General features: G+C 42.4%; 1 protein-coding gene and 1 pseudogene across 5 annotated transcripts; both read left to right on the top strand.

Moving 5' to 3' along the window:
* The first annotated feature begins 27,589 nt into the window (after positions 1 to 27,589).
* LOC140466989 (uncharacterized) lies at positions 27,590 to 135,856 on the top strand. Of its 5 annotated transcripts, none has more exons than XM_072562942.1 (25): positions 27,590 to 27,620; positions 49,230 to 49,381; positions 52,430 to 52,525; positions 52,990 to 53,062; positions 56,781 to 56,872; positions 57,960 to 58,097; positions 66,277 to 66,404; positions 66,524 to 66,543; positions 69,745 to 69,841; positions 78,367 to 78,467; positions 78,554 to 78,663; positions 81,389 to 81,461; positions 81,558 to 81,632; positions 82,935 to 83,882; positions 87,131 to 88,283; positions 97,444 to 97,903; positions 99,688 to 99,784; positions 102,915 to 103,085; positions 107,650 to 109,685; positions 112,689 to 112,814; positions 115,206 to 115,359; positions 119,525 to 119,630; positions 122,278 to 122,459; positions 124,804 to 124,926; positions 134,294 to 135,856. In XM_072562942.1, exons 1-25 carry the CDS (start codon positions 27,605 to 27,607, stop codon positions 134,395 to 134,397), a joined length of 6,831 nt encoding a protein of 2,276 aa, XP_072419043.1. In that variant the 5' UTR covers positions 27,590 to 27,604; the 3' UTR covers positions 134,398 to 135,856. The 5 variants fall into 5 exon arrangements, with proteins under 5 accessions (XP_072419043.1, XP_072419041.1, XP_072419042.1 ...); XM_072562940.1 differs by lacking the exon at positions 27,590 to 27,620 and adding an exon at positions 29,285 to 29,696 and having other exon boundaries at positions 49,233 to 49,381; XM_072562941.1 differs by lacking the exon at positions 27,590 to 27,620 and adding an exon at positions 29,285 to 29,696 and having other exon boundaries at positions 87,143 to 88,283.
* LOC140466588 (chitinase domain-containing protein 1-like) lies at positions 54,578 to 56,485 on the top strand (annotated as a pseudogene).
* Positions 135,857 to 144,179: the final 8,323 nt, after the last annotated feature.

Here is a 144,179-nt window from a genome sequence, read left to right as displayed (position 1 = left end):
TATTTGGATTGGGGAGGATTTAGAACAGTGGAGCGGGGAATAGAAGTGGTGTGGTGAAGGGCTGTCTGGAAGACAGAGGGAGGAAAGCACGTTGTTTAAAATAGGCGGACATCTGGGATGTTTGCAAGTGTAACATCTTCTTGTCAAAGCAGATGGGATGGAGACGGAGGAATTGGGAAAATGGGATGGATATGGGTTGGGAGAAGGTATAGTCCAGGCAATTATGGGAGTGTGGGTTTATGTCAGTCTGTAAACTGTCCCCAGAGATGAAAAGGGAGAGGTCAAGGAAAGCAGGAAAAGTAAGTATTTGCAAGGTCACTGAACACCTTGAAAGGTCAGTGATTTCCTTTTGATGGGAAACCTGCTTATGGATACATTAAATTCTGCTGTGATGCTCTTTGCCTGTTGAATAGTCAGTTAACAAATCCTACCTAGAGTCACAGAAGAACTTTGGTGAGAAACTGGTGTTACTTGTAAGACTGTCTTTGTAGGGCTGACCACCCTCAAGAAAGCTGCATTTTTAAACAAAATTGAGAGGACTCTCAAAAAGGAGTAAAACTTGTCAGTCCAGTTGTTACACAATCTCAAACAGTTCCCCTGCCCCTGCTCCACTTCATAACAACAGTGCACAGGAGCTGCATTCACCATTTTCTTAAAACTCACATTAAAGCAAAACTCTGCAGACTTAAACAAAGCTGAATATTATTTGAAGAATTAAGACTAAAGTATGAGAATATAGGTCTTCCGAGTGATTTAAACAGGCAGTTGATCAAACAGTATGCACTTGGCAGTGCAGTTTGAAGCTTAGAATTATATAGTGCAGAAGGAGGACATTCAGCCCATCAAGTCTATACCAGCTATTTCAAACAGCATTTAGGAAAAAATGCCTTCAACAATAAATGATATTACTGCATTTCATATAACATAAAAGTAATCAAATATAGAGCAATCGTGGGTTAACATATTAACTGAACTCATTTCTACCTACCTCGACACTGTCCTATCCCCCCTAGTCCAAGAACTCCCCATATACGTTCGAGACACCACCCACGCCCTCCACCTTCTCCAAGACTTCCGTTTCCCTGGCCCCCAATGCCTCATCTTCACCATGGATATCCAGTCCCTCTACACCTCCATCCGCCATGACCAGGGCCTCCAAGCCCTCCGTTTCTTCCTCTCTCGACGTCCCCAACAGTAGCCTTCCACTAACACTCTCATTCGTTTGGCCAAACTGGTCCTCACCCTTAACAATTTCTCCTTCGAATCCTCCCACTTCCTCAGACCAAAGGCGTAGCCATGGGCACACACATGGGCCCCAGCTATGCCTGTCTCTTTGTTGGCTATGTAGAACAGTCGATCTTCCATAATTACACCAGCACCACTCCCCACCTCTTCCTCCGCAACATTGATGACTGCATTGGCGCCACCCCGCGAAGAGGTTGAGCAATTCATCAACTTCACCAACACATTCCACCCTGACCTTAAATTTACCTGGACCATCTCTGATACCTCCTCCCCTTCCTGGACCTCTCCATCTCCATTAATGACGACCAACTTGACACCGACATTTTTTACAAACCCACCGACTCTAACAGCTACCTGGATTACACCTCTTCCCACCCTACCTCCTGCAAAAATCCCATCCCGTATTCCCAATTCCTCCGCCTCCTCTGTATCTGCTCCCAGGAGGACCAGTTCCACCACAGAACACACCAGATGGCTTCCTTCTTTAGAGACTGCAATTTCCATTCCCACGTGGTTAAATATTCCTCCAACGCATCTTGTCCACATCCTGCATCTCCGCCCTCAGACCCCATCCCTCCAACCGTAACAAGGACAGAACGTCCCTGATGCTCACCTTCCAACTTACCAACCTTCACATAAACCAAATCATCCGCCAACATTTCCGCCACTTCCAAATGGACCTCACCAACAGGGATATATTTCCCTCCCCACCCCTTTCCGCCTTCCGCAAAGACCATTCCCTCCGTGACCACCTGGTCAGGTCCACCTTCCCATCCTGGCACCTTCCCCTGCCTCTGCAGAAATTGCAAAACCTGCGCCCACACCTCCTCCCTCACCTCCAACCAAGGCCCTAATGGAGCCTTCCACATCCATCAAAGTTTTACCTGCACATCCACCAATATCATTTATTGTATCCGTTGCTCCCGATGCGGTCTCCTCTACATTGGGGAGACTGGACACCTCCTCACAGAGTACTTTAGGGAACATCTCTGGGACACCTGCACCAATCAACCACACCGCCCTGTGCCCCAACATTTCAACTCCCCCTCCCACTCAGCCGAGGACATGGAGGTCCTGGGCCTCCTTCATCGCCGCTCCCTCACCACCCAACACCTGGATGAAGAATGCCTCATTGTTTACCTCGGAACACTTCAACCCCAGGGCGTCAATGTGGACTTCACCAGTTTCCTCATTTCCCCTTGTCCCACCTCACCCCAGTTCCAAACTTCCAGCTCAGCACTGTCCCCATGACTTGTCTTACCTACCTACCTTCCTTTCCACCTATCCATTCCACCCTCCTCCCTGACCTATCACCTTCATCCCCTCCCCCACTTACCTATTGCACTCTATGCTACTTTCTCCCACCCCCACCCTCCTTTCACTTATCTCTCCATCCTTCAGGCACTCTGCCTTGTATTCCTGATGAAGGGCTTTTGCCCGAAACGTTGATTTTACTGTTCCTCGGATGCTGCCTGATCTGCTGTGCTTTTCCAGCACCACTAATCCAGAATCTGGTTTCCAGCATCTGCAGTCATTGTTTTTACCTTATATTAACCTGTGTCAATAACAACTCATCCCTGGATCTTCTTCCTCTTCGCATTCGTCTTCCACCTGAAGGACATGTTTGCCTGCCTGATGGACATTGTCACCCAAAAAGGACGTTACCATTTCTGAACACTTGCGAATGCACTTTATTTCTAGGAAGTGGTAGTTTTAGTTTGTCAACCACCCAGTTAAACCCTTCTAGGACGAGCACCCAAATGACACAATGGCCCGCTCCCCACTTTGCCCACCTCTCAGCTTGAGGTCAGCTTTTATGATGCCACAAACATTTCCTGTCTTTTTCTAAACATTTGCCCGCATCAGGGGGTGCAGAAGGCTTCATCCTACTAATACCAACATAGAAGGCTGGCCCATGTAACCTACGTGCTTCCAAGATATCTTTCTGAATATGGAAGGAGAGAAAGTAAGTACTGTATCAGCTAATTTCATCATTTCTTTTTCTTACGATACTGAAAAAAGCAGTTCAAGAGTCCAATTTCTTGGCCAAAACTGAATTTTCCAAGTAATGCGTGGGTGTATGCATGGCACTTCCCTTTGTGTTATATAGATAAACTATTCATGAGGAAAAGGGCAGGGTGACAATCCAGTATCTAATCATTTTACATTGTTGCTTTGAAAGGAAGAGATACCAAGCAACAGGACTTTGCATTTCCCTTTATTTTTCCATCCATTCCTGTGCTGATGTTATTGGTCAGCATAAGTCTCCTATTGCCTTATGTCTCAATATCATATCAACACAACTTTATATTTTCTTGCTCCTCATGTGTTCACCCAGCCTTCTCCTTAAAACATCTCTTTACTTGGTCGACTTCATGTGGTGACAAGTTCCACCTTCCAACCAGTCTCTGAATAAAGGAAGTTTCTCCTGAAGTCTCATTGGATTTATTTGGCATAATTAAGATCATGAAGAATGGAATGTGGGGAATTTCTGATGCAAGTCTCAATTTCTACTCAACTATGGTACATTGCCTCCCTGGTGCCAGGATCATGAGTGGTATCCTGAAACGGATGGGTAAACAGACAAAAGTCATTGACCACATTGGCGCAAATGACATACGTAAGAAGAGTGACAAGTTCCTGCAGCGACAATTCAGAGAGTTAAGTAGTAAACTAAAAAGCAGGACTACTAAGGTAGTAATCTCAGGATTATTTTCTGTGCCACATGCTCCTGAGGCTAGGAATAGAGACTTAGTACAATCGAACACATGGTCAAAGAGCTGATGTAAGAGGGAGGGCTTCAGATATGTGGATCATTGGGATGTCTTCTAGGGAAGGTGCAACCTGTACAAGAAGGACAGGTTGCACCTAAACTGGTGGAGCACCAATATTCTGGCAGGAAGATTTGATAGTACCACTTGGGATGGTTTAAGTTAGTGTAGCTGGGTTGGGGAGGGGGAATTCAGAGCAGCAAGTCAATCAGTGTAGAGACTGGGAAAGAGCTTGAGACTAGGATGAATATAGTTAAGAGGAAGAGCAGTCAGGGAGTGACTGTTAAGCTCAGTGGAACTGGAGGCTTGGACTGTATTTGCTTCAATGCAAGAGGTAATAACAGGGAAAACAAATGAAATTAGAGCCTGGATTAATGCTTACAATTATGATGCTTTTGCTATTAGACACATGGATGAAAGAGGGACAGGACTGACAACTTAACATTCTGAGATATTGGTGTTTTAGAAAAGACAGAGGAGGAAGCAAGAGATGTAGAGGAGTTATATTACTGGTTATATAACTGAATTATATTACTTAGGAGCATACCACAGCTGTGTTGAGGGAGGATAACCTGGAGGGATCTTGCAGTGGGGCATTATAGGTAGAGTTCAGGAATAAATGGGCGTAATCACAATGCTGGGATTGTACTAAAGATCTCCCAGCTGCCAATGGAACATACAAGACATGTAGTCAGATTCTAGAAAGATGTTAAAATAATAGGGGTTGTTGTGGTGGATGATTTTAACTTCCCCCATACTGACTGGGACTTCCCTAGTACTAGGGGTTTGGATGGATAATCAAACAAGAGAGGGGGCCATACTGGACCTGGCATTGGGAAATTAGTCCAGCCAGGTGTTCAAAGTTTCAGTCGGGGGCATTTTGGGAATAGTGACCATAATTCCATAAATTTCCCAATACTTATGGATAAGGACAAGAATGGACCAGAAATGAAGGTGTTAAATTGGGGGAAGGCCAACTATAACTGAATTAAGCAAGAATTGATTAATGTGGATTGGGAGCGGCTGTTTGAAGATAAGTCCACATCTGTCATGTGGGAGTCTTTTAAGGACCATTTAATTAGAGTGCAGGACAGGAATGTTCCTGTTAAAATGAAGGACAGGAATGGCAGGATTCAGGAACCTTGGATGACGGGGGAAATTATTTTAGTAAAATGAAAAGAAAGCATACCCTAAGGTTTAGACAAATAAAAACAAAGTCATTGAAGAATACAAGATAGAGGAAGTAGGAAGGAGCTCAAATGGGGTGTTAGGAGGGCTAAAAGCAGCCATGAATTGTCCTTGGCCAGCATAGTGAAAGAGAATCCTAAGGCATTTTATACACATATGAGGAACAAGAGGTAGCTAGGGAAAGAGTAGGCCCACTCAAGGAGAAAGAAGGGAGATTATATTTGGAACCAGAAGAAATGGGTGAGTTCTTAAATGAGTATGAATGAGAAGGGTTTAGAAGGATATGAGCCAAATGCTGGCAAATGAGACTAGATTAATGTGGAATATCTGGTTGGCATGGACGAGTTGGATCAAGCGTTCTATTTCCGTGCTGTACATCTCTATGACTCTATGAGTACCTTACATTGGTATTCACCAGACAAAGGAACATGAGGGATATTGAGGTTAGGGGAATGTATGTGAATACTCTAGGAAATGTCAACATAATGAAGAAGCAGGTGCTGGGTGTCTTAAAATGCATTAAATTAGCAAGTCCCCAGGACCAGATGAGACCTATCTCAGGATAAATTGGGATGAAGGGAGGAAAAAGCTAGGGCCTTAACAGATATCTTTGCATCTGTTTTGGCCTCAGGTGAGGTTCTAGAGAACTGGAGAATGACCAATATTGTTCCTTTGTTTAAGAAGGGGAGTAGAGATAATCCAGGTAATTACAGGCCGTGAGTCTGATGTCAAGGCGAGGGAAGCTTTTGGAGAAGATATTGAGAGACAGGATTTATTCATATTTCGAAGCAAATGGACTTGTCTACATGAGTTTCCTCCGGGTGCTCCGGTTTCCTCCCACAGTCCAAAGATGTGCAGGTCAGGTGAATTGGTCATGCTAAATTGCCCATAGGTTAGGTGCGTTAGTCAGAGGGAAATGGGTCTAGGTGGGTTACTCTTTGGAGCGTTGGTGTGGACTTGTTGGGCCGAAGGGCCTGTTTCCACACTGTAGGGAATCTAATCTAATTGAAGAAGATTACCAAAGGATACAGCAAGATATAGATAAATTGCAGATCTAGGCAGAAGAATGGCAGATGGAATTTAACCAGGACAATTTTAAGGTGATGCAGATTGGAAGATCACATTCAGATGTGAATTAAACAATAAATGGCAGTACCCTTAGGAGTATTGACATATAGAGGATTTGGGTATACAGGTCCACAGATCTCTGAAAGTGGGTAAGGTGGATAAGATGGTCAAGAAGCACTCTTGCTACAATGAGATCTAGGTGTTACAATGAGATCTAGGTGTTCTTGTACATCAATCAATGAAAGCAAGCATGCAGGTACAGCAAGCAGTGAAGAAAGCTAATAGCATGCTGGCCTTCATAACAAGAGGAGTTGAGTTATAGAAGCAAAGAGGTTCTTCTGCAGCTGTACAGGGCCCTGGTGAGACTGTACCTGGAATATTGTGTGCAGTTTTGGTCTCCAAATTTGAGGAAAGACATTCTGGCTATTGAGGGAGTGCAACGTAGGTTCACAAGGTCAATTCCTGGAATGGCGGGACTATCTTATGTTGAAAGATTGGAGTGACTGGGCTTGTATACCCTTGAGTTTAGAAGCCAAGAGGGGGATCTGATGGAGACATATAAGATTATTAAAGGATTGGACACTCTGGAGGCAGGAAGCATGTTTCCGTTGATGGGTGAGTCCCGAACCAGAGGACACAGTTTTAAAAAAAGGGGTAGGCCATTTAGAACAGAATTGAGGAGAAACTTCTTCACCCAGAGAGTGGTGGGTGTATGGAATGCTCTGCCCCAGAAGGCTGTGGAGGCCAAGTCTCTGGATACTTTCAAGAAAGAGTTGGATAGAGCTCTTAAGGATAGTGGAATCAAGGGTTATGGGGATAAGGCAGGAACAGGATACTGATTGAGGATGATCAGCCATGATCATAATGAATGGTGGTGCTGGCTCAAAAGGCAGAATGGCCTACTCACCCATAGTACTCTATGCTACTCTCTCCCCACCCCCACCGTCCTCTAGCTTATCTCTCCATGCTTCAGGCTCACTGCCTTTATTCCTGATGAAGGGCTTTTGCCCGAAACGTCGATTTCGCTGCTCGTTGGATGCTGCCTGAACTGCTGTGCTCTTCCAGCACCTCTAATCCAGTATTTGGTTTTCAGCATCTGCAGTCATTGTTTTTACCTTGGCCTACTCCTGCACCTATTGTCTATTGTCTATTGGCTGTGGCATCAAATGTAAAAGTTGGCAAACTATGTTACAGCTGTATAAAAGTTTAGTTAGGCCCCATTTGGAATGTTGTGTGTATTCCTGGTCGCCGCACTACCAGGAGGACATGGATACTTTGGAGACCCTGCAGAGAAGGTTTACCAGGATGTTGCCTGCTCTGGTGGATTTTAGCTATGAGGAGAAATTTGATAAACTCAGCTTGTTTTCTATGGAAAGGTGGAGGCTGAGGGGAGACCTGATAGGTAGGGTGGACAGTTGGAGCTTTTTCCCAGGGTAGAAGGGTCAACTACAAGAAGGCAGAGGTTCAAGGTGAGAGGGGGAAAGTTTAATGGAGAAGTGTGGGGAAAATCTTTCACACAGAGGCTGGTAGGTGCCTGGAATGCATTGCCAGGCACATTAACAAGGGTTAAGACGTATCTTGATGATCATGAACTGGAGGTGAACCATATGGGCAGTAAGTATTAGGTCTAAATAAAGATTAGGAACTGATGTAGGTTTTGTGGGCTGAAGGCCTGTTCCTGTACAATATTGTATCTTTTTACGATGTTACACATTGGTCCTCTCATATGCTGTGGTAGTGACTCAACAGATTTCCAACAGTAGGATTACAAGTGTTTCTACTGAGTTGCAAATCAATTGGTAAACAATTTCATAATTACATCATACTAATGAACAGCTCAGCTGTTAAAATCATTCATTTTTAACTTCTGAATCCTTGCAAGGCAAAGGGATCTAATAATATAACACATACAGAACACCGTGTGGACATGTAAAACTACTAATACAGTTTCTAAATGTTGAGCTCTTCAAGACATGGAGCATGTCTTTTCAACTTGGGTTCTTCTGAAGTTAAAAAAAACGTTAAGTCACTTACTGCTTGCCAAAAAGTATCAAATTTCCTGAAGAACTTACTTCCTTGCTTATGCTCAATGTTACATCTGGAAAAGATCCATGAAAATGTACAAATTTGACTTAAGCCAACTATATTTCATTCATTGTTGAAAAATAAAGTGGTTACAAGGAGCCAAATAGCAGAATTTCGCCTTTACTACAGAACAACTAGAAATTTCTTACATCTTGCAATCATGCAATACCAAAATTGTATAAAATGTTATATACAGAACTTAAGATCAATTGCACAAAGGCAAGGCTAAACTTATCGATTTCTGTAGCAGTTCTATTTAAACATAATGTTTCATTATCTGCATCAGAACTGAAATGAAACCCGAGAGATGTATTTCTGGACCAAACCATCCCTACAAACAAGATCAAACTGGAATTCACTCCTGATGTAATATGATCACCAGTTTACAGAGCACACCTTCTGAATTTAAGGAGCAGTATTGTCACTAACCTCGACTAACGTTATACGAATGACAACACCCACATAATTAAGAAAGCAGTTACACAAAACAGCAACACATGGCCAGAACAAAATGGCAGAGATTGTTTGAGTTGAACTTCGGCACAAACATATGGTTTTAGTTTAGCAATAAGAATTAAATATGAAATTCATGTATAACTTCTCTCATTAAAAGAAGACACACTCCACTGAGAAATACACATCACAGACTTACCTAACATTGTGTATTCACTGTCCGTCAAAAAGGAAACATGTCACAACTGTAATAGCAAAGAACATCTGTAAAATCTACTAACCTTGTACAATATAATCAGTTGTTTTTGTTACCCCATCTATATTAAAAATTACGCCTCTGTTTTAATATTATTGGCAACTGAATCAAAGGGGAGATGGGAAGACTTTTTAAATGTAGTACATTGCTAAATTCTGAAATTGTCATCCAATTGGTATGCTGAATGATTTAGGTAATAATCATCTTCCAAAATTTCCAATTACAGCTACAAGAGGTTGATGTGGGAAGATGGGAAACTATACGGCAAAGGAGCAGAAGCAGGACATTCAGCCCATTGAATCTGTTCTACCAGTCAATGAGATCATGGCTTGTCTAATAAGCCCGATCTATAATTTTCTGACTTTTCCCTGTAAACCTTGGTTCTCTTACTGATTAAAAATTTGTCTGTCGCACCTTTGAATAAACTTAATGACCCAAACTCCACAGCAAGCAGGCAGAAGTCATATTACATTTCAATGACATTTTTCTGCTCAGGTTTTTGCAAGTTAGATTTGTTTTCTGAAGTCACAATGAGGTTGTGTTTTGTCAGTGGCACACTGTTCCCAATGGCAGAACCAAAGTGTGTCTCTCTTTTTTCTCCCATTTTTCACATGACCACAATTAATACTTTAAACTGTTCTAGTAAGAAGGGGAGACCATTGTGATTCTGTCAGGGAAGTTTCTCAGTGGTCAAACCTGCAGTCAACTGATAATATCCATCTCCATTGTATTAATATAAGACTTGAGAGGACAAAAATGGCATGGTTTGTTATCAAAACTAAACTTGCATTCACATGACCTTGGTTTCACATTATTCATGTGGGTATCAGTAAGTTTGGTTGAGACTAGTTTAATTAGAGAGCTAAATATACTGGCACATCTCATGGTTGATGGCTTTGCCTGAATTAGAGTCTTTTTTTAATGGAAAAACCAACATGTATTTTCATTTAGGGTCAGTTAGCTCAGATGGTTGGACAGCTGATTTATGATGCAGAGTGACACCAACAGCAAGGGTTCAATTCCTGCACTGGAGATCTCGCCTTCTCAAGCTCTCCCCTCACCCGGTGTGTGGTGACTCAGGATAAACCACCACCAGTTGTCTCTCTCTCTCTCTCTAATAAGAGGGTGGTCCTCTGGGTGCTATCATGACTTTATCTTATTTTCATTCGCTCTTTATTGAATGTTCATTTTAATGTCCAATATCATATTTGCCACTCTGTTGGACATGACTGCACTTGCAGGCTCAGCTGGCTCTCCATTTCCATGCATTGGTAAAAACAAGGACTGCAGGTGCTGGAAACCAGACTCTAGATTAGAGTGGTGCTTGAAAAGCACAGCAGGTCAGGCAGCATCCGAGGAGCAGGAAAATCGACGTTTCGGGCAAAAGCCCTTCATCAGGAAAACCATGCATTGTCAAGAGTAGAACTCAGCACACAGATGATTGAAATATAAAAGTGAAGATAAAGTCACCATCAATTTATAAGATCATAAGGCTGCTCTCTTATTAGAGAGAGACCATGAGTGGTGGTTCAACCTGAGGAAATAGGTAGGTGAACTCAAAGCTCTGTGCCAGCCAACACCCTGAGGTGGACACTGATTGTACAATGCTAATACTGCCCTTTAGGCATCTGATTTTCTTGTTTTGACTGACTGTCTCCACTGCCACCACCCACCCCATCACATCCAGGATGCTGGGCCCTCCCACTTCTCCCCTCCATTTCTCTGTCCTCTTTTGGATCCTTCTTCTACTCCAACTTTTTCTACTACCACATATCTACCCTTGCCTCTCTGCAGGCTGTCATTCTTCTGTTCCCCTCCCATGTGTCATAGAATCAATCGAGGAAAACTGCTGATCTTACTCCCAACTGCACAAAAGCTGATTAGTTCATGTGAATTTTAAGTGTTTGTGAACTGGGTGCAATGAGATTGTTGCGTGTCGCTGACATTATGTTGAAGGTAGGGCATAATTAAAACAAAGTTTTATGCAGTGGAGTATTCATTAAATGCAAACATATATCAAGAATGATCCCAGTACACGCCAGCGTGACCTTAAGATGATACAAGACACTGTTGACATTTCTTTTACACTTTCAACCCAGAGGAAATTGAGATTGCACAATCTGCCTAATTATGTCACCCTCACATCATCTTCCCTGCTCTTACGGGCTCCATAGAATTCCAGAGTATCTGAAATCTCGATGTAGTTTTCTTTTTCTTCCTAACTCTGGCCATCAGGATTCTAGGGATGATATTTACAAGATGCTGGTGCAGACATGATGGGCTGAATGGTATCCTGTACACTGTAGCAATTCTGTAATTAGCTGTTTGAATGATGCATCTTGAATTGTTTGCAAAGTGATTAAAAACAGACTTAGTTAAATCTTCAGTAATAATGCAAGTGTTGCCCGAGTTTGTTGGGGTAAAAGTTGCTAACTTTCCGGACTTCTGGGCCCGTGTCTTCATTTGTGATTGATGAACAAAGTCCCCTGGCATCATCATACAATTCTTCCATGTTTCCACTACATTTTTCTCTAATTTTATTCTTTTCCATTCGAATTGTTTCCAAACACCGACTAAAAATACATTCTCTTCTCTTTTCTAAAATTCCGTTCACAATTTGGAGAACTTTCTTCAGTCGTCAGCTTTTCATTATCTCAATTGAAACACATTCGCCATCCAGTCCTTTGGCAGTAAAGTGAGAGCAAACATCAGCTGTTGGCAGTCCAGCAGCTGCGTTATTTCCTCAATTTTGGATGACCTCAGTTAGAGAAGCTTCAGATAAAATGAAGTAACAATATGAGTCAATTTATGAGAAATCTATGCAAAATTAGGAGATATAAGTAAAATATGGTCATCAAAGTACAATTAAGACAATTCTGGAAAAACCTCTTCACACTAAGAGGGGTTAAAGTTTTTGTACCTCACTACCAGATGGAATAGTCAAGGGGAATAAAATAGATACCAAATAATTATATGAGGAAGAAATGAATAGAAGGAAATGTTGATTGGATTAGATGAGGAGAGTGGCACAGCGGTTAGCACTGCTGCTTCACAGCGCCAGAGACCCGGGTTCAATTCCTGCCTCGGGCAACTGTCTGTGTGAAGTTTGCATGTTCTCCCTGTGTCTGCGTGGGTTTCCTCCCACAATCACAAAGATGTGCAGGTTAGGTGAATTGACCGTGCTAAATTGCCCTAAGTGTAAGGTGAAGGGGTAAATGTAGGGCAATGGGTCTGGGTGGGTTGCTCTTCGGAGGGTCGGTGTGGACTTGCTGGGCCAAAAGACCTGTTTCCGCACTGTAAGTAATCTGACCTAATCAGGAATGGGAGAAGGCTCCTGGGACAGAAACATTTGATGAATGAAATGCTCTGTTTCTTTGCACTAAATTCAATGTAACATTGAATTGTGAGCTATATTGTTGTAGAATCGCTTGTCCATTAATTCAAATGTACTGTTGAATTATTTTTTTAGAGAACACTTGTTCCATTTTGTTATTTTCACTCAGGCTAGGCATATTATTCTGTTGACAAGAGTGTGGGAGACAAGGGTGGGTGGGCAGTAATTTTGCAAGGTTCCTGCTGAAGAATCTTTTAAATAAGCTCCAAAGCTTCTCTTCCGCAGTGTCATGTTTCTGGCTTCACATTTTCACCACTGCACAGTGCACCTAACATACAGGCTCAGAACACTAACAGTCCATACAATTAACATGACACCCCTTAAAATACCATTGTGTCAGCCAATTTACATAATGAGGATTAATATTGACTATTTTGCTAATCGGATTTACTTGGTTTTAAACGTGATAGCTTAGTGTCATAAAAATAAATCCTTTATTCTACCTTAATTTATGCAATTTTAAAAAGATTCACTTGCATCTAGTCACCCAGTTAATGCATTTGGTATTGGTTCAGAGGTGAATGAGGCTGCAGAGACCCCATATCTTCAACCAATATCACTGCTAACTGTTAAACCTGTTCTGGAATTGCTCTCATTGACCCCTTCTTCCCATTGAACCGGAGAACATTCCATGTGATAACATTGGATGACTCAGTGAATTAACTTGATCTTTCAAACAGCAAAGAAAAGCAAAATACATGGCAGAGATAATAGGCGAAATAGCTTACTTCTGAGGTAAGATATGCTATCTCATTGTTTGCCTAATGCATTATTAACATTGCAAATGGACTGTGGAATAACTATAACAATAACTTCATTATTTACTTTGAGTTTTAAATTGAACTCACAATTTGGTTCACCAAAGAAGTTTCAGATAATAATCTGGTTTCAAGGACTATTAATTAATATTGGGATGTCCAAAACTATTATGTCCATACATTAGTCACTAATATATCTAGTAAGGAATCTTTTTCTCTGCTTTCAATATTTTTCCATCACATGCAATTCTAAGCCATTTTTAGAGTATTGCAGTTGACTGCAGGAATTTGCCTCTTTCTTTTAGGGGTGTGGATATGCATTGGTAATCAGTCAGTGTAAGATAGGAATGAATATGTGGGACAGAACACATGCAGCAGTTTTAGACAAACACACTTTACAGAAGGAAGAAAATGGAAGACTACTAAGGTGGATTCTAGGATATTAAGATCCTGGAGGAGAGCCTGAAAGTAAATACAAGAGCTTTAATGAGCAAGGGGCAGTTTGAAGGTTATGATAGAAAACTGGCAATTTTACTGGCAGTAATCTCAGAGGATTGGACTAATGACTAATTACACATCTGAAATACAATGCTGTGTCTCACTTAGTGTTAAATTCACTTTAGTCTAGATGGAGTAGAATTTGGAAGGAGCACCCAGGAAGGTTTTATAGAGCAGCATGTAAATAGTTCAACTCGGGAAGGGGCCATACCGGACCTGATGTTGGGGAATGAGCCCGGTCAGGTGGTTGAAGTTTCAGTTAGGGATCACTTTGGGAATAGTGATCACAATTCCATAAGTTTTGGAACACTCATGGACAAAGATGAGAGCAGTCCTAAAGGAAGAGTGCTAAATTGGGGGAAGCTGAAAATGTGTTGCTGGAAAAGTGCAGCAGGTCAGGCAGCATCCAAGGGGCAGGAGAATCGACATTTCGGGCATTAGCCCTTCGGCTCACGTCGATTCTCCTGCTCCTTGGATGCTGCCTGACCTGCTGCGCTTTTCCAGCAACACATTTTCAGCTCTGATCTCCAGCATCTGCAGTGCTCACTTGCTCCTAAATTGGGGGGAGGCCAAAATCTGGCAGGAGCTGGAGAATTTGGATTGGGAGCAGCTGTTTGAAGGTAAATCTACATTTGATATGTGGGAGGCTTTTCAAGAGAGGTTGATTAGAGTGTGGGACAGACATGTCCCTGTGAAAATGAGGGATAGAAATGGCAAGATTAGGAAACCATGGATGACAGGTGAAATTGTGAGACTAGCTAAGAGGAAAAAGGAAGCATACATAAGGTCTAGGTGACAGAAAACTGCCAAAGCATTGGAAGAATATTGGGAAAGTAGGACCAATTTGAAATGAGGAATTAAGCAGCCTAAAAGGGGTCATGAAACATCTTTAACAAACAGGGTTAAGGAAAATCTCAAAGCCTTTTGTTTGTATATAAGAAGCAAGAGGATAACTAGAGGAGAGGGTTGGCCCACTCAAGGACAAAGGAGGAGAGTTATGTGTGGAGTCAGAAAAAATGGGGGAGATTCTTAATGAGTATCTTGCATCTGTATTCACCGAGGAGAGAGACATGATGGATGTTGAGGTTAGGGATAGATGCTTGATTATTGTAGTCTGGATTAGAGTGGTGCTGGAAAAGCACAGCAGATCAGGCAGCATCCAAGGAGCAGGAAAATCGACATTTCAGGCAAAAGCCCTTCATCAAGAATAGAGGCAGGGAGCCTGCAGAGTGGAGCGATAAATGAGAGCGTAGTGGGGGTGGGAGAAAGTAGCATAGAGTACAATAGGTGAATGGGGGTGGGGATGGAGGTGATAGGTCAGAGAGGAGGGTGGGGGAAGGTAGCAAAGAGTACAATGGGTGAATGGGGGTGGGGATGAAGGTGATAGGTCAGAGAGGAGGGTGGAGTGGATAGGTGGAAAGGAAGATAGGCAAATAGGACAGGCCATGGGGACGGTGCTGAACTGGAAGGTTGGAACTGGGATAAGGTGGGGGAGGGGAAATGAGGAAACAAGGCGGAAGATGAGGCATCGGGTGGTGAGGGAGCGGCGGTAGAGGAGGCCCAGGACCTGCATATCCTCAACAGAGTGGGAGGGGGAGTTGAAATGTTGGGCCACAGGGTGGTGGGGTTGATTGGTACGGGTGTCCCAGAGATGTTCCCTAAAGCACTCTGCGAGGTGGTGTCCAGTCTCCCCAGTGTAGAGGAGACCGCATCGGGAGCAATGGATACAATAAATGACATTGGTGGATGTGCAGGTAAAACTTTGATGGATGTGGAAGGCTCCTTTGGGGCCTTGGTTGTTCGGTGATGGAGGGTGTGTGGGCATATGTTTTGCAATTCCTGCAGTGGCAGGGGAAGGTGCCAGGAAGGGAGGGTGGGTTGTAGGGGGCATGGACCTGACCAGGTGCTCATGAAGGGAACGGTCTTTGCGGAAAGCGGAAAGGGGTGGGGTGGGAAATATATCTTTGGTGGTGGGGTCCGTTTGGAGGTGGCAGAAATGTCGACGGATAACGCGGTTTATGCAAAGGTTTGGAGGGTGGAAGGTGAGCACCAGGAGGGTTCTGTCCTTGTTACAGTTGGAGGGGTGGGGTTCAAGGGCGGAGGTGTGGAATGTGGACGAGATGCATTGGCGGGCATCTTTAACCATGTGGGAAGGGAAATTGCGGTCTCTAAAGAAGGAGGCCATCTGATGTGTTTATTCTTGATTATTCTAGGTCAAGCCAGCATAAGGAGGGAGGAAGTGTTGGGTATTCTAAAAGACGTTAAGGTGGACAAGTCCCCAGGTCCTGATGGGATCTATCTCCAGTTACTGAGGGAAGGGAGACAGGAAATAGGTGGGACCTTAATAGATATCTTTGCAGCATCCTTGAACATGGGTGAGCTCCCAGAGGACTGAGAATTGCTAATGTTGTCCCCTTGTTTAAGAAGGGTAGCAAGGATAATCCAGGTAATTATAGACCAGTGAGCCTGATGTCAGTGGAAGGGAAGCTGCTGGAGAAGATACAGAGGATAGGATCTATTTCCATGTGAAAGAAAATGGTCTTATCAGTGATAGGCAACATGGTTTTGTGCAAGGAAGGTTGTATTTTACCAACTGAATGAATTCTTTGAGGAAGTAGCAAAGTTGATTGATGAGGGAAGGGCTGTAGATGGTATATACATGAACTTCAGTAAGGTGTTTGATAAGGTTCCACATGGTCGGCTGATGGAGAAAGTGAAGTCGCATGGGGTCCAGGGTGTACTAGCTAGGTGGATAGAGAATTGGCTGGGCAACAGGAGACAGAGAGTAGTAGTGGAAGGGAGTTTCTCAAAATGGAGAACCGTGACCAGTGGTGTTCCACAGGGATTCGTGTTGGGACCACTGTTGTTCATGATATACATAAATAATCAGGAGGAAGGTATAGGTGGTCTGATTAGCAAGTCTGCAGATGACACTAAGATTGATGGAGTAGCAGATAATGAAGGGGACTGTCAGAGAATGCAACAGAATAAAGATAGATTGGAGAGTTGGGTGGAGAAATGGCAGATGAAGTTCAAACCAGGCAAATGCGTGGTGCTACATTTTGGAACATCCGATTCAAGAGTGAACTATATGCTAAATGGAAAAGCCCTGGGAAAAATTGATATACAGAGAGATCTGGGTGCTCAGATCTATTTTACCCTGAAGGTGGCAATGCAGGTCGATAGAGTAGTCAAGAAGACATACAGCATGCTTTCCTTCATTGGACAGGGTATTGAGTACAAGAGTTGGCAGGTCAAGTTACAGTTGTGTAGGACTTTGATTTAGCCACATTTGGAATACTGCATACAGTTATGGACGCCACATTATCAAAATGATGTGGATGCTTTGGAGATGGTTCAAAGGAGGTTCACCAGGATATTGCCTGGTATAAAGGGTGCTAGCTATGAAGAGAGATTGAGTAGATTAGGATTATTTTCATTAGAAAGATGGAGGTTGGGGGGACCTGACTGAGGTCTACAAAATCATGAGCGGTATAGACAGGGTGGATAGCAAGTAGCTTTTTCCCAGAGTGGGGAACTCAATTACTAGGGGTCACGAGTTCAAGGTGAGGGTGAAAAGTTTAAGGGAGATATACGTGGAAAGTTCTTCACACAGAGGGTGGTGGGTGCCTGGAACACGTTGCCAGTGGGGTGGTAGAGGCAGGCATGATAATGTCATTTAAGATGTATCCAGACAGATACATGAATGGGCAGGGAGCAGAGGGGTACAGACCCTTAGAAATAAACAACATAGAGAATCTGGATTGGCGCAGGCTTGGAGGGCCAAAGGGCCTGTTCCTGTTCTGTGATTTTCTTTGTTCTTCGTTCTTCTGTGTTCTTTGTCTCAATAATAATGATCATGAAGGTACTGTAAAAACCCCTCCATTATCCTTCATGGAAGGAAATCTGGTGGGTGGCCTTATCTGCTCTAGCCGCTATAATACTTCAGATTCACACCTGGGTGATTCTCTTAGATAGCCTAATGCATTAAAATATGGAACTGCATAAGTAAATAATAGATACAGGAGTAGTTTAAAAATGAATTCAGATCAACCAAATTTCAAATAGATTGACCACCTTTAGGGTGTTGGTTTGCTCACTGAGCTGTAGGTTTGATATCCAGACATTTCATTACCTGGCTAGGTAACATCATCAGTGGTGACCTCCAAGTGAAGCGAAGTTGTTGTCTCCTGCTTTCTATTTATATCTTTCTCCTGGATGGGGTTCCTGGAGTTTGTGGTGATGTCATTTCCTGTTTGTTTTCTGAGGGGTTGATAGATGGCATCTAGATCTATGTGTTTGTTTATGGCATTGTGGTTGGAGTGCCAGGCCTCTAGGAATTCTCTGGCATGTCTTTGCTTAGCCTGTCCCAGGATAGATGTGTTGTCCCAGTCGAAATGGTGGGTTTTTTTCATCCATGTGTAGGGCTATGAGGGAGAGAGGGGCATGTCTTTTTTTGGCTAGCTGGTGCTCATGTATCCTGGTGGCTAACTTTCTTCCTGTTTGTCCTACGTTGTGTTTGTGGCAGTCCTTGCATGGAATTTTGTAGATGACGTTGGTTTTGTCCATGGGTTGTACTGGGTCTTTTAAGTTTATTAGTTTTTGTTTGAGAGTGTTGGTGGGTTTGTGTGCTACTAGGATTCCGAGGGGTCTTAGTAGTCTGGCTGTCATTTCTGAAACTTCTTTGATGTATGGTAACCATATTACCATACGTCTGGATATCAAACCTACAGCTCAGCGAGCAAACCTACACTCTAAACCTCAACCTGAGCTACAAACCTTCACAAACCTTGCAAAAAATATTGACCGCCTTTAGAGGAAATCTGAACCATAATATTTCAGGAACTAATACTATTTATACATCTCCTCACACAAATATTCTCTTAGCAACAGACTTAGCAGAAACAGTGACTTGGTGGCAGGTAGCACAGATACAACAATTCGGGTTTTCTATTCAACTCAGCACTGTTAAACAATGAAATATTACAATGTATAGGATCTCACCTTGGTTTGCAACAAGCAAGGATTCATTTGTGTAAATGATCCTTGATATTAGACAACAGGAATTGAAAGCACTAAGATTGGAACAGAAAGTTCAAAGATTTGTGTATGTTACAAAACAGTTGGGAAATCAATTTTACATAGACATATTTTTACTACTTGTTTCTATATAACTTTGAAACGATCTTGTTGCCATTAAATCATTTATAAAGTTGTAAATAAGGAAGTTAAAAATCACACAACACCAGGTTATAGTCCAACAGGTTTAATTGGAAGCACAAAATTGATTGTCTGCATGAATCTATGTAAAACTCTGTTATCTCACTTTTTAGATTAGAATCAATCTAAACATCAGGTCATAGACAGAGAACACAGGGGGCTAACACCTTCAACATATTGTCTAGCTATCACCATTGTTAACAGCTAACCCGAGAATGCAACTTTAAAAAAAAGGTTTTGTGATTTACACATGAAAGAAGTGAAACTATCACTGTACTCTAACAGATAAAAGGCTTAACAGACAAACAATTTTTCAATGTATAATTTCATTTACATCACACTGTAAATTTTTGCTATAAATTCTGTGTGTTAGGATCGAGCCCTCCACTATCACCTGATGAAGGAGCATCGCTCCGAAAGCTAGTATGCCTCCAATTAAACCTGTTGGACTATAACCTGGTGTTGTGTGATTTTTAACTTTGTACACCCCAGTCCAACATCGGCATCTCCAAATCGTAAATAAGGAAGTTAGGGTATGCAATTTAAATTAAAGATGAGCAAAAAGAATCTTCTTAGTTCTTACTGACACCCATTCAAATAATGTGCATATAGACCTGTCTTCATATATAACATTTTACTTATACATATTTATTACAACAGTGACGACCCTTCATAAAAATGTACTTCCTTGGAATGTGAGCTGGTCTTGGAAAGTGCTATGCAAATGTAAATCTTTCTTTTGATCAATGTCAATAAAGTAAATTTAGCTTTGTATATTCTCTCATTATTTAAGATTTACAAGGATGTTGCCAGGGTTAGAGGATTTGAGCTATAGGGAGAGGCTGAATAGGCTGGGGCTGTTTTCCCTGGAGCGTTGAAGGCTGAGGGGTGACCTCATAGAGGTTTAGAATATCATGAAGGGCATGGATAGGTTAAATGGACAAAGTCGTTTCTCTGGGGTGGGGAAGTCCAGAACTAGAGGACATAGGTTTAGGGTGAGAGGGGAAACATATAAAAGGGACCTAAGGGACAATTTTTTCATGCAGAGGGTGGTGTGTGTATGGAATGAGCTGCTAGAGGAAGAGGTGGAGGCTGGTACAATTGCACCATTTAAAAGGCATCTGGATGAGTATATGAATAGAAAGAGTTTAGAGGGGTATGGGCCAAGTGCTGGTAAATGGGACTAGATTAGGTTGGGATATCTGGTTGGCATAGATGAGTTGGATCAAAGGGTCTGTTTCCGTGCTGTACTTCTCTATGAATCTAATAGGTCCTAATGTTGCATATTTTCCAAATCAGATCTGCATTCCTATTGTACAATTCACAACCATAGAATCAAGCAAAAAGAGTATAAATTAAATCAACAACTCTTAGATGTCAATAGAGATTACAAAATGCTTTTTAATCACCAACAGATCTGATCAAACTTCCACATAGAGTTATAGAGTCACAGAATCATAGAGATATACAGCACAGAAACAGACCCTTCGGTCTAACTCATCTATGCCAATCAGATTCCTACATAATTCTAATCCCATTTGCCAGCATTTGGCTCATATCCCTCAAAACCCTTCCAATTCATATACTCATCCTTTAAATGTTGGAATTTTACCAGCCTCCACCACTTCCTCTGGCAGCTCATTCCATACATGTACCACCCTCTGCATGACAATGTTGCCACTTAGTCCCCTTTTATATCTTTAGCCTCTCACCTTAAACCTATACCCTCTAGTTTTGGACTCCTTCACTCTGGGGAAAATACTCGTTTAGTGTCTCACCCATCTCCTGCAGTTCCACATGTAGGCAGCCTTGCTAAATTTTAAGATGCCCTCTTTTTTCCCTAGTTACCCTTTTTTCCCTAAATGTATTTGTAGAATCCCTTTGAATTCTTCTTAACCATATTTGCCAAAGCTATTTCATGTCCCATATTTCCCCTCCTGATTTCCCTCTTAAGCATACTCTTACTGCCTTTGATTTTCAAGAATCAACCTTAGAATAGCTGGTAAATATAAGTTAAAGGAGTCAGTGTAAATTCAAAGTAAAGTACATAGAGTCATAGAGATGTACAGCACGGAATCAAACTCTTCCGTCCAATTCGTCCATGCTGACCAAGTTCCCAACCCAATCTAGTTCCACCTGCCATTTCCTGGCCTATATCCCTCCAAACCCTTCCGATTCATATACCCATCCAGATGTCTTTTAAATATTGCAATTGTACTGGCCTCCACTACTTCGTCTGGCAGCTCATTCCATACACGTACTACCCTCTGCATGAAAAAGTTACCCCTTAGATCTCTTTTTTTATCTTTCCCTCTCACCCTAAACCTATGCCATCTAGTTTTGGACTCCCCCAACCCAGGGAAAAGACTCTGTCTATTTATCCTATCCAAGCTCCTTATAATTTTGTAAACCTCTATAAAAGGTCACCCCTCAGCTTCTGATGCTCCAGGGAAAACAGCCCCAGCCTGTTCAGCCTCTCCCTATAGCTCAAATCCTCCAACCCTGGCAACATCCTTGTAAATATTTTCTGAACCCTTTCAAGTTTCACAACATCCTTCCAATAGGAAAGAGACCAGAATTGCATGCAATATTCCAATAGTGGCCTAAGGAATGTCCTGTACAGCTGCAACATGATCTCCCAACTCCTGTATTCAATACTCTGACCGATAAAGGAAAGCATACCAAATGCCTTCTTCACTATCCTATCTACCTGTGACTCCACTTTCAAGGAGCTATGAACCTGCACTCCAAGGTCTCTTTGTTCAGCAACACCCCCTAGGACCTTACCATTAAGTGTATAAGTCCTGCTAAGATTTGCTTTCCCAAAATGGAGCACCTTGCATTTATCTAAACTAAACTCCATCTGCCACTTCTCAGCCCATTGGCCCAAGATCCCATTGTAACCTGAGGTAACCTTCTTTGTAGTCCACTACACCTCCAATTTTGGTGTCATCTGCAAACTTACTAACCATACCTCTTACGCTCACATCCAAATCATTTATATAAATGACAAAAACTAGTCCTTGTGGGATCCACTGGTCACAGGACTCCAGTCTGAAAAACAACATTCCACCACCACTCTCTGTCTTCCATCTTTGAGCCAGTTCTGTATCCAAATGACTAGTTCTCCCTGTCTTCCATGAGATCTAACCTTGCTAACCAGTCTACCATGGGGAAACTTGTCGAACACCTTACTGAAGTTCATATAGATCACATCTACCGCTTTGTCCTCATCAATCCTCTTTGTTACTTCTTCAAAAAACTCAATCAAGTTTGTGAGACATGATTTCCCACAAACAAAGCTATGTTGATTATCCCTAATCAGTCCTTGCCTTTCCAAATACATGTACATCCTGTCCCTCAGGATTCCCTCCAACAACTTGCCCACCACTGACGTCAGGCTCATTGGTCTATAGTTCCCTGGCTTGTCCTTACCACCTTTCTTAAACAACAGCGCCATGTTAGCCAACCTCCAGTCTTCCGGCACCTCACCTGTGACTATTGATGATACAAATATCTCAGTAAGATCTTTCCTAATTACGCTCGAACAACATATATCGTAACCAATAACTCTGTTTTTGGGAAAATCAAATAATGGTGGCTGGTTTCTATGTTAGCAAGGGAAGACCCAATGCTCGCTCAATTATTGAGTGTAGATACATAATTGCTTATCACACCAATATTAATCACCATTGAAGCTGGCAGGGAGTCACTAACATGATTTCAGATTTTAGTCATTTTCATGGGATTAACAATTTACTTTAACAATTATACATTCCACTGCTAGATTGCTTTCCAGTGACAAAATGCAAAAACCTAAGCTAAATATTTAATTTGCTCAAAGCAACAGGTTGCCATTTGTTTTTTCAACAGTGTTCTTATACTCATTCAGTTTTCAAGAAAATAAGATAATAGTTAAGGTGATAGAGTTTATGAAAACACCCACAGACTTGTTTTAGCGAGCTTATTCTGGTCGTGATTATAACTCCAATTTTATGCTTTATAGTTATAATTGTAGTTATTGATAGAAATTTCTACATTTATTTACATCCTTAATTCTTCTGGAGGATATGAATTTACAGCATCAAAAGAGATCTGTTATTTATTTCAGGTATACTAGAGACAGTTGCTTGTAGAGAATCGTCTTGGAAGTGAGAGTTCTTCATCATTCTTTTTAATTGCAACCCAGGAAATAAACCCAAAGAATTTTGTACCCAAGGCAAGTGTACAAGAAAGGGTTCTGAGGAAATATTAACTCTGATTTGTTTCTACTGACGCTTCCAGACCTGCTGAGCTTTTCCAACAGTTTCTGGTTTTGTTTCTGATTTACAGCATTCTTTTAGTTTTTATATTGTATAAGAAAGGGAAAAATTTTCTTCAGTTAGAAAATGGCTGGTGACAAGCACCTTAACATTTAAGTTATTTTTAAAAATGGCACAAATATGAATTCATAATGAACGCCTCAACTGACATCAAAAGCAACCAACAATATACAATATAAGATTGGCATTGTTAATCTATGTTCTTACTTGTCACATTTGTTTCAGCACAGATCCGTGTAAACTAAGTTAAGATCCATCTAATGCCACAACAAATTGTGAGTCCATTGTTAATGGAACGCCATTGCAGTTCCTGGGTCACCCTGGAGTTGGGAGCAACAAACAAATGTCAAGGATTCAGAACTCAAGATTCAGAAACCAGAAAAGGGTTATGCTGGGTTATCTGAAACACAGCACCACTCCAGCACCAGTGATGAAAGGAGGTTGTCTCTTCATGATTTATTCTTGGATATGGCCATCACTTGAAAGTATTGAAATTAGCGCCCACTCCTCTCTGCCCTTGAGGAGTTCATGTCCAGGTTTTCCTGCTGCAGATGATGCAGATGTTCCCAAAGTGCTGTTCAGGGAAAGCTTCAAGATATTGAGCCAGTAACAATTGGTCAGAAGACATATCTTGATACCGACACACTGATGTGTATGTGAGATGTGCAAGAGCTAAGGATATTTTTCCACATGCAGTTTCAAATAATCTTTCTGTGTGGAGGCCTGAATTATTTACCCAATCAGATTCTGGCTAGTCTACTGTTGATCTTTCAGCTGTCATCTCAGACTTTCAACCTTCGCTTTGTTCTGAAGTTTTTTTTCTCTCCCAAAGGCATTTCAATAACCAATACTGCCTCGCTCTTCATCTCCATTTTCTGATGAATATCTATGCATGTAATCTTTTTAAATACATGAATATATATTTATAATTCATAAATTTTACATACTGCTTTATCTTTTTGTTTTGCTTTTTAATCAAGTAAGAACATAAATGTGGTGCACAGACATTGCAACCCTGGGCAGCCATTGCTCCCCAAATCTTGAATTCATCACCATCAAATGCCGCCCCTTCTATCTAGTATGGGAATTTACTGCAGCTATACTAACTGCTGTGTACATACTGCCACAAGCAAAGGTTGAGGAAGTTCTGGATGTGCTGTACTCCACCACTAACACCCTGGAGACGGAACACCCCGAGGCTCTGATTATTGTAACTGGCGACTTCAATCAAGCCAATCTAAGGAAGGTGTTGCCCAAGTACCACCAGAATATTCTGCCCCACCAGGGGCCCGAACATTTTAGACCACTGCTACACCATTGTGAAAGATGCCTACCGCTCCATCCTCCGCCCTCATTTCAGGAACTCCAACCACAATGCCATGTTTCTCCTCCCAGCTTACAGGCAAAAGTTCAAGCAGGAGACCCCCTCGCAGATACAGGTCCAGTGCTGGTCAGAGGAGGGAGAGGATCAACTCCGGTGCTGTGTATGGAGGACTGCATACCGAGGAAGTCAATCCAGGTGTTCCCCATCAGGAAACCCTGGAAAAATCAGGACATACAGAAACTGCTAAAAACCAGGTGTGCGGCCTTCAGATCAGGAGACCCACTCAAATATAAGGAATCCAAATATGATATTCGCAGAGCCATTAAGACAGACAAGGACCAATACCGATCCAAACTAGAGACTCAGACAGACACTCAGCCACTATGGCAAGGACTGAATGACATCACAGGTTCTAAAAAGAGACAGTGCAAGATAGCAGACGATGACATAGCCCTCCCAGATCATCTCAACGCCTTCTATGCTCACTTTGAACAGAATTTTGGCGGAGAGGTAACACCTATTCTGACAAGTCCTGATGAATTTATCCCAACAGTCATTGCATCAGAGGTCAGATCAGTTTTCCTTCATGTGAATCCAAGGAAATCAATGGGATCGACAGAGTACCAGACCGTACACTCAGAGCATGAGCAGATCAATTGGGAGAGGTCTTCTCAGACATCTTCAACCTCTATCTGCAGCCGGCCACTGTCCCTGTCTGTTTCAAGAGGGCCAACATCATCCCTGTGCCTAAGAAGGCTCATACAGCATGTCTCAATGACTACTGCCCAGTGGCCCTAACTTGGGTGGTCATGAAGTGCTTTGAAAGGCTGGTCATGGCATTAATCAACTCCAGCCTCCCCACTACTCTTGACCCACTCCAATTTGCCTATCGGACCAACAGATCCACATCAGATGACATATCATTTGCCCTTCACTCCTCCCTGGAACATCTTGACACCAAGAACAGCTACGTAAGAATCCTACTCATTGAAGACAGTTCAGCATTCAACAGTATTATTTCCTCAAGACTGATCTCAGACTAAGCCCCACTCTCTGCAACTGGATCCTCAGTTTCCTGACACACAGGCCACAAACAGTGAAGATTGGGGACAATATTTCATCTCACTAACACTCCCAGGGGTGCGTACTCAGCCCCCTACTGTACTCACTGTATATCCACAACTGCATCACTAAATACCAGACTAATGCCATTTACAAGTTCGCTGATGACACCACCAAAGTAGGTCAAATCTCAGAAGATGAGGAAACAGACTACAGACAGGAGGTGAAAACCTGGAAAAATGGTGCACTGAGAACAACCTAGCTCTCAATGCCAGCAAACCAAGAATCTCATTATTGACTTTCGGTGGGATGTTACTCATGGCCCCCCTACACATTAACAGCACAGAGGTGGAATGAATGGACAGTGTCAAGCTCCTGGGAGTGATCATCCACAACAAGCTTTCTTGGACTCTTCATGTGGACGCACTGGTTACAAAGGCCCAACAACTTCTCTTCTTCCTCAGGCAGCTGAGGAAATTTGGCATTACGTCAAATAACCTTGCCAGCTTCTATAGGTGCACCATCGAGAGCATTCTGCCTGGATGTATCACTACCTGGTATGGCAACAGTACCATTCAAGGTCGGAGATGGTTACAGAGTGGAGAACTCGGCCTGGACAATCACAAAGGCCAACCTCTCATCTATAGGATCCATCTACCAGGTCCACCTTCAAGGAAAGGCTGCCAGAATTCACAAAGATCCATTCCACCCTGGCAAATGTTTTTCTATAACCTCTACCATTAGGGAGAAGGTACAGAACCCTGAACACCCACACCAACCAGTTTTGAATTTTTTTTTACCCTTCTCTTGTTAGAATACTGAATGGACTCACAAGCTCTTAACATTCACCTGTACCTGTGTTTTAGTTTTTACCGCTGTTTACCTATTATTTACTTATCTATGCTACTTAACTCTGTGATCTGCCTGTATTGCTCGCAAGACAAAGCTTTTCACTGTGCCTGTACTCGTGACAATAAATTCAATTCAAATTCAAACTGTACTCCTTGTTGAGCTAAAATGGGACAAAACACATAGAACATAGAACATTACAGTGCAGTACAGGCCCTTCAGCCCTCGATGTTGCGCAAATCTGTCATACCAATCTGAAGCCCATCCCACCTACACTATTCCATGTATGTCCATATGCTTGTCCAATGACGATTTAAATGTACTTAAAGTTGGCGAATCTCCTACCGATGCAGGCAAAGCATTCCATACCCTTACTACTCTCTGAGTAAAGAAACTACCTCTGACATGTGTACCATATCTCAATTTAAAGCTATGCCCCCTCGTGCTCATCGTCACCATTCTTGGAAAAAGGCTCTCCCTGTCCACTCTGTCTAACCCTCTGATTGTCTTATATGTCTCTGTTAAGTCACCTGTCAACCTTCTTCTCTCTAACAAAAACAGCCTCAAGTCATAAAGTCATAGAGTCATAGAGATGTACAGCATGAAAACAGACCCTTCGGTCCCTCAGCCTTTCCTCGTAAGACCTTTCCTCCATACCAGGCAACATCCTAGTAAATCTCCTCTGCACCCTTTCCAAAGCTTCCACATCCTTCTTATAATGCGGTGACCAGAACTGTACACAATACTCCAAGTGCAGCCGCACCAAAGTTTTGTACAGCTGTAGCATAACCTCATGGTTCCGGAACTCAATCCCTCTATTAATAAAAGCTAAAACACTGTATACCTTCTTAACAACCCTGTCAACCTGGGTGGCAACTTTCAAGGATCTCTGTACTTGGACACTGAGATCTCTCTGCTCATGACAATATTTAATATGTAAAGGCTCAATGTAGACATTAATAAAGGAATTTTCTTGAACCAACAGTTTCTTGACACAAGGTAATTGCGAACAATTGGCGGTGATGCTGGTGCTGAAATAATTAAGATGAGAACAAAACCACAAATGAGGCTTCATGCAGCAGATGAATAGAGCCATGTGCAGAGCTGAGTGATGAAGGTGGAGAAAGGTAATGGTCTAATTAAAGTTAAACATGGAACTCATTAGCATAGGAATACTTGAAGTGCCTAGCGTGGAGGCGGAAGGGATTAAAGGGATAAGTGGATGGTATGAGATGAAGAAACCCAGAAATGTGGTTAAGGTGGAGCATAAATGCCAAGATGAACTTAATGTTTCTGCGCTATAAGAGTCATAGGGCAGAATTTAATGTAGCTGATGGAACTTACCTGCCAACTGAGGAGCTAGTGTGGTCCCCTTCACTTCTCTTTCAGGAAGGCCGTCAGGCATCTAATAAGGCAGCAGCAGCAGACCTTCCCTGAAATGGTGGACCCTGGAAGCAAAAAGCCTCTCCCCCTCCCCCAACACAACTGGCAGTCAGCCCCCCTCAAACGCAACTGACTATCAGGAGGTGAGCAACTTTCTGTTGCTCAGCAGCACTACTGTGGAGGCTGTGGCTACTGAACTCACCTTAGGACCAGGATAGCCAAGGGACGCAGTCAGACCACAGATGAATTGTTGCGGAAAGGGGATTGTGGGGTCGGACAAGGGGATTGGCAGAATGGTTGGGATGGGGTGGGTGTGCTCTCAGCAGACCACCCCTTTCCTGATGCTAGGCCCTTCCTTCAGGGACTGTGCCTGATCATGAAAATCACCCTTCCCACAGCTTTCCAATGGCAGGTCCTCTGCCCACTCCTGAGTGAATACCAGCAGTGGTGGGATGAAACCTTTAAGTGGACAAGAGTTCCCATTTAAGGGTCTCATTTGATAACAAGGCAGGGAGGCCATCCATGAGGTTTCAGGGCACAGACTTAACCCAGGCAGGAACAGCATGGGAAAGGGGGTTCCTGTCCTCCCTACTGATTAAATGCTCCTCAGATGGTGGACATTAAATTTCATCCACAAGATCATCACAGGCTAGTCAGCCCATCGAATCTGTGCTGGTTATTATTCAGGTAATTGCCTATCATGTCCGAAACCTGTAAACGAGAGTCTGGGATTTGTGAAGATATCTCTGTGTATGTGATTGACATTAGAGCAGACAGACCGTAATGCCCTTCGACCCTGTTCAGGCATTCAAAGAAACTGATTGATCTGGCTGTGATCTCAACTCCACTTTATTGTCTGTACCCTTCTTCCCTAGTAACTCTGGAATATGACTCAGTGTGGGCAGTGAGAGTCGGCGGACGGGGAGATGAGTGTTATTATATGTGATGCTGTAAGGTTAGAGTCATGGTGAGATTCTGAGGGAGTGCACATTTGCTCCGTCAGGGGCCAGGGAGGTGGATAGGAGGGGGCAATTGTGACAGGATCCTTTGGAACCCGCACTTGAAGGTAAACACAATGTGTCACAATGTAACCACAGAAAGGAGACACTAGCGTCACTGGATACATTGTAGCGACAGAGAGCAATAGATACGTTGTTGCAACCCTGTGGTGATTGATACATTGTAGCCGAAGCCATTTAGCTTCCCTAAGTTCTTAAAAAAGAGAAATTCCTTGGAAAGTTTCCCTCAAAAACGAAAAAGTGTCAGCCTCGGGACTTGGTGCTGTAGTTTCACTGAATGCTGAGGCCTTGCCAATGTGAAAGATTGAGATCAGCAGGGTTTACGGATTGTTCAGGAAGTGCTGCCACGCTCCTCCTTTTTCGCGATCATGTTCAATGGCGCACCAAGCTTTCTGTTTCTGTATACCCTTCCTGATGTAGTGCTTCCGCCTGGATGCAAGAAGCTGCACGTTATTCGCCGTCGACGGCGCCGAAGTTTCCGCAGTGATTTGTTCAGTTTAAATTGACTGACGGTGTAATTTTTCTTCAGGTTTGGTTGCGCCTGAGCTGCAATCCCCCTTGTCCCCCGCCCCTGGGGGAAATGTCAGCTTTGTTCTGATCGAGGACATCTCGCTCCTTTCTCCGATGCCGATTCTCCTCACGTGGAGTTTTTCATTTTCTTGTACGTTGAGAAGCGACGGCAACAAGACAGACTTGCTCTCCCGGCCTGCGAGGGGACGCGGGAGATGATGCCTTCTCCTCCTGGTCGCTTGCTGAGTTGTCAGGAACCGTGTCCCTCAGCTCGAGTCGGCTCTCCTCCAGGTGAGTGAGCGAGCGAGCGACTGATCTCAACTCGACCGGCCCCTCAACATGCAAAACAAGAAAGTGCCGGAGAAACTCCGAGGCGAGAAAGAGAATTAGTGTTTCTAAACCAATATCAACCTTTACTTCGGAATTGAAGACTTGGAAAAGTGATTTTTTAAAAAATTCATTGTACACAGTAGCCTAGTTCCTTCCTCAGAGCTAGTTGGGCCAGGCCTAAGAAAGTTGCATTGTACCTGTTATCAGTGTCTGGAATGTAGCTATTTTATAAAAGTCGCCAGTGATTCAACGTTTGAAAACCTTAGGAGTATTTGGGAATCTTTTGAGCTGTTAGACGAAATCAAAACAGTTATGAGAGTAGAATTTGTGCGTTAGAATGTAATCCTTTTGTCCTCTTGCATTTCCTCGGGATATGTATCATTAGTGTAACAGCCATTTAAAAACGTTGAGTTATACTTACTGTTTGACCTTATTACTTTTCATTATTTAGTGGCAAATAGACTGATTTTGGACACCCTTCACCAGGGGTGGTGTTATAACACCACTTCTGGCGAAAAGGCATCATTATGGTGTGACAGGTTTACACTGACAGTTTCCATCGCAAGTGTGACAGAGAAATTTTATCATGGAAATCTAAAACTCAAGACTTAACTACAGCTTTAAAATAAGGAATGAATTATGTCCATCCTTATATGCACTCATTCAATTCTCCTGAAATCTACTGTTAGTCTTCATTCCTCATGAATGATAAGCTCCTGTTAAAATGCTAAAAATGTTCTTTTTTGGTCACAGACAAGACTACATCAAATCCACACAGTTAATCAATTATCCTCCTTGTAGCAAATTGAGAGGAAAATTTTTTCAAGAGTTCCCTCCCTAACAGCTTTGTGGGTGTACCAGCACTACATGTACTGCAGTGGTTCAAGCACACAGCTTCCCGTTTAATAAATGCCCAGCTTGGCCACATTCCATGAATGGCATTTTAAAAAGTGAGATGAATCAAGTTTTAACTTGGGTCTTCAATCCTGCGATCAGAGTGAACTTCGTAGCATTACACTATTTATGTATTTCATGGTTTATGAGCATCAGGTTGTCTTAGTACAGTAGCGTTTCAAAACTAATTTTGACCGAGATTGTTCTGGATTTCTGGTTTTGCCAGATGTTGGGTTGAGCAATTGGTGCCAACGTGTAGGGATAGACTAGTGTGCAATGTGGCAAAACTGATAAATGTACAAACATATGAGTTAGGAGCATGAGTAAGCCCCCTCAATTCAATAAGATAATGGCTGGTCTGAATATAACCTGAACTTTACATTCCTACCTACATCTCAGTAGTCTATCACCTTTTTGCTGAACAATAATGTTTTTTTTCAGCCTTCAAAATATTCAAGATGCAACTTCCACAACTTTTTGAGGAAGGGAATTCGACAGACCCTCTGAGAGAAAGAAACTTAGAATTAGGTTTAATTGTCATCTGTACTCAAGTGCAGCGAAGTACAGTGAAAAGTTTGAAATGTTGCCATTCATGGCACCATCTTAGGTACAAGGTACTTAGGGTGAAAACGAACCTTCCAGCTCAGCTAGCAAACCTATATCCAGAACCTCAACCTGAGTTACAAACATTCTCAAAACTTGCTAACAAGGTGCTTAGGTAGTATATCCTAGCTAAAGTGTAGATAAAGAAATAATTTAAAAGTTCAACATTACAAGTACTTGGTTATAGTCCAACAGGTTTTTTTGGAAGCACTAGTTTTCAGAGCACTGCTCCTTCAGCTACCTGATGAAGGAGCAGCACTCTGAAAGCCAGTGTTTCCAAATAAACTTATTGGACTATAACTCTGGTGTTGTGTGACTTTTAACTTTGTCCACCCCAGCCCAACACCAGCACCTCCACATCATTACAGCTCTTGTTAGTATAAAGTAGTAAGTAAGAAATAAAGTTAAAAGTTCCAAATTGCAGTCCTCCTTTAACCATGGCCATGCAGTTGCTACACACTGGCTTTACCCACACTGGGCTCGATCTCCCTCCTGTGCAGAGTTTGACGTCTTGATTTCCATGCCTCTGCATTGCAGTCTCCCTGCTGAAATCCATTCCTCTCTCCTGTTCTGGTCTCGGTCTCTCGGTCTCTCGGTCTCTCGGTCTCTCTCTCTCTCTCTCTCTCTCTCTCTCTCTCTCTCTCTCTCTCTCTCTCTCTCTCTCTCTCTCTCAAACCCTATTCCCCCCACCCCACCCCCCCCCCCCCCCCCCCAATCCCCATCCCACTGCCATCCAGCTGCCTTGCCACAGGCTGCCAGGGTCTTGCCGAGGTGCTGCTCTGAGTCCCCAGCCATTTCCACAATGCCGCCATATGCCAGAGGTTCTGCCTTGGCATACCAGCCGCCTCATGGCCAACCAGCAAAGTGCCCACTCTGAGCCCCCAGCCACTGCTGTTGTTGCCCATGGCCCCATGGACAAGCTCCATCCAGAAGATACGTAGAGATAAAAACAAAGAAAAGCAGTTAGAGCAGAGGAACTTTGGCTCAGGGGTCCTGCTGTGCTGCCATATTGAAACTGTGCCTCATCTCAGCCTTAAATGGGTGACACCTTTTTAAACAGTGACTCCTAGTCCATTTCCCAATTGAACCAATGTGGCATCTAGTTGAATTAACCATGTAACTTCTGTTATTTTACTCAACTAAAATTGATGCATGGCACATTCTAAAAGTGTCCAGTTTTTGAACGACTGGTTTTGAATAGCCAGATTTGTGATACTCATGTAGTGTCGTGAGGTGTAAGGTTTAAGCTGTACTCCAGGTTTCAGCATGTCCTGTAATCTCTGTTGACATTCAAATGAGGTAGCTGAACGAGTTTTGTATTGTCAATGGTACAGTCTTTCAGATGAAAGTTTAAATTGAGGGCATGTTTGCCCATTCAGGAGCTGTTGAGGCCACCAGTTGTCCCTCAAATGACCTGACTAAAAGCAAGTTAGTTGGTTATGTTTCACATGGTTACTTGGTGGAACTTGTGGACATTTTAGCTTCAGGACTTGCTGAGAAAATAAGTGATTGAACTTCAGAAGCAGTTAATTTACAGTGACGCACTGAGGGCGTGAAAAGTACAAGATCAAATGTGGAGAGGGAGGGAACCCCTTCAGTTTATACAAGTTCTGTAAGTGTTTCACAGACCCAAAGTTGTTTATTAATTCATATAATATGGAATTAAAATCATTGCATTTTGCCATGAGTTTCAATTTTAATGAATATTGTATTATTGTGGCAACAGAGGACAGAATGCTGATTACATTAGCAAGATAAAACTTTCAGCAGGACGGAGAACGGTGAAACAGAAGAGGTCAAGTTACTAGTTAGAGACACTATAGTACGACAAGGTAGAATTCAAAAGAGGAAATGAGCCAAAGAAATCCATTTTAGATTGACCTGAGAGATCAGTCGATATAATAACAATTGAAACAAAAATTGGGAATGAAATTTATAAGTGGGAAGCTCATACTAACAAAGGTCTATAATTGTAATGTAAAATTATACAAGTAAATTAGGATAGAGAAAGGTCTGATTGGAACTATTCCTTTGGTTAGCATATTTCTACTCCAAATAGGAACATGGGAATGTAGGAATGGGTATGGATCATTCTGTTCCTCAAGCTGACTGTGCCATTCTGAATCATCTACCTCATCACCAATTCATCTCGCTATCCCTGTATCCTTTTGATGTTATTGTATGGAAATCTATTATTATCTTTCTGTCTTGATGACCAAACTTATGCTGCCCTTTCGGGTAGAGAATTACAAACACCCAATACCCTCAGAGTGAAGAAATTCCTAGCCTCCTCAGTCCTCGATGGCCTGCTCCTTATTCTCCGATTAGGCCACCTGTTTCTAGACTTTCCCTGCCAGGGGAAACATTCTTTCTGCATCCACCCAGTCAAGATCTTTAAGAACTTTGTAAGTTTCAATGAAGTCACCTTTCATTCTTCTAAACTGTACAGAATACAGGCCTGGTCTCATCAACCTCTTCTCATAGACATCTTTTCAGGAATTAGTCTAGTGAACATGCAATATACTCCCTCTCTCAGACAGATCATAAATAATATCTAGAAATAAAAGGACTTTGAGTAGGTAGATTAAATGGAATGAAATATAAACATTCAGGCAATAATTTATTGCTGCAAGGTATCCAGCCTTTTGAATGTCTGTTGTGGCCATAGTATTTATGTCGTTGGTTCAGTTACGTTTCTGGTTCATGGTATCTCTATGGAGGAGAATTGACTATGTGAATGCAGCTGATTATCAGGAGGACTGAATACCGTATTACCTGGGACTTGTGTGGCTGAATGTTACTTGCTGTTTATCAGCCACAGCCTGAAAATTGTCCAGACTTTGCTGCAAGTGGACATGGACTGCTTCATCACGTGAGCATCCTCAAGTGGACCCGAATACTATACAACCATCAATAAACATCTGCACTCTGACCTTACAGTGGGAAACCCATTGACAAAGCATCTCCTAATGATTGGGTCTCAGATACTACCCTGAGGAACTCCTTTAGTGAAGTCTTGGGCCTCTGTGTTCCATCATTTGGAAGACTGCAGGCAATCTTGAAATGAGGCGAACAGGCGAGTTCACTTCAGGTGAAATATATCAACAAGCAAAATGTAGTTTCCGCAGCAAATTGAAGGGAATATCACCCAAGTTTTTTCAGTCTTTTGTAACTTCATCCTAGGAGCCAACAAAGTTGCAGGCAAACACCGGTGTGAGGCAAGAATATGACTTTCCACCTGAAATCGTATGTGAATGTTTGATCAAGGTAGAAAGTGGGTGCAAGTGATGTTCTTGATCTGTGGGAAGTTTTGCAGTGGTTTGTCATTATGGCAGTGGCCAAATCGGTTTGTTGTGGTATCTCCTGCCTGTGAAAATAATCAGCTCTGCCTGAGAACATAATCTATTAACAACAGCCAAAATATAAGTTATTGGAAGAAGTAACAGGAATGCAGAGTACTGGGCTAATGGCAAAATTTTGGCAGAGTAGATGAGCAGAGAGGTCTCGGTGTCTAGGTGCATAAATCCCTAAAAGTTGCCACCAGTCATTCTGAAGAAGGGCTTATGCCCGAAATGTCGATTCTCCTGTTCCTTGGATCTGCTGTGCTTTTCCAGCAACACATTTTCAGCTCTGATCTCCAGCATCTGCAGTCCTCACTTTCTCCACCAGGTTGATGGGGTTGTTAAGAAGGCATTTAGTGTGTTGGCGTTTATTGGTAGGGGGATTGAGTTTCGGAGCCACGAGGTTATGCTTCAGCTGTACAAGACACTGGTGCGGCCGCACCTGGAGTATTGCGTGCAGTTCTGGTCACCACATTACAGGAAGGATGTGAGAGCTTTGGAAAGGGTTCAGTGGAGATTTACTAGGATGTTGCCTGGTAAGGAGGGAAGGTCTTATGAGGAAAGGCTGAGGGAACTGAGGCTGTTTTCGTTGGAAATTTGAAGGTTGGAAGGCGAGACATATAAGATAATCAGAGGGTTAAATCGAGTGGACAGGGAGAGCCTTTTTCTTCAGATGGTGCAGGGTACACAAGGGGACATAGCTTTAAATTGAGGAATGATAGACTTAGGACAAATATCGGGGTAGTTTCCTGACTCAGAGTAGTAGGGACGTGGAATGGTCTGCCTGCAACAGTAGTAGACTCGCGACGTTAAGGACATTTAAATGGACATGTGGATAATAATGGAACGGTCTAGGTTAGATGGGCATCAGATTAATTTCACAGGTCAGCGCAACATCGAGGGCTGAAGGGCCTGTACTGCGCTGTAACATTCTATGGTCTATGTTCCATGTTGGCTGTTGTGGAAAAGTAAGACTGAAGGGTAAGCTCTAAGCTGGACAGTGCTGCAAAAGTTCCAGAAGCAAAAAGGTGCACGTTGGCTGTATTTTGGCCTGAATGTATGGATTGATTAGACTCAAAGGCTTCCTCTTGAAGTGCAATGTCTATGTCCTATTCGTTAGCTCAAACTGAGAGCGTAGGAACAAATGATTACAAATGCTGGAATTTGTACTGAGATCAACAAATGCAGAAGATCACAGCAGATCAGACAGCATCCATGGAGAGAGAGCAAACTAATGTTTTGAGTCTAGATGACTGTTCATCAGAGTAATCTGATGAAGAGTCATCTCATGTTGAAATGTTAGCTTGCTCTTTCTCCATGAATGCTGTCTGATCCACCATGATCTCCAGCATTTGTTGATTTCAAACTGTGAGTGCCTTATTGTATTAACACGAGAATGCTTCAGAGCTATCTTTCTTACAAATAATCAAAGGTATTTGGTATTCCTTATTTCTTGTGCTGGTTTTAATCTGGGTGTAGGCCAAGTGAAAATGGTAAAGGGATAAGATCACATGTACAAATATATCTTTCTAAAATGGTAGAGGTTCACTGAGATCACATTTGGAGCATTGTGTGAAGTTTTGGTCTCCTCATTTCTGCAAGGATAAATTTGCATTGGAGGGACTATGGTAAATGTTTCAATAAATTATTCCCTCAAATAAGGGGGTCTCCAAAAAATAAATTGGATTTGTATTCTCTAGAGTTTAGAAGAATGAGTAGTAGTCTCATTGTTGTAGAGTCACACAGCATAGAAACAGCCCCTTTGGCCAACTTACACACCAACCATGTTCCCAAACTAAACTAGTCCCACTTGCCTGCATTTGACCTATATCCATACAAACTTTTCATATTCATGTACTTATCCAGATACATTCTTGTACCTGCATCCACCATTTCCTCTGGCAATTCATTCCACTTATGAACCACTCCCAGTGTAAAAATGTTGCCCCTCAAGTCCTATTTGAATCTTTCTCCTGTCACCTTAAAACTGTGCACTCTGGTTTTGAACTCCCCCACCCTAGGGAAGAGCGACTTGCTATTCTCCTTTACTATGCCCCTCATGATTTTATAAACCTCAACTCCATTCTCCAGTGAAAAAGGTCCCAGCCTCTCTTTATAACTCAACCTTCCATTCCTGACAACATCCTGGTAAATCTTTTCTGAACGCTTTCCAATTTAATAACATCCTTATTAGCAGGAAATTAGAACTACACACACTACTTTGGAAAAGGCCCCACCAATATCCTATACAACCTCAACATGACATCCCAACTCCTATTCTTATAGATCCCGAGAAATGAAGGCAAGTGTGCTAAATGCCTTCTTAACCATCTTATCTACATGTGGAGTCAGAAAGGATCCTGAAAGACAGGTTAGATGTCGAGTGACATTTCTTACTAGTCAGGCAATCCATAGCATAGGACGGTCTTAAAATAAGGGGCTAATCATTTACGAGACTCAGGTGAGAAGAAGAAGTTACTTTGTTCAGAGGGAATCTTGGGATTTCTCTACATCAGAAAGTTGTGAATGCTGTATGGTTGAGTACATTTAAGGCTGAGCTAGACAGATCTTTCAGCTCTTGGATTGAGAGAGATATGGAAAAGGGAGAGAGATGGAGTTAGAGCTCAACCTTAGCCATGGACATTTTAAATGGCGTAGACTTGGCTGGTCAGCTGCCTATTCCGGCTGAGATTTATGATGTTCCTGCTGACCTCACAGTAGAACAGTATAAGGGAAATGGTGAAGCAGCTGCCAGCAGTGTGGAGAAAAAGGTCAAATGTCTAGAAAGAAGGTTTTATTAATACTTTTTTTTAAAAAATGGTTCTTGTGCCTTAAGGTTCATTCCCATCATAATAGTGCTCACTTTCTGTAGATGCAGTTAGCATCCAGTATTGCATAATGACAGAAAATAGTAAAGATTCCTGTTCAAGTGCACATTTGCAGTGTTGGCTGCAACTAGTGGCTAAAATACTTGAATCACAGATGTTGAAACACTAAATCCCTGTGTCATTTCCTGCTACTGCCTATCCCTGTAAGTAGCTGAACATCAGGCAGTGTGAGAAGAAAGTTTCAGCTTTTGTACCAAGGGACTGCATGGTTACTCAGTGGTCAGCACTACTGCCTCACAGCCCCAGGAACCCTGGTTCAATTCTACCCTTGGGTGACTGTCTGTGTGGAGTTTGCACCTTCTCCTTTGTATTTGCATCTTTGTCGTCCGGGTGCTCCGGTGTCCTCCCACAATCCAAAGGTGTGCAGGTTCGGTGGACTAGCATGGGAAATACAGAGTTACAGAGATGTGATGGGGGAGTGGGTCTGGGTGGAATGCTGTTTGGTGGTTTGGAATAGACTCAGTGGGCCTCATGGCTTGCTTCCACATTGTAGGAATTCCAAGTTATTTCTGAATGGCAGTTGGTGAACAGAATGCTAAGTTGTATTGTCAGATCTGAGACTGCCTTGCTGAAACTGTGTGATTCCACCATAAGGTTGCATTTTGACTGCATTGCTGGATTCTGGTCAGCAAAGCACGCAGAAAATAGTTGTCCTGGAAGATGTGTCAGGAAGGGTCACAAATCTGATTTGTGGTCCTGGAAAAATGAGGTCTGAGGGGAACAGTTATTGCTTCACTTCTGGGTAGTGATGGAAGAATAAAGGCTTATTATGGTATTTAAGATAGCAAATGGTTATTTCATATGTTAAGCCTTTCCAGTACATGTGTGCAAACTACAGGTAGCCTAAATAAAAATACAACAGATATTGGGAGGCACCTCAGCATTTAGTAGTTGACGTCTTTAAGCAGGAATCTCTCCAATGCCTTTCGAAATAATAAAAAGACATGATTTAACTTTTAAGACTTTAACTAAGAAACTTAAATCAGCATAAATTAACTATTATTTAACTTCCTGTTGACTCATTGCACTGGAGAAAAGGATAAGTTTCCTCCGGTTTCCTCCAAAAATGTGCAGGTGAGGTGAATTGGCCAAACTAAATTGCCAGTAGTGTTAGGTGAAGGGGTAAAATGCAGGGAAATGGGTCTGGGTGGTTTGCGCTTTGGAGGGTCAGTGTGGACTTGTTGGGCCGAAGAGCCTGTTTCCACACTAAGTAATCTAATCTAATCTAAATCGTTTCATATTAACTAATGCAATTGGGATATGCCTTACAAAACTTTTTTTTTTCTAAACCATAAGATACATAAGTAGCATTAAAGGGACAGTCTCACACTCACTTCTAGTCCTCCAATAGAGAGTCACTGCTGCTCAACATAAAAGATTAAAACCTCCAGTGTTCTTTGACAATTTCTCCACTCTGCCTGAGCTTTCTGAGATACGTTTATTGCCAGCAAGCCTCTTTCTCACGTCAGTTCTGATGATCTGGAGTTCCAGAGATTCCTGCATCTGTCCCCTCCAGGAATAGTTTAGCTGATTCTGATAAAAATGTTTTCTCCCATAGAGTTTTACTCTCCCTCTTCTTCAATTCCTACGGAATAGGGAAGCTCTGTTCCTGGGTGAGATCCAATTTGTTTCCTCCTGCTTCATAGCAGTAACCTTTCCTCATGTTATTTAAAATGTTATTCCCCTTTTGAAATTTGGTTTTCTTGCTTCTGTCCTGCCATGTGCAAGGTAAAAGACTTTGACAGCGTGTCTCTTTTTCAGCAATACCCAACTTTACCTCTGTTCTGTGAGAGGTGCTCGAAGACATCTCCCTGGGTTTCTCTTTTGAGTTTCTCTCCTTTCTCATTTTCCATCATCGCGGCGATCTGAGGTTTCATGGGTACTTCTCCAATTTGAGGTGTTTACCAGGAATTCACCATCACCCTTCAGAACAATCTGTTTAACTTGGATATAAAGGTACGTTGTTGAAACATAACACTGTTGTGACGTTCATTGTTCATGACAACTCCAAAGCGTGTTTAACATCTGAAATGGTGAGGAAATTGAGGAGCAGGTTCTACAGTTTATTGAGATGTTTGCATTCCAAATGTGCCGGTTTCAAATTGACGCGTTTTCTAGATGCTTAAAAATGTGTTGCTGGAAAAGCGCAGCAGGTCAGGCAGCATCAAAGGAACAGGAGAATCGACGTTTCTGGCATAAGCCCTTCTTCAGGAATCATCTGCAGTCCTCACTTTCTCCGCGTTTTCCAGATGGTCAAAACTGTTCTCCTGATTGTTTCCACTTCCAAAATTCTCTTGGTCCCGATCAATGATGTTGAAAGGGAATTGGACAGACATATAGTTGCAAGGCTGTGGAGATGGAGTGGGATCAATTGAGTTATTTCAGAGTGCTGCTGGACCAGCCACAGTCCTCACTAATAATTTATGCAAACAGTAAGGCCTTTATATTTGTTCCATTGCTTCACATGTAACGCAGGTAACTGGATAAGCTTGTGGATGGGAAGCCAGACAGTTACAGGCCCCAGATAGACTGGAAATCTGCAGTGATTCTGAGAATCAGATTTCTCCCTCCTGGCTCAACAAGTGACGGTATGAATATGCAGGACCAAAAGCAGAGCGATTCTGTGATCCTTTTATTTTACCAGATGCTCATGTTCAGAATGCGCTGAGAGGATGAGGGCCTCCTATAAGATAAGACGCCCACCAAGTCAACAGTGAAAACTGGCAACCACAACGTTAGTTGCATTGCTACAGAGCAACAGAACAGAGAAGAAGGTGATCTTCAAGGCCACCTTGTAGAAGAAATCTGTATTTTTTTTTTGTTTGCTGTGCAGGAAGTAACACCATTAATGTTTTCATCTGTAGGCACTTGAATTCAAAGTTGTGGCAGGTTGCATTTGCTTTGATCTGCAAAAGACTTACAACATTCAGAGCAGTCAGTGCCTCTTGAAAGACATCTGCTGGTGACAGGTGGAACTGCAGGCTTTAGTTACCTATTTATTTGTCTACCCTACAGCTGGAGATTTGCATAAAGTAAAAGGCATTGCAAGAATGTCAGCACAGCTTCCTGTCATTACAACTGAGTAGCAGTGGACCTGCTATAAGAGTTTCATCTTTTCAAGCAAATAGCCCAGCTTTGTTTTGTGGATCTCGAAGCCTCTGAACCAATGAAGGAGTCACAGAGATGGACAGCACGGAAACAGACCCTTCGGTCCAACTCATCCACGCTGACCCCAATCTAGTCCCCCCACCAGCACTCGGCCCATATCCCTCCAAACCCCTCCCATTCATATACCCATCCAGATGGCTTTTAAATGTTGTACCTGTACCAGAGGGAACTCTTAGAGAAAATGTTTGAGAACTCCGCAAGGGGATTTTGTGTCTGTTCATGTTTTATGGGCTAACATGAATGGTGTCCATCTGCTCTGTGTCAAAACGGATACAGTGTCATTTTACTTCCACCCAAGCCACAGGATGTGTATCTGGAGAAATGGAGTTTCCTGAGGAAGAGCTTATGCCCAAAACCTGACTCTCCTGCTCCTCGGATGCTGCCTGACCTGCAGTGCTTTTCCAGCACCACACTTCGACTCTGATCTCTAGCATCCGCAGTCCTCACTTGCTCCTGGATAATGGAGTGCCATGGTAAAGCTGGGCACCCAACTGACTGCATCCAACAGATCATCAGCTCTGTGCTCAATCACAGTTAATTGGAAATATAACCAATCAGAATGGAAGCCCCAAGTCTTTCAAGCAGAATGACCGCTCCTGTCATAGAGCTACAGGATATGGACATCACTGGTTGGTCCAGCATTTATTGTCCATGCCTAATTTTCCTTCAGAATGTGGTGGTGAGTTGCCTTCCTGAACCCTGCATTCCGTGTGGTGTAGGAGCATCATGTGTTCTTGGGGAGGGAGTTCCAGGATTTTGACCTCCTGACAATGAAAGAATGGTGATATAATTCCAAGTCAGGATGGTGTGTGACTTTGAGAGGAATTTGCAGTTGGTGGTGTTTCCATGCATCTGCTACTCTTGTCCCTCCAGGTGATGGATGATGCAGGATTTGATGGTGAGTTACTGCTGACTATTTTCTAAATGGTACACACTGCTTCACAGTGCATTGTGAATATTTATGGTGGTGATCAAGTGAGCTGATTTATACTGGATGTTGTCAAGCTTCTGAATATTGTTGGAGCTGCACGCATTCAAGCAAGTAGGGAGTTTTGCAGTACATCTGACTTGTGCCTTTGTAGATGTTGGACCAGTTTTGTGGAGTCAAAGTGAGATACTCACTGAAGAATTTCAAGCCTTTTGACGTAACCTGGTAGCCACAGTATTTGTATGGTGATTTAAGGTGAATGGCTTATATATATTTTAATAACAATAATTTTAGAGTTTGGAATTTGAACTAGTGGCATATGGGTTCGTCTGTGCCCATGAAAAGGTTTAATAATTTACTCTTAAGTTACCACAGCTATAGAAATGCTTATTTCAAAATACAGTGGGGGGGGGGGGGGAAAGAGAGAGAGAGAGAGAGAGAAACTTCCTGGAGAGTAGTAAGGTTTCTTTTCATTCTAAAAACTGAAAAAAAAATCACAGATTCTGTAAATCAGAAACAAAATCAAAAGTTGCTGGAAAAGCTCAGTAGGTCTGGCAGATCTGTGGAGAGAAATTAAAGTTAATGTTTCGTGTCTGGTGGCGGATATTGCTAGATCTGCTGAGCTTTTACAGTGACTTCGATTTTTGTTTTTGTTCGAGTTTTAGGAGGGTTCAGAGTAACAGAATTGTATTAGGCTTCAGCTGGAAAGATCTGGAGACTGGATTTTTGGTTTGGAGAGACACCCATAGCTCAAAGAAAAATACTTTCAGGACAATTTTCAGGAATAGTTACTGAAGCTTGATGGATAGAACAGTTCCTCCTGAAGAAAGGCGATAGTTTTGAACTGTTAAGAAATAAGTTACTAAAGTGTAAGGTGTTACTTTGAAGTTTCAAAGCAGAGGAAGGCTAAACTTAGTTAAATGAAGATTCAAGAATGTGGAAGTCAGATTCTCCAGACCTGAGTGTTGAAGCCACAGTTGAGTTGAGCCCTGTTGATGTGGTAGAGAAGAGAATTCTCACTGGTGTGAGTACTGTAGAGGAGTACTTTGGGTTCAATTTGGATTATATTTTCTGTGTTTTGAAATCTTTAAATGTATTATATGTAAACAGTTTGGTTTAATTTGTTTTAGCTTCATTTCTTTTGAGTAATAAACTTCTGTTTCCGTTTGCTTTCCAATGAAAGACCAGCTTGTTAAGACCAAAAAAAAAAGTTTGATAACTCCACAAGAGGGTTTGCAAAATGTGATCTATCAAGCCATATTGCAGTCTGGGACCTGACTTGTCCAGTAATAGCATCAGCTGGGATCATAACAATATACAAACGATTTGAGTCTGGTATCAATACCTACCTTTGATCAGCATCTTAAGAGAGAGCCAAGTGTGGAGGATGAACCAGTTTGCTCTCTTAAGGATCACTGGCTGGTTCACCCTCTCTGTTCTGATACCTTAAATGGTGATGTCACATGACCCCTTTGGGACGATGCCACGTCTGCCATCAAACCCAACCCTCTCCGCCTCACCTAATAATTCTGCCTATATTTTCAAAGCAAACTGGTGGGAAGAGACTACCATACTTAGGAAAGCTGGAAGAGAGGCATTGCACCAGAGAAGGATATTTAAGGCATTTGGAGACTTGGCTTGAAAACTAAAGTCAGAGAATCTATCAAAGAAAGAAGATGAGTGAGTGAACAGCATCCACTCATTTTATTTCAACAGAGAAGAATCCATGAAATGCCTGTATGGATTCCAAGAACTGTTATCTTGTTGTGGTTCTGTTCACCGAGCTGGGAATTTGTCTTGCAAACGTTTCGTCCCCTGTCTAGGTGACATCCTCAGTGCTTGGGAGCCTCCTGTGAAGCACTTCTGTGCTGTTTCCTCCGGCATTTACACAGACGACAAGCAACATGAATTCGACTTGGACAGCACTACCACTATAGGGCAAGCCAAACAGAGAACAGCCAAGGAATTCCTAGAGGCATGGCACTCATCCACAGACTCTATCAACAAACACATCGACCTGGACCCAATATACCGGCCACTACAGCGGACAGCTCGAACTGACAACCGGAAGCGGCAGAGACAGGCCACTATAAATGCCGGAGGAAACAGCACAGAAGCGCTTCACAACGAGCACCCGAGCTACAAATCTTCTCCCAAACTTTGAACTGTTATCTTTCCAGACCAATTATTAAGTTTTTATCAATGACCACTGAGTTTACATGCTTCTGTTCTTCACCCTGTGTACCTCTCTCCTTTTTACTGTTGTTGAACTATATACAGTTACCTTTTTGTCTATTTGAGGTGAATATGTTTTTGTTTGTGGAATAAAGGAGGATGTTGCAATACACATTTTAAGAGATGCTGTTATTTCTAATATATGGTAATAGAAAGGGTGTGATGTACCGGCCCCTGAGGACATGCTGAATCATCCTGGAATTAAGGATCCACTCTGGGTGTTTCTGATACCATCCTGAGTGGTTCAATGCCTAGTGTCTAGTAATGACTTGCACAGATGTTAATAAAACATTGCAGTGTACTGTGCCTCAGACAACCATGGCTGAGCTATGTTGCACATTGGAGACCTAGAATTGATCCAGTTTTGTTTGCCCAACCACAGAGTGTCAGCAATGTGTGTATTAACATTAACATACCCTGCACCAGAGTCTGAAACTGTAGAAAAGCTGAGAGTGCAGATCATTGATCAAACAAATTTGTGTTTCGCTTTTCTGGCCCCAAGCCCTCTGTCTGAATAAAAAACGGCTTCTGGTGATTTGTGTGAGAGGTGACTGTGGTATACAAAGGGTTAACTCTGACGAGTGAATGAAAGTGTGTATCATAGCAGGAAATGACGCTGTTTCACATGATCTTTATCTCTGTATTGCCTTGTGATACGATCAGACCCAAGCTGTGCAGTCCTGCCACATGGTGGTAGAAAATGAAACAATGAACCGGAAGTGCAGCATGCACAGCTGCACAATGATGGGCGGGCCCACACCTGAGCACAAAGGAGAAGGTGAAAGGGGATTCATCTTCAAACAGGTAATGCCAAGTGGATTCTCTGTCTTGGCCACTTCCTGATTTCCCCAGCAGCACAGATCCAATCTTCAACCCACATCATTCACTCCACATGTTACCAAGAAATAGCTGAAATTATTGATACTGCAAAGGCTATGGCCTTGACAAAGCTCTAGCAATAGTACTGAAGAATTGGGAATTAGCTCCACCCAAGCTGTTCGAGTAGCTGGTCATAAGTTTGGATGGTGCTATTGGAAGAGCCTTGGTGAATTCCGATTTCATTGGTGAATTCGGGCTTTTCATATTTGGAGGAGCAAAAATCAAGAAAGCAAACTAGTTTTGCATGAGCTAATATTAAACAATGAATTCCTGAGGTTAACTGCTAGCCATGGGTAGATGCTGGATTAATCTTGATTTTGCATTATGATGATAGGTATTTTGTAAATGTTTGGACATACTGGTAGCTGAAATCTTCCAAATAAAGCTGGCGGTTAATCTTTGTCTGTGCATAAAACTCTATGAATAACTATGCAAAAGATTGGAATCAACTAGATTGAAGTGTTCTCAAATGTCTTTACTTTTGGAACTTGCCACGTTTTGTAGTGGAAGGAGTCAGGTGCAAATGGACAGAATGTGGGTTAAATGCTTCATCTGATTCAGTGGTAGCCACTTGGTCAGAATAAAGCTCTCGGTGTTTTGTAGCCAGAATCTTTACTTAAGCTGATGGTCAGAGTTAGTGGGGCCTGTCTGTTAGTGGGGCAAGCAGAGAGAAGCCACGTCTGATTCCTGACTTCAGGAAAACAAACCCAAATTATGTTGAGAGCAGGGAAGTTCTGATTGGACGAGTCTGATCTGCCAGCAGTAGGTAGGTAATTAGGCTCATTTGAGCTGTTGTATTTGACTGTGAATTGTCCCTTAGTGACAGGCTCTTGGTAAACGCCACCCTCTGCCCTTAACTCTGACTTCCCCTGCCCTCCATCTTCAGTACCTCTTTTCCCAACTCTAATTCTGCACTGTCCTATCATCCTGGTACTGATCCCCTGGCTGTGCCGTCATTTCATTTGTGGCTGCAACCACTCCTCCTAGAATTGCTAGCAATGGAGAGCTGTAAGTTTCTGATTATTCAGTGGCTGTCCAGCTGGGGGCTTGGGATAGCACCTCACTTCGGCCTTAAATGTGTGGGAGGTTGCAGTAACTGTAGGTTGAAAAGAGGAAGGGGATAATCCCACGTGATGGCCAAGCATCCGTCATAGTTTTCCTTCACATTGACAGGACAGAATGGGAAGAGTCTTTCTCACAGAGTCATACACCTCAGAAACAAGACCCATTGGTCCAGTTTGTTCACGCTGCCCAGACATTCCAATCTGACCTAGTCCCATTTGCCAGCATTTGGCCTGTATTCCTAGAAAGCCTTCCTATTCATTTACCCATCAAGGTGCCTTTTTAAATGTTGTAATTATACCCACGTCCACCACCTCCTCTGGCAGCTCATTCCTTACACGCACCACCCTCTGTGTGAAAAAGTTACCCCCCCAGGTCCTGCCATTCGGATAATGGCAGACCACAATTGTCCCTCGAACCACCTCTGGAGAATTATTTCTTTGACGTAAAAAGTGAAACAAATACATTTGTAAAATATTCTAGCAACAATTAATCTTGGGTCCTGTCCGCCATGTTACTGTATCCTCATTCCCACAGCGTGGTAAACTATATTTAGACTTGGACCATCTCTAGTGTATCTCTGACTCCTCCCTTCCTTTCCTCGACATCTCTGTTTCCATTTCTGGGGATAAGTTCACCACGAATATCTACTGTAAACCCAACAGAATCCCACAATTACCTTGACTATATATCCTTACACCCTGCTTCCTGTGAAGACGCAATTCCATTCTCCCAGTTCCTCTGTCTCAGTTTAGATCAGATTACAATTCCTACAGTATGGAAACAGGCCACTTGGCCCAACAAGTCCACACTGACCCTCTGAAGAGTAACCCACCCAGACCCATTTCTCTCTGACTAATGCACCGAACACTATGGGCAATTTAGTATGGCCAATTCACCTGGCCTGCACATCTTTGGACTGTGGGAGGAAACCAGAGCATTCGGAGGAAACCCACGCAGATACGGGGAGAATGTGCAAACTCCACACAGACGGTCACCCAAGGCAGGAATCAAACTGAGGTCCGTGGTGCTGTGAGGCAGCAGTGCTAACCACTGAGCCTGCGTGCTGCCAGTTCCGATGATGCTAACCTCGACAAGGGGAGCCTCCAATATGTTCACTTTCTTCCTCAACTGAGGATTCCCCACCACTGTGATTGACAGGGCCCTCAGCTGTGTTTGACTTTGCCCTTCACCACCCCTCCCCACCCTCCCAACAGTGATAGAGACCCCCCCTCATCCTCACCTACCATTCCACCAGCATCCACATCCATCATTAGCTGGTATTTCTGCCACCTCCTGCAAGATGCCACCACCAGACATGTATTCCCCTTCCCTCCCTTGTTGGCCTTCAGCAGGGACCATTTGCCTCTGGAACACCTTGGTCCATTCCTCCTCCACTCTCAACATCTCTCCGTGGCCTTCCCATGCAATCGCAGAATGTGCTACACCGACCTATTTACTGTCTCCATCTTCACTGTCCAAGGTCCCAGACACCCCTTCCGTGTGAAGCAACTATTTACCTGCACTTTACTCAATCAAATCTACTGCATTCACTGTTCACAACTTGGTCTCCTCTACATTGAGGAAACAAAGCACAGACTGGGTGACCGCTTCGCAGAACACCTACACTCTGCCGGCAAAAATGATCCTGAGCTTCCTGTTGACTTTCATTTCATCCCCGGCCCACGTCTCTGTCTCAGGCTTGCTGCAGTGCTCCAGTGAAGCTCAGCGCAAGCTGGAAGAACAGCTCCTCATTTTCCACTTGGGAACTCTTCAATCCTCTGGACTCCATATGGAGTTCAAACATTTTGGGGTTTGAGCACCTTCTCCAGTGTCCTTACCCCAACCCACACACACCAGGCCTTGCCATCACATAGGCTGCTACCTCTTACAACCCAGTGTCAGCTCCTAATGGTCCCCATTAGCAGCTGTTGATTCTCCCAGGCTGACCTTTACTCGGCCCTTTGTCTGCCCAACTGTTTTTCTTTCTTCCTGGGTTCCATCTCCAGGAAGCGCTTATGCTCAAAACTTCCACTCTCCTGCTCCTCGGATGCTGCCTGACCTGCTGTGCCTTTCCAGTGCCACACCTCTTGACTCTGATCTCCAGTATCTGCAGTCCTCACTTTCTCCTCCATCTCCAACTATTGTGTACTCCACCCCTCTCCTCCCATCTTCAGCACAAATACCAAACCGTTCCCAGCTACAATCAGTTCTGAAGAAGGGTCACTGTTTTTCTCTCCACCGATGCTGCCAGACCTCCTGAATTTCTATAGCAATTTCTGTGTTTGATTCTAATTTCCAGCATCGATAATTCTCTGGGATTGTTACACTCCCATGGAGGTGGGAATTTTTAGAAAGCTAGACCGATGTATAAGCGTTTTTAAAAAATTGCACATTTAATATTGAATGATTTTCACAGCGTTGTATGAATTTGTTTTAAATAAGTTAAAGGTTCCAGACATGAAAGATATAGGATCTGCTAACCTGGAACTCTAAGGCCTGAGAAAAACACCCTAATTTGGAAGTCAATCAATACAAATAATGCACTGTTTTTATCTGTCAGGGCTGTTCCAGTTTCCTGTTGATCCAGTAAAATCTTTCAGCTGTGGAAGGAGATTTGTCTGAATAAATATTACATTTTAATGTGTACTGCGTGTACTGAGCATTACTGTATGGGAGATGTTTGAGCTGCATCTGTTTAATGGAGGCTGAGAGCTCAGAGAATGAGGAGCAGGGGCTTGAAGCTGTGTCTGATCCCAAGGAAGCACAGGGTGGTGGATGGAGATAGCTACGCATAAAGGGTTGAGATGGAGTGATATGAGAGAGATGAAAGAAAGAGCTGTGTGGAGAGACATAGAAAACAAGAATGTCAGCACAGTTTCCTGTTATCACAACTGAATAGCAGTGGACCTGCTATAAGAGCTTCATCTTCTCAAGCAAAGAGCCCAGCTTTGTTTTGTTGACCTCAAAGCCTCAGAACCAATGAAGGAGTTGTAGAGATGTACAGCCCGGAAACTGACCCTTTTGTCCAACAAATTCATGCCGACCAGCTATCCTAACTTAATCTAGTTCCATTTGCCAGCACCTGGCCGATATACCTCCAAACCCTTCCTATTCATGTACCCATCCAGATGTCTTTTAAATGTTGCAATTGTACCAGCCTCCACCACATCCTCTGACAGCTCATTCCATACTCGCACCATGCTCTGTGTGAAAAAGTTACCCCTTAGATCCCTTTATATCTTTCCCCTCTCACCCTAAAAAATTGAGATATTTATAGCAATTTCCAGTCTTTTAGAGTCTTCAGAGATTTTGGAAATAGCATCTCAGAAAACAGTTGTGAAAACAAGAAAGTGAGTCCATTACAGTGTACTTTTAAAACCTGACCTCTATGTGGTTTACTGCAATTGTTGAAGGGTAACTAGCCTTTTCAGATGACAAGCTGCAGTTTCGTTGCTACACAGTATGGTAATATTTTCTTTTTTGTTTTCTTCAGCAGAAACCTTTCGTACTGTGTCCCCCACCTCCAGCCAGTTCAGACAGGAAACCTTTCCAATCTTGCAGCAGGCATACTTGGATTCATCATCAGGGACTTACTTTCAGTACAACCAAGTGACACTAGTGAATAATGCACAACTTCTAGATCAGGTAGTATTGTATTCAAAGCAAACACAGAATGTAACAGAGACATTTGCCTTAATGTGGATACCATCAATAATCACCCAGGATTTTCTTAGTTGTCGTTCACTATCTTAGTTTTCCTTGTAATTGGTTTAAAAGCAGAAACTGCTGGGGAAATGCAGAGGTCTAGCACAATCTGTGAAGAGAAAGTTCATATTGTGAATCCCATACAACTGTAGAACATGCAGTTATATAGACATAATAGACAGCGATTAGGAGGAATTTCTTTGAGGGTAGTGAATCTGTGAATTCTTTACTGCAGAGGGCTATCAAGATTGGGTTGTTAAGTCAATTCAAGGCTGAGGCAGACCGATTTTGAATTAGTAAGGGAATTGAGAGCTGTGGGGAAAAGGCAGGAAAGTGGAGTTGAAGATTATCAGATTAGCCACAATTTTATTGAATGGTGGAGCAGACTTGATGGGCTGAATGGCCTTCTGCTCCTATGTTTTTTGTTCTTACATTATAGTACTATACTATAGTAATAATGTTACATCAATAGTTACAGTATAGTATTAGAATATATACAGTTAATTTATCGTTGTCCTGCTTCTAAGATTGTCGGCTTGACACAAGGGAAATGGACCAGGGATCGGCCTCTTGTCTCTTAAATACAATGGCAGCTGATCACTTACCTCAACTTCACTTTAGCTTCAGGTTTGAATATTTATAGGTCTAGATTTTAAATATATCAAAGACTGAGCATTTGCATCCCTCCACAGTGGAAAATTGCAAGGATTTGCAACACTGAGTTGCAACAACTTTCTTCTCAGCACAGTGCTCAGTGGCTGACTGACCCCTTTATACTGAGCCAATAACCCTCTTGTTTTATACCCTCCAGCCAGGGACACATGCTCCTGGGCACTTTGCTTCTTGAAAGGTTAAAGGTAAAGGAGCCACACTGCTAGCGGACAACAAGGCTGCTCTTTGGTTAGAGAGAGATACAGCACAAAAACTGACCCTTCGGTCCAACTCCTCCATCCCAACCAGGTTTCCCAAACTAAACTAGTCTTACTTGCCTGTGTTTGGCCCATATCCCTCTAAACATTTCCTATTCTTGTTGATATTTAACCTGAGGGTGACCACACCTCAGGTGAGGGGAGATGTTGGGAAGGACAGTCCTTCATAATAATCTCAGATAGTGTAGGAATTGAGGTAAAAACAATGACTGCAGATGCTGGAAACCAGATTCTAGATCAGAGTGGTGCTGGAAAAGCACAGCAGTTCAGGCAGCATCCAAGGAGCAGGAAAATCAACGTTTCAGGCAAAAGCCCTTCATCAGGAATTGAACCCATGCTATTGGCATCACTCTGCATCATGAGTCAGCTGACCAGCCAATTGAGCCTATTCCCCCTGCAATGTTTCCACCTACCACTACCCCTGCATGCACTCTCTTTATTCCACTCCCCCTGCAACCTCTCCTCCTCTCTCCCACCCATCCCTGCAGACTCCCTTTTTATCCTAAAACCTCCTACTCCCCCATACCCTCTCCCTGACCCCTGCACCATCTCCTCCTCTCTCCCACTCCACCTGCAGCCTCCCTCTTTTGATCCTACTCCCCCGTACCCTCTCTTCCTGAACCCTGCACCTCTCCCCCTCTCTTTCCCATTTGCCTTGAAATCTCTCTCCTTCTCTCCCACTCTCCTTGCAGCCTCTCCGTCTCTCTCCCATCTCCCTCAGGTGCCTCCTAATCACCCCCTGGGTTTCCCATCACTCCCAGACTTAAAGGATGCTGGATTTAGTACAGGCATTACTCACCCCCGCAATATATGTGCTGATGATGATATCACCACATGATTGGTGCACGTGCAGAGGCTCCTGCAGTCTGTCCTCTTGTGGTCAGGTGACACTATGAGTTACATGTGTGGCAGCCATATTGTGATCTGGATCATCTCTGCATTATTGTCTATCCTAAAATTGCTCTTGAGAAGCTGAGGGTGAGCTGCCTTCTCAAACTCGGGTTGTAGGGTCAACTGCATAGCTGTTATGGGAGTTAGTTCCAAGATTTTGTTCCAGTGACAGTGAAGGAACACCAATATAGCTTTTAGATTAGATTCCTTACAGTATAGAAACAGGCCCTTTGGACCAACAAGTCCATACCAACCCTTCAAAGAGTAGCTCACACAGACCCATTTCCCTAACCTATGTTTACCCCTGACTAATGCACCTAACACTATGGGCAATTTAGCGTAGCCAATTCACCTGACCTGCACATCTTTGGATAATGGGAGGAAACTGGAGCACCTGGAGAAAACCCACACAGACACGGGGGAATACGTGCAAACTCCAAACAGACAGTTGCCAGAGGTGGGAATCGAACCAGAATGTGAGGCAGCAGTGCTAACCACTGAGCCACCATACTGCCCCATTTCCAATTCAAGATGATAAAATTAGTGGTTTTCCATCTCATCTGCTCCCTTGACTGTCTAGGTTGTGAGGTTTATGGGTTTAGAATGTGTCATTGAATACCGTTTAGTGATTTGCTGTAATATGTGCTGTATATGGTACACACTGCTGCAGTTGTGTTGATGGTGGAGGGAGTGAATAATTAGGGTGGTAGGTGTGAGGGCTGATTTGCTTAGGATGGTTTTGAATTGTTGGAGCTGCAATCATACAGACAATGGAGACTTCCATCTCAGTCCTGACTTGTACCTTCATGGATGGTGTGGGGCCAGTCTGGGGTTGAGTTGCGTGATCTAGTTTCAATTCAAATATTCTAACATTTGAGTTTAGATTCAGAAGACTCAATCAACATTCTTCATTTGGGTTAATTCAGGAAATACACAATTGTTCGACCTATTCTTACTGGTTATAGGATGCTGAGCTATTTTTGCACCTTTTGTGCAAAAGCCCTCTGTCTTTGTATGGGCACATTTAATGTAGAACTGTCTTCGTTTGCTGCCAATTGCAAAATCTGGCCCAAGACCTATTTAGCATGTGATTCTGCCTTCTGCTTCATGTGGTTTATCAAACCCATGTTGGTTTCTTTTGTAATTTGGAGTTATGTATTCATTGCAGTACGATGCTTGTCGGTTGGATCTAGAGGTGAAAGGTTATAACCAGGATGAACTTGCTGAGTCCTTCGCTTTCTTACTGTTCGAAACAGAAGATCAGGTAAGAATAGAAAGTGAAATTAGGGGAACTTAGTGGAAATATTTTGAAGTTGTATTACATTAAAGACATTTCTCTGTACTTGTGAAAATACTGAGGGTCAGGAGGTTCGTTGTTGAAACAAGTCACTATCTTGGCCTAATTAGATAGACTAACTAGTCTAGAACAAAATCGGTTGGCCTCATAAACTGGGACAATAAATTTAATCCAAACTGAGAACATTGTTACATCTAACACAGTTTTGATTATCTAATACAAGCTATATTTTTAGCTTCGCAAATGTATATTATTGAGATGGTCTGGGAAAGGGGGGGGGTGGAGGGATTTCTAGACCCAGCCCTTGGAAGAACAGCTGTTACATATTACAAGTAATGTCTTAGTGTTTGGTCAGACTTAATTACTATAACAATTTTGATGTTGGTTTCTCCTTCTGTCAGTGTTTCTCGATGTTTGCTTTATTGTTGTAGGCAAAAGCTGTCTGTGAAGAAGGATTGAAGGTTGGGAGCAGTGACATTACAACTCTAGGAGATCCACTGAAGGGTAAATTTTCTTTTGTATCTATGTATAGCATATAAACCAACACACAAACATTGAGTGGATTATGATGCTTGTTTTAATCCACAAAGTAAATATACTTGCTGCTGATGAGTCAGTCGGCCTCCTTTTAGATAATTTTAGTGTTGTGGATTTGTTTTAAAAAATTTGTTTTAAAACGTTATTCAAAAACTTTTTTTGGCATTTGATTTGTACTGCAATTTGATACTTCCTTAGCTATAGAGTTAAGGTTTGCACAAGCATAATAGATTTGTTTAATTATTAACCTTGTTCCTGAAACCTTACCAGTGCCACTAATGCAATATATTCTGCTCTGCAAATGTGTCAATGCATACTTCAGTTGGGTGTATCAGCTGGTAAATAAATCATTAATTTAAAAAAAAGTTGTGCACTGCTTATGCATCCAATGGACATGATGTTCAGAATTCCATATTTTTTTGAGCAGATGGAATGTTTAGTTACAGAGCTACTCTGTTGGATATCCCCAAGAAAGGTATCTACAATTTGACATAGGGCACCCTTCAGATTATTCCTGCAAATTTTGGACATGTAGTTTAAATGTCTCAAGCTGGAAATGCCAGAACATATGTCTTTCTACTTTTAGCTGCCCCTCCCTCCTTGGGCTCTCCAGGATATGCTCTACCAGGATATGATGTGATCTGCCTTCATGACTGGAAGCTCCTCCCTTTTGAGATAAAAGCACAGAGACTTCATTTCAGAAGTAGTTTTCAAGTAACCAGTGCAAATTAATCACAAAGTGCTGGGGAATGGCATTGCCATTTCATAACCTGGAATGAGACTGTGAAGGGGAGAGTTCTGCAAAGTCACATGTGCAGCTGAAGAACTGCTTGCGAAAGAGGATAGGTTAGTTAAGTGGAGCGATGGCATTGTAGCTTTATCATTGAATCGCAAGTGAGAGTGAAGAACTGCCCCTGGAGCATGGGTCAAACTTCTATGTTACATTTGCATCCTGAACTGGGGACTGAAAGGTCAGCTTTGGAATTTCCTTGTTCCCCCTACAGAAATGGAGAGAAAATGACTGACTCGAGTTCCTGCTGTATGGATTTGTTGGGTGCATAGCTGTGAGAGTGGACAGGACAGTAGTCAACCATACCAGCCGTAGACAGAATGGTTCAAACTAGAGAGCGCCATATTAGTTTACATCCAGTAACTGGCTCCAACTTGCATTATTTAGAAATAAGGTTCATTGTTTCATTCCCTTGTATCCCAGTCATGGTTGTGCATAGACCACTGGATTCAGTGAATAAATAATCTTTTGGTTTTGCTCTGCCATATACTGCAACTGGTTTAAACTTTCATGAATTTGCTTGCAGATTAGGTTATTGGCCAACACCATGTTTTGTTTTCCAGTGGATTCTTTCTAAGGAATCTCTTGAGAGGAAGCTAGATATTTCAATCTCTTAATATCCCAGAGTTTTAAGTGGCTTGTTGATTGATGTTAGACTTAACGTGGTGTCAGTTTTCATTGAGATTTGACTAATGGCGAAGCTGTCTCCAGTGCTGTAAAGTGCAGAGTTGAATGTGTCTATTATTTGTGGGGTTTTTTTCACAACCTTGTCGTTGTCGCAAACTTTTCTTCACCCTGATGATGGAAATGGATGCCATAGTTTGGACAGTTGTGCACCCTGATCTCTCAATGATAAGTGAGATGCAGTAACATCCTGAGAAATCAATTAGAAACTTACTAAGGAGCACACGAGAAATGGTGCAGAAAGTAGCCAACTTTGGGACAGAAATAATAAAACTGAGCAAAATGCCTGTAATGAACTAATGGTCAAAAACAAGTCAAATCTTGTACCTGAACAAATTGACAGGGTGGAAATAACAAGCTGGCCCATCCAAACACCCTCCAGCGCTCTTATGATGAAACGTGTATCATGACTGGATGTGTCGCATCCCGTTCTCTCCAAACATGTAAATAAACAAGGGATGAGGTAAAACCCCTTGGCCAATAAATGAGAAAGGAGAGCGTCCCAGGAAAATACCTTACTGACTTGGTTATGGAAACCAGACTTGGAGGCCGTGCAGACCAAGAGCTGGCTCTCTTTGAGCTCCTGAGCCCCGTCATTGGGTTCAAATGAGGGTCTGGAGCCCGTCCTGTGTGGGGAAAGTCGCACATTGGGACTTTCCCAGAATATCCTCAAGGTCTAATTAAAGATGGTGTTTGGCCTCTCAAAGCCCGAGTGAGAAAGCAGTGACAGGGAATAATGGAAAACTGAGTGAAGGGGGGCATACACCAAAATGTAACCTTCCTCACCCATCCGTGAAATAATCGTGGTCTGTACCACGGGAATTTGCTGCGGGGCTGGGTAGAGCCAGGGAACCAGTGGCCAATACCATGAGCCAGGGAGCCAGTGGCCAATACTGGCCTGCTCCCTTCCTGTAGGGGCTCAAACCATGGCACATGTGTCGGCTCTGAGGACATGACCAAATGATATGATGCGATCTCTGACCCAGTCAGGATCTGACCCAGTTCCCTCTTGATGGTAATGCAGAGAGTCAGCACCCAGACCATCAGTTGGACAACTTCAGCACAAGGCATCTCACATTGAAACTCTCAATAAATCATTAAAGCCCAAAGAACTGCAGAGGCCAAGGCTGGATGAAGAATGTAGAGGTGGAGTTTGAAGCAGTCAGTTCTATTCCTTGAATTTTATTTGATATCTAGACACATCATGACTATGAAAGTCTTTTTAACAGTGAGGATTGAAGTTGAAGAGTTGTTGGAAGTGTCAGTGCAGACTGAAAATGCTGAACACTTTGATGGCTTTGTATTGGAGGTATGGAGTCCGTTTGGTGATCAGAAATGAAAGGAACTCATTCACACAATCCTCCACTTGTCCAAAGCTGTTCGTGAAGCCGAGCTGAAAGCTGTGTTGGTGATTCCCTCAACCATCTCTGCAGGACCAACCAGCCTGGAATGTTTGGGAAGCAGGAGTTTTGAGGAATTGGCCAATGTTGTGGATGGATTCAGCCTCATGACATACAGCCGTTGGAATGCACATTGACCTGGCTTCAATTCCCCCAGACCCTGGATTCAAGCCTGTGTTCAGAAGTTGGATCCAGATGCAATATGGAGAAATAGGGTTCTCTTGGGACTGGATTTCTACTGAATGGGTTAAGTTATCCTTCGAGGAACAGCAGGGCCCATTGTAGGACACAGATATATCAAGACTCTGAAACACTATTAGACACCGCTGCTATGGGATGAACAAATTACTGAGCATTACTTTGATTAAAAGAGGCACCAGGGTGGGAAACATATTGTGTTTTACCCAGTGTTAAAGTCTGTTCCAGGCACTATTAAAATTGGCAAAAGAGTTGGGCACAGGGTTATGTATCTAGGAACTAGGCCAGGAACTGGACTTTTTCTATGGCTTGCTGTAAACAGGTCATTGAGCCCCATGACGATATGCCATTGTCTGTTTTGTTTCTGAATGAACACCAGCCTTTAGGTGTTTCAGAGGCTCAGTTGTCTTGGAAATGGAAAGTTTTCCAACATCTAGTCTGAGTATAGTTTAACATCTGATCTCCTCGGCCTCCCTGTATTACACAATGTTAATCTTGTGGGGGGGCAATTTCAAAGTTTTAAGTACTAACTTGTGGGCTTTCGTGAAGGGTGTAGAGTTTTATCATTTACTGCAGTTTTCAAATATCTTCACCTTTTCTTCTTGTCCAACAGGAGTTTATCTTTGTAAATATTCAGACTTCCTTCATCCCAAGCCATGGTACCATGGAAAGTGTGGCTTTATTGTAATTTTTAAAATAATTAAGGTAAGGGAAAAGAAAGCATTATGATTGTATTCTACCTGGTTACACTCTTGTTAATCAAAAGGGGTTATCGCTTTGAAGTTCTGTAACCTAATAAAATTAAAACTTTTGCTTTTCATTTGCTTGCTATAAAAAATAAATCTCCTCTGCTGCTGCTGCTATGGAGAGTGGTGCTACACTATCTCATGTCATATGTTGGCCTGTTTATCACTGAGTCGACTTACAGCATTTAGCCCATACAATATCATGCACAAAGCCAGAGAGTTCAAGAAATTATACTTTTGTTTGACTTGCTAACATAATAGGATGAGGTTCCCTTCTGACTTAAACTTCACCAGCTGTCTTTTGTTCCTTTAATGTTGCCCCTCAGTGAGATTGTGTGTCATATGTAACAGATGCTTCCTTGTTGGCTCTACCCTTCTGGATATACTGATCAAGATTGGCTACAGTTCTTGCAATCACAACTGTAACATGAAGCTGCCTTGCTTAGTGCTGTTCTGTGGATGATTCATTGCAATCCACACAAGATCCATTACCTCATTTCCTCAGCTATTTCTTACAGTTTAAAGAAAATCTTTTCTTTTCCTGCTTGCACTCAAATGTTTCAAATTTTGCTCAATGCATCCTGTGTTCGTAGTACACAATGCTGTCATATTCAAGCACCCCATCTTTCAAATTGCTATCTGAAAAACTGTAGGTTAGTTTAAGAAACACTGCCTCGTGGAGTGGGACTGGTCGGAAGTTGGGGTGGAATGATGTAGTTGTGTTATTAGTCAGATCGTGTATCAGTTTTATTGCAAGTTATATTGCAATTCAGTCTTTACGCTAGAATAAAATACCATGCTCAAAATACAAAATAATCTTGGTATTTGTTTGCTTGATTGATTGGAGATTAGAGTAAAGTTTGATGATATTTACTCATGGATTTTGCCTGTGTTTCCTCAGTCCTCTTGCACAATAATTAACGACATTAATCATGTCGCCTCTATTTGAGGGATTACATTTAGTAACATTAAAAACTACCTTCTACTTTTCTTTCTACGTGTTCTTATTTGAGAGTGATGCCAATGCTGTTTTGTTGGTTTGACAGGGTAGAGTGAAGTCTATGATTGAAAATTACACAGCGGATTTGACTGAGCCATCTGTTGGTTACAACTGCCATGTTTCTATAAACAGTGATACGGTCTCTTCCATAACAAGCCATTTTCAAGCTTTTGAGCTGACCCAGGTGAAGTACTTCTTTCAAATTTGTGCAATCTAATTTTGGCTAACAGATGTTAGTCCCACTTGAGTCACTTTTTGGTTCCTGCTGAGTTGAGAGTTTGATTTTAGAAATTTTCTTTCATGGGATGAAGGCATTGATACCAGCTCCTAATTTCCCTTAAACTGAATGGCTTGCCTGTCCATTTACAAGGGCAGTGCAATTGTACCAGCCTCCACCACTTCCTCTGGCAGCTCTTCCATGCCCATACCACCCTCTATATTGTTCAGGTTGTAAATTTGCTCACTGTGCTGGTGGGTTTATTCTCAGACGTTTAGTCACCCATGCAAGGTAACATCATCAGTGAGCCTCCAGTAAAGCATTGGTGTTCTGTCCCGCTTGCTATTTATCGGTCTCGGTTTATTGTGGTGGGTGATATCATTTCCGGTTCTGTTTCTGAGTGGTTGGTAAATGGGGTCCAAATCTATATGTTGGCTAATGAAATTCTGGTTTGGTTGCCAGGCCTGGAGGAATTTCCATGCGTGTTTTTGTTTAGCCTGTCCCAGGATGGATGTGTTGTCCCAGTCAAACTGGTGTCCCTTTTTGTCTGTGTGTGTGGATACCAGTGATAGTTGGTCATGTCTTTTGGTGGCTAGCTGGTGCTCATGTATCCTGGTGGCTAGTTCCCTGTCCATCTGTCCAATGTAATGTTTGTTGCAGTCCATGCAGAGTATTTTGTAAATGATGTTCGTTCTGCTGGTTGTTGGTACGGGGTCCTTTAAATTCATCAGGAGCTGTTTCAGTGTGGTGGTAGGTTTGTGGGCTACCATGATGCTTAGGGGCTGGAGTAGTCTGGACATTATCTTTGAAATGGTTTTGATGTATGACAGGGTGGCTAGTGTGTCTGGGTTGGTTGTGTCTGCCTGTTTAGATCTGTTGTGTACGAATTGGCGGACTGTGCTTATCGGGTGCCTGTTGTTCCTGAATACATTGTATAGGTGTTTTTCCTCGGCTGCTCGTGGTTCCTGGGTGCTGTAGTATGTTGTGGCACATTTAAATCATGTTCTGATGCAGCTCTGTGTGTGTTGGGATGGTTGCTCCTGTAGTTGAGTATCTGTCGGTGTGTGTGGCTTTCCTGTAAACGCTGGTCTGTCACCCTCCATTGGCTTTTTGTTCGACCGTGACATCTAGGAAGGGAAGATGGTTATTGTCCTCTTCCTCTTTGGTGAATTTTATACCAGTAAGGATGGTGTTTATGTGTTTGTGGGTTTCTTATAATTTGTTGAATTCCGTGATGAGAAAGGTGTCATCCACCTAGCAGACCTAAAGTTTGGGCTGGGTCCTAGGAAGGGCTGTTCGTTCTAACTCTGCATCACTGCTTCTGCTAAGAGTCCTGATATAGGTGATTCCACATGCATCTGTTGACTTGTTCGTAGGTCTTGTCACTGAAGGTGAAGTGCGTAGTGAGGCACAGGTCTAGTAGTTTGAGAGTGCTGTCCTTGTTGATAGAATTGGTACTGTCAGGTGTTTGTATCCCTGGCTCGTCTAGTGGTGAGGCTGGTGTTTCTTTGGCTAGAGTGATGTTTATTGATGTGAATAGGGCCATCACATCAAAGGAAACCGTGACCTCATTGTCCTTTTACTTTGGTGTCTTTGATAGTAAGGAATTCCTGGGTTGAGTGGTTTGCGTCTTCTACTAAGTGTTTCAGTTTCAGTGATGATGACCAGACTATTCCAGCCCCTAAGCATCATGGTAGCCCACAGACCTACCACCACACTGAAACAGCTCCTGATGAATTTAAAGGGCCCTATATCAACAACCAGCAGAATGAACATCATTTACAAAATATCCAGGAAGCACTGCAATGAACATTACATTGGACAGATGGACAGTAAACTAGCCACCAGGATACATGAGTACCAGCTAGCCACCAAAAGACATGACCAACTTTCACTGGTATCCATACGCACAGACAAAGAGGGACACCAGTTCGACAGGGACAATACATCCATCCTGGGACAGGCTAAACAACGACACACACAGGAATTCCTAGAAGCCTGGTGTTCAAACCTGAACTCCATTAACAAGCATAAAGATTTGGACCCCATTTACCACCCACTCAGAAACAGAACCGGAAATGATATCACCCACCACAACAAACAGACAGATAATAGCAAGTGGGACAGAACACCAGCAGTTCATTGGAGGCTCAACTGATGATGTTACCGAGCAGGGTGACAGAACATCTGAGAACAAACCTACCAGCTCAGCTAGCAAACCTACAACCGGATCCACCACCTGAGTTACAAATCTTCTGCAAAATCTCAAACAATAATTGTTGATAGTGTCATGATCACCATTTACTGAGACCAGCTTTATATTGTAGATTGTATGAATGGAATTTAAATTCTACTAATGTTACTTAGAGTCATAGAGATGTACAGCATGGAAACAGACCCTTTGGTCCAACCCGTCCATGCCGACCAGATATCCCAACCCAATCTAGTCCCACCTGACAGCACCCTGCCCATATCCCTCCAAACCCTTCCTATTCATATACCCATCCAAATGCCTCTTAAATGTTGCAATTCTACCAGCCTCCACCACTTCCTCTGGCAGCTCATTTCATACACGTACTACCCTCTGTGTGAAAAAGTTGCCCCTTAGGTCTCTTTTATATCTTTCCCCTCTCACCCTAAACCTCTGCCCTCTAGTTCTAGACTCCCCGACCCCAGAGAAAAGACTTTGCCTATTTATCCTATCCATGCCCCTCATAATTTTGTAAACCTCTATAAGATCACCTCTCAGCCTCCGCTCCAGGGAAAACAGCCCCAGCTTGTTCAGCCTATCCCTGTAGCTCAGATCCTCCAACCCTGGCAACATCCTTGTAAATCTTTTCTGAACCCTTTCAAGTTTCACAACATCTTTCCGATAGGAAGGAGACCAGAATTGCACGGAATATTCCAACAGTGGCCTAACCAATGTCCTGTACAGCCGCAACATGACCTCCCAACTCCTGTACTCAATACTCTGACCAATAAAGGAAAGCGTACCAAATGCCGCCTTCACTATCCTATCTACCTGCGACTCCACTTTCAACCTTACAATTAAGTGTATAAGTCCTGCTAAGATTTGCTTTCCCAAAATGCAGCACCTCACATTTATCTGAATTAAATTCCATCTGCCACTTCTCAGCCCATTGGCCCATCTGGTCCAGATCCTGTTGTAATCTGAGGTTACCCTCTTTGCTGTCCACTACACCTCCAATTTTGGTGTCATCTGCAAACTTACTAACTGTACCTCTTATGCTCGCATCCTTTACGTAAATGACAAATAGTAGAGGACCCATCACCGATCTTTGTGGCACTCCACTGGTCACAGGCCTCCAGTCTGAAAAACAACCCTCCACCACCACCCTCTGTCTTCTAACTTTGAGCCAGTTCTGTATCCAAATGGCTAGTTCTCCCTGTATTCCATGAGATCTAATCGGTCTCCCATGGGGAACCTTGTCGAACGCCTGACTGAAATCCATATAGATCACATATACTGCTCTTACCTCATCAATCAACTTTGTTACTTCTTCAAAAAACTCAATCAAGTTTGTGAGACATGATTTCCCACACACAAAGCCATGTTGACTATCCCTAATCAGTCCTTGCCTTTCCAAATACATGTACATCCTGTCCCTCAGGATTCCCTCCAACAACTTGCCCACCACCAAGGTCAGGCTCACTGGTCTATAGTTCCCTGGCCTGTCCTTACCATCTTTCGTAAACAGTGGCACTACGTTTGCCAACCTCCAGTCTTCCAGCACCTCACTGTGTCTATCGATGATACAAATATCTCAGCAAGAGGCCCAGCAATAATTTCTTTAGCTTCCCACAGAGTTCTCGGGTACACCTGATCAGGTCCTGGGGATTTATCCACTTCTAACCGTTTCAAGACATCCAGCACTTCCTCCTCTGTAATCTGGACATTTTGCAAGATGTCACCATCTATTTCCCTACAGTCTATATCTTCCATATCCTATTCCACCGTAAATACTGATGCAAAATATTCATTTAGTATCTCCCCGATTTTCTGTGGCTCCACACAAAGGCCGCCTTGCTGATCTTTGAGGGGCCCTATTCTCTCCCTTGTTACCCTTTTGTCCTTAATATATTTGTAAAAACCCTTTGGATTCTCCTTAAGTCTATTTGCCAAAGCTATCTCATGTCCCCGTTTTGCCCTCCTGATTTCCCTTGTAAGTATACTCCTACTGTCTTTATACACTTCTAAGGATTCACTCTATCTATCCTGTCTATACCTGACATATGCTTTCTTCTTTTTCTTAACCAAACCCTCAATTTCTTTAGTCATCCAGCATTCCCTATACCTACCAGCCTTCCCTTTCACCCTGACAGGAATATACTTTCTCTAGATCCTTGTTATCTCATTTCTGAAGGCTTCCCATTTTCCAGCCGTCCCTTTACCTGTGAACATCTGCCTCCAATCGGCTTTCAAAAGCTCTTGCCTAATACCGTCAAAATTGGCCTTTCTCCAATTTTTAGAACTTCACCTTTTAGATCTGGTTTATCCTTTTCCATCATTATTTTAAAACGAATAGAATTATGGTCGCTGGCCCCAAAGTGCTCCCCCACTGACACCTCAGTCACCTGCCCTGCCTTATTTCCCAAGAGTAGGTCTAGTTTTGCACCTTCTCTAGTAGGTACATCCACATACTGAATCAGAAAATTGTCTTGTACACACTTAAGTAATTCCTCTCCATCTAAACCTTTAACACCGTGGCAGTCCCAGTCTATGTTTGAACCCATGATCCCTGTGAAATGGGTTGTAGCATCAACCCCTTTTTGGGACTCTTCCAGATCAAGAGTATTCCTCAGATGATCATTCTCGCTTCAGATTGACAAGGGCAGGCCTTGTAGCTGTTGGAATGGTTTGAAGAGTTGAATTTACTCACCTTGAAGGAAAGGCACCAGTTGAGGCCATTACTGCCCTCCAGAGAGCCTTTGTACTTCATTTCAGCTGGATTGTCACAACCTGGATATTAGCAACCTAACCATGTTCTTCAACAATTGTCCATCCCATCTCCACTGGAGAGCGTACAGATATAGGTTCTTGAGTTTAGATACAGAAGGCTAAGTGACACAATATATTTTCTGAACAATATAAATGTTTATTAGTAAACTGAACAGTTTGATGAGAATGTCAATCACAATGTTAAAGGTTCTCGAGAAAGAATATGTAAACCTGTTTCTGATAAAGAAGCCCAAGCCTCAATGGTCTGGATATTCCGATGACAAGACAGTCATTGAAGCAGCACAGACTGGAGCTGTGTAATGGGACCCCGTGGAAATAGATACAGCAGACGCCATTGGAATTGCCGTAGATGGATAACCCCTGCATCTGGTGCCCTTTGAAAAGAAAACCTATAATGTTGCCACCACCACAGCCTTGAACTCACAGAACCTGAACCCTGCTGGCCCCAGTATCAACTCTATTGCCTCTCCCCTCCCACATCCACTCCCACATTCTTCTAAGTGAACATAGAACATTACAGCGCAGCAGAGGTCCTAAATGTTGCGCCGACCTCTGGAACTAATCTGATGCCCGTCTATCTCACCTATTCTATTTTCATCCATATGTCTATCCAATGACCATATAAATGCCCTTAAAGTTTACGAGTCTACTACTGTTGCAGACAGGCCGTTCCATGCCCCTACTACTCTCAGTAAAGAAACTACCTCTGATATTTGCCCGATATCTATCACCCCTCAATTTAAAGCTATGTCCCCTCATGCTAGCCATCACATCCAAGGGAGAAGGCTGCACTGTCTATGCAATCTAACCCTCTGATTATCTTAGATGAGTCAATTAAGTCACCTCTCAACCTTCTTCTCTCTAACAGAAATAGCCTTAAGTCTCTCAGCCTTTCCTTATAAGACCTTCCCTCCATACCAGGCAAATCTCTTCTGAACCTTTTCCAAAGCTTCCACATCCTTCCTATAATGCAGTGACCAGGACTGTATGTAGTACTCCCAAGTGTGGCTGCACCAGAGTTGTGTACATCTGCAGCATGACCTTGTGGCTCTGAAACTCAATCCCTCTACCAATAAAAGCTAACACACCTTGTGCCTCCTTAACAACCCTATCAACCTGAGTGGCAACTTTCAGGGATCTATGTACATGGACATTGAGATCTCTCTACTCACTGACACTACCAAGAATCCTACCATTAGCCCAGTACTCTTTACTTCTGTTGCTCCTTCCAAAGTGAATCACCTCACACTTTTCGGTATTAAATCCCATTTGCTACCACTCTGCCCAGCTCTGCAGTTTATCTATGTCCCTCTGTAACCTGCAACATCCTTCGGCACTATCCACAACTCCACTGACTTTATTGCCATCTGCAAATTTACTAACCCATCCTTCTATGCCCTCATCTCGGTCATTTATAAAAATGACAAACAGAAGTGGCGCCAAGACAAATCTTTGCATACACCGTGAGTAACTGAACTCAGGATGAACATTTCCAATTAACAACCACCCTCTTCTTCTTTCTACTAGCTAATTTCTGATCCAAACCGCTAAATCACCCACAATCCTATGCCTGCGTATTTTGTGCAATAGCCTACAGAGGGGAACCTTATCAAGCACCTTACAGAAATGCTCCAACTCTGTGCTGGAGGTTATTGTGGTTAGCGTGGGCGTTAAGGGAATAGATCTGGCACCTATACCCTTAACAGCCACGCTAACCACACACTTTCCTTACACAGGAATTGTAAAGTGTCTGACTGTGCTGCTGAATATGTAAACCTTCGAACACATCACACTGACTGCTGTAAAAGGGTTTACAGGTTTGACTGCCCACAACTGTCCTGCAGTAAGGGAGAACTGTATTGATTTCAGCTACACTGCATTTCTGAAGGAGCCAGGCTCAGTTTTCCCCACTAAAAACACAAAGTTTTGTACTAATGTAAAACAAAAATGAGTGGAGTGGCAATGCTGCTGTGAGTATCTGGGACACTCAATCCCAAAATGGTTGCTTGTGACCCACACCAGGGGTCCCAACCCTTGATTTCTGAAACCCTGATATAGCTACAAAATATTTCTCAGTTACTGTAGTCTCACAATGCACAAACTGAGGATAATCCTGGTGTCACCTGTTAACTGAATTCAGGAAACTGAGTCCTAAATCTTCAGAGACAATTGTGCAGCAAGGAAATGACCACCATCTAGAGCAGTACAGTGGCTCAATGGTTAGCACTGCTGCCTCACGGCACCAGGGACCTGAAGTGAGATTCCACCCTCGGGCAACTGTCTGTGTGGAGTTTGCAAATTCTCCCTGTGTCTGTGTGGGTTTCCTCTGGGTGTTCCGGTTTCCTCCCACAATCCAAAGATGTGCAGGTTAGACAGATTGGCCATGCTAAATTGCCCATAGTGTCCAGGGATATGCAGGCTAGGTGGATTAACCATGGGAAATTCAGGGTTACAGGGATAGGGTAGGAAGGTTAGTTTGGGTGGGATGCTCTTCAAAGGATCAATGTGGCCTTGATGGGCCGAATGGCCTGCTTCCACACTATAAGGATTCTTTGATCTGGTTCTTTCAATATGCTATTAGTTCGAAGGGTGTTACTAGCATATATGTTCTTGCGTTTCCTACTGGTTTAAGTTTTTTTTTTATGGTATAAATATCGGAATCACATAGTGGATTTTGAGATTCCTTGGATTTATTCTCATGGTTAAGGTACTGCTAGTGTCTCCCTGAGGGTTTGCAGTCACTTTCAAGTCTAAGATGGAGTCACGTCGGGAAGAGGTTTCAGAAGCAATGAGCACCAGGTTGTTATTAGCTCCTTACCGAGATGATGTATCCATGATTTCGAAAAGCAAGTTACTATTTTCAGAATGCTACCTGTGGTTGAACACGCAAAACAGTATGCCACTGGATAATGATGTCCTTGTCTACAGAGAGCCCAGGTATGTTTCAGTACCTCAGCCAAGCAGATAAATCTTTCTTTTACATTTTTGATCCCTGAATCATAGGGTTGACATTTTCTGCATGCCCCGGTCCCCCTCATCTGACTCGGTTATATTTTAGTTTTCCTAGCTTGCGATCAATATTTCTGTTTTGTTCCTGCAGAGTCTTTGTTGTTACTTTGATATATGTGTTCTGTTGCTGACCAGTTTGATTTCTCTTTGTTCCAGTATTATTTGTATGAGTTTGGACACTGTGATGTTCTCCAGCGCCCTCGACAGATTTATCCTTATGCTATTGTAGCATTTCAGTACTCTGACAGCAAGTACATCATGGCAGACTCAGCAAAGACTGAGTTGTAAGTTGCTTTCCTGACCCTTCACAGTAATGCCATTTTTGTTTTACCATGTATTGATGATTGTCAAAACTTATCTGATGGCATCTAATTGTTTTGTTTCTCACTTTTCTCCTGCACAGACTTATTCCTGAAATTCAAGGTAAAATGTTTTTCCTTTAAACTCCACTTGGGGATAAAGTTTGTTGTGTTTCTTCATTTTGGAAGTGCAATACATAAAAATAAAATGTTTTGATGTACGGTTATAATATATTTAATTAGGGAATCAAGGATTCTTGGGGAGACGGTTAGGAAACTGGAGTTGTGGATGATAAGATCAGCCATTATCAGATCTAATTGAAAAGCCAAATGGCCTTCTCTGCCCCTGTGTCTCATAGAGTCATAGAGTTATACAGCACTGAAATCCTTCAGTCCAACTCATCCATGCCGACCAGATTTCCTAAATAAATCTTAGTCCCATTTGCCTGCATTTGGCCCATATCCCTGTAAACGCTTCCTATTCATATACCCATCCAGATGCCTTTTAAATGTTGTAATTGTACCAGCCTCCACCACTTCCTCTGGCAGCATGTTCCATGTATCATATGGTCAGCACATTATATGACTTTTTTTACTTTTAATTTGAATAACTGAGATCTGGCATGAGAAAGCATGTGTGTGAGATCCATCGGCTCAGAAATACAATGGATTTTTAATATTGTAATACTCCAGTATCATCGTAAATTACATATCAAGGGGTGATGGGAGAGAAAGATCAACTGCTCACTTTTTCTGTTCCTTTTAATTCAGAATGGCTTAATTCAGGCAGATTTAAGGAATTAGGAGAGTGGCAAACTGATTTTAAAAATTAGTTCCAATGGAGGATACAGAGGAGGAGTTAAAGGGAGTCTTGCTGAGCAGGTGGGAGTGTCTGTGGCATTCTGGGGCTCAGAATTGCTCCTGCTCCCATACATTAGGGTGGCACAGTGGTTAGCACTGCTGCCTCACAGCACCAGGGTCCCAGGTTCAATTCCAGCCTTGGGCACCTGTCTGTGTGGAGTTTGCACATTCTCCCCGTGTCTGCATGGGTTTCCTCTGGGTGCTCCCGTTTCCTCCCACAGTCCAAAGATGTGCAGGTCAGGTGAATTGGCCATGCTCAATTGCCCATAGTGTTAGGTGCATTAGTCGGAGGGAAGTGGGTCTGGTTGGGTGACTCTTCGGAGGGTCATTGTGGACTGGTTGGGCCGAAGGGCCTGTTTCCACACTGTAGGGAATCTAATCTAATCAGTTATTGAGAGAGCTGACAAAAATACAGTGGCACCAAAACTTGTAGAAAAATAATAGTATAATAAGATGTGCAGTAATTCTGAGGGACAAAGGAAGCTGCAGGAGGACATGGATGGAAATCGAGAAAGAGGCAGATTGAATTCAGTTCATCTAAATGTAGGGTGGCACCTTGATATTTTCTACAAATCAAAAATAAATTGTTCTACGTTGAATGTGGGAGGTTTGGGTGAGATGAGAGAGTAAATGGATGTGAGAATTCACCTTGACAAGTGCAAAGATATTTGTATTGAAAAAAAAACAAAATTCTGACAGTGAATGAACATTTATTTGTGTTGATTTTGATAAATGCATTTTGAAATGGTGAAGAGATGGGACAGTTTAAAAAAGAAGAGACCATTTTCTGTGGTTGAGGGGTCTCAATGCAATAGTGATTCTTTATCTATAAGACTTAGTGGAAGAAATTTAGAACAGAGAATAGGGGACATAGTTTTAGAATAAAAGTTTGCCTATTTTAGAAGGAAATCCGAGGAATTTCTTGTCTCAGTTGTTAATCTTTGGAATTCTCTATTCCAGGGAGCTGTGGAAGCTGGGTCATTGAATATATTCAAGTCTGAAATCAGACAGGTGTTTAAGCTATAGGGGACTCTAGGGTAATGGGGAACAGGCGGGAAAGTGGAACTGAGACCGTAATCAAGTCAGCCACAATCTCTGTCGGCTTGCGAGGGCTGAATGGTCTACTCCTACTTTGATTTTTCATGTAGAAACATTTTATAGGCAGGGTTGTGGAATGTAGTCTGATGTTGATAATTGAAGTGGAGTTCTTAACTGTTTTGAAGAATAGGCCAGCCAGGTTAAAGGAAAAACAGGGATAACGACACAGTGGGAACAAGCTAGAATTAGAGAATTTCTCATGTATGAGATAAAACCAGTATGCACTTGTTGGACCAAAAAGTCATAGAGATGTACAGCATGGAAACAGTCCCTTCGTTCCAACCCGTCCATGCTGACCAGATATCCCAACCCAATCTAGTCCCACCTGCCAGCACCCGGCCATATCCCTCCAAACCCTTCCTATTCATACCCATCCAAATGCCTTTTAAATGTTGCAATTGTACCAGCCTCCACCATATCCTCTGGCAGCTCATTTCATACACGTACCACCCTCTGCGTAAAAAAGAGTTGCCCCTTAGGTCTCTTTTATATCTTTCCCCTCTCATCCTAAACCTCTGCCCTCTAGTTCTGGACACCCCAACCCCAGGGAAAAGACTTTGCCTATTTATCCTATCAATGCCCCTCATAATTTTGTAAACCTCTATAAGGTCATCCTTCATCATCCGACGCTCCAGGGAAAACAGCCCCAGCCTGTTCAGCCTGTCCCTGTAGCTCAGATCCTCCAACCCTGGCAATATCCTTGTAAATCTTTCCTGAACCCTTTCAAGTTTCACAATATCTTTCCCATAGGAAAGAGACCAGAATTGCACACAATATTCCAACAGTGGCCTAACCAATGTCCTGTACAGCCGCAACATGACCTCCCAACTCCTGTACTCAATACTCTGACCAATAAGGGAAAGCGTACAAAATGCCTTCTTCACTATCCTATCTATCTGCGACTCCACTTTCAAGGAGCTATGAACCTGCACTCCAAGGTCTCTTTGTTCAGCAACACTCCCTAGGACCTTCCCATTAAGTGTATACGTCCTGCTAAGATTTGCTTTCCCAAAATGCAGCACCTCGCATTTATCTGAATTAAACTCCATCGACCAAAGGCCTGTTCCCCCATTATACTTTCAATGTAATCTTTTTATTTTGATTTTAAATATTCTAAGCACTAAATATTTAGCCTGCTGTAGTATATACTTAATTTTAATCATTTCAACTGTTAAATTCTAAAATTAAACATGTGAATTATTGGATGAGACTGTATATCCTTTCCTTGTGTTTTTGTTTCCACCATTCTTTTGGTTATCTGGTCTATTCAAGGAATGTGATACACAAGTGGTTGACCTGTTTATATGAAGCTCTGTTTTACAAGCATCCTTATTGGGTTGAACATTAACAATTTATTTTTTGGCAGTGGAGTACTATCCTTGGAAAGGACAACTCGCCAACAAAGACAAAGTGATCAGTGTAGCTCTGAAATCAAATGGCAGTCCATTGATGCCAGTCGTTTTGTAAGTCTGCACTTTTGATCTTTTATCATTCCCTACCTAAACATCTGCCTCCCTCTCCTTCACGACTGTTTTTAAAACATATCTTTGCCTTAATGTCATCCTACATGGCTTCTACATTTATTTTGTTGTACTCCCGTGAAGTACTTTGGGGTTCTATCACGTTATTATACATTACATAAATGCATGTTATAGTACTTGTCTATCCATTTTGATTCAGTGTTCTATTTAAGGGTGTGGAGCAAACCCTGTTTGTTTTTTAATTGGGAAATTGCTATCAGGATCCATATTGGATATATTACTTGATTCTCATTGCCTCACACTAAATGAAAACCTTTGGCTGTGAGGGACAGGCAAGTTTACCTCTGGGCTCTGGTAGAAGTGGGTGCTGCAGATGCTGAAGATTAGAGCCAAGTTTAGAGTGGTGCTGGAAAAGCACAGCAGATCAGGCAGCATCCGATGAAGGGCTTTTGCCCAAAACATCGATTTTCCTGCTCCTCCTGACCTGCTGTGCTTTTCCAGCACAATTCTAATCCTGACTCTTATCTCTTGGCTTTGCAGAGCCACAGTGTAAATAGTTGCCAAGGAATTGATTGATATTGATGAACTGCTGCTTATAGGGCACCTCCTGAAGTCTTTTATTTTTGTCCCTGGGGTGTCATGTCCTTTCTATTAAATACTTTCCCCTGCTCCACCATTTTATCTAAAAAAATAGTTTTAGGATGCAGGCATTGCTGACAGGGCAGGTACTCATTGCTTATCCCTAATTGCTCTTGAGGGGGGTGATCTCCTTGCTTGAGCTGCTGTAGTCCATCCTGTGTAGGCACATCCACAATGTTTTTGTTTCCTGTCGCAATTTCAAAGAACTGAATGACCTGCAAGGCCATTTTTAAAAATATTCTTTCATCAGATGTGGATGTCACTGGCAATGCCAGAATTTTTGCCCAGCCGTAATTGCATTTGGACTGACTGGTTTGTGAGGTCATTTTAGGAGGGCAGTTAACAGTCATCTTCATTGCTATGGGTCTGGAGTCACATGTAGGCCAGACCAGGTAAGGGTGGCAGAGTTCCTTCCATAATGATACTCGTGCACTAGATGGGAGAGAACAATACTTGATGATCGTGACCAAGAAACTTGAAACTAGGACTGAGACTTGCTTTATATTCCAGAAACATTAATTAAATTTAAATTCCAAACAACTACTGTAGTAGCATTTGAGCCTGTGGCCACAGGGTCTTAGCTGGGGTTTCTGGATTATGATGTTGTGACCATTACATTGTCTTTTCAGGGGCCAGTGCTGTAGATCTGGAACCAGACTCGGACACACATTGATGAACCGGCTGGGAATTTCATGAGGAAATCTGGAATAAAAAGCTAGTCTCTCATAATTAATTGATTTTAACTTTCTCCAGCTGCCGTGGTGGGATATGTTCACCAAAGCATTAGCTCAAGTCTCTGTATATCCACTCTATAGTAACATTATCAGTCGAAAGTAGCTTTACCGGTTTATATTAATGATAACTGTGTATAGTAAATTACTGATTTACAGTAACATTAGCAGACCTATAATAACATTAACAGTACATGGTTACATTACCGGTCTATAATACCGAACAACCCAAATGGCCTCCTTCTTCAAAGACTGCAATTTCCCCTCTGACGTGGTTGACAATGCTGTCCACCGCATCTCCTCCACTTCCCGCTCCTCCGCCCTTGAACCTTGCCCCTCCAATCGCCACCAGGACAGAAGATCATTTCCGCCACCTCCAAACAGACCCCACCACCAGGGATATATTTCCCTCCCCACCCCTATCAGCGTTCTGGAAATACCACTCCCTCTGCGACTCCCTCGTCAGGTCCACCCCCATACCCCTACCCCCCCCCCCCACCAACCCAACCTCCACTCCCGGCACCTTCCCCTGCAACCACAAGAAGTGCAAAACTTGCGCCCAAACCTCCCCCCTCACCTCCCTCCAAGGCCCCAATGGATCCTTCCATATCCGTTGCAAATTCACCTGCACCTCCACACATATCATTTACTGTATCTGCTGCACTCAATGTGGTCTCCTCTACATTGGGGAGACAGGCCGTCTACTTGCGGAACGTTTCAGGGAACACCTCTGGGATACCCGCACCAACCAACCCAACCGCCCCGTGGTTGAACACTTTAACTCCCCCTCCCACTCCGCCAAGGACATGCAGGTCCTTGGCCTCCTCCATCGCCAGACCTTTACCACACGACACCTGGAGGAAGAGCGCCTCAACATCCGCCTAGAAACCCTCCAACCACACGGGATGAATGTAGATTTCTCCAGCTTCCTCATTTCCCCTCCCCCCACCTTATCTCAGTCCCAACCCCCGGATTCAGCACCGCCCTCTTGACCTGCAATCTTCTTCCCGACCTCTCCGCCCCCACCCCCTCTCCAGCCTATCACCCTCACCCTCCCCTCCTTCCACCTATCATATTCCCAGCATCCCTCCCCCAAATTCCCTCCCTCCCTATCCTTTATCTCAGCCCGCTTGGCACACCAGCCTCATTCCTGAAGAAGGGCTTATGCCTGAAACGTCGATTCTCCTGCTCTTCGGATGCTGCCTGGCCTGCTGTGTTTTTCCAGCACCACATTTTTCAACTCTGGTCTCCAGCATCTGCAGTCCACACTTTCTCCCAGTCTATAATAATGTTACCAATTTGTAGTAATATTACAGGTATATTACAGTAACATTACTGGATTGTATTAACAGTGTATGGTAAAATTATCAATCTATAATAACATTACCAGTCTACAGTAGAATTTGCCAGTCAATAGTAAAATTACTAATGTGCTACTTTCTCCTTGGAATTTTCTTGGTCTTTCCAAGAAGCTAAATTCCCAGGGCGGCACAGTGGTTAGCACTGCTGCTTCACAGCGCCTGAGACCCGGGTTCAATTCCCACCTCAGGCAACTGACTGTGTGGAGTTTGCACATTCTACCCGTGTCTGTGTGGGTTTCCTCTGAGTGCTCCTGTTTCCTCCCACAGTCCAAAAATGTGCAGGTGAGGTGAATTGGCCATGCTAAATTGCTTGTAGTGTTAGGTGAAGGGGTAAATGTAGGGGAATGAGTCTGGGTGAGTTGCGCTTCGGAGGGTCGGTGTGGACTTGTTGGGCCGAAGGGCCTGTTTCCACACTGTAAGTAATCTAATCAATTTCACTCTTCTGCTTTTGCTTCCTGAAAAATGTTTGGCCAAAATGCTAATTGGTATTCTGAAGTAACTTCCTCATCGGGGACAGCAGGAAATTAGTTAAGTACAGTGCTGAGCTGGCTAACATTTCAGATCCATTGAACAATGCTGTAAAGATGTTTGAATGCAAGGTTTGTGAAGGTTTGTAGCTCAGGTTGAGGTTTAGGGTGTAGATTTGCTCGCTGAGCTGTAGGTTTGATATCCAGACGTTTCATTACCTGGCTAGGTAACATCATCAGTGGTGACCTCCAAGTGAAGTGAAGCTTTTGTTGCCTGCTTTCTATTTATGTGTTTGTCCTGGATGGGGTTCCTGGGTTTGTGGTGATGTCATTTCCTGTTCGTTTTCTGAGGGGTTGATAGATGGTATCTAGATCTATGTGTTTGTTTATGGCGTTGTGGTTGAAGTGCCAGGCCTCTAGGAATTCTCTGGCTTGTCTTTGCTTAGCCTGACCCAGCATAGATGTGTTTGAATTGCAGCACAACATTAGATTTTACACTCTGGCTCTGCTAAACATGCAGCTGTCCTGAATGTGATGGTATAAAACAATGTAGGCCATCAGGAGAAGGTTGTAAGGGGGATTGTTGGTTCCAGTGTGACCTCCTTGACTGCTTCCAGGAATTTCCTCAAACTTGGAGCTTAATTGCTATGTTTTGTCTGATATTTATGAGATCATAAACCAGTTCTTAAAATATATTGTGTTAGGGGTTGTTGGTATTGCAGGCTTGGTCAGCATTTATTGCCCATCTCTTACTAACCTTGAGAAGGTAGTGTTGAATGGTCTGCTTGAACTACTGCAGCCCGTCAGGGGGGCTACCCACACTGTTGTTGGGGAAGTTCCAGTATTTTGACCCAGTGACAGTGAAGGACCAGTCCATACATCAGGATGGTGTGTGGCTTGCAGATGGTGATATTTACAAGCATCTGCTGCCTTTATAATAAAATCATTGAATCATCAGGATTTACAGTACAAAAGGGGCTATTTGACCCATCATGTCAATACCAGTTCCCTGCAGAGCAACCCAGCTGGTCCTTCTCTCCACCCTATCTCAGTCGCCTTCATCACATTCAAAGATATATCCAGCTCTTTTTTGAAACTCCTGTGGAATCAGCCTCCACCACTCTCCCTGGCAGCACATTCCAAATCCTAACAACTCATGAGTAAAGAAGTTTCTCCTCCCCTCGTTCCTAGCTCTCTTGCCGGCAATCTTGAAATTATGGCCCCAACCTACTGACATACCAACTAGTTGAAATGGAATACAGGTCATTCTGCTATAACATGCATTTCATTAACGTGAATTCGCTGTATTGCGATTGATGGAATTGGGGACACTGTTTCTAAAACACAAACTTTTAAAACGTGTGTTGGCTGTAACAAGATTATATTGCCAGCACTCTAAGTGCTGTTTCTAAAGTGCAATTTTTCTATAATATGGACTTTCACGCGAATGCAATGATTGTGTTATAGAAGAATTATCTGTATCCTTCTTTACCCTATCAAAATTATTCATAATTTTCACTGCTCCAAGGAGAATAAGCCCAATTTCCCTAATCTTTTCTTGTGTCTAAAACCTCTCATTCCTGGTATCATTCTAATAAATCTGTTTTGCACTCTCTCCAGAACTGATCACAATACTCCATATGTGGTCTGACTAATGATTTGTACAGGTGTAGCATCATTTGCTTGTTTTTATACTCTGCACCTCTGTTTATAAACTCAAGATTTCTGTAAGATTTCTTAACTGTTTCACATTGCCTGGCCAACTTTAGAGAAATATATAAGGACCCCCTGCTCCTGTATTCCCCTCCACGTTATACCATTAACCCTGGATTGTCCCTCTGCGTTTCTTCTACCAAAATGCATTACCTCACATTTCTCTGTTTTGAAATTCATCTGCCATTTTGCTAACTTGACAAATGTCCCTCTAAAGGTACTCAGCATCATCCCCACAATTCACTATTCTGCTGAGCTTAGTGCTGTCTGCAAATTTAGAGATAATGCTTTCTACAGCTATCTTCAGATTGTTTATATGAATCAAAAAAGCAATGGTCCCAACACTGGACCCTGGGAAACAGAGATTTGAACTTATCTCCTGTCTGAGAAATGCCAAAATATACCTCCTTTCCTATCTTTTATGCAGTTTCTAATCCATGCTGCCAAGATCGCATCAATCCCAAACCTTCCTAACCTGCCACGTGGAACCCATCAAATGCTTTCTTGAAGTCCAAATATACAAAATCCACTGCACTATGCTCATCCACTGCTGTGTCACCTCATCAAAGAACTCAAATAAATTTGTCAGACATGACCTGCCCTTGACAAAGCCATGTTGTCTGTTTAGTATTAATGTATTTTTCTCTAAATGTATATTATCCTTGGTTATGACTTCCCAATGGTTTTTGTGTTATTGATGTCAAGCTGACCGGTCTGTGGTTTCCCATTCTGTTTCTCTTTACAGAAGCCGGAAGACCCTGCTGATATTTTCCATCAACTTTCATTTTTGTTTCCGATTTCCAGTATCCGTAGATATTGACTTTTTTATTTTTCTGTAATTTCCTGTGCTTATCCCCAGCCCCTTTTCTGAAACAACGGCATCACATTTGCAATCCTCCGATCCCCCAGGACTTGTCCTTCTTGATTGTAGAGATTGTGCGTATGGAAGGTGCCATTATTGGAGATGGATGATCCTGAGCTTGATCCTTAAGCCCAGCATAAAGGTTACTGAATAACTGCACAGAGGCTGGGATCCTGTCACCAAGCCACACATGTACAGTATATGGACTCTGACCAGCCAGCATGGAACCAATCTTAGAATGAGGAGACTTTCTGAATCTCCCATTTATATCTGTCAGCCAGGGCTCCCTGATTGGCCCAGGTTAATAGATCTCTCCACCCTGGAGGCACCCTGCCTCATTCCTGGTGAAGGGCTGTTGCCTGAAACGTCGATTTTCCTGCTCCTCGGATGCTGCCTGACCTGCCGTGCTTTTCCAGCATCACTCTGATCTAGACTCTGATATCCAGCATCTGAAGTCCTCCCTTTTGCCAGGTTAATAGCCCCAGTCGAGGATGTAACAGTCAATGAGATCCATCTGACCCTCGTTCCAATCACTGCAGTTACAAAGAGAAATGGTTGTGTTGGTAGTGACCATGCTGCCATTAGAATTGAGGCTCTTCCTGTGTCAGCTTGGGAGAAGTTTGGAGCTAGTAGATAGTGAGGACTGCAGATGCTAGAGAGTCGATAAAGTGTGGCACTAGATTAGGCACAGCAGATCAGGCAGCAGCTAAGCAGCAAGATAGTCAATGTTTCAGGAATAATCCTTCATCAGGACTGGGGAAGGGGGCTGAGAAATAAATAGGGAGGGTTGGTGGGGCTTCCACGCAGTGACCTGTAGGTATTGAGCATACAAAGTGCTGCAAGGATATCAGTATTGCTGGGACCAGTGTTAGCTCAGTCCCTGTATGTGTATAGTCCCAGCTGTCAAACACTCAGCCTCCTGACACTAAACCACAATCTGGAGGAGTTACTGTGCAAAAGGTTATGCAGATCACTGATAGTAATAGGACACACTGAAGAATTAATTGATATTTGCAGTTATCTTTGGCAGATAGATGTGCTTGTGGATTTTTTTTTCCACATGCACCTTTTGATTCTGTTTTTCTGAAAGCATCCCTTTCTGAAAGGATATTTAAATATGTGATGAGCCTTGAGCACTTGTGATGAGGAGAAATACCTTCACCCAGATAGTGGGGAGTCTGGGAAATTAAGGCTGACACTCAAGTGCTGTACTGAGGGAGTTACTTCACTGTCAGAGGTGCCATCATTTTGATAAGACAGTAAAACAAAGCCCCCATCCTCCTGGGTGGACTTAAAAGATCCCATGGTAATATTTTATCCCCAGTCTGTATAACCGAAAGAGATTATGGTCATTATCACATTACTTGTCCTGCTGCAATTGTACAGGACATGGATCAGACCACACCAATGTGGAATATTGTGTGTAGCTTTGGTTTCCTCATCTGAGGAAGAATGTTCTGGAAGGAGTGCAATGAATATTCACAGATTGATTCCAGGGATGTCAGGACTGACAATATTAAGTGAGACTGGATCGATTAGAAATATAATCGTTGCAAGAATGACAAGGGAGGACTCATAACCTACAGAATTCTAACAGGACTGGACAGGCTATTCTCAGGAAGGATGGATGGCTAGGGACCAGCTGTCACAATCTAAGGATATGGGGTACGCCAATTAGAACTCTGAGGAGAAAGACCTTCACTCAGATAGTGGGGAGTCTGGGGAAATCTGTGCCACAGAATGCAATTGAGGCCAAAACATTGAATGTTTTTAAGGAGTTAAGAGTTCTTAGGGCTAAAGGGATGAAAAGCTTTGGGGAGGAGGTTGGAACCAGGTACTGAGTATTACGGTCAGCCATAATCATATTGAATGGTGGAGTAGGCCTGAAGGGCCAAATAGCTTACACCTGCTCCTATTTTGTATGCTTCTGTGCTTTTAGTTTGGTGTGTGCAAATTGGCAGCCTCATTTCCTGTCGTTCAACAAGTTCTTCATTTTATGTAAAGCTGTTTGAGACATCTGGTGGTTGTGAAAAATGCTATATAAATGCAAGTTTTGGTTAATATTAAGTACATATTTGATTATAATTGGACCACACTACTGAGCAAGCTGCAATGACTCCATCTTGTGAAAAGGCAATCATCAGTTAACACCAGCACCATGGGCAATGAAGATATTATCACTGGTACCGTTTTCAAAACCCAGTAGCAGGGTTGGGAAAGAACAAAACTAAACTGCTCGTTTCAACATTTTGATGGAGAAGTCTTTTTCCCTCAATTTGCAAAGAGCTGCCTTCCAGTCAATTTTTGAGGAGCAGGATCAATCTTCAGAGCCAGTTGTCACTATCAGCCCCACTGGTGAGGCATCATGTTAATACCCCATGGCAGTCTCTGAGCATTAGCTGCTTTTGCCTCTGTCTCTAGTGTCCTTTGTGTACCCATTTCTTTCAGCCTTGAACTTGCCTCTTGAGGTGGCTGATCAGAGACAATGAAAGGATACCTCTGCCCTGTCATTGTCACAAACACTCCTCCATCCATGAAGCCCCAGTCTGAACAAGAAGAATTGCAAGGCTGAGTGTAGATAAAGTCACAAAGTGCCATGCAAATTCTGAATGATTTGCAACATGGAAATTTAATGTAGACTGACCTGTTGTATTTTCTTTAAAAATAACCTATTGATTGTACATCATTTCTGCTAAGTATTACCATTTTTCATCTGCTGTACCTTTTTGCTCAGACCAACTAAGCTTGAAATTGAGTACGTGATGAGCATCGGTGAACTGAAAAGCAAACTGCCACAGGGAGTTTTCGAAAGAGAAAAATACAAATTTAAAGAAGGTAATTAAATTTGATCAGCTGTACCTGTTAAACTACATGAAGGTGTTCGGCTGAAAAATTGATCTGTTGTTTCTGCTTTCTCTCAGTTTGTTTGGAAGGTTTTTATTGCAGTTGGTATGAACTGGTGGCAGACATAGAGGGAGGAGAAGCTCTTTGGCTGGATCCTTTGATAAATGAATTGGAGGAAAAGAAGCTGGTAAGAATTGGACACATTTTTAATCATTGTGAACTACAGGCATTTGGTGGTCCTCTGCTTTGGATAAATGATCACAATCTCTCCTCTGGAGATTTATGAGCTCTGGTGGTGCTGATGTACTGTGGGAGTGCTGCATTGTTGGAACCTGTGTCTTTCAAATCAAATATTCAGTTGAAACCCTGTTGGTTATTGGTATAATTCTGTTTTATTGTGGGCTGGTGGAGGGCACTGGGGTTTCACGTGAGCACATATAAAGTGATAGTCAAAGTGTCCTTGGGATGGGGCCCATTATTAACCTCCAAAATGGCATTTTAATTTGAACTGCTAATGAAGAATATCTGACATTTCTTGTGGTGTCCCTTTAAGGTCTGGTGCCTTTTTAAATTTGGTTTAATGATGTAAAGTTGCTTTAGGAAAGTATAGAGAGTCAGTTCCTGAAATAGTTTTGTGGTCGAATTAGGAAGAAGGTCTCAGCTTGTCATGTTCCATTTTGTTTTTAAAAAAAAGGGAATTTTTTTTAATTCATTCACAGAGTTTGGACATTGCTGGATAGGCCAGCATTTAATTCCCATCCCTAATTGTTCAGTGTTGACTACATTGCTGTGGGTCTGGAGTCACATGTAGGCCAGACCAGCAGTTTCCTTTGTGAACGGACATCAGTGAACCAGATGGGTTTTTCCTCGGAATGGTTTCATGGCCATTTGTTAGACTCTTAAGTCTAGATTTTTATTAAATTAAATTTCCACCATTTGCTGTGACAGGGTTTTGAATCTGGGTCCCCAGAACATTAGCTGGGTCTCTGGATTAACAGTCCAGCAATAATACCACTAGGCCATTGTCTCCCTTTCCCTAGCTCCACTGTTTCCCTTACCAACTGGATTTCTGGAATAATGCCATCTCACGTGGACGTAAAGGAATCCATGCCATGTCCATTTGACTATGTTGAGAAAGGCCATTTGGTCCAAATAGTCTCCAATGTTTACATTCCTCTTCTCTCCTGTAATGTATCAAACCACTTCTTACATGAGGCAATGGTACCGGCTTCAATAGTCCACATCAATGCCAGCTCCACCTTCTTCAAAATGTTAACAGAAAAAGACAGGACAGATAAACATAAATTATTTCCACTGGTTGGGGATTCTAGAACTAGGAGACATGGTCTGAAAATTAGGGCCAGACTATTCAGGAGTGATGTAAGGAAGAGCTTTGGAACTCTCTTCCACAAATGGCAGTTGATGTGAAATCAGAAGTTAATTTTAATTCTGAGCTAGATTTTTTTTGTTAAGTAAAGGTATTAAGTGCTGTGGGATAAAGGTAGGAAGTTAGACCATAGATCAGCCATGATCTCATTGAATGGTGGAACAGGTTTAAGACGGTGAATAACCTGCTCCTGTTCTTATGGCCCTATGTTTTCAGTGACCTGCTGACATTTGTTTCTCAACCAGCACCAACCAAACACAGATGCACTGTTTCCTCGTGATGCACCAGTTGCATAATTCTCCTGGAGGTGAGCAGCTTTAAGAGTACCATAGGCTGCTTGTGGAAGAAACACAGGTCCCTCCCTGGACATGGGATGGTGGCATCATCGTTATGCTACTGAATTAGAAACCTTGAATCTTTGACTAATGTTCTTGAGATGTGGATCCAAATCCCATCACCACAGCATGTGGGGGGACCGCTGTGCCTGATCTGTCATCACTTGCAGTCCCACTCCTCCCTCTAGTGGCTGACGGCAAGAGCGCAGTGCACATTCTGAGAGCAAACCCCAGAGGCAAAGAAGAACCTCCCACTAGTGTCCCACGTTGTTTCTGCTATGTCTCACATTCCCAGTTCAGCAATGAAAGAATGGGTCAGTCCTGTAAAGCATGGGGCCATTAGTCACTCTGCAACTATGGATGGGCAATAAATTCTGGCCTAGCCAGTGACACACTAATCCTGAGAATGAAAAAAAAACTAACCGGAGGCTGTGGATCTTAAATCATTGGCAAAAGATCAAGAAGTGGAGAGAAGGAGACATCCTCTCAGGATTGGGATGCACCAGCTGGAGAGACTGGATCCTGACTCATAAAGAATTTTGGAAGGGAGTTGGTCAGGGACTTGTGGCTGAGGGACATAAGAGGGTGATGGTTAAACAGAAGTGTGTGGACTCCGTGTAGCTGCTTCTTTGAAAATGAACACAAACATAATGGGATGAATGGCCCCATTGCTGCTCTGACATGCTTCCACACTGTAGAGATCCTATGAAATCACTCAGCAGTACTGGCCAGACCCACACTCATGTTCTGCTATTTTATTGAGAATGAAATGCTGAATTCAGTTGATTGCCTTCATAAAGCGCTCATGACCTGTGCAACTGCAAACTCTTGCTAAACAACATCCAGGCCAAGGAGACTGGTGAAGGCAAACACAGTAGACTTTTACACTATTGTACTCCCATTTCAGAATGCCATTGGAGAAAGACACATACTGAAAAAAATCTATTTTCTCAGATGAGTGTCTGAAAAAGCTATGCATGATCTTCTAACAATTCTGAATTGTCTGCAGTTTGTAGTTAAAAGTTTTGGTGTTCATCCTCTGAAATTGTTGGGTATTTTTGTTATGTTCAAGAGGCTGTCTAAGTACAAATCCTTCTTTATCTTAAATAAGTTTTCGGCCCCCTTTTCCATGTTTGTGCGTTTACACATTTGGAATTTCAGTGGCATGTGTGTGTTTGTTTCCACCCCAGGCAGTTGTAAAGTGTTTAAACGATCAGGGGCTACTCATACTGTTCAGCGAGTCTGTTTCCAATCCCACCAGTGGTAAGTAAATAGATAACATAAAAGTTAAATGTTTGAATAGCTGAATTGAGAAGTCCTTCTGTTACAATAATGGACATTTTCTTTCACATTATGCAGGAGGTAGCCAGGCTACTCACGATACGTTACTAGCTTTGTTCATTTTCAAAACACCCAGAATTTCTCATCTCAAAGGTACCAACCCATTTTTTTTTTGTTTTCTTTCTTTTGCTCGTTGTAATGCAGGTCAACCTTTTCTCTGCTCCTCAGGATCAACAATATTTCTGACCTCTTTTGAGTGTGACCTTAAGTTTGACGATAAACCCAATCCATTTTTGTTTTTGTTGAATTGCCATTCGATCATCTTTGGTGGAGCCTTAAGGTCTGGGTTTAGACATTCACTACTTGCAGAGACGGGGTATAAATGAAGACATTTTGTTCTTCCCCCTTATTAATCTACTGCTGTTTTCCTGGACACGTTCCATGACTTGTGTAAGTAATGGCTTCCTCACCTGGGAGGTGAGAATTGGTTGACCTTTGGACTATAGGAAGATATCACAGTCCTGTGTGCCTAATGCTACCCCTGTTAATACCCTACACTTTCCAATTATGGTATAATGGTACAACCAGGAGTAAAAAGCCCTGACTGACACTTTATCCCCTTCTTGGTGACCAGAATAATTGCACAAATTCTTGTTGGCTGCAATTGGCATGAAGGGGCCTTTAAGTATAATGGAGGCTGATAGATGTTTAACCAGTAAGGGAATTGGGATAAGGCAGGAAAATGGAGTTGAGGCTTGTCAGATCAGCTATGAGTTTATTGAATTCAGGAGAAGAATTGATGGGTTGGAATGACCTACTTTTGCTCCTATGTCTTATTAGATTAGATTACTTACAGTATGGAAACAGGCCCTTTGGCCCAACAAGTCCACACCGACCCTCCGAAGCACAATCCCCCCATATCCCTACATTTACCCCTTCACCTAACACTACGGGCAATTTAGCATGGCAGTTCATCTGGCCTGCACATCTTTGGACTGTGGGAGGAAACAGGAGCACCCGGAGGAAACCCACGCAGACAATGTGCAAACTCCACACAGTCACTCGCCTGAGGCGGGAATTGAACCCGGGTCTCTGGTGCTGTGAGGCAGCAGTGCTAACCACTGTGCCACCGTGCCACCCTGTGCCGTGTAACCTGAGTTGTGCATGTGCACGTGCTGCCTTGTCTAACTGAGCCAGTGGGGGTGTTGTTTGTGGAGTGCTCCAAAAATTGCTACATCCTGACTGGCACACAAGTAGGTCTAAAGACAAGTGGAGTTCTGGGGAGGTGCAGAAGTACACATAAGCAGTTAGATAACTATAAGATTAATGTGTTGCTTTCACTTGAAGCTACTTGGACACCAATGTAGTAGGTTGCCAAAAACAATGCAGATTGTATTAAACATTGAGACGTTGATGATATATTTTGTGTAATGTTACTTTTCTTCATCAATTCAGAAACGAATCAGGTGATGCGCACACTTGTCCAGAATAGGATTACTCCGTTGCTTCCTGGTTATATGTATGCTGTGACAACAGGTCTGACATCCACTGATACTCCATCAATTCCGTGGAACAAAGTGGTTGAGGATCAACTTGTGGAGTATTTCAAAACAACTTCAAAGCAGTCCAAACGAAGAGGTGTTGCCAAAGGCCATCATTCTCCAGTTTCTGTGAGGACAGGGTCAAAGAAAGGAGAGCCGCCAATTCCTGGAGACTCCCGGGGAACCAGAATTTCCCAACTCTCTCCTTACTTTGCCAACCCCGCAAACTACCTACTACCTGTATCAAGAGTCCTGAAACTTAAGGGGAATGCCCTCAAGCTGTGCCAAAACTCTGGTGCCAAGCCAAAGGTCTTGTGCCAGTCTAGTGCCTCAGAGCCACAGCCCCCTAATGCTGGGTCCCCGCGGGTAACGAGGGTGTCAAGACCCAAAAAGGTTCAAGGGAAACATGCCCTGCCTGTGGGCTTGCCAGTGCCAAGGGTGCCTTCTCAGTCTGAGATTACAGTAAAGGCCCCATCACAGAACCAAGCAAATGGTCAACCAGGCAAGACTGTGGGAAGAGTTAACTCGGTCAGCAAGCCAATTGCAGGGAGCAAAGTCTCTAACAGAGCGAAAAGGAAGGCAGCTAAACCTTTACAGGTCCTCGCAAGCCCCGACTGCACAGTCAGCAACAACGCAGCCAGCGTCCCTTCGGCACGATCCGTTCGCAATAATAAAAGATCGCGGGCACAGTCCACCAAAGGTTTATCCACGGAATCACCCACCCCACCTAAGTTGAACACAAAGAGACCAAAAACTGCTGCAGCACCCCCTCAAACCTCTGCAGCAGGCAGAGCGGACAGCAACTGTGTGGACACAGGGATGACTGCGCTGGATAAGGTGCCCAGCCAGTACACTGAAACTGGTAAGGGGAATTTCAAATGTCCCACCACTGCCATAAAACACAGGGGATGGCATTCTATTCCGGTTGCATTCCTGTCGGCCAGCTCTTGGTGTTAACAATTAATTTAGAGCACTGCTTCTCATGACCTTGGGAGACCTATGCATTTACACTGGAATAAAAGTAATTGTTTCTTCTTTTTAAAAAGAGGAACGGTAACAAACGCACATACAAAATCATCACTTTATTCAACATACCTGTTGCTTACTCTCATTAGAGAGGAGCAGTGGCTAGTGGTTTAGCCTGAGGATTACCACAACCTCAATGTAAGGTTAAAAGGGAGAGTTCTTCATGGTAACTTCAGCCATGGTACAAACTACATACATGCTGTTAGTGTCACTTACCAGCCACCCAGCTAACTGAGCTTACCTGACCCTGCTATCCCTTAACTTAGGCATCATACAATTCACAATAAAAGGTCCAGGAAGGCATTGTGAGTGAATGTCCTCACTCAAAATGTGTACTCTGATATTAGAGTCATAGAGTCATATTGTGTTGACATCAACAGGCTTTCCCTTTTGGTTTTGTTTTCTCAGTGTTTAGAATCAGAATACAGACAATGTCTCTCTGTAGGGGTCAGAAATCTTGAAGCTATCTTGACCTTTTTGCCAAGGAGGACAATCTCTGTAGCTGGTAATATAATGGGGTGTTCCAGAGAGCACAAACTGTGTCATTAAGCCACGTTAAGAGACGGTGGGGCATATTATGGCCAGAAGTTTACTCCAGGAGTTGAGTTTTAAAGAATATTTTAAAGAGAAAAGGGAGAGTGGGATAGACAGAGAGACTCTTATGGTCCAGGCAACTGAGGCCACATCTCTCAGAAGGTCGGTTCATTAAATTTGGGGATGCTCGAGATCAGAATTAGAGGAGAGCAGGGTGGGTTTGGGGCTGGAGATGATCACTGAGGTCGGGAAGAGTGAGGCCACAGAGAATTTTAAAATGAAGGCACTGCTTCCTTGGGAACCAGCATATGTCGGCGAGTACACCAGTGATAGGCAACTAATATTTGGTGTGAGTTTGGACACAGGCAGCAAAGATGTGGATGGCCATATTTAGGGAGAACCTTGTAAGGCTGACGATGAACTCATTCTGAAGCATGGATGGGCGATTTGCAGTGGATGAGCTGAGGCAGGGTCAGAGTCAGATGATGTTGCAGAAAGATCTCTAGATAGTCTGATTTTTGGTTAGAAACATGTCCATAGAATCCTCACAGTGTGACAGCAGGCTATTCGACACTTCGAGTCACACCGGCCCTTTGAGCAGCATTCCACATAGGCCCACCCCATCCCTGTAGCCCTGCGTTTCCCAGAGCAAATCTACCTAACTTGCACATCTTTGGATTGTGGGAACACCTGGAGGAAACCCACGCAGATATTGGGGGGGTGGGGGGGTGGGGGGGTGGGGGGGGGCGGGGAATGTGCAAACTCCACACAGACAGTTGCCCGAGGCTGGAATTGAACCTGTGTCCCTGATGCTGTGAGGCAGCAGTGCCAACCGCTGAGCCTTGTTGAACTGCTGATGTCAGTGTGCTGTAGGTAGACCCACAAACCACTTGTGGAGAGCTTTCATACTTCCAGCATAGTTTATATGTGTGTGTTTCCTAATTTACTTTCTGGCTGTAGTTTTAGACTATGTCCCCAAGTCCTAGGTTTCCCAAACCAGTGGAGATAGTCTCTTTCCATTCATCCTATAGAATTATACAGTGTGGAAACAGGCCATTTGGCCCATCAAGTTCACACCAACCCTTCAAACAGCATGCCACCCAGACCCACCCTCCTACCCTATCCCTGTAACTTTGCATTTTCCATGGCCAATCCACCTCACCTGAACATCTTTGGACTGTGAAATCAGTCCTACTTAATATTTTGATCAAATCACACCCTAATCTTTACGCGAGGGATTACAAAATAGGTTTTGTCATTGCAAGAAGCAAAGTAACTCTTGGAGCCCAGGTATCCTCCAATAAATCTCTCTCTGAAGCCAGCATATCTGGCCTGAAATGCAGTGCCCAGTGCTGCTCTCAATCCTCTGAATAATTCTTTTTTCTTTATTCAATGGTGGGCATTGTTGGCTACATCAATATTTATCGCCCATCCCTAATTGCCCAGAGGGCAGCTAAGAATTGAAAAATGTGGCATTAGCAAAGGCACAGCAGGTCAGGCAGCATCTGAGGAGCATCTCCTGCTCCTCAGATGCTGTCTGACTCACTGTGCCTTTGCCAGTGCCACACTTTCAACTCAGTTCTCCAGCATCTTCAACCCTCATGTCTCCCCAGGGGGCAGTGAAGAGTCAACCACATTGTTGTGGGTCTGGAGGTCCAGATGGGTTTTTCTTGCAATCAACAAAGGATTCGTGGTCATCATTAGACTCTTTTAATTCCAGATTTTTCTTTTATCGAATACAAATTCCATCATTTGCCATGGCTGAATTCATACCTGGTTCCCCAGAATGTTATCTGGGTCTCTGGGTTAACAGTTCAGCAATAATACCGTAAGGCCATTGGCTCCCTTATGGTCTAACCAGAGCTTTGTCTAACTGCAGCATGATGAAGCTGAAGGGAGATGGTGGTATGATGGTCCTGTCACTGGATCAGTAATCCAGGAGCCCATGCTAATACTCTGGGACAGCTGCTCTGGTAGGATTTGAACCCAGTTAATAAATCTGGACCATATAACTAGACTGTTGATTGTCTTGTAAACCTATCTGGTTGGGCTAGAGGGTCTAATATCCTTTAGGGAAGGAACCCTGCTGTCCTTGCCTGATCTGGTCTGCGTGGGGTTTCAGACTCACAGTAATATAGTTGACTCTAAAATGGCCTCACAAATCACTCAGTTCAAAGGACAATTGGGGATGGGCAACAAGTATCTTGCAGATGACGCCCACTTCCCATGAAACATTAAAGAAAATAAAACCATCCCTCGTTTTCTATGATTTAAATGTCTGATAAAGAAGACTGTATACCCATATTCCAGCGAGGCAATGAATCATTGATGCATGGTGTTGAGATAATTTCAAAGTGACAGGCCACTCTTGAGCAGGGCTCTGTCAGATGTAGACTGTGCGAGGTGATAGACCTAAATGTTTCAGAGAGCTATCTGAATGGGAGAGAAAAGTGAGGCCTTTCCAGCTCCCTGTTGCATGATTCCGTTGCTTAGTTATACAGACGGTTACCCACTTAACCCATTGCGACTGACCTTTTGTAAACCTGTCAGTTTGTGTTACAGGAATAAACACGCAGCAGGTTTCGAGGTACGGTGTCTGTACCTGGAACATTGTTGGAAACGTCTCTGATAATGAGCCTGCCTCCCTTCAGCCGCTGTCCCTGTGTGCTGGTTTAGGTTTGTCACGGGAGAAGAAAGCGCCAGAGGTGAATAGACAGCCATCCCAGGAGGGTGTCGACAACAAAGTGGTGCAGACGGACGCACTTAGTATTCTCGCTGACCTTGCAATTAATTCTGCTATCGCGGCAGTAGCAACACCAAAGCAGCGTTGCACTTTGACTTTACATCAGGCATCTGGGACTTGCGCCACCGCTGAGAGCTCACCTGTTGGGATCGGTGAGCAATTAAACCATTGTTCCAATTTGCTTGACAACCACAGTGATGGTTTGCCAAATACAGAACTAAGGGCACAGAACATCATGTCATGGGCAGCAGAAAGCCACAATGAAGGCGGGGGAGAATTCTCTGAAAGTTGGGTGGCCCTGTCTTCTGTGTCATCGAGTATGGAAAGTCCTCCTTGTGCAGCCCCAGCTAGCTCTAAGCTCGAAACCTCGAAGGTGCCGAAGTGTCAGTCTCGAGTTGCTAAAGAGTCTGCTCACCGATCCTCGGCCACTCCCCGCAGTTCTCACCCCTTGGGAGACCATTCGTATTCTCGGCCACCGAGGGATAGAGAGCCTGCGTGTTCAGCTGTTGATAACCCTGTGTCATCCGAGAGTGAATCTGGGGTGTGTCAGTCTATATCAAAGCATGGACAGAACGAGAGTAGAGACTCAGCTGTGTCGGGTACGAGTCATATTTCACAGTCACAGACTGACCTTGGCTCTAAGGATGAAGAAAGAACATTAGTTGGGAGAGTGCTACCCTTCAGACGTGAAGACCCATGTTGGACGAATGATACAAATATTGTGTCAGCTCCACTGAAAAGCAATGGTGCATTGGGAAGGAGTGACCAGGTCACTGACTGTACTATTGCTGATTCATCACAGAGCAGGTTCGATGAAGATTTCCAATGCTCTCGCCATGTACATGAGGAAAAAGACACTGTGAAGGTGACATTTGAATGGAAAGGACCATATTTGTACCAGTGGGACAGCAAATATACAAATGATTCACTGGAGAAATCTGTGAATCGGGCTTTGCATGGGTAAGTTGTTTAAAACCTTCAGAAATGCTGCAGCAATTTTCATTTGTCTTCGATTTTGACTTGCAGGAATGTGTTCATGACCTTAATGGGAAATGATCCCAACTGTCCCCCCAGCAAGCTCATTTAGGAACGTAGGAGTGGGAGTACGCCATTTAGCCCTTTGAGATCCCCTGCCATTTTAGATTACAGCTGATCATCTACTTTAACTCCCATTCAAAACTAGAAATCTATCAATCTCTGTCTTAAACTTCATAGCTGAATTTCTATCGCCTTTTGGAAAATTCTAAACGTCCACACCCTCTGACAGAAGAATTCTTCTCCTCAGTCCTGAATGGTCTGCCATTTATTCTGAGACTGTGTTCCCCTGGGTCTGGACCTCACAGCCAGGGGAAACTATCCTTTCTGCATCGACTCTATCTGTCACTTTAAGAATTTTTGTAAATTTCTGTAAGCTCAACTCTCATTTTTGTGAAAGTGTCAGAGAACATAGGCCCACGCTCCTCAGTGTCCCTTCATAGGACATCTCCACCATTTCATGGACCAGCCTGGTACACCCTGCCTATGATAAGTATATCCTTCCTTAGGCAAGGGGACCATAGCTACATACACTACTCTGGATGGAATATCATTAGGGTTAATGCAGTTGAAAAAAGACTACTTTGCTGCTGTAATTGAATCCTCTTGCAGTAAGGGCTAATATTCTATTTGCCTTCTGGATTGCTTGCTGCACTTACACATTAGCTTCAAATGACTTATGAACAAGGACAACCATGTCTTCTCGGACAATTGCCCTTTCCAATCTTACGCTGTACAAAAAAACCTCTACATTTAGTTCCTCCTACTGAAGCTTATGACCCCACACTTAGCCACATAATATTCCATCTGTCATGTTGTTACTCACTCATTCCGTCTATCTATGCATCTCCCTAACAACTCTTACTTCCACCAAATTTTGTATTGTCTGCAATTCTGGAAATACTACAATTGATCCCCATGTCAAAATCATTGATACAGGTTTTGAACAGCTAGGACTAAAGCACTGATTGATTGTTCCAATAACCCACTAGTCACAGTCTGCCAACTTGGAAATGACAAATGTACATTTGCTTTCTGACTGTTAACCAATCTTCAATGTAAGCTATTATCACCCCTTATCCCATGCACATTAGTTTTGTTCACTAAACTTCCGTGTGGGACATAATTAAAATCAAAATAGACCACAGCCACTGGTTCCTTCTTAATGACTTTACTGGCAACCTCCTCCAAAAACACTCCGGATTGTCACAGATGATTTCCACCTTAATAAATCCATGTTATCCCTCACCCTAACCCATGTTATCTCTGTGCCATCAGATAATCATTTTCTAAATATCCAGTAACTGCATCCCTTATAATTGATTCTAATATTTTCCCCTCTGCTGACATCAGGCTCGGAAGTCTCTAATTCCCTGTTTTCCCTTGCCTCCCTTCTTAAATGGTAACTTGCAGCCTTCCAATCTGCAGACTTCATGCAGAATTGATTGAGTTTTGATATTGCCAATGCATCTACTATTTCTGTAGCCATCTCTTTTAACACCCTCTGGAGTGATGGCCAGCAGTTCCTGTGGATTTGTCAACTTTAAGTCCCGTTAATTTCTCCAAAGCTCCTTTTGTCCTGAAAATACTGATTTCTTTCAGTTTCACACTTACTAGACCCTTGGGTCTCAGTTATTTCAGAGAACTTCTTATATCTTTCTCTTTTGAAGATAAACTCAAAAATACTTATTCGACTTCTCTGTCCTGCTATAATCTCTCCTGTCTCTGCCTGACATGCATTTATGTTTATTAATCTTTTCCATTTATACAGCTGCAGAAGTTTTTACAATTAATTTTTAATTCATCATTTTGCATTCTTGTTCTGTTCTTTTTCTTGATCAATTTCTTTGACCTCATTTAACTTCTAAAATTCTCCCAAACCTCAGGCTTACAACTTTTTTTGGTAAGTTTGTCAACTTCTTACTTTGATCTAATACCATTTTAAACTTCCCCTGTTGTGCATTCCATTCTTTCGATTGGACATACTTTCTCACGAATACTCTGATCCTGTCCCTTATCAGCATTGTTCCATCTTCTTTATTTTTGCACAAGCCTCATGAATGTCAAATATCTTCTAATATTCCATTCCTAGTCTTGGTCACACTGCAGCCATGTCTCCGTAACAGCTAATTAAATCCTGCTGTATTACTAGTGCCATCAATTTAATTTTCTAGGTGTGAACACTGCATGCCTTGTGATTGGTAATTCGACCTTGGTTGATTTTATAATGATTAGGGAGCTGAAGGTTAAGGAACCCCGAGGGTGCAGTGACCATGATATGATAGAATTCACCCTGCAGTTTGAGAGGGAAATGCTGGAACCAGATGTAACAGTACACTATTAAAATTTTGTAAAGGTAATTACAAAGCCATGAGGCAGGATTTGACTGGAAGGGACTCCATATTCTGGATTAGTGGTGCTGGAAGAGCACAGCAGTTCAGGCAGCATCCAAGGAGCAGTAAAATTTGAACTGCTATGCTCTTCCAGCACCACTAATCCGGAATCTGGTTTCCAGCATCTGCAGTCATTGTTTTTACCTGGAAGGGACTCCAGGCTACATTCAACCCAAAACAGGACTCTCTGCTACCTTCTCCCAAGCTCCCCCCCCCCAATTATCTCTCCACCCTGGAGGCTTCTTGCCTCTATTTCTGATGAAGGGCTTTTGCCCGAAAAGTCGATTTTCCTGCTCCTCGGATGCTGCCTGAACTGCTGTGCTTTTCCAGCACCACTCTGATCTTAACTGGAAAGGATCCTTGCAGGGCAGACATTGGTGCAGCAATGGCTGGGATTTCTGGGGGTAATTCAAGAGGCACGGCAGAGGTTCATGCCAAGGAGAAAGAAACGTACCAAAGGGGGAGGGGGAGGGGGAGGCAACCATGGCCCACAAGGCAAGTCAGGGACTGCAAAAAAGCATGTAATTTGGTGAATACCAGTGAGAAACCAGGCGATTGGAAAGCCTTTAAAAACCAGCAGATGAAAACTAAAAAAGTAGTAAGAGGCGAGAAGATGAAAAATGAGGGTAAGCTAGCTAGTAATATACAAGAAGACTGCAAAAGCTTTTTAGATACAGAACAGGTAAAAGAAAGGCAAGGTATTGGGACTGATGAAAAATGAGACTGGAGAAGTAGTAATGAGGAAAAAAAGAAATGGCCGAGGAACTGAATAGATACTTTGTGTCAGTTTTCACTATTGAAGATACCAGCAGCATACCAGAACTTCAGGAGAGTCAGGGGGCAGAGGTGAGTGTAGTGGCCATCACTGCAGAGAAGGTACTGGGGAAGCTGTAAGGTCTGAGTTGAACTGGATGGACCACACCCCAGAGTTCTGAAGGAGGTAGCTGAGGTGATTGTAAAATCATTGGTAGTGAGTTTTAAGGAAACAGTTGAGTCAGGGAGGGTGTCAGAGGACTGGTAAATGCCTAAAATGAACCCCTGTTTAGAAAGGGAGGGAGGGGAAGACAGGAAACTATAGGCTAGTTAACCTGACCTCAGTTATTGTTAAGCTTTTAGACTCCATTATTATGGATGAGATTGTGGAGTACTTGGTAGCAAATGGTAAAATAGGTTTGAGTCAACAAGACTTCATCAAAGGGAGGTCATACCTGACAAATCTGTCAAAATTCTTTGGGGAGGCAACACAGTTTAGACAAAGGAGAGCCAGTGTCATAGAGTCACAGAGATGTACAGTATGGAAACAGACCCTTCGGTCCAACCTGTCCATGCCGACCAGATATCCCAACCCAATCTAGTCCCATCTGCCGGACCCGGCCCATATCCCTCCAAACCCTTCCTATTCATATACCCATCCAAATGCCTCTTAAATGTTGCAATTGTACCAGCCTCCACCACATCCTCTGGCAGCTCATTCCATACACGTACCACCCTCTGTGTGAAAAGGTTGCCCCTTAGGTCTCTTTTATATCTTTCCCCTCTCACCCTAAACCTATGCCCTCCAGTTCTGGACTCCCCGACCCCAGAGAAAAGACTTTGTCTATTTTTCCTATTCATGCCCCTCATAATTTTGTAAACCTCTATAAGGTCACCCCTCAGTCTCCGACGCTCCAGAGAAAACAGCCCCAGCCTGTTCAGCCTGTCCCTGTAGCTCAGATCCTCCAATCCTGGCAACATCCTTGTAGATCTTTTCTGAACCCTTTCAAGTTTCACAACGTCTTTCTGATAGAAAGGAGACCAGAATTGCACGCAATATTCCAACAGTGGCCTAACCAATGTCCTGTACAGCCACAACATGACCTCCCAACTCCTGTACTCAATACTCTGACCAATAAAGAAAAGCATATCAAACGCCGCCTTCACTATCCTATCTACCTGAAACTCCAGGAGCTATGAACCTGCACTCCAAGGTCTCTTTGTTCAGCAATACTCCCTAGGATCGTACCACTAAGTGTATAAGTCCTGCTAAGGTTTGCTTTCCCAAAATGCAGCACCTCGCATTTATCTGAATTAAACTCCATCTGCCACTTTTCAGCCCATTGGCCCATCTGGTCCAGATCCTGTTGTAATCTGAGGTAACCCTTTTTACTAGGAGAAAGTGAGGACTGCAGATGCTGGAGATCAGAGCTTAAGAATGTGTTGCTGGAAAAGCGCAGCAGGTCAGGCAGCATCAAAGGAAAAGGAGAATCGACGTTTCGGGCATAAGCCCTTCTTCAGGATTCCTGAAGAAGGGCTTATGCCCGAAACGTCGATTCTCCTTCTCCTTTGATGCTGCCTGACCTGCTGCGCTTTTCCAGCAACACATTATTAAGTGCTAACCCTCTTCACTGTGCACTACACCTCCAATGTTGGTGTCATCTGCAAACTTACTAACTGTGTACCTCTTATGCTCGCATCCAAATCATTTATGTAAATGACAAAAAGTAGAGGGCCCAGCGCCGATCCTTGTGGCACTCCACTGGTCACAGGCCTCCAGTCTGAAAAACAACCCTCCACCACCACCCTCTGTCTTCTACCTTTGAGCCAGTCCTGGATCCAAATGGCTAGTTCTCCCTATATTCCATGAGATCTAACCTTGCTCATCAGTCTCCCATGGGGAACCTTGTTGAACGCCTTACTGAAGTCCATATAGATCACATCTACTGCTCTTCCCTCATCAATCCTCTTTCTTACTTCTTCAAAAAACTCAATCAAGTTTGTGAGACATGATTTCCCATGCGCAAAGCCATGCTGACTATCCCGAATCAAGTCCTTGCCTTTCCAAATACATGTAGATCCTGTCCATCAGGATTCCCTCCAACAACTTGACCGCCACCGAGGTCAGGCTCACCGGTCGATAGTTCCCTGGCTTGTCTTTACCACCTTTCTTAAACAGCGGCACCACGTTAGCCAACCTTCAGTCTTCCGGCACCTCACCTGTGACTATCAATGATACAAATATCTCAGCAAGAAGCCCAGCAATCACTTCTCTAGCTTGCACATGGAGCTCGGGTACACCTGGTCCTGGGGATTTACCCACTTTTAACCGTTTCAAGACATCCAGCACTTCCTCCTCTGTAATCTGGACATTTTGCAAGATGTCACCATCCATTTCCCTACAATCTATATTTTCCATATCTTTGTCCACAGTAAATACTGATGCAAAATATTCATTTATTATCTCCCCCATTTTCTGCGGCTCCACACAAAGGCCGCCTTGCTGATCTTTGAGGGGCCCTATTCACTCCCTTGTTACCCTTTTGTCCTTAATATATTTGTAAGAACCCTTTGGATTTTCCTTAATTCTATTTGCCAAAGCTATCTCATGTCCCTGTTTTGCCCTCCTGATTTCCCTCTAAAATATATTCCTATTTTCTTTATACTCTTCTAAGGATTTCCTCAATCTATCCTGTCTATCCTGACATTAGCTTCCTTCTTTTTCTTAATTAAACCCTCAATTTCTTTAGTCATCCAGCATTCCCTATAGCTACCAGCCTTCCCTTTCACCCTGACAGGAATATACTTTCTCTTGATTCTGGTTATCTCATTTCTGAAGGCTTCCCATTTTCCAGCCATCCCTTTACCTGTGAACATCTGCCTCCAATCAGCTTTTGAAGGTTCTTGCCTAATACTGTCAAAATTGGCCTTTCTCCAATTTAGAACTTCAACTTTTAGATCTGGTCTATCCTGTTCCATCACTATTTTAAAACAAATAGAATTATGGTCACTGGCCCCAAAGTGCTCCCCCACTGACACCTCAGTCACCTGCCCTGCCTTATTTCCCAAGAGTAGGTCAAGTTTTGCACCTTCTTTAGTAGGTACATCCACATACTGAATCAGAAAATTGTCTTGTACACATTTAAGAAATTCCTCTCCATCTAAGCCTTTAATACTATGGCAGTCCCAGTCTATGTTTGGAAAATTAAAATCCCCTACCTTAACTACCCTATTATTCTTACAGATAGCTGAGATCTCCTTATAAGTTTGTTTCTCAATTTCCCTCTGACTATTCGGGGGTCTATAATACAATCCTAGTAAGGTGATCATCCCTTTCTTACTTCTCAGTTCCACCCAAATAACCTCCCTGCATATATTTCCAGGAATATCCTCCCTCAGCACAGCTGTAATGCTATCCCTTATCAAAAATGCCACTCCCCCTCCTCTCTTGCCTCCCTTTCTATCCTTCCTGTAGCATTTGTATCCTGGAACATTAAGCTGCCAGTCCTTGGATGTGATCTTTTTGGATTTCAAGAAGGCCTTTGACAAGGTGCTGACAGGAGACTGCTACACAAGATAGATGGTGTTAGGGACAAGGTACAAGGATGGATACATGATTGGCTGACTGGCAGAAGGCAAAGAGTGAGAATAATTGGTTATATTTTCAGGCTGGTAGCCAGTGACTGGTGGAGTTCCACAAAGTTCAGCATTGAGACCATAGCTGTTCATGTTATACATTAAAAATCTAGATGAAGGAACTGAGGGCTCTTTTGCTAAGTTTGAGCATGACATAAAGATAGGTGGAGGGATAGGTGGTGTTGCGGAAGCGGGGAGTCTGCAGAAATACTTGGACAAGCTAGGAGAGTGGGCAAAGAAATGGCAGATGGAATACAATGTGGGAAAGTGTGAGGTTATGCACTTTGTTAGGAAGAATAGAGCCTTAGACTATTTTCTAAATGGGGAAAGGCTTCAGACATCTGAGGCACAAAGTGATTTTGGATTCCTAGTTCAAGATTTTCTAAAGGCTGATATGTGAGTTCAGTTGGCAGTTAGGAAGACAAATGCAATGTTTGCATTCTTTCAAGAGGTCTGTAATACAAGAGCAGAAATGTACCTCTGAGACTATATAAGGCTCTGGTCACACCAAATTTGGAATCTCATGAGTAGTTTTGGGCGCTGTATCTAAGGAAGGATGTGCTGATGCTGGAATGGCTCTAGAGAAGGTTTATGAGAATGACCTCTGGTATTAAGATCTTGACATATGAGAAGTGATTGAGGACTCTGATGGAGTTTGGAAGGATGATGGGAGATCTGATTAAACCTTACCAAATACTGAGAGGCCTAGGTAGCGTTGATGTGGAGGAGATATTTCCACTAGTAGGAGAGACTAGGAGCTGAGGGCACAGCCACACTGAGAAGGGACAACTCTTTAGCACTGAGACAAGGAGGAATTTCTTCAGTCAGAGGTTGGTGAATCTGTGGAACTCAATGCCACAACAGGTTATGGAGGCTGAGTCATTGAGTGTATTTAAGATGGAGATAGATAGGTACTTACTTGATTGGTAAGGGCATCCAGGGTTATGAGGACAAGGCAGGAGGATGGGGTTGAGAAACATATCAGCCATGATTGACTGGTGGGGCAGACTCAATGGGCCAAATGGCCCAATTCTACTTGTCCATCTTATAGTCTGATGGTCTTGTTTCTGATATTTTCCATTTACATTTGCAGCTTTTAATATAAACAGGTTTGTCTTTATTCTGTACGTAATCTCTGTATGGTTTCCCACCCTCTGGCTAGTTAGTTTAAACCAATTCCAATAGCAGTAGCAAAAATGTCCTTGTTCAGTTCCCATTGGCTCCTGAACTGGTCTCAATAACACAGAAGACTAAAGCCCTCGCTCCTGTGCCATTTTTTCAGCATGTGTTCATTCACTTATTCTTCCAATCCCTACACTTACTCGCACCAGGTTCCTGGGAGTAATCCTGAGATTTTTGCCTTGAAGATCCTGCTTTTCAGTCTTTTGCCTGGCTTCTTAAGTTCTCCTTCTAGGATCTCATTCCTCTTTCTGCCTTTGTTGTTGGTGCTACTGTGGACCATGGCCCCAACTCTTCAACCTTCCCCCAAAGAATGTCCTGCAGCCATCCTGTGAGCCTGATATCAGAGACATAATGCATTATCCTTGAGGTCATGTCTACAGCCAGTGAAATGTCGTTCTATTCCCTATTAATTGAATCACTTACTATTATTGTCCTTCCCGTCATGGTCCATCCAACCCAAACAGCTGGATTACACATGGTGCCACAAGCTTGGCTCTTGCCGCATGACTCTGACAAGCCAGTATCTTAGTGGAAAACCGACTGGTGAGTGTAAGAAACTTGGCTGACTCCAGCACCTGGTCTTCCTGGTGTTACCCATTGACTCTCTGCTTACATACTCCTAACATGTGGTCTGACCACTTTGTCAAATGTGCAATCCACATTGGTGTCAGCTCTGTGGATACACCATAGTGATGCCAACCTCCTCTCAGACCTTGTAGGGGTGGGGGCGAGGGGGATATTTCCTGCCAACAAATTCACCACAGGGCAGAGCACATATAAAACAAATCCCTCCAGTGTGCCTAATCTAGATAATGTTACTGCCAAATGTACTGAATAAACAGGCACTCCCAATAAACAGGAGAGCAAACTGGAAGAGGAGTGCTGGAAAGTCTACGCATCCCATTATAGTCAAGTCAGGACTGGACAGGTTTCTTCAATGGGAAAATGATGGACTACTTCAAACATTAGGTTCACTCCCCTTTAGCAAAACCCGAGAGATTAGCGGTGCAGAATTCTATAAAAGAAAAGTCTGATAATTGTGCTCAGGAATACCTGTAAGTTTCTTTTCCTCCAGTTAGTAATGCTTTCACCCCATCTGCCCTTTTCCTTTCCCCTTTTAGGCCCTGGGATCCAACGATCCAAGAGACCATGAAGGAAGTGAAGCTTATTCTTCACATGTGGATCGGGTTGTTTTATACCAAGTCTAGTGAGATGCTGCAGACCTCGATAAGGCAGGTACAGGAACGCTATGGGACTCTGGAACCAGCTGCAGGAGATCTGCACACAGAACTGACTGCTGTGGGACAGCCTGCTTTCAGTGAAAGTGGTTCTGAATCAGCCACTTCAGAAATGCAGCAGACGGCAGAAGTAATCATCTCGTCCGTGATTAAGAGGATTGAGAAGAAATCAAATCTCGTCACTTCTTGTGATGGTGAAACACTCCCTTGTGCCACTTCGCAACCAAATGAAGAACATCCTCTGGGTGATGAAAGTGCAAGCAGTAATGATAACATACAAAGTCCAGAAGCACTAGGTTGCAGTGGTGGTCTGCAAGACTCAGCACACATTTCTTCTGGACAGGTCAGTACTCCTACTACTGCTGGTGCTGCTTTCTAGACATGACTTGGAAGTTATTGTTTGTAATAAGGGACAATATTTTGTGTAATTCCATTTTCTCCGTTCAGGCAGAGGCCACTCAGCCCATCTTGTCTGCACTGGCTCTCCAAATGAGCAAATAGTTTCAGGACCAGTCTCTTGTGTTCTTCCCATAACTGTCCTGCTGCATGGAAACTCTACAGAGCTCCTAGCTTATGATTCTCTCCAGAGTAGATCATATTTCAAATTAACTGGTACCAACTTATTTCATCAAATAGAATGCAGATCCCCTAAGAAAGGAAGGGTCAGCTGTTTATTTCGATTCAGCAGTCAATTCCTTTAGTCTTTTCCCCAGAAATATTTCAAGACATCAATGATTGTTCTAGTCCACTCCTTTTCCATCGTATTTTCAATTTGCAAACTCCCCTGAAGAGAATTATATTCTTTGTTAGCCATGTAGGTTTGAAGGAATGCCTTAAAAACTGAAAGGGAGGCAGAGAGTTTTAGGGAGGGCCCTTTCAGAGTTGGCCCTGTTAAGAAAGGCACAGTCAGTGTTGGTCTAATTAAAAATCAGGAGTACTCAAGTACTCTACACACCGCCAAATGGGCAGTGTGTAGAGTGCCAGAGGCCTGGACAAGATTCCAGACCCTGTCTCTCTTTCAGTTTCCTAGACCATACAATGTATATCTACAGCTGTAGGTAGTGGGAAAAACTCATAAAACTGCAAGTGGTTATAAACTTAGGATCCCTACAGTGTGGAAGCAGGTCCTTCAGCCATCAAGTCCACACCAACCCTTTCGAGGGCTTCCCACCCAGAACCACACCCATACCCTATACCTGATACCTTGCACTTCTCATGGCTAATTCACCTAGCCTGCACATCCCTGGATGCTATGGGCAATTTAGCGTGGCCAGTCCACCTAACCTGCACATCTTTGCACTGTGGGAGGAAACCAGAGCACACAGAAGAAACGCATGCAAATAGGGGGAGAATGTGCAAACTCCACACAAACAGGCACCCGAGGGTGGAATCAAATTGGGTCCTTGATGTTGTGAGGCAGCAGTGCTAATCACTGAGCCACTGTTCTGTCCCTATATAAGCTTCCTTTATTTGTTCACGGTATGTTCATCAGTATTTATTGCTCCAAGAGTCAACCACATTGCTGTGGGTCTGGAGCCACATTTGACCAGACCAGGTAAGGATGGCACATTTCCTTCCCTATAGGACATTAGTGAACCATGTGGATTGTCACAACAATGGTCAGTGCAGTCGATGTTAGGCTAGATTTTTAGTCCAGATTTTTTTGTTGAATCCTAATTTCTTCACCTGCCATGGTGGGAGTCAAGCCCATGTTTTCAGATTATTAACCTGCGTTTCTGGGTTACTATGCAGTGACATTACTATTACATCACCAGTTCCCTGTGATTGAGATGGAACTTCTGAAATGGTATAGAATGTGGAAGAAAACAGCAGATTTCATATCTTTAAAAATACTAATGTCTAGACAGTGGACTGTTGGCTAGAAAGGTAGAAGTGTTAGGTCTTTTAGGATTAAGATAAATGAAAATAGGTAGTTATGAGGAAGAGAAATGGATCAGAGTGATGTAATTGTATATAAATGTATTTTCAAATTGATGTTTAATAGCAGTTATGTATTTGAGTTTAGTGACTTATAATGATGTGAGGAACTATTAAGTGGAATTGCTATAATTCCTATAGATCAGTTGGATGTAAATTGCTTTAATTTGTACTTTATTTTGTGAATAGGAGTGTGAACAGGAACCCACTAATAACCTACATGCTGCTGGACTGGAACAGGAGAACCAGGAGCCCAATTTGTCTCTGAAATTGACTTCATTAACAGGTTTGGGATTGTTACTATTCTGAAAGTTGCTGCAATTTGCACAGGATTGTGTTGTTAACACAATGTCAGTAAGGTTTAATGTTTTAAAAGTATTCGTGTCATCATTGTTCATTTCATTAACATGTCATGAACATTGATGTTCATGTTGAAGAAAATGATCCAATTTGTTTTCTTAATGTCCATAGTGTAGTGATTAGAATGAGGTCAACCAGGTGGACCACACAGAATATGAGTTCCCTGACTGGGGCTGTTAACCAGGTCCAGTCAGGGAATCCTGGCTGACAGATATAAACAGGAGTGTCAAGGATTCTGCTCACTCTAGGAGCTAGCTCTGAGCTAGCTGGGTCAGTGTCACGTACTATGCTCGGTAAATAAAGGGTGGCTTGGTGATGGGATACTGGGCGCGTGGAGTTATTTCATGAAGTACTGATTGAATCCACTCCTTGGTATTGGCATAAAGAGTAGATTCTGGAATAGATTATCTGAATGCACAATTCTTGTGTGGAATAGTGTGGGCAGTCTGTCATTATTAAATATCAACATTCCTGCCCCTCATTCATGGCAAGAACATTTAAGCACAGCATTTACCTTTAAAATAATGAAAAGTGCCATGCTAACCTGCCTACATCTTTCTCCAAATGGCTTCAGTTTTCTGAGTTACTTTTTAAAGTATTGCTAAAACCCAGGTTTTCTTAGAGCCAGTCCAGGTTTTGTATGGATTGGGCAGTAGTTTCTAATTGGGAGGGGAAAGGAAAAGCATGAGTGGTAGTCATATTAGATCAGGGCTGTCAATCCTTTGTTCTTGTGAGTTACAAAGAGCCTATGGAGTACACAGAAAGGTGTTCTTCCTGTGAAGTCATAGAGTCATTTAGTTTATATACAGGCTCTTCAGCCCACCAAATTTGCTGACAAACAAATGCCAAGTTACAATAATCCTGTTTGCCTTCACTTGACCCTTGGCCTTCCGTGCCCTAGCATTTTAAGTGAATTTCCATTTGCCTCTCATTCTGATGCTTCAATATCGGGTTTATCAATGATTGAGAAATTAGATTAAATGAGAACACGGCAGATTTTATGTTGTTATTTTGATCCCAAATCAATTGGTGAAGTGTAAAATAAGACACTAACACTTTTCTCAACAGTAGATTTATTCACAAAATGGAACATTTACCTGTCTGCTTCCTACCAACTAACAGAGTGTCCCAGCAGTCTCTCTTTATAAGTGTTCTAAGTACTCACACAAACAATGCCCTTGATCTAAGTAATTTAAGAATATAGTTAATATCCTATTGCTAATTTGTTGCAATAGGACCAGAAGATGACATGTTCTAGATCCCCTAGCTGGGAAAACAACCTGTAAGTTTATACCCTGTCAAGCTTCTTTGGAACCGCCTAAGCTGCTTCTTTTGCAACTAACCTCACCAGCAGCTCACCTTGTGAGAAGGTGATCTCCCCTACCACCACACCAATTCCACCACCTGCTTCACCCTGCTTCCTCCCCACTCACTCCCACATTTTAAATGTTGCTATTGTACCCGCCTCTATGATTTCCTCTGACAGCGCATTCCACACATCACTCTCTGTGTGTAAATACTGCCTCCAACGTTTACCTTAAATTTCCCCCTTTTACCTTTAATCTATTTGCCCTAGTAATTGACATTTCGACCCTGGGAAAAAAATATATTGATTCTATCCATACCTTGTATAATTTTGTAAACTTCCATCAGGTCGCCCCTCTCAGCCTCCAACTTTCAAGTGAAACCAAACCAAATTTGTCCAATCTTTCCTCCTGTCTGAAAGCCTGTAAACCAGATAAACCTTCTCTGCACCCTCTGCAAAGCCTCCATATCCTTTGGTAGTGTGGTGACCAGAACTACAGAATATTCCAAATGTGGCCTAACTAAAGTTCTATACAACTGCAACATGACTTATTGAGTTTTATATTCAATGCCATTGAAGGCAAGCATGTCATATGCCTTGTTGACCACATTATCCACTTATGTTGCCACTTTCAGGGAACTGTTGACCTGTACGCCTAGATACCTCTGTATTTCAATGCTTCGAGGGATTCTGTCGTTTAAAATTCAATTTAAATAAAGTGAAATTTAAATTCAGTTTTTTAAAAAAATTTGGGATAAAATAATCTAATGACAACCATGTAACTATTGTTGATTTGATGTAAAAAAAACCCTTTTAGTTCACTAATATCCTTCAATAGATCTGCTGTCCTTAGCTGATTTGGCTTCTCTGTGTTTCTAGACCCACAGCAATATAGTTAGGGATGGACAATAATTACTGACCTTGCCAAGAATACCCTCATCCTGTGAACAATCAATCATATTATAATTGCTCCATGGGGTATCTTCTGCATGAGGTTATTAATCCTATCTAATTGCACAGTGTCAGGTCCAGTAGAGGCTGCATTCTGGTTAGCTCTAGAATGAGCTGTTCTAAGAAAATCTTCCAAAAATAGTCTAATAATTCCTCATCAAGACTACTTTTATTTTTTTTTCAGTTTTACATGTCAAATAAAATCCCCCATGGTTGATACTATTTTGTCCTCTATGATTTGCTTCACCATTTGGTTACTGTTTAGAGGCCTGTATACTACTTCATATCCTTTCTTTACCCAAATCACTTCTATATCTTGGTTTCCTGAATTTAGATCATCTCTCTCTGTTGTGCTCATACCATCAATAATTACCATTGCTCCCGATAGCAGTTGATCTGCCTGCTTCCTTAATTTAGTGCATTGTATTTTTTTTTGATAACACTCAACTCCTTTTCCCTAAAGGAAGAACAGTAGTCTGCCAGTATTCAAATAATGGTGCTTCCTGTGGACCTTTTTGACGTATATCTTCATTTGTCGATGACGTAATTTTAAAATATTGTTATTTTGTCTGGATACAGGTTGGAATGTGTTCCAGCCCTACCTTTCACCAACTGACATTCGTGAGGCATCTCAAGTGCAAAGATGGCTTTGCTCATGGGTTATGCCTTTAACCATCTGAAGTATCGTAACTTTAAGTCAACTTTTGAAGTAATTCTTTAGATGGGACCATTGTTAATATATTGGGTATGGATTGGTTGGGCATTGATGTGTAACAATGCTATGACGTATGCTCAACAGATGACAGAAACATGACTGACTTAGTACAATACAAGGATGTCCAGGATGCAGTTGATGGATCTTTGGCAGAAAGAAACCTGGTGGACTCAAATCAAGCAGACAACAGAGAGAATGCTTCTGTTATAAAACAAACTGATAATACTCAGCAACACGGACTGGATGATTCTGAAGGTAACCCTTATAACTACACCAATATTTACTATAGGTCACAGGATGTTAGTCAAATATTAAAGTTTTAAAATAGCCTTCTTAATGTAGGAGTCAACTTGTAAGTGTGTATAAAATCTGATGGGTTTAGGTGGCTGAAATGTATCTTAAAACCTTGCACCTCTTCTTGCAAACATGTAGATGACCTGCTGGATACCATGCACTGACTTTTCAGGCAAATATAGCCCTAAACCTGCCATTCACTTCCCCAATACCGACATTTTTGCAAATACTTTTTTTCCCTTCAATTCCTTAGTCTCTTGGATCTCTAATTCTGGTACAATTCTTGTGTCCTCTTCAGTGAAGACAGAGGCAAAATAACCATTTAGCTCCCTTGCCAATTCTCTACTTGCAATTATAAATGCTCATGACTCTACCTGAAATGGGTCCACTTTTATATTAGCCAAATGTTTCCTTTTTGCATTCCTATAGAAGCTTTTATCGTGCATTTTTATGTTTTTTATGGTGTTTACATTACTCAGACCTGCTGAGTTTCTCCAGCAATTTCTGTTGTTATTAATTTCATATCACGTGATACTGTATCTAAAATCGCTTGTTCACTAATTGGTTTCTCAACATAGTACACGAGAAAACTATTCTTAAAGAATCCCAGAAACTCATCCCCTCTGCATTTAATCCCACTTAGTTTATCCAATCTGAAGCGCAGGTTGCAATCACCCATGGTTACAGATATATCCTTGCTACATGCTCCTCTAGTTTCCTGACTAACACCATGCCTCACGCTACCACAACTGTTTGGTGGCCTATAAATAATTCGTTTGCTGCCTCGTGCTTTTTCTTAGCCACCCAAACGCATTTTGTTTATTTTGATCTCCAATCCTCCCATACCGATTTACTGATCTCCATCGGCAGGCCAACACCACCTCCTTTTCCTTTTGTATTCTCCTTACCAAATATCTTATTTCTTGTAAAATTTAGTTCCCAGTCTAATCATCCTGCAATTATGTTTCACTAAAGACACCAACTCAGTTTTCCTCTAAGTATGCATTTAGATCATCTTGTGATGAAATGCTGTGTGCATTCAGGTAGAGAATGTTTCTTATGTTTTAAAAGCAAAATACTGCAGATACTGGAAATCTAAACCAAACCGAGTGCTGGAGAGCCTGCTGAATTCCTTCAGAATTCTCAGACCTTGTCCTCATCTTTTGACTTTTTGACATTGTTCCATTTTATAAGCTTATTTGATGTTCTTAATTTTGTCTGTCTTTGAGTTTCACTTGCTAGTTTTCTTCTTCCTTCTCTTCCTCCAATTTGAGCTACACCTGAGATTCCCATCCTCCTGACAATACCTTAGAAATCTGATGTACTCCACCCTGAATCATTTTGCTAGCCACACGTTCAATCACTCAATCCTTCCATTCTTCTCCTTACTATCACGTGGCATTTGTGAGTAATCGTGAGATCAGGCCTCTTCAGGTGCTGCTTTTAATTTGCTTTCTAACCCCCAAAAATCTGCAGATTAAAATTGTTCCAAGTATAGGACCAGACATACATTTTGGCATTGAGAAAATTAGGTTGCCTTATATAATGTCTTGAGTTATAAGTTATATTCTGCTAAAGTTTCTTGATTGCCAGGGCAACATGCAATGAAATGTTGTACGCACCCCCTTTGGTTTCACACCTTTGATTCCTTAAAGACCAAACAAGCCTTATGGTTTTTTTGTCTAAGTATTTATTTATTCATGCATGCATAGAAAGTATTCTCATCAAAGATAGTGTATAACTCTCCAATTTGCTGCAAAATAATGGTTTTATGCTCTGTTTACAGATATTGATATCTATGAAAAGATTATGCATTTACACACACTCTACCTAATAGTGTTCCTTCTGCTCTACATTCCAAGTTAATACACATAACCACATTTTGCAATCATATTCGAATCTATACATATGATTATAATATCTAATCAAACAAATAAATGTCTACATGAGCACATGACCATAGCAACACGACGGTTGGAGGAAGAGCACCTCATCTTCCGCCTAGGAACCCTCAAACCACAAGGGATGAACTCGGATTTCTCCAGTTTCCTCATTTCCCCTCCCCCCACCTTGTGTCAGTCAAATCCCTCGAACTCAGCACCGCCTTCCTAACCTGCAATCTTCTTCCTGACCTCTCCGCCCCCACCCCACTCCGGCCTATCACCCTCCCCTTGACCTCCTTCCACCTATCACATTTCCAACACCCCTCCCCCATGTCCCTCCTCCCTACCTTTTATCTTAGCCTGCTTGGCACACTTTCCTCATTCCTGAAGAAGGGCTTATGCCCGAAACGTTGATTCTTCTGTTCCTTGGATGCTGCCTGACTTGCTGCGCTTTTCCAGCAACACATTTTCAGCACATGAGCATATTATCCAATCAAACTGTCGTGATCACATCAGTTGACGACAAGCTTGTGCTTTGTGATGATCAGAACTCTTTACTGCCCTTTTACCCTCTTTTGTGTCAATCTTGAATGCAAGTTTAACTTGCGTCCTAAAATGCAAACCCTTTGAAAGTTATTCAAGCAAAAGCGTTTGTTGAACATGAATATGGAGAAAGCTGATTTTCCTTCATTAATCAGGGTGAATTTGTTGATCCCATGCTACCAACAAGCTGTTGCATTTGAAGGAAACATGGGTCAGCAAATTGCAAGGACAGAGCATTGAATTTACCCTGGAGTCTTCACACACAATAGTGTTGCGTCAAACGTACAAAGGACTGTCCTGTTCATGACTCACCAAACCAATTGCCACCAAATTAAACGAAGCAATAGCTTCTTTTCCTGCCCAGGCTGTTGCCTGTAAAGTCTCCTTCGAGCTCCCCCTTCTTCCTCATTCACACACTGCAGAAAATAAATAGTTTCTTTTGGGATACATTTCAATGGTGTTCCTTCAGTGTTCAGAAATGCAAATTATAGTGCAGTTCTGCAATTCATTTGTTTAATTATGCATAACTTGAGCTTTGTAATTCTAATCTTGGACATAATATGTTTGTTTTTTATTCATTCACGGGATGTTAGAACAAAGAACGATACAGCACAGGAATAGGCCCCTTGACCCACCAAGACTGTACAGACACATGATGTCTTTCTAAACTAAAAACACTGTCTGTAGCCCTATGTTCCCTGTTTATTCATCTATCTGTCAAGGTGCCTCCTAAATGTTGCTGTTATATTTGCTTCTACAACCTCTTCGAGTTGGGCATTCCAGGCACTTATCACCCTGTATGTAAAAAAAACTTTTCTCTCACATCTTGATTTGATTTATTACTGTCACATGTACCGAAATACAGTGAAAGTATTGTTTTGCATGCTATCCAGACAAATCATACCTTACATTAGTACATTAGGGTATTATTACAGAATATAGTGATACAGCGACAGAGAAAGTCCATAAAAAGATTAACTCTAATATCGAAGGTCCATTCATAAGTGTGATAGCAACAGGGAAGAAGCTGTTCTTAAATCTGTTGGTACATGTTTTCAAACTTTTGCCCAATGGAAGAGAGTATAACTGGGGTGGGAGGGTCTTTGATTGTGTTGGCTGCTTTCTTGAGGGAGTGGGAAGTATAAACTAACTCAGTGGAAGGCAGGCTGGTTTGTGTGATCTCCTTTAAACTTATCCCCTTTTACCTTAAAACCTGTGTCCCCCAGTAATTGACATTTCTAACCTGGAAAAGACTCCATTCTATCCATGCCTCTCATGATTTTGTAAACTTCAGTCAAGACATCCCGCATCCTTTGACAAACCGAATTTGCCTAATTTCTCCTCATAGGTAATTACCTCCAAACCAGGCAACATTCTGAGAAATGTTTTTGTACTCTCTGCAAAGCCTCCACATCCTCTGTTAGTATAGCGACTGGAATTGTAGAATATGAACATTTCAAATGTGGCCAAACTAAAGTTCTATGTAGATTACCAATTTTTATATTCTGTGCCCCATCCAATGAAGCCAGGCATGCCATACGCCTTATCCACTTGTGACACAACTGTTGACGTAATTGACACGGCCAGCATTTATTGTTCATCCCTATTTCCCTTGACTTTGATTTGCAAGGACATTTCAGAGGGCAGTTTAGAGTCCGCTGTAGTTGCTTGTCAGCTCGATGAGGATGGAGTGAAATCGATGAGATTTTACAACTGCCTGGCAGGTGAATGGTCAGCACAACTGATTCAAGCATTTGCGTTCATTCCACATTTATTTGCTATCTCTGTGTAGATTTCCAACTTACTGTGGTGGGGCTTGAACTCTTGTATCTGGATCTAATGTTCAAGTCTCTGGATTACCAGTTTAGTAGTACGACCAGCCTTGCTGTTTAGGTTTAATGGATCTTTCTAATGACCAAGGCATGATTTTGGTAAAATGTTCAGTCATAGTGAAGAATCAGATTAAATAATATGTTAACTACAATGATGTCATTGGTAAATAAAGTGAATTTGTTTCTAGTCTCTCTCAGCCAATAGCATAAATAACAAAAGGGTCATTTCAAAGCAATTTAATGAAATCTGTATGTTTTCCTGTTAAGCAATGGAGAGTGAGAGTCCTTTGCCACAACCTTCAACATGTACAGTTTCTGTTGTGGAGAAGCCAAGAAGTGTGGATAATGTCGATAATCCTGAGCTGGAAAGTACAGAAGTGGAAATCATTCGGCAGTCTTCGGTTATTAAAGAGATGCTTGATATCCAGCTGCCAGCAAAGGAACCAGCTCAGAGTACAGAGGGCTTGAACTTGAGGAATGCAAGTGCTTCACCGAATTGTGAGAAAGTGGACAATCACAGTGAAAATAGACTTCAGACTGAACAGCTTGATAACCTTGCTAGTTTGGAAGATGTTGAAAATACAACAAGCACAGAAGACTTGGGAGCTATCAAAGACACAGTTGCAAATGAAAGAAGCATGCCACACGATACATTTAACGGAGTGGACCATATTGATACTGCTTCACAAAGCTCTCCTTTGACAATTGATGTACCAAGTCACACTCGCACTCTAAACTCTTCAGAATCTTGTAATGTCATCATACCCAACAATGACCAGACTGTGGATACCAGTTATCCAATGCACAACACATCTGGGCCATCAGTGAAAGAAAGTACTTGCTCTTATATTGAAAGTTGTGCCAGTGATCATTTATTCCGAGATGTTACAGAGACACAGAGGAAGAGAGGTATAAGAAGGTTGGTGAGTGATGGGGAGATTACAAGTGATTCCAATCCTGAATGTCTAGACAATGTGAAATCTCGATCCCCAAGTGATGAATTGAGAAGGCAATTAAAACCTCAAGTTATCTTTAATCAAAACTGTGCATGCAACCTGAAAGCTCAGCAAAAGCAGGAGTTAGTTTGGTCCAAGGACTTTATTGCACCTTCTGAAAGGTATGATGGCCCTACAGAATCTGCTTTTACACTCAGAGACTTTTCAGAAGGCTCAGATATTAAAATATCATCGGTCGCTAGAGAATTTTCTGGAAGCAAAAAGGTGTCCAGGATAACTTGCAATGCCAGCAGCCAGAAGATCAAAAGGAAAAGGAATGCACACAGGGAGACATCTGATGACAGAGGTTCAGAAGATGGGGATTTCGGAGTGAATTGGAACAGCCAAAGTGGGCTGCTGCGCGTGCGAAATGTTGATGTGAATCATTCACCAGAAGTTTTAGTGGGGGAGATGAGTGACAGTGATGCCCCTGTGCCTCTGACTGTTAAAATCCCAGATCTTTTTGGAAGACCGAAAGTCTACCGAAACTTTACTGTCACTGCAGAGACCCGGTGGAAATCTGACCAGCCAACACGACGCAGATGGATTACCAGGACCTGTTGTGATTGGCAAAGGGGGCGTACTGCTACCCACCCTTCAGGAAAATGTGACTGGAATGCAAATCACTGTAGAAACACCAGTTCAATTGAGAAAATTCTCAACTTGGAGTATATCAATTTTTCTCGGGATCTCAAAAGTGTGGTGAACAGAGCAACCGCTGGACCATTCACAAGCCACTTTTCATCTTCCAGGGATGGAAATAGAACAGCCCTGAAGAAGAGAAGTATCCAAATGGTTTCCAGTGGGAGACTAACTGGGAGGAGGAACCCACTGACTGTGACAATATCGTGCCGAAATGTTGACCAATGCAATGGGAGGCAGTTGCCCAATAAAACATGGACACCTTGTTGGACAAATGGAGGGGATGAGACTTTGCAACGAGAAACGGATGCATTTTCCAGACTGAAGTGTTACACGAGTTTCATGAGCAGTCGCAAGAGGCCATGCAGTCAAACTCATGTGATTCGCGATTCAGTGGAGCGTGCAGATAGGATGCCAAGAAAATCATGTTGCACCAGGGAGAAAGGATCACCTTTGGCTGATGAGCTGCTAAATGCAAAACGGAAGGAATACAAAGAGCTTCAGGGTGATGGGAGGAAAAGAACTGATCCATTTTTGTGTCTAATAACTGAGTTATGCAGTGACTTGCACCAAAACTTGAGCGAAGTTGTGAAAGAATCCTGGAAGGGCACTTTCAAGTTTTATGTCTTTGAAACAAATTCTGATCCATTTTTTAAGGAAATTAAGGTAATTGTACTATTCACTATTTTATATGTATAAATCTCTCCCATTGTGACCCAATTTTTGTTCTGTTACTTAGATCTGTGATGATAAACTGTCAATGTAGACTTACTGTGCTGTAATTACATCTTCCTGCCACTGGGAACACTAGTGCCACCAGTTGAGGCGGAATGAATAATGGATGGCCAGTTTCTGTTATAGATGTAGGAGTTTGTCACAAGAAATATAGGAATAATGTGGCTTTAAACTGAGATCTGAATTATGTCCAATTATTCTCTGCACTCTAAGCTTCTTCATCTTAGGATTCTCTTCGAGTCTGGATATACAACAGAAAATTGACTTTGGTATTTAAAAAGGATGCTTCTGCCCTGTGTACATTTCCTGACTAAGTAGTATGAACAAAGATTTTGGGTTTAGGTAATGTCTTTCATAAGGTCCAGATGTTCTACAGCAATTTAGAACACCGTGGGCGGCACGGTGGCACAGTGGTTAGCGCTGCTGCCTCACAGCGCCAGAGACCCGGGTTCAACTCCCGCCTCAGGCGACTCTCTGTGTGGAGTTTGCACATTCTCCCCGTGTCTGCGTGGGTTTCCTCCAGGTACTCCGGTTTCCTCCCACACTCCAAAGATGTGCAGGTCAGGTAAATTGGCCATGCTAAATTGCCCGTAGTGTTAGGTAAGGGGTAGATGTAGGGGTATGGGTGGGTTGCGCTTCGGCGGGGCGGTGTGGACTTGTTGGGCCGAAGGGCCTGTTTCCACACTGTAACTAATCTAATCTAATCTAAAAATTTACTTCTGTTGTGTAGCCTCTGATGCTTTGGGCACACAGCAAGATTTCACAAATTGATTGGGGTCAGATATGTGGGGAGGGGCAGGGGTGGCAAATATTGATTAAGAGCTAATAGGAAATCCTCACTGTGCTTCTGAAAAATCCCCTGGGATCATGGATTATGTACAGGTCTCAGTTCAATGTACGTTTCTCCAGTATTACCGCATTCTTTTATTTTTCTCACTGCATTATGGGATGAACTCCTGTGAGGGGTCTGAAATTATGAATGCTATGTTCCACCTCTTGACATGATATCATTACAATCAATGGGTCACTTCACCCAGTTCCCTCAGTTTCACCAACAGTATCAGCCTGAACTCAGTTACATGCAGCATTTAAGTAGCACCACCATTGATGGAGGGGGATGTATCTAAACATAAAACCTTGCATTAGTCATTCCCATCCTGTTCTGTAGATGGGCACAAACCACTCAATACTTTGGGTTCCCCCGATTTGCTTGAGTTTGCTACTCGATAAGAAAGGTAACTTTGCAGCTATGTATGTGAAAAACAAAGGCAAAGACAATCTGAGCTTAATGCTGACTATGCAAGTCAGGAATGATTTGAGGCCTGATGTCCCCCATACAGTGGGATGTTAGGAATAGATGATAGAATGCATTACCTGGAAACGTGATGAAGGCAGGTTCAATTGTGGTACTTTTGGACAGTTATGGTGTGGAGAGAGCTGGGGAAAATGCAAGCGATAGGCACTAGATCTGCAAAAGGTAATAGAGTCAGTACTGACACAATGGGCCGACTGGCCTCTAGCCTCATCTGTGCCATAATAATTCTCTGACGTGTGATGTCAGTATGGTGTTGTGAATAATTATAGACCAATTTCCTTTACTCATCCATCACCATCCCTGGCTGTGTCCTTTTTATACTGTTGTGACCACCCCCAATATTTTTGGTGGCACAAGTTGGGATACAATGTTCTGTCTTTACGTGACCCATTTCTATTATATGTCTCTTCAACGGGAGCTGGATTCAATCTGCACAGCCTGGTCCAGTTATCCTCCAGTCCCATTATCTTTGTTTTAAATTCATGAATATGAGCTACTCTGGGTAGGCCAATATTTATTGCCATCCCTGCCCCAACCAACCTTGTCAAGGTGCTGGTTAGCCTCCTTCTTGACTTACTGCAATCTCACACAATGTAGTTATGAAGCAAGTTCCAGAATTTTGACTCTGCTGTAGTGATGATATCTGAAGATGATGACCCTCTGTCTTGACTCAGTGTGTAAGGGTGAATCGATTAATATATAAATTATCATTGATTTTGTAATATAAGGAAGACCAATTCTTAAAGCAGCACCATGTGCATAGAACATTCACTTTGTCTAAATCCTGCTGATTTAGAAAGATGTTTCTAGGTGTTCATAATGCATTATTCTATTTTAGTTTAGTTCTATATGTATAAAATAGCCATAGTTCCAGAGGACCTAGAGGCTACTGTCACATTAGAGAAGGACAGCACTGTTGGTAATTTAACCAAAGGGTCCCCACACATCAGGGAGTGAAGAAGTTGAGCAGGTGGCATTTTCACAGTGATCTCATGGTGCGGGAAATGAACCCGTACTGTTGGCGTCATTCTGCATTGCAAGCAAGCCATCCAGCCACCTGAGCTATCCAACCCCAACTTCTATGGGCCTGTAAATAATCTGAATGGTTGTGAGTCTGAAAGCCAAAACTGATTTAATGCATCGTAGCTTGGCTCGCATGGTAAACAATTTAAAATAATGAGGCATGCTTTGGACAACTTACAATTCAGCTGAACAAATCATTCCAGTTAAGCAACTTTGAATTAATAGGATTCCTTAGTCTGTAGACCATATTGAAATTACTCCAATCAATACACTAAGATCATGTTCGGTAAGACAGCACCCATGTTAATTGTTCAGGGCTTGTAAAAGAATAGGCTTGACGAGCTGAATGGCCTGTTGTCACACATGCGTTCTGCTTTTCCTAGCTACTATTGGATGGCATTACCTTTCTGTTGTTTTGCTTATCTGCAAACAAAAACAGTCAGAAATATTTGCTTGTCATTTACAGGAGCTAAATATCAAGGTCATTAAACTTTACCTATCCTCAATTGAGTCTTTCCTTTCAACAATTGCCCATCAAGTTCAAATGAGCTGCCCTTAAATCATTTTAATTGTTAATAATCCTACTAATGTTTCAGGAATGTCTAACGAATGAAGGACATGTGGAGATTGGACTGCTGGATCTCTCAGTGATACAGCCACATCATTGTGGCAAAGTTCTTGTTATTATTAGAAATGAAGACATATCAGGGCACCTGCACCAGGTGAGTGGCCCAGCAATACACCTTAAACTATAGGGGTTCTTGTGGTGCAGTGGTAATGTCCCTACCTCTAAATCAGAAGGCCTGGGTTGAAATCCCACCTGCTCTGTAGATATGTAATAACATCTCTGAACAAGTTGGTTAGGAAAATATCTCAAACCAACACAACAAAGGTGGCTTTAATGAAAAGATTTTTTTCAGAAAGGATATATACAGCATCATACAACAAGGCAGTTGCATTTTCTATCAGCTATAAGACCTACAAAGTTCCTGGAAAGATCTTGTCAGATTCAATTCTGAGACTGTATCACAGAATTCTATGTTACAACTAGGAAGCCATTTGGCCAATATTACCTGTGCCCACTTTACTATTCAATTTGCTGCACTCCCCCGCTCCATCCCTACAGATATGCAAATGGTTTCTTTTCCAGCTCAACAGCTTGAATCCTTCAATCCCCACTTTGTTCTGCCAATCTTAAGTCTGTGTCATCTTGTAACTGCACCCACTGCCAGTGGAATAGTCGATAATTATTAACACCTTTGTAAATAATTTTTCCTCAGCCCTCCCAAATAGAAAGACCCTAATTGCAACTTCTCTGATTTGGTGACACATAGAACATAGAACAATACAGCACAGAACAGGCCCTTTGGCCCACGATGTTGTGACGAACATTTGTCCTAGCTTAAGCACCCATCCATGTACCTATCCAATTGCCGCTTAAAGGTCGCCAATGATTCTGACTCTGCCACTCCCACAGGCAGCGCATTCCATGCCCCCACCACTCTCTGGGTAAAGAACCTACCCCTGACATCCCCCCCTATACCTTCCACCCTTCACCTTAAATTTATGTCCCCTTGTAACACTCTGTTGTACCCAGGGAAAAAGTCTCTGACTGTCTACTCTATCTATTCCCCTGATCATCTTATAAACCTCTATCAAGTCACCCCTCATCCTTCGCCGTTCCAATGAGAAAAGGCTTAGCACTCTCAACCTATCCTCGCACGACCTATTCTCCATTCCAGGCAACATCCTGGTAAATCTTCTCTGCACCCTCTCCAAAGCTTCCACATCTTTCCTAAAGTAAGGCAACCAGAACTGCACACAGTACTCCAACTGTGGCCTTACCAAGGTCCTGTACAGCTGCAACATCACCTCACGACTCTTGAATTCAATCCCTCTGCTAATGAACGCTAATACACCATAGGCCTTCTTACAAGCTCTATCCACCTGAGTGGCAATTTTCAAAGATCTATGAACATAGAGCCCAAGATCCCTCTGCTCCTCCACCTTACTAAGAACCCTACCATTAACCCTGTATTCCGCATTCTTTTTTGTCCTTCCAAAATGGACAACCTCAGGGTTGAACTCCATCTGCCACTCCTCAGCCCAGCTCTGCATCATATCTAAGTCCCTTTGCAGCCAACAACAGCAGCCCTCCTCACTATCCACAACTCCACCAATCTTTGTATCATCTGCAAATTTACTGGCCCACCCTTTGACTCCCTCTTCCAAGTCATTAATAAAAATTACAAACAGCAAAGGACCCATAACTGATCCCTGCAGAACTCCACTTGTAACTGGGCTCCATGCTGAATATTTACCATCTACCACCACTCTCTGACTTCGACCGGTTAGCCAGTTTTCTATCCAACTGGCCATATTTCCCTCTATCCCATGCCTCCTGACTTTCTGCATAAGCCTACCATGGGGAACCTTATCAAATGCCTTACTAAAATCCATGTACACTACATCCACTGCTCTACCCTCATCCACATGCTTGGTCACCCTCTCAAAGAATTCAATAAGACTTGTAAGGCAAGACCTACCCCTCACAAATCCGTGCTGGCTGTCCCTAATCAAGCAGTGGCTTTCCAGATACTCATAAATCCTATCCCTCAGTACCCTTTCCATTACTTTGCCTACCACCGAAGTAAGACTAACTGGCCTGTAATTCCCGGGGTTATCCCTATTCCCTTTTTTGAACAGGGGCACAACATTTGCCACTCTCCAGTCCCCGTTGACAGTGAAGACAAAAAGATCATTGCAAACTGCTCTGCAATTTCCTCTCTTGCTTCCTACATAATCCTAGAATATATCCCGTCGGGCCCAGGGGACTTGTCTATCCTCACATGTTAACTATCAAATTCTTAAAGAGAGCATCTTCTCATTGTAGTACCAATTTTGACTTGGTCCGATGCACATGTATTTGATTGACACAGATTAAGTAATTCTAACATGTCACAAAATGTCACAAGGTACAATTATATGCTGTTATTATATTTGTGGAGATTTTCATTGAAATAAATAATACGCATAACGTACTTATGCCTTTTAAGTGTGACAGTCCATTATGCGCGTACTGGAATAATTTTTGTCTTGGGTCCTTTTCCTAGATTCCGCACTTAGTGGAATTAAAACAGATGCCATGTGTTCAGTTTGCTGGTGTGGATAACGCAGAAGATATAAAAGACCAAACATTCCAAGAGTTATTTAGCTCTGGAGGTTTTGTTGTTTCTGATGGGACAGTGCTGAACAATGTAACTCCAGGTAGGCTCTCAACAAGTTGATTATAATCCTTACCACTGTATTTCTCTAGCTGCCTAAATATAAAACAAGCTTAAGTTTAGTTTTAATGATAATTGATTTTACAAAATTACTAAGCAATGTTGATTGTTGAAACTGGAAAACTTTAGATCCCGGGGTTAATTGATGTTTGAATTAGAAAATTTGTCAAACCAAAATTGCATTCTGCATAGCACTATTAAATGGCTTTCACAAACTCAAATAACCATTTCAATACCTTAAAAGCTCATAGAGGAAATACCTTGAAAGGAGGAAGGAGTTTGTATTCAATCTACAAGTTAGTTTTATTTACTGACTATGTACTGATACAGTGGAAAGAGTGCAAACTGATAAGCTTGTACACTGTGTGGTAACTGTATTCAGCTGCCAGACAGAAGGATTAATGCTCCATTATGGGAGTCTGTGTAAGATCAGGCTGTTCCAAATAGTGTAATGGTTGGGGTGAGCAGCCAGTCTGGGGAGCACTCGATCAAAATAGATCGTTAAAATTCTGTACAGATTCTGTAACAACTTAATTTTAAGGGAAAGCAGCCCGATAGTTGGAGCAGTCCTTAACTGCTACTCTCTCTTATCTGTCTCCCCTCCCACATTTAAATCCAATTGAATGTGGATTCTTGTTCAGAAATTCCCTTCATTATCGTAGGTTTAGCAACTTAAGAAATCTAAAATCATGATATTTTAAAAATATCAGACAAGGAAGACAAAAATGGCAATGAAGAAACTGTTTTAATGTAAAGAACACTTATTAAAAAGAAATTATTACAAGCCATTATACAATAACCTTGAAATGGACTGCGGAAAGTAAACATAATGGAGGTTTAAAGCATTTTTTGGCTGAAATTCCTCCCATTTGCTCTAGTGCTAGCATTAACCACGTCATTTTTGCTGGTTTTGACATTCGAGCAATGTGGAGTTGAACAAAATTATAGAACTGTTCTGAGAAACTGAACTGCCATAATCTAATGGGATAGTAAGGCAGGCTTGAGGGGCCGAAAATGGTAACCTCCTGTTTGTGTTATTACATATCCAAATAATTGGATTAATGATTTAATTAAATTATTGGAGCAGGGAAGTGCAGGCTCATGAATTAATTATTTAAACGAAAACGTCAGAGCCTATGACTTGCCAATCATTTTTGTTTGGTTCTACCTGTTTCTGTTAACTCCTTATTGCAGGTGAAAATACCAACAGCATTAGCCTATCAGCTTGAACAGTAGAGATGGCTAATTAGCCTGACAGTGCTTCAGTCCTAACAAACATAACACCAGCACTCACTGGATCCATTCTCCCAACAAAGAGTTATGCTTGCAGGTTTAGCATTGCTGTGTTGTAGCCCTGTCTCCAGGCCACACTTCCATCAAACCTGGCCCCTTATTGAGAGGGTCAGTTTATCAGCTACTTCAATATATATTTATGTAGCCCCCTTAACTTGGCAAAATGTCCTAAGATGTTTTGCAGGACCCTTATGAAGCAAAATTTACATTGAACCACATAGAAGCATAGAAAAGAGATTACGCAAACAAAGGAGCACTCCGTGGAATTCAGGTACAAAGAATAGATTAACCAAGTTGTGGATTCCAAAAGGAGGAATGGGCTTTGAAATTAGAGCCAGAATTTTCATGAGTGAAATTAGGAAACCTTTTAAACACAAAGGAGGGTAAACGTTTGGAATCCATTTTACAAGGAACAAGTGATGTAAGATTACTGGTTAGTTGTCTGTCTGAGATTGACACCTTGGGTTATCAGAACTCTAACAAAGAATAAAGAAAGGCAGGTATGTAGCTTTAGTTCATAGATCAACCATCATCCCTTTGAATGGTTGGACAGGTTCTGAATAGTCTACTCTTGCTATCATTCTAGCAGGATATTGGAAAGTTTGGGGCAGAGGAAGCCAAGGACTGAGCCACCAGTGTTGGGGTGATGAGTAACAAGGATATGCATGAACCTAGAATTGGAGAAACATAGAGCAGAGCTCCTGGGAGATTGTAAGCCTGGTAGAAGTCACAGAAGAGATATCCTTGTGCATTAGTTTGACTCTCATCTTGTTGTGCTCATACTTCTCTTCATCACAGCTTCTAATGACATAAAGTGCAGCAGAATGAAAGGGTGTTAAACCCGATCACAATTCTTTGCAGCAGTTTCATTATAGAACAGAGGTTTTGATTATCAGTCAGTTCTCTTACTCCACTTTACCCTATTTTCTTTCTGCCCCTTCTTGTATGTTACAGAAACATAGGAACAGGAGTAGGCCATTCGGCACCTCAAGGCTGTCCTGCCATTCAGTGAGACCATGGCTGATCTGTAGCCTAACTTCATATACTTGCATTTGGCCAATGGCTCTTAATATCTTTTGTTTAATAAAAGAAACCTCTCTCTGATTTTAAATTAACAACTGATTCAGCATCTGCTGCCTTTTGTGGAAGAGAGTTCTTAGCCTCTCCCACCCTTTGTGTGTCGGTGTGCTTCTGAACAGCTCTCCCTGAATGGTCTGGCCCTGATTCTTAGACTATGCCCCCGAGTTCTAGGATCCCCAATTAGTGAAAATGGTTTACCTCTACCCACCCTGTCTTTTCCTGCAAGTAGTTTGAAGGAGATGAGTGGGATACATTTCTGTCCATTATATCAGTGTGTGTAATGGAATACAGAGCACTGGCATACTTCTTGACGTGGGGCATTGCAGTTTGCATTGGTCTCCCAGAGTTTAACATCTAATAATGTGCACGTCCTAACAGGAATCACTGAAAAGTGTTGCTGAATGGGAATGCAAGCTACAGAAATGCTCTTCCCCATAATCACCCTAAATTGAGAACAAGTTTCCAATAGTACTGACTTTAAGCACTTTGCACTGTAATTTATCTGGAGTATTGTGTACAGTTTTGGTTCCCTTGAGCAACAATGTAATAATATTGGAAGCAATGAAGAGAAGGTTCACTTGATTAATCCCAGAGTTGAAAGCCCTGTCTCGTGAGGAGAGATTGGACAGTTTAGGCCTTTACTCATCAGAGTTTAGAAGAATGACAGGAGATAGTGAAGAAGGTGTTTGGTATGCTTTCCTTTATTGGTCAGAGTATTGAGTACAGGAGTTGGGAGGTCATATTGCAGCTGCACAGGACATTGATTACGGCACTTTTGGAATATTGTGTGCAATTCTGGTCTCCTTCCTATTGGAAGGATGTTGTGAAACTTGAAAGGGCTCAGAAACGATATACAAGGATGTTGCCAGGGTTGGAGGATTTGAGCTATAGGGAGGGGCTGAACAGGCTGGGGCTGTTTTCCCTGGAGCGTCGGAGGCTGAGGAGTGACCTTATAGAGGTTTGTAAAACCATGAGGGGCATGGATAGGATAAATAGACAAAGTCTCTTCCTTGGGGTGTGGGAGTCCAGAATTAGAGGACATAGGTTTAGGGTGAGAGGGGAAAGATATATAAGAGACCTAAGGGGCACATTTTTCATGCAGAGGGCGTATGTATATGGAATGAGCTGCCAGAGGAAGTGGTGGAGGCTGATACAATTGCAGCATTTAAAAGGCATCTGGATGGGTATATGAATAGGAAGGGTTTGGAAGGATATGGGCCGGGTGCTGGCAGGTGGGACTAGATTGGGTTGGGATATCTGGACGGCATGGACAGGTTGGACCGAAGGGTCTGTTTCCATGTTGTACATCTCTATGACTCTATGTAATTGAGGTATTTAAGGTGCTAAAGGGGATTGACAAAGTGGAGATAGAGTGGATGTTTTCCTTTGTGGGACGATCTAGGAGAGGTCATAATTTTAGGATAAGAGGTGGGCGATTTGACACAGATGAGGAGAAGTTATTTTTCTCAAAGAGTCGCGAATCTGTGGAATTCACTACCCCCAAGTGAGGTGGGCACCAACAGATTTTTAATGAGTAATGGTATAAAGGGTTATGGAGAATGGGCAGGAAAGTGGAGGTGAGGCCGAGGTGAGATCAGCCATGATCATATTGATTAGCAGAGCAGGCTCTAAAGGCTGAACTGCCTGCTCTTGTTCCTGGTTCTTATGTTCCTTTGTAATTGCCCAGATCAATGCATTGAACAAGCCCTGCAGTCTACAGTCTGAGAGTTGTATATCTTCATTGAGCAATCTACTTTCTATTATTGCTCCTTCAGAATGCTTGCAACAGATTTCGTCTGTCCTGGAACAGCTGAGTGCTGAGCGTGCCTGGAAGTGGATGGTTCATTTCAAAGAACTCAAAAAACTGAAGGAGATGGCAAGGTTAGTTTGGTCTAAAGATTCTGCCAGCTGCTAAACAGACTACCAGTGGCACTGGAGCCCTGGTGCTCAGGGAGTTGGTTTTTGGTCCCTTTTTGTCTGGTTCCCGTGGGAAGGGTGACGGGACAAGCAGCAAAGCATTGATCTAACCAGCTCCAAACTGGGTGGATAAAGGCAATATGTCTTTCTTTGAAAACTTTGACTTAGTTTTAATTCACATTTTAGATACTTTTTAATTGACCGGTTCAAGAGATGTTAGGACCCTCCTGTGGTGCATGTGGGACGTGAACCAGGATCTCCTGGCTCAGAGTTAGGGACACTATCACAGTGTCACAGGAGCCCCTATTGATTTACACTTTAAGGAAAAAACACAATAATATTGACCTATGTTCTTGGGAACACTGTAGGGTTATGACGAGACTCAAGGGTAAAATGATTGTAACCTATCCCAAAATGTGATTCTGGATTAGTGGTGCTGGAAGAGCACAGCAGTTCAGGCAGCATCCAAGGAGCTTCGAAATCGACGTTTCGGGCAAAAGCCCTTCATCAGGAATAAAGGCAGGTGAGCCTGAAGCGTGGAGAGATAAGCTAGAGGAGGGTGGGGTTGGGGAGAAAGTAGCATAGAGTATAATGGGTGAGTGGGGGAGGGGATGAAGGTGATAGGTCAGGGAGGAGAGGGTGGAGTGGATAGGTGGAAAAGGAGATAGGCAGGTAGGACAAGTCCGGACAAGTCATGGGGACAGTGCTGAGCTGGAAGTTTAGAACTAGGGTGAGGTGGGGGAAAGGGAAATGAGGAAACTGTTGAAGTCCACATTGATGCCCTGGGGTTGAAGTCCTATCCCAAAATGTGCCCAGATCTGAAAGTGACATTAAGTAGGTTCTCTAAAGTGACTGGAAGCCGTTAGCTTCCATTGCAGAGCAGCAGCTGTGGTTCCACTGTTAGCATTGCTGCCTCTAAGTCAGAATGTAGTGGATTCAAGTGTCAAGATGTCATTGTAGATCTGATGGTTACCTGGTTTGGATAGCTATGAAAAATCTCATGATATCATTTTGAAGGAGAGCACAAGGGATCCTCTCTGGGTTGTGGCTAACTTTTGTCAAATCCTCCAGGGCTCCCTGGTCATTCATTGCATTATTATTTGCATGACATTCTGGTCTCCAAATTTGAGGAAAGACATTCTGGTTATTGAGGGAGTGCAGCGTAGATTCATGAGGTCAATTCCTGGAATGGCAGGATTACCTTACACTGAAAGACTGGAGCGACTGGGCTTGTATACCCTTGAGTTTAGAAGAATGAGAGGGGATCTGATTGAGACATATAAGATTATGATAGGATTGGACACTCTGGCAGCAGGAAACATGTTTCCGCTGATGGGTGAGTGCTGAACCAGAGGACACTGCTTAGAAATACGGGGTAGACCATTTAGGACAGAGATGAGGAGAAACTTCTTCACCCAGAGAGTGGTGGCTGTGTGGAATGCTCTGCCCCAGAGGGCAGTGGAGGCCCAGTCTCTGGATTCGTTTAAGAAAGAGTTGGATAGAGCTCTCAAAGATAGTGGAATCAAGGGTTATGGAGATAAAGCAGGAAGAGGATACTGATTCGGAATGATCAGCCATGATCATATTGAATGGCGGTGCAGGCTCGAAGGGCTGAATGGCCTACTCCTGCACCTATTGTCTATTGTCTATTATCTATATGTTGTGGTTTGCCTGATAAAAATTTGATAAACTGGCTGGCACTGTGGCTCAGTGGTTAGCACTGTTCCCTCACAGTGGCAGGGACCCGTGTTCAATTCCACCCTTGGGCAACTGTCTGTGTGGAGTTTGCACATTCTCCTGGTGCCTGCGTGGGTGTCGTTCGGGTGCTCCAGCTTCCTCCCCCTGTCCAAAGACATGTTGGTTAGCTGGATTGGCCATGCTCAATTGCCCCATAGTGTCCAGGGATGTGCAGACTAGATGCACTAGCCAAGGGAATGCAGAGTTATTGGGATGGGATGGGATGAGTTGGGTTTTGGTGGGATACTCTTTGGTGGGTTGATGTTGGCTTGATGGGCAGAATGGCCTATTTCCACACGGTATGGATTTGATGAAAATAAGGCTTTTAACAGAAGCATTTCATTGACCATGGAGTACCTTTTAGATGTCCTAAGGAATTGAAACATTACCTAGCCAAATGTTAGGTTATTTCATTGTACAATTGGATTGGTTGTAAGGGACTATTTTGTTGAATGATATCTGAGTTTGGGGGCGATGCAGTGGCTCAGTGGTTAGCACTGCTGCCTCACAGCGCCAGGGACCCGGGTTCGATTCCAGCCTCAGGCGACTGTCTGTGTGGAATTTGCACATTCTCCCGTGTCGGCGTGGGTTTCCTCTCACAATCCAAAGATATGCAAACTAGATGAATTGGCCATGTTAAATTGCCCATAGTATTCAAGGATGTGTAGGTCAGGTGCATTAGATAGGGGTAAATGTAGAGTAATGGGGTTTGGATGAAATACTCTTCAGAGGGTCGGTGTGGACTTGTTGGGCCGAAGGGCCTGTTACCACACTGTAGAGATTCTGTGATTCTGTAGTGATTCTATGAATTGTTCTGTTTTACTATTAGCCTCAATGTATTCACTCGCTTGTGCGTAACTATGTATTGATACAGAGAGGACCACACTGCAAAGAGAAAGGTTTCTCTGCTGACTCGGAAGATTACAGAAAACCTTGTGGAAGTTCTCCCTTTCCACGCATGTGATTCCAGGTCCAAGGAGAAGCCTGACTATCTCAGCTGCCTTGTGAAGCTACAGGTTCAGAAAATAAGTTCCAGGTTCGCAGTGTTTCTTACAGGTGAGATTCGACAATATTATGTGATACAACGATCCTTAGAAGAATAAGATATTGCCTGAAGTGAAAATTGAGATGGTTAATGGTTGTTCGTTTATAGTGGCCTGCACAGTAATTGTGAAACAAATTTTGTATTTAAGCGTTAATTAGGGAGGTGAAGGCATAAACAATTGTTGGGAACAAATGTGTGTTCTCCACTGTCTGCACTAGCTGCCAGGCAAGAGGGGTTATAACAAGCAAACTATTGACAAAGCCGGAATCACTGACCTTTTACAGTCTAGGCTTGGAATTTTCTCTGTGGGATAATCGAGGCAGTAGCTGACATTTTAATAACACAAACATTTGGGCTCCAAACACTATGAGAATGAATGGAGTATTTACAGCAGAGTATTTGAAGGATCAGGCAGTAAGTGTGAAGCAGAAATGCTGCTACATGGCCAGCAAGTGGAAAGTATTGTCCTAAATCTTTGGTCATAGAAGTGCACAGAAGTGATGGCACAGAAAACAGAGCAATCAGCGCAACTGCTCTATAATGACCTTGATGCTTCATATGAACTTGCACCTACCCTGCTTTGTCTAACCCTAACCTCGTATTTGGCTAGATATGCTTCCATCCATCAGAACATTCATCAATTCATCCATTGTTTTGGTTTAAAAGGCAAGACCAAATGGTTTTTGAATATGAAAGAGGAGGTTTGGTTCTATCCTGGGGAAAATATTGCCAATGAACAGAGACTTTAACCAAGGGTATCTATTGGGAATCAAAGGCTTAGTGCACTCAGTAAAGGACCTTAGTTATAGATTGGAGAGAATTGTGAATAAAACTTTGTATCTGCAGCAAAAAATAAGCATTTGTCAGCAAGTGATCAGGAATGAGAATTCAAATTCATTAGTTACAAGAACTTGCAATTTAGTTTGATGAAGCACGTAAGAATGCAACAACTAACACAAGATTATCTGTGGAGTCAGCATTTTGGCTCCAAACTGCCCTTTAGGCCTCTCCAAATACAAATCTGTTTTTTTAAAAAATAAACTTCTGCCACACATGGAATAAGTTGAGCTGATCTCACTTGGATCTAATCTCTGTTTTACCAGGTGTACACAATTTGAATTACAGAAATAGGCCATTTGGTGTCTGCTGATGTTCCTGCTCCACACCTCATTAGCTTTCTCACTAGGTGGTCTCCTGATCCTATCTTTATCCCTCCTGTCATTAACCAGCTTCCCCTCAAATGTACCTATGCCATTCACCTTCTTGGAGCATGCAAGTTCCACATTATCATCACTCTCTGGGTGATGACATTTCTTTGGATAAGATTTATTCGTGACTGTAATTATTTAGTGCCCCTCAGTTTGGACTGTTTCACAAGTGGAAACAATGTCTCTGTGCCCACTCTACCATAATTTTTAAAGTCCTCATTAAGGTATCAGGTCTCTTCCTTAGGAAAACAAAGATTGAGAAGTTAAAAATCGCACAACACCACGTTATAGTCCAACAGGTTTAATTGGAAGCACTAGCTTTCGGAGCGCAGCTCCTTCATCAGGTGGTTGTCGCTCCGAAAGCTAGTGCTTCCAAATAAATCTGTTGAACTATAACTTGGTGTTGTGCGATTTTTAACTTTGTACACCCCAGTCCAACACCGGCATCTCCAAATTATAAAGATTGAGAAGTGACACTTGTCTTTTCAGACTTAAGTATAGGGTCCAGGCTGACACCTAGTGTTGGGTTTCACTGGATGCTGAGATAGCGAGTTAAAGGTGGTACATTAATTGAAGTCCTTTATTTCTTGTGAACATCAGGTGTGATAATCTGATTTGGAAGAGTAGTCATCTCCAATGTTGTGATCAACATTCCTCCTTTCATGAGAAATATGAGGAAGGCGTTAACTAATCAGTGGTCTCACTTGCTGTAGATTTCAGTTTCTGACTCCAAAACGCAGAACAACTGACTTTCCAAGAAATGAATTGATGGTGAAATGCTTTTAAAATGTTCTGAGGATGAATTCCAGTAAAGTACTACAATCTCAAAACTGAGATTGAAAGATTTTTTTTGTAGAAGACAAGGCAAATAATTAGAGTTAAGATGCACACCAGCCTCAGTCTAAATGAATGGGGGCTTAGTCTGATTAGCCCATGTAACTGCAAAAAAAATTAATTTTCTTTCCTTTCAAAAATAAAAGGAACACCTTTTCAAATGTTTCCCTTTAAAAGATTGAAATGCTCACTATCCACAAGCGTTGTGCTTTTATAAGAATGTATTTTGAAAATGTGATCATGAAGTGCTAACTTGCAAACTTGTTAAAACAATAATAAATTATATTGTCTCTTCTAATTGACAATCTTTTAGGGAAACCTGAGAACCAAGATGTGTTCGCACAAAGTGGAATCCTTGTCACAGATGTAAACCATTTTACTAAAAGTTTGAGAATGCTAACAACTCCTACACAAGACAGTTTGGTCACAGAAAATGGTAATTAATGTAATTTATTTATAATTTATCAGTTTTTGCTATAATTGGAAGTATTAATCCTTGTAGAAGTCTGTAATTAACAATACATCCATCGACTCAAAAACAGAAATTGCTGGAGAAACTCAGCAGGTCTGGCAACATCTGTGGAGAGCGGATCAGAATTAAAGTTTGGAATCCAGTATGATGACTATTCAGAACTTCAGATATTACACAATCTGTAGAGTTTGTCCAGAACTTTATGGATCTTAGACATCTGAAGTAGTTTGCTTTTGTTATGAGTTAACTGGCACTAGAAATCAACATTCTTTCTTTTTGAAAGACTGAAGGCAGGAACGCTGGAAATTCACAATGATTAACCTGACCCTCCTGGAAATACTGGTCAGGGGAGGTAGCAACTATAGTGGGAGAAACTGAGTTCATGTTTCAGGTCTGTTACTGTGCTTCAGAAATGGAAAACATTACAGATTTTAAAGCAAGTTCAAGTGACAGAACTGGAGGGGAGAGAAGGAGAGATCAGTCATAATGTCAGGAGTCATAGTATCAGTAAGTTTCCCATGGTCAGGAAAGAGTGAGACATAGCCCAAGTATGTATGTAGGTTGGGGATGTTGGAGGCAGCACAGGAATAGAACTGATTGAACTTTTTTTTCTTCCTCCATTTTAAAATTTTATGGTTTCCATAGTCCAGTTAGAAGATTAATAAGGTGGCTGACTGAGCAGTCAATCACCTGAAGCCTGAATAGGGCCTTAATTGGTGTTAATTACAATTGAAGCTTAACTGATGTGAGTCATCTCAGCTCACCTTGGCTCAGTTTAAGACAGGGTCTGTTGAAAGCATGCAACCAGTAAACTGGAAGGAGTTCCCAGCCTCAAAGAGACAGAGCCCTTCCCTCTCCCCCAGTTCAGGGAACTTGGAGGCCACGTTGGAACTCTGTTTGACTTTTTAGTTTGTAGTTTGTAAGTTGTTTTTACATCAGTGACCCAGTGCAAAATGAAGAATGACATCACAGCAAAACGTTAAGGGTACTAATTTGACGATCGGTTTCAAATTAAAGATAAATAGGAGAAATATTTATGATTGCAAAAAGACTAGAATGACATTTTCTTTAAAAATCAAATTAGAACTAAGTAAATAGAGACGCCAGGCCAGGTGATGTGTTGTAATGATGTGGGAGCTGGTAGACCCCTTTGGGATCTCGTAGTGACCACATCTCTAACAAGTGTTAGCTGCTTTAGGAACTCTGGCTCAGGACTGATCAGCTGGAGCCTAAGTTTTGAACACTGCAACACATCAAGGAAGGGAAGAGTTCCCTGGATGCGGTGTTTCAGGAGGCAGTCACACCCCTTCGATAAACTACCTTGAATTTGGTCAGTAGTCATGGACAGGAGGTTGTGACTAAGAGCAAGGCAGGTAGAGGTATCCAGGAGGGAATGCTGAAGGAGCCTCAACCCTTGAGCTTGTCTAAGAGGTTTGAGATTCTTGCTGCCTGTGTTGATGAGGATGTGGACTGTAGGGAGGATGAACAAACTAACCATAGCACTGTGATACAGAGAGCCATTCAAGAGCAGGGAGAAATGAGCAATGTAATTGTAATTGATGATAGTATAATCACTGGAACTGACACTGTTCTATAGTGAGGATTGTGTGTCCTGAAGGTTGTGATATCTGCCTGGTGCCCAGGTTCAGGATCTTATCTGGGCTGCAGAGGATCTTTGAGAGAGAGGGGAAAGATCCAGTTGTCGAGGTCCATCTCTATTGGTAAAAGGAGGAAGAAGGTTCTGCTGAGAGAATATGTGCAAATAGGGACATATTAAAAAGCAAAACCAAGTAGGTAATAATCTCTGGATTACTGCCTGAGCCATGTGCAAATTAGCGCAGTGTCAACAAGATTAAAGAGGTAAACAAGTGTCTTAAAACTGGTGTGGGAGAAACCGATTTGAATTCATGAGACATTGGTACTAGTACTTAGGGAGGAGGGAGATGTTCCAATGAGACAAGCTCCATCAAAATCATGCTGATGAACTGTGAACTAGGGCTGGGGGGATGGGTTCACTTCCATGGAAGATTATATAATCCAAGTTAAAGGAGAATGTGGGAATGCTGGTTAGTGATGGGGTTAATTGTTACCAGAAAGGAAATGGAAGGGATTGAATGTATGAATGACCAAGGAAATCGTAAAAGTGGAGGGAACTTTGATGATAAAACAAACAAAGACTTTGCGTCTTAATGGTCGAAGCATTGGAATTAGGTAGACAAACTAATGGCGCAAATCGGAGTAAATGGATACGATCTCATAGTTCTCATAGATCAAAACTGGGAACTTCACATTCAGGGATGTTTGACCTTTTTGGAGAGAGAGAGAAGGGATGGAAAAGGGGGTGGGGGGAGGGTGTAGCATTGTTAATAAGAGATGTAATGACAACAGCTGTGAGAGATGACTTTGGTTTGGATGATGCAGAGTGTCCATTTGGGCAAAGGTTTAAAAAGTGCAGTAAGGGAAAGAAGACATTGGTACGAGTAATGTATGGACCCCAAAACAGTAGCAACTCTGTGGGAAAGGTATAATCAACAAATAATAGGAGCATGTAAAAACAATAGTACAATAATTATGGGTGACTTTAATCCTCTTGTAATTGGGTTAATCAAATTGGAAAGGGTAGCTATGATAACAGATTCATAGTGTGCATGAGAAATAGTAGCAATGTTTCATGGAGCCAACCAGGGAACAGGCCATCTTGGAACTGGTAATGAAGCAGGTTTAATAAATGACCTCCTGAGTAAAAGATCCCTTAGGGAGTAATGATCATAATATGGAGGTTAATATTCAGTTTGAGATTGAGAAACTTGGATCCAAAACAACTGAGCTTAACTTAAAGCCAGAGAATGACAATGAAATGAGTATAGCATTAATGAAAGTGAACTGGGCAGATGGATTAGCAGGAATGACAGGAAGCAGGCAGTGGCAAACAACTAAAGAGAGATAATTCATGACTCAGCAAAAATACATCCCAATAAGGAGGAAAGATTCTAAGTGAGGGATCAGTCAACCAACCAACCAAGGCTAACCAAGAAGTTAAGGAGTTAATAAGTTGAAAGAGGCCATAGTCAGTGATAGCCCTGAAAACTGGGATAAATTCAGAATCCAGCAAAGAAGGACTAAAGATGATAATAAAGAAAAAATCAATTACCAGGGCAAACTAACAGGAGATATAAAAACTAACAGTAAGAGCTTCTTTGAATACATAAAATGAAAGAGAGGTCAGAATGAACATAGGCCCCTTAAAAAGTGGAGAGATGGTTTTGGGGAACAATGAAATGACAGAAGAGTTAACTGATATTTTGCATCAGTCTTTATGGTGGAAGATATTTTGAAGATTGCATTCATAGTAAAGAATGTGAGAGTAATTCACTACCATCATCACTAGAAATGTAGTATCAGACAAACTAATGAGGCTTCAGAGAAAAGTCCCCTAATCCTGATGGTTTGCATCCCAGGTAGCTACAGAGATAGTGAATGCATTTGTTGCAGTTTTAAAATAAAATGTTGGATTGTGGAGAAGTCAGAAGAATGGAAAACAGCTAATGTGACACACTTATTCAAAAAGTGTGAGGGAGTCAAAAAGTAGGTAGTATCCCTTTGAGCCAGGAGGCCCACCTGTTCTAGAGGTGTGTAATAACATCTCCAAACAGGTTGATGTAGAAAAGAGGCTTTTTTTAAAAAAAAAGTAAAGTAGACCCAGACCCTTATGGCACAGTGGCAATATCCCTACCTCTGAGCCAGGAGGTCTGGTTGCAAGTCCCATCTGCTCCAGAGGTGTGTAATAACATTTCTGAACAAGCTGAGTAGAAAATACAATAAAGCAGATCCAACTTTCCCAGCCACGCCTTTACTTTTGATGGTTTGCATTGCTCTTAATGGGTATCTAATTGGTGACACAGGCATTTTACTGATGGTTATTTAGTGGTTTTTAAAAAAGTCACGGTGACTTGGTGGTGGGGAGAAGTGGTATTATATTGTGCGTAAGAGCATTTCTAGATGTAAACAAAAGAGAGGAAAAAAGGCAGACCAAACTCTCCCGACCCCTCTCTCACTTTTGGTGGTTTCCATTGTCCTTAATAGGCTTTGCTTGTAACTCTCTAATTGGTTACACATGTGATTTACTGGCAGTGGTGGTGGTTAAACATTAAAATCAAAGAAAAAGGTAATAGTGATTTGGTGATGGGAAAAGAATCATTCAGCTGTGTGTAATAACACTTCCAAATATGTATATAAGGAAACATTTAGGCAGAGTAGTGGCTGTATTTTAGAGTTCAGCAATAAACAATGTTCTTTTCCAGTCAGGCATCCCGAACTATTACACCTTTTGTTTTTACCTTCTCTCAGGAGAGGCAAGTTGGGGTGTTTGAATTTCACTGACCTCATGGCTCAGGTGAGAAGACTGATGTCTGGGGGAATCTGGCTACATGCTTGGGCTGCCTGCCATGTTCTATCTCACAAATAGGAATTTGGTTATTTCCTTGCCTTCTAATATTGTCAGATTTTACAGAGTGCTTCCACTTTCTAATTGTTGAGTGTGTAATACACCGAGAGTCATTTGTTAGGCAGCAAATTGACTTCCAAATATTTACAGAATTTCTATTGTAAATTTACAGTTTAACTCAAATAGCAGTTGCCTCCTTTCCCTTCTGGACCCTTTCCCTGTCCAGAAACCAAGACCTCACCCAGAACTCTGCTCTCTTCATCTTTGCCAACCCAACACACAGGGGAAAAGCCCCAGTTTTTTTTTACTTTCAGAGCCCACCATCAGATTACATGAACCAAACTCAAAAACCTCGGGGAAACAAGGGAAGGATGTAAATCAAAGTAGGAGGGAAGAGTGGTGAATAATAGGAAGTGGTGGATATAGGAACAGTTACAGTTGAAAAGACATTTGGGTAAGTAGATGAATAAGAAATGTTTGGAGGGATATGAGCCAAGTGCAGGTAGGTGGAACTAGGTTACTTTGGGATCATGGTCGGTGTGGATTGGTTGGACTGGAGGGTCTGTTTCTGTGCTGTATGACTCTAGATAATCCACTGTAGCCCCTGAGAATTTCCACTCGTTTTATAACTAAACACACCACAAATTCAAAGTATCCAATTAACAATTAACAACAGTGAACTCTTGCCTGCCAGACAGTGTGACAGTAACAATCAAAACCACAATGAGGAGGAAACCAGTGAGGGAACTAAGTCAAAATACTGTTGAAGGGTGAGAGAATGCACTCCATCCTTCAGAACTCTGTTCTTTTATTTTGATTTTGTAACCCAGCAGCTAATCATCCTATCACCGAATTAATCAAATAACTAACTATAACAAAAAAACAAAGATGTGAAACCAAAAGAGGGAACTAAATCAAATTAATGTTACAGATGGAAATAATGCAATCTATCCCTTGCGGTTCCAACTTTTTAAGAATGCTTTTTTTTCTAAGCGCACTATTCTTTCTTTTTGTTTATTTAAAACACAAAAAACTCTGCTCTATTTTTTTTCTAACCCTGTTCACAAGCAGCACCCACTGCAAAAGAACTCCGCTTTTTTTTAACCAAAAAAATGTTTCAAATATATTTTAAACATTCACTGCCATATCACCAGATTAATTCCACTTTCTTTCCTTTACCCCATAATCCTTGATTCCCTTACTGATTAAAAATCTGTCTATCTCGGCCTTTAATGACCTAACCTCAACATTCCTTTTGTTAAAGAGGATTGACAAAATAGGTGTAAAGCAGATGTTACCCCCTACAGGGCAGTCTAGAATGAGAGGTCATAGTATTTGGCTAAGGGGTGGCAGATTTAAAACTCAGATGAGGAGAAATTAATACTCTCAAAATGTCATGAATCTGTGGAATTCATTTCCCCAGAGGCATCATCATTGGTGGTCCCGCTGACTCTCTCCCACTCTCAGGGTGAGTCTGGGGGTGGCCGTACAGATCGATGGGGCTACCACTACACTTGGAGCAGAAGATGGTCATGGGAAGGGGTGGGTGGGACATTAATATGGAGGCTTGCTCCTTATGTTGTTTTGGCCTGGCTGTCATTTTTTTTCCCCTGATGGTGTCTTGAGGTGCTCGTTGCCTTCCCAGATATTTCTCCTCCACTTTGGATGGTCTTGGGCCAGTTATTCCCAGGTGACTGTGGGAATGTCAGACTTTGCCACTGAGGCTTTGAAAATATCCCGGAAGCACCTACGCTGTCTGCCCGGTGCTCACCAGCAGGTTTGAAGCTGGGAATACTTCTATAATGCGATGGTTGTGTTCTTGAGCAACCCCGTGTTGTAGAAAAATCTCGCTTTAGAAACCGTGTTGGCGATGTAATCGTGTTACAGCTAGCACAGGTTTTAAAAGTTCATGTTTTAGAAAGTGTCCCCCATTTGTCAATTGCGTTCCAGCAAATTCGCGTTAACAAAATGCGTGTTACAGCAAACCGACCTGTACAATACCTGCTTGGGGAATCTTGTGTCGATCATGTTTTTTGGGAAAGCAAATCTTAGCAGGACTTATACACTTAATGGTAAGGTCCTAGGAAGTGTTGCTGAACAGAGACCTTGGAGTGTAGGTTCATAGCTCCTTGGAAGTAGAGTCGCAGGTAGATAGGATAGTGAAGAAGGCATTTGGTATGCTTTCCTTTATTGGTCAGAGTATTGAGTACAGGAGTTGGGAGGTCATGTTGAGGTAGTACAGGACATTGGTTAAGCCACTGTTGGAATATTGTGTGCAATTCTGGTCTCCTTCCTATGCGAAGGATGTTATGAAACTTGAAAGGGTTCAGAAAAGATTTACAAGGATGTTGCCAGAGTTGGAGGATTTGAGCTATAGGGAGAGGTTGAACAGGCTGGGGCTGTTTTCCCTGGAGTGTCTGAGGCTGAGGGGTGATCTTTATAGAGGTTTATGAAATCATGAGGGGTATGGGTAGTGTAAGTCGACAAAGTATCATCCCTGGGGTGGGGGAGTCCAGAACGAGAGGGCATAGGTTTAGGGTGAGAGGGGGAAGATATAAAAGAGACCTAAGGAGCAATCTTTTCATAAAGAGGGTGATGCGTGTATGGAATGAACTGCTGGAGGAAGTGGTGGAGGCTGGTAGAATTGCAACATTTAAAAGGCACCTGGAAGGATAGGAAGAGTTTGGAGGGATATGGGCCGGGTGCTGGCAGGTGGGACTAGATTGGGTTGGAATATCTGGTCAGCATGGACGAGTTGGACCGAAGGGTCAGATTCCGTGCTGTATATCTCTGATTCTATGTCGACGTGCCCAGCCTCTCATAGTTGATTAAGAGTGTGGTGGACATGAGACACCAAATGAATTTAAGAGGCAGATTTTCCATTAGTAAAGGACCGAAGGGTTGTGGTGATTGAGCAGGGAAGTGGAGCTGAGGCAAGATGGGATCAGCCATGATCGTACTGAATGATGGAGCAGGCTCGAGGGGCTAAATGGCCTGCTTCTGCTCCTAGTCCTTATGTTTTAAAGAATTCCACAGTTTTCCTACCCTCTGAGAGAAATTACACCCCATCTCCTGTTTTGTGAAAAGCTGTAATCTAACTATAAAAGTTGTTTGTGAAGATTTATCCAATGCCACCTGGTGCCAGCATGTCTCATCAAATAATCCAGTCCTGTTTCTCTAAAGGTTACAAGGCCTGTGTAATCTACATGTGAACATCGGCCAGTCCTATTTTAACCTTTTTGAATGTCGTAAGTGAGCATTGCACAATTCATCAACCATACATGAACCCGCCCATGGGGAGGAATTATTCACAGAACAGTATGACCCAAGCAAGTATCTATCAAGGCATAAGGAAGAAGGGAAGTGGGACATTGTTGTGGTTATGTTCGCCGAGCTGGGAATTTGTGTTGCAAACGTTTCGTCCCCTGTCTAGGTGACATCCTCAGTGCTTGGGAGCCTCCTGTGAAGCGCTTCTGTGATGTTTCCTCCGGCATTTATAGTGGCTTGTCTCTGCCACTTCCAGTTGTCAGTTCCAGCTGTCCGCTGCAGTGGCTGGTATATTGGGTCCAGGTCGATGTGTTTGTTGATAGAATCTGTGGATGAGTGCCATGCCTCTAGAAATGTTTTACCTGCAGCATCAGAGGCTGAGGGGTAACCTATAGAATTTTATAAGATCATGAGGGACATGGATAAGGTGAATAGCCAAAGGTAGGGGAATCCAAAACTAGAAGGCATAGGTTTAACATGAAGGGGGAGGGGGGTACAAAAGGGTCTGGAAGGTCAATTTTTCAGAGGGTGGTGAGTGTCTGGAGAGGTAGTGGTGGAAGCAAGTACAATTTTGATCATTGAAGAAACATTTAGACAGGTCCATGGATGGTCTGGAGTGATGTGGACCAAGTGCAGGCAAACTAATTTAATTGTGAAAACAGGGCGGCATGGGCCAGTTTCCCTGCTGTACACTCCTATGAATCTAAATAATGATCAAATAACAAACACTGCCTATCAGTGTTACAATGACGTAAGTTAAGGAAGGGTATGGCAAGAGGGAGGAGCTAAATCAAAATGGACTTGGAAATAATGCACTCCAGCTTCTGGGTGCCCACCTTCCTGTGAAAGCTTAGAGGACTCCACGATTTCTGTTTTGTCAACCTACCATTAAATCACCTAATTAGAAATCTGCTCTTAAGATAGTTTCTGATCAACCTGCTGAGATTTATTGCACGCCACTGGAACAGGTGGGACGTGAACCCAAAAACCCTGGCTCAGAGGTAGGGACACTAAGAATTCTATAGCTCTCCTCGTAAATACAAAAATCCAACAAGCACCACCTACTCTTGATCAACTCTGCAGCTGACCTGTCTATGCCTTATTAAAGGGACATGTATTTCTATATTGAGTATTTCTATGACCTTATTTTCTCTATTAATGACAGTTTTGAATTGTTTAATGATTGATTTGAAAAAAGTTCTGGATATAAACACTTGCCAAATCGATTGTAAACTTCAAATAAAAACAATACGTATGAAATGCCAAGGCACATTAAAAGGCATTTTTCCAGATTGAATCATCTCCAAAACCCTGATCTCTTCAAAGGTTTGAAGATGGAACATTCCCATACAGAAAAAAATCATTTGACCTATCACTGTGTGACAGCCTGCAGAAAGAGTTAGGATCTGTTGAGTGCTAGAAAGAGTTCTATTTTCTTTGGTAGGTTCAGATAGCCCATAAGAGGGTTAAGATGGGCAAGTTCTCATAATCCAACTGGAAGTATCTGTGGGTGTTGAAAACCGGTTGTTCAAAATGCTGATATTTTCTGCAAGCATAAAGTGACGTTTTAATGTACAATAGAACAGTGATAACACTGTGTCTTTGTTGCTTTCCTTCTAGCTCTTGTGGTGGAAGGAGATCACTACTCAGAGATTCACTTGGAGCCATCTTATGGGAAAAATAAAGTCACCCAGAATTTGCAAATGCCATCCACCTTGTTCTGATTATGATCCTAACATTGTATGTGCAGTCAGGCATGGTGGAGGGATGGAGGGTGGTGTGGTGGGGGGAGGGGGTGGGGGGAGAGGAGGAGGAGGGAAATGGGGCAAGGAAGAGAAGCCTTCCAAATCTCCTCATTCTGCATTTGGCTTCCAACAAAACAGGGCAACGAACTTCCATTCAGCTCACCAGGGCCTGACTAAAGAACCTATACACAGGAGGATCAAAGTCCGAATTTTGCATTTGGAAGAGAGATCAACAGACTGTCCCTGTATGTTTTCTACCTGTTGTATTCTCAGTAGTTTTCCTGTGACTTACCTTTTTCCATGCATGCTGCCATGAATGAATTGATTTGCTGAGTCTCTGATTTTTGGCAAACAATTGGCTGAACACTTGCAATGAAATTTGGGAAATCTAATCGGATACTCTGACTGACAACAAATCTCTTCAGTGACCAGGCCAAGAGGCTTCTTATCCCTCGCTGTTGACTAATTTCCTTCCACTCCAAACTTATTAACATTTATTCATTTCCCATGAGGGCAGCAAGGCTGGGGGTGCAATCATGCAGTGCCTTCTGATGCTCAAACTGTCTAGACTAATTCACCAATGATAGTAGGAAGTTCTCACAGAGAACCCCTTTCTTTGTTAAACAGTATTTTAGTAGGAGCAGCTGTCAACCCATCAGGAATAGAAAGCTCAACAAGTCCAGGCTTTTGCACTTAGTACATATAAGGAGTCATGAAAGAACTGAAACTGATTGTAGTTGGGGATTCAGGTAGAATTTGCCGAAACAATACAGGTAACTTCCAATTTATCAGTGTTTAATATCCTGGTTCACTGACATTTTGCAAAATATAACCTCATTTGAGAAAATTCATCTAAATCTAATGGATAGTAATCTACCTCTTATCCAATAACACTAGGAAACCGCTGAAGTTTTTGGTATACTTAATTTTGCAAAATAGACACTGATTTGGGGCAGTGTTCACTGTTTTTAAAGTGATTTATGATTAATTCTTTTTCTTTAGGACTCTGTGTATCAGACACAATTTTATTCAGCGAACAGATGAACTCCATGAGTTCAATTTCCTCCCATTCACTCCTCCCACTTTAAGTATGTAACTCAAATCAACATACAAACTGAATGGAAAACAACACAGAAACCTGTTTCAGGTGTTTGTTTTTGAATGATAGAAATACTTGCAAACACCAAAATAGGAATGCGTTACTGGTTATTTGAACTTGTTATAGAATTATCAAAACGATATATCGGTGCCATACTTGATCAATTTTCATTTTTTTAATGCATCAAGGTGTAATTTTTACATCCTGTTCAGACCACATTAACTTTGTCAATTCAATAGAACTGAAGTTTACTATATTTTTGTATTTATTTGTATATATTTAATCAGTGTCAAAATAAAGATTATTTCTGTATTTCAAAAATAGCAATATTACATTTGACACCATGTTTTGTTAAAATAAAGTGCTTTGAAAATTTGAAGTTTTGTGCAAGAGGTTTCCTTTTGTCATTAAGAAACTGAATAATAAGTTGTACTCCGTAAAGTTAAGATAAGGAATGTAAGGTACGGGGAAGATGATGGCCCAGTGCTTTTATTATTGGATTGTTAATCCAAAGACCCAAGTAATTGTCCTGGGGACCTGGATCCGAATCCTGCTATTGCAGATGGTGGAATTTGAATTCGATTTCTAGAACCCTGGCATTAGGACTCTCCTAATAACTATGGAACATTTTCAAACATTTTGGATTGTTTGAAAACTCCCATCTGGTTCACTAATATCCTTTTATGGAAGGAAATTGCGATCTTTACCCAGTCTTGTCTACATATGACTCTTAATGCCCTCTGGGTAATTAGGGATGGACAATAAATGCTGGTCTAGCTGGCGATGCCCTCATCCCATGAGTGAATTTTAAAGAAACCCACCTCATTACAATAGCAATGTTTTTAAATACAACTTTCAATGATGGTTCTACATGGTTCAGCACAGATTTCCTGGAGTTGTCATATTAGTTCTCTTCCATCTTTATCATTACCTATTCCCTATCTGCCTCATTAATGTCAACAAGTCCTCATGTAGAAAAGTACCCAAAGTTTGTCAAAGATTGATGTACGGGGGAATCCAAGATGGCAGTGACCCAGCAAGTCTGAGTCTACAGTGCTCCTCCCAAGACTTGGGCAAAGTGGGCCACCCACCCCCACCACACTCACCAAATCATTTTAAAATAGCTGTTTAATTAGTTGCTTTGTTTAAATTTAATACTATCTAATCTTTAGTAAAAATGACTAAAGGGAGGGGAGCCCGCAGCTCTCAGCAAGCAGGAACCCCTTCCCCACCCTCTCCAGCTGCAAAAAGGCGTCCACAGCTGCCCCGGGGGACTTACCTACAGTGGCGTGCCTCATGGAAATCATCTCCAAACTGGATGCGAAGATCGACGCTTTCATTGAAGAATCCCGAAGTCGATGGGACTCACTCTCGGCCGCGCTGCAAAAGCACGACCAAGACATTAAAGGAATCGAGCGCCGAGTCGGAGGAGCGGAGCTAAAGGCCGCGACCTCCGAAACTACAGTGCAATCGGCCGTGGATCGGGTCCGGACTCTCGAACAGCGAGTCCGGACCTTAGAGAATCATATTGATGACCTCGATAATCGAGGTCGTCGAAAAAATATTCGTTTGCTGGGCTTTTCCGAACGGGAAGAGGAAGGCCAGCTTACAGCGTTTCTCGAGCAGTGGCTGCCACAGCTTTTAAATCTGGAAGCTGGATCAGGCCAGGTAAGGGTAGAATGGGCCTACCGGGTTACAATACGCGGGCCCGGCTCGAACCAGCGCCCTCACCCGGTCCTGTTCCAGCTGCAGAGCTATAGGGAGAGGCAGATACTCCTAGATGCCTCTAGAAATCTTGGAAAAGATTCCCAAGCCATGATCTATAAAGGATCCAAGATCATGTTATTCCAGGACTTTTCCCCAGCTCTGGTCCGAAAGAGGAAGGCATTCGATGAGGCGAAGAAGTGTTATCGGACTTAAATATTCAGTACTCCTTACGCTACCCAGCGACGCTATGCTTTAACCATGAAGGATCCGTGTATAACTTCGGATCACCAGAAAAGACTAAGGAATTTTTGGACTTTCTTAGATAAATTGTAAGAGACAATGGATGTTGGTTTGTCTTTCCCCCACTCCAGTTTATATCCCCCCCCCCTTTTCTTTTTTCTTACCTTACTGTTTAATATTATTTTGGGGGGTGGGGAGAGGGATTTATTTATTTGTTCTCTATTTAATGATTTTCTCCCCCATTTGGGGTTGTTTTTTTAAATTATTATTCTATGTATGTATATGTGTGTGTGTATGTATGTGTATATGTGTGTGTGTATGTATGTATATATGTGTATGTATATATATGTGTGTGTGTGTATATATATATAAGCCGGGGGGTTTAGTTAATGTTGGTGAGGGGAGGTGGTTACCTTATTCTATTTTACCTCTGTCTCTAGGAGTAGGGTTGTTTTCCCTTGCAATTTTGTATTATTATTTGTTGAGGTTGTAATTTTATAGTTATATATGTTTATACATGGTATTAACATTACCAAATATATCCAGGTGTGGGTGGGGGGGGTGGGGGGGGGTGATGGGGGTAGGGTGCTCACTGTTAACTCTAGCTTTGTATTATATCTGAATTCTCCTCATCCTATTGAGGAGCGCCTGGGTCAAAGGTGGGGCATTGGTTGGAAGAGAATACGATGGACCTTTGGAAAGGAAGTGACACCCCCTGGGAACAAGGGGGAAAATCTCCATTTAAATACATTTTATTTTTTTTATTATTTAGAAATAGTTTTTTATTATACTGTTGTGAGTGTATTAGAGAGCCTTTATTTTTGTGAATTTTATATGCTCTATGCTCGGGATGTTTTGGATAGGGTTTCCCCTCCCGAGGGGTCTTGGATTTGCCCGAATGATTATGGTTGATCAGTCGGTTAAGTGGTGCACCTGGAATGTCAAGGGGAGTAATTCGCCAGTCAAAAGGAAGAAAATATTATCAAATCTTAAGAAAGAAAGAGTTGATATAGCTCTCCTACAGGAGACACACCTGTCAGATAAAGAACACTTGAAATTACGACAGGGTGGATTTGATCAGGCCTTTTTTTCTTCTTTTAGCTCAAAAAGCAGGGGAGTTGTTATTCTTGTTCGGAAGAATTTCCCTTTCAAAATCCTAAATCAGATAAAAGACAAATCTGGATGATATATTCTGATTAAAGCCCTTATAAATGGAGAGGAATATGGGATTTTAAATTTGTACTGCCCCCCGGCACACCCCTTTAAATTTATAACGGAAGCCTTCTCAAAATTGATGGCTCTTGGTGCCCGTCATACAATTATAGGGGGAGACTTTAATTGTATTATGGATCCGGAAATAGATAGGATTCCCAAGAGTACTGCAAGAGTATCTCCCAGATCTAGACAATTGGTGGATCTGAACAAAGAATTAGGATTAGTAGATGTATGGAGATGTCTTCATCCAGAGGGCAGAGATTTTTCTTTTTACTCCAATCCACATAAGTGCCATACCAGAATTGATATGTTTTTTGCCCCCTCAATTTTTTAAAATTCCATATCATCCTGTAAAATAGGTAGTATAGCAATTTCCGACCATGCTGCTGTATATATGGAAACCAAGGCGAGGAACAATGGGACATTCCCTCGGCATTGGCGTATGGACCCCTTCCTAATGAAAGACAGTAAATTTGTAAAGTACTTTTCTCAAGAATTTAAAACTTTTTTAGAAATTAATTTAGGTATGGCTAGCAACCCATCAATGATGTGGGAGACCATCAAAGCTTACGCGCAAGGTTTGATCATCTACTCAGCAACCCAGAAAAAATTAAAGGGAGAACAACAGCGTCTGCTCGAAGCTCGCTTAAAAGCAGCTGAAACAGCATACACTGATAGACCTTCTATTATTAAATTGCAAAGGATTACAGCTCTTAGGACAGCTCTAAACACTACACTTACCCAAATGGCTAAGAGGGAAATATTATTTGCAAAACAAAGGTTATATGAATTTGGCGACAAACCGGGTAGATACTTAGCATTTCTTGCAAAGAAAAAAAAGGCCCCTCAAACTGTCACGTCTATCAAGGAAAGTACGGGTATTTTGACTCATGATCATAAAAAGATTAATGCAATCTTTAGAAAATTTTATTCTGATTTATATAAATCGCAGGATTGTGAAGACAGAACTAGGAGGATACAATCATTTTAAAAAAATTTGACCTTTCCGGGACTAACTCTGGAACAGGTATCGGTCTTAAATGCTCCCCTAACAGTCCAAGAAATACTTGACGCAATCAGGCAACTTCAGAGCAGTAAGGCACCAGGCCCAGATGGTTTTCAAGCTGAATTCTATAAAGAATTTACAGAAATATTGGCTGGTCCACTTATGGACATGTATAACTATGCATATAGTCAGGGCTGTCTCCCACCTTCACTGAAAGAGGCAAATATCTCTCTTATCCTTAAAAAAAGGAAAGGATCCAGAAGATTGTACGTCATACAGACCAATATCCTTGCTAAATGTAGATTTTTAAATCCTTTCTAAAACGTTAGTATGGAGACTAGAAAGGGTACTGCCACATATCATAAAGGAGGATCAGACGGGGTTTATTAAGGGCTGTAGATCATCCAATAATATTAGAAGGGTTTTGAATATGATTCAAGCCTGCCTTCAGGGAAAGATACCAGCAGTAGTAGTTTCATTAGACGCGGAAAAGGCATTTGATAGGGTTGAATAGTCATATTTGTTTTACACATTGGAAAGATGTTTACCAAATGGATTTCAACATTGTATAGTGATCCCAAAGCAGTTGTGGTTACCAAAGGATTAGGTTCGGAAAGCTTCAGTGTGGGTAGGGGCTGCCGTCAGGGATGTCCTCTCTCGCCATTGTTATTTACGCTAATAATTGAACCACTCGCAGAAGCTATACGAGCTGATCCTAATATAATGGCCCCGAGGATTGGTACAGGTAAACATAAAATTACCCTATATGCAGATGATGTTCTTCTATTCCTCAGTAATCCTCTGATGTCAGTACCTCGCCTAATCCAAGTTATTAATACATTTAGCGCATTCTCAGGCTATAAAATTAATTTCTCAAAATCGGAGGCTATGCCAATGGGTGGCCTTGCTACGATACCCCACTTAGTGGATGGATCCCATTTTCGCTTTCGTTGGTCCCTGGAGGGTTTCTTATATTTAGGCATTTTTATTACCCCAGTATTTGGTCAGTTATACAAGGCTAACTTTGTGCATTTACTGGAAAGGATAAGGCAGGACCTCCAGCGATGGGGAGACCTTCCAATTTCCTGGCTGGGTAGAATAGCACTAATTAAAATGAATGTCCTGTCGCGTCTCCTATACCCTATGAGAATGCTTCCCGGTGATGCTGCCGAGGCTGGTACTACGTAAATTATATGGCTGGCTGGGTTCCTTTATCTGGAATCATAAACGGCCTCTCATTAAGCTGAAGAAGCTACAGCTTCCACAGGCAAAGGGAGGATTGGACTTCCCAGATTTTAGGAACTATCAGTTAAGTTCCTTATTAAGTTACATAGCAGATTGGGTCTTGTTTGATCTGGCTGGACATCGAGGCTTCTCAAGTAAAATGCCCACTTATTAATCTTTTATTTTCAGACAAGAGGAAAATCATTACGGATCACTGTAAAAACCCTATAATACTAAATACAATTAAAGCTTGGAATATAATGCAGCAAAATGAGGGCAACTCACATAAAACATTCCCCTATGCGCCGATAGTGGGAGCATGGGGATTCCAACTGGGGTTTTCAGATGCCACTTTTAAACTCTGGAGATCCAGGGGTATCTCATGTCTAGGGGACCTATTTAAGGATGGGGTCCTGATGTCTTTTGAACAGCTGCGTCAGAAATTCGGATTACCTAATGGAGACCTCTATTGATACTTCCAAATTCGAGACTAAATACAGAAGAAGACTACGTTATTAGATAGTCTTTATACTATGACCAATGGGGGTATCCTCCATCAGTACTATTTATCATTTACTACATGATGAAGTATCGGGAGATATGGACAATCTGCTTAAAACATGGGATCAGGATTTGGGACTAGAAATCTCTATAGAAATGTGGAATGACATTTGGGAAAACGCCAGAAGAATCACCATCTGTAACAGAACTCAGGCTATCCAGCTGAAGATACTTCATAGGGCCAATATAGCACTGGATCGATTGGCAAAATTTAAGGCAGGGGCATCTCCAATGTGTCCCAAATGTAAAATAGAGGTGGGCCCTCTCGTACATTGTCTATGGACCTGTCATAAGATCCGTAGATACTGGACTAAAGTAGCAAATGCCCTGACAGAAATTTTAGGAACGGAAATTAAAGTGGACCCTGTATCTCTCCTTTTGGGCTTTTTGAACTTCCCCTCCCTGGACATGCACGGGAAGAGACTATTTTCTAATCTCTCTTTCTGTGCAAGGAAAAATATTTAGGTAAACTGGGTGGCTGAGAGCCTCCCTGGACTTTCAAATTGGCACAGATTAATTATGGAATGTATTCCCCTTGACTTCCTTACAAATATGGTGTACCAAAAGACCGAATTATTTTTAAAAATATGGCAGCCCTTCTTGAATTATATGAATACAGATATTTCGGCTATCCTAACAAGGGCTTTTATTTAATTGAGATTACGAACCTGACTGGTCCTGGGCCCCTTGGGAGAGGAATCCCGCACGAATACGGGTTTTGTTACATTTGATATTAACACATTCCGAGCATGTATCTCACTACCCAATTTCTATGTTATCCGCTGTTTTTTTCTCTTTCTCTTACTAGAGTAATGTAAGAGACTTAAATATACACTCTGGTTAGTTGTAGGTTAGATTAGTAGTTTGTTGAGTTTTGTCTATTTTTCTCGGTATTTTTCTTTTGTTAAATTTTGGTTATTATATATTTAAGATTTAATTGTATATCAATGTTCATACTTGAGAGTTTTGTTTATTTTTGTAAACTTGTAAAAGTGTTAAATTTCTAATAAAAGTATCTATATAAAAAAAATTGATGTACCTGTATTGTTCCCATTTGAATGACAGATTAATCAGCCTACAAAGGGTGCATTGGATTGAAATGTTTGTTGCTCAATATTGTGATCTTTGCTAATGTTACTACTGGAGAAGACCGATCCGAGAATGAAATCCGGCTTAGAGTCCTAGAGATGTATAGCACAGGAATAGACCCTTTGTTCCAACTCGTCCATGCTGACCAGAAAACCCAATCCAACCTAGTCCCATCTGCCAGCACCCTGCCTACATCCCAACAAACCCTTCCTGTTCATATACCCATCCAAATGCCTTTTAAATGTTGCAATCATATCAGCATCCACCACTTCCTCTGGCAGCTCATTCCATACATATACCTCAATGTGAAAAAGTTGCCCTTTAGGTCTCTTTTACATCTTTCCCCTCTCACCCTAAAACCATAGTTTAAAAAAAAATTTAGGTAATATAGTCACACAAAGCTGCAGATTTTCTTTAACAACCGAGCACAAAAGAAACAAAACCATCCATGTTATGTAGCTATAGAAGACCATTTGAAAGATCGTAAAACACATTGAAATTCAAAACTGAGAGCTCAGACTTGCTCAGCTTTGCATAATCTGCAGATTGTAACCAAGCAGTCCTGGGCTGTTGTCATGGAAATTGTATAAACTAATCTTTCTAAGGAGTAATCTGTGCTTTGTCTGAACTGTTCTACAATTACTTTCCAGAAGAAGAATCATATTTTGTTCTGACCCAAGTCAAATCTCCTCTGAACTGCTCAAAAATGTTTAATCTCCAAATTTTCCAAAGCAAAAATCATACATTGATAATCATGAACAGAAAACAAACTAATGGCCCTAAATTTTTACATTTCCTGTTATAAAACAGTGCAGTACAAACGATTATCCAATATATTCTCAGGGATCCCTGTTGTACATGCTAGATTAGGTCACTGTTCTGGAAGGATAACCTTTTTGAAAGGCCACTATTTTAAACTCCAAACTGTACAAGTTATATCTATATATGACATTTAATCACAGCCGATCAGAGAAACTTTATTTATGGGTACACAGGAATCCTAGAATCAAGCATACAAGATAGATAACATCTGTATCACCAGTCACTGAGAATTATAATTGGCAAGTATATGTTTGAAAAAGCTGACTAAAAGACAATGATTTTGAGAAGTCACAGCATCTCTATGATTCGAAGCCCAGATGGCAATGAAATCTGAGAGCAGGTGGGTAGTGTCTGTGAGAGCCACACACTTTTCTTGGGTTTGAACTACATACAACCACCAATTGGGAAAAAAAATTAGCAGGCGTGGGAATTGATCACCACTCAGGCAGATGCATTTAGTACCAGATGTATGTTGGCAGACATTAAAAAGCTGGGATAGAATCTTATCAAGGTCTGAGTGAAGTGGGCTATGGCAACATTTGTGGCACAATCAGAAGTCTGAAAGGGTCTATCAATGCCAGGACCATCTTACATCTTTTTTAATGCTTTCACCAAATGGAGAGGTTAATTTCTCACTAGGCAGTAGTAAGTTACCAATCATTTGTATTTATAGCTTGTTAAATGCTTTATTAATGACCCAACTCACCTCATTAATAAAAGCACAATACTGTGTGGATGCTGGAAATCTGAAACCAAGCATTCTGGAGGAACTCAGAAGGCCTGGCAGCAACATATTGA

Source organism: Chiloscyllium punctatum, chromosome 44 (assembly GCF_047496795.1).
Source record: "Chiloscyllium punctatum isolate Juve2018m chromosome 44, sChiPun1.3, whole genome shotgun sequence".
NCBI classification, from domain to species: Eukaryota; Metazoa; Chordata; class Chondrichthyes; order Orectolobiformes; family Hemiscylliidae; genus Chiloscyllium; species Chiloscyllium punctatum.
Note: the sequence above shows the minus strand (reverse complement) of the source record. Positions and strands in the feature narration are given on the sequence as shown.

What these genes read in the sequence shown, in the direction of transcription:
- LOC140466989 (XM_072562939.1), top strand. Translation starts at nt 29,621, where the DNA reads ATGATGCCTTCTCCTCCTGGTCGCTTGCTGAGTTGTCAGGAACCGTGT. An exon ending in GAAATTGACTTCATTAACAG is followed by an intron (nt 99,785 to 102,914) that starts GTTTGGGATTGT and finishes TATGCTCAACAG; the next exon opens with ATGACAGAAACATGACTGAC. An exon ending in GCTGAACAATGTAACTCCAG is followed by an intron (nt 115,360 to 119,524) that starts GTAGGCTCTCAA and finishes TTGCTCCTTCAG; the next exon opens with AATGCTTGCAACAGATTTCG.